The sequence below is a fragment of the Excalfactoria chinensis genome, chromosome 5, assembly GCF_039878825.1.
Source record: "Excalfactoria chinensis isolate bCotChi1 chromosome 5, bCotChi1.hap2, whole genome shotgun sequence".
Lineage (NCBI taxonomy): Eukaryota > Metazoa > Chordata > Aves > Galliformes > Phasianidae > Excalfactoria > Excalfactoria chinensis.
Genome location: NC_092829.1, coordinates 30909036 through 31046170, shown reverse-complemented (window position 1 = coordinate 31046170; position 137135 = coordinate 30909036). Strand labels below are relative to the sequence as shown.

At 41.1% G+C, this 137135-nt stretch overlaps 1 protein-coding gene and 1 long non-coding RNA gene across 10 annotated transcripts; one reads left to right on the top strand and one right to left on the bottom strand.

Annotated features, from left to right (window-relative positions):
* Positions 1 to 37373: 37373 nt before the first annotated feature.
* PCNX1 (pecanex 1) lies at positions 37374 to 124055 on the bottom strand. Of its 9 annotated transcripts, none has more exons than XM_072337144.1 (36): positions 124022 to 124055; positions 110300 to 110508; positions 104433 to 104538; positions 101180 to 101225; positions 100228 to 100317; positions 97241 to 98941; positions 85437 to 85569; positions 81127 to 81311; positions 74379 to 74469; positions 72544 to 72601; positions 70220 to 70437; positions 69314 to 69467; positions 68721 to 68753; positions 66574 to 66745; positions 65873 to 65983; positions 65364 to 65455; positions 64359 to 64468; positions 63092 to 63197; positions 61935 to 62027; positions 60274 to 60424; positions 59642 to 59783; positions 58645 to 58822; positions 58141 to 58249; positions 57403 to 57532; positions 56067 to 56125; positions 55139 to 55354; positions 54466 to 54719; positions 53381 to 53611; positions 52689 to 52789; positions 51690 to 51840; positions 50978 to 51208; positions 50340 to 50614; positions 48418 to 48671; positions 46890 to 47326; positions 45362 to 45502; positions 37374 to 42278 (listed from the first exon to the last, which is right to left on the bottom strand). In XM_072337144.1, exons 1-36 carry the CDS (start codon positions 124034 to 124036, stop codon positions 42138 to 42140), a joined length of 6924 nt encoding a protein of 2307 aa, XP_072193245.1. In that variant the 5' UTR covers positions 124037 to 124055; the 3' UTR covers positions 37374 to 42137. The 9 variants fall into 9 exon arrangements, with proteins under 9 accessions (XP_072193245.1, XP_072193239.1, XP_072193237.1 ...); XM_072337138.1 differs by lacking the exon at positions 124022 to 124055 and adding an exon at positions 119207 to 119635 and having other exon boundaries at positions 70220 to 70422; XM_072337136.1 differs by lacking the exon at positions 124022 to 124055 and adding an exon at positions 119207 to 119634.
* An 8837-nt stretch (positions 124056 to 132892) lies between these two features.
* LOC140253177 (uncharacterized) lies at positions 132893 to 135254 on the top strand. The gene is made up of 3 exons (XR_011903792.1): positions 132893 to 132943; positions 134255 to 134628; positions 135132 to 135254. It is a non-coding gene; the product is annotated as an uncharacterized lncRNA (long non-coding RNA).
* Positions 135255 to 137135: the final 1881 nt, after the last annotated feature.

Sequence of the window (137135 nt, the reverse complement as noted above, 5' to 3'; positions counted from 1 at the left end):
GTCTGAGTACATTATTATAAGAGTTTATTATACAATAGTCTTAGTAACATTTCATATTAAATAATTAGAACAGAATTCTCTTATCTGCCTATGCGTGTCACCACTGACCTGCATCTCACCTACAGGGACACTTGTGGTATTGAAAAAATCTGCACTAGCAGCTGGAGGGAAGAAATATTACATTCTTGACACAGAGCTGCAGTGCGTCCTTGGGCACTGAGCCATCAAGAGAGCTGTGTGAGCAACCCTGTCCCTGCCGCAGCAGGATGACCATAGGGAGCCCTCACTGATCTCTACCACCGCCTGCTTCCCTTGAATGCCACCTACAGAGCCGTACACTGAGAATGAGTTTCCCTATCACATATCATGTCCCTGGGTCTACGGCCTCTGCTGCAGCATCTACTAATTTAGAATCTCCTCCAATAAGGAAGAGCATCCCATTTGTGGAACTTTGCACCTAGAACACACCATCAGTTCAGACACCAGGCATACAGCCAGATCAGCACAATGGAAACAGACTTCTGCGCTGTTCTGGGAATTTGAAATTTGTATCCAAATTCCATGTCTTGAACTCATCTCTACTTATAATGTGTAACATAATAGTCTAACACATCATGAGCTGTCTTTCCCTTGGTAGAACAACAGAAACATAAAAGAATGCCTGACTCAATCAGGCACAGCTTCCAATGGGATAAAATTAAACAGCTTTCTGCTGGTGCCACAAGGAAGACGCATCAGGTACCAATGCAATGCTTTAATCACACAGCCTCTGAAAATGGATCGGCAGCACGTATACCACAGCATTAGCAACTTAAATCCCAAAGCTTAGAAATGCGAGACTTTTGATTAAATAAGGTATTCACCTTTCCCTTTCCACACAATCTTGGATATTTCTTTTTGACAAGCGAGACATTTGTCTTTTCTGATAATGGGAGCTGATGAGGTATAAGCAGAGAAAAAGAAAACCTCAGAGCTTCCGTCCCTTCAGCAAAGCCCTGCATTAACTGAGAAACCAGCCTGTTACTTACAGCTCCTTCTCCTATCGTCTGTTTGCAGAAGTTCATTGCTTAATTCCCATTCATATCGCCCCTGTGAAGGAGAACAGGCTGATGACATTTCAGTTAATCATAATCTTCCCTTTCTGTGACAACCTGCCAGCAGCCTTTTTGAAAATAAACTTGCGGAATGAAATCTTTAAGAAGAAGGATTTTTCCTCATCATCATGGAGGGAAGCACCTGACAAGATGAACTCACGTGAATATTTCACAAAGGAAAACAAAACAAAAAAGATCCTTCTGAATTTATTACCATTTCTCTCTCTCTCAACATTTGAGGTAATTTTTCTGTCAAATTTGTACTGACGTAACTTCACATTTTCATCTTTATCCTCTATACAACATGGGGCTCTCACTGCCTCTGTAACACACTTGCTAGCAAGGATAGCTTAGGTTTCCATGGTCCAAATTAATTACCAGGCAGCTGCAGAAGTGCTAATATAATCATGCTTTTGTGGGTGTGCACGCATAGAGAAAATCCTTTGTAGGATAAGAAAGCAAAGAATCTTTCAGAAGATTTCAAGCCCTTACTGCTAGCCATCTTAAATGTTGTGCAGTCTAATAACTACAGCTATTTTAACTCTGCTAATGTCCTAGTAAAGGAACTGGAAATGCAGGAAGGAATTGGAAAGGCCTGTGGGGTTGCGGGCGGCAGTGAGCCCACAGAAGCCATCACCAGCAGTTGAACTTAAGTCAGGGCAGGTGTAAAATTTGGATGGAGGCCACAGAAGCCCAAAGAAATACTATGAGCAAAGCCACAAGCAGAGAAATTGCTGACAAACAAAGAACAAAGTCAGAGGCCCAGCCTCATCCAAAGCAACAGCTTTTGTGAAAGTTCAATCAAAGCTACACAAGTGTCAGCACCTTTTGTTCATGGCAACAAAAGCCAGGATGTTGAGCTCTCTGGAAATAGCCGATGTTGTAAATAGCTGCAATGTCATCGAGAAGAAGAAATTCAAGTTTCTATCAGCAACTGCATGCTGCCAGTTTAAAGCCAGGAAATATATTCCTGGTAGCATCTCCTGCCTTTGCGGGGCTTGTGGGCCATGCCAGTTCATCCCAAATGGGCTTTCCTGTCTGCATGCAGTCAGTCAGTAGACTGCAGCATCCTTGCCCAGAGAAGCAGCAAGCCTTTGTTAGTAGAGCAGAGACGAGTCAGCAGTTTATTCATTACAGAAGCCAATAAAGAGTCAAGATCATATTCCAGCAGCTTTGGAACAACAAGGCTGAAAGAAGGAGAAGGAAAGAAATTGTTGCTTGGTAGAAAGACGTTTGTTCTAGCTTTTATCTTTGATGAAGGTGCAGTGTTATATCACAGCCAGGATTATTGGGAAACTGAGGTCCTGAGCTCTTTACAGGAGCCCTAGAGCCTCCAGGAGGGTATAGATTTGCTAATATCATGCTGAGTGCAACAGTCATGAAGAAATTCACTCCATCCTTTCTCTAAGGCAAAATCATGAGCATTAATTTGCATTAGAATCATTAAGGTTAAAAAAGACCTCCAAGGTCATCTAGTCACCTGCCACCAATATCGTCCATTAAACCACATCCCTATGTACCACATCTACAAATTCCTTGAACACCTCCAGGGATGGTGACTTCACCACCTCCCTCAGCAGCCCATTCTGTACCCAACCACACTTTTGGAGTTTCTCCCTAATATCCAACCTGAAACACTCCCAGTACAACTTGAAGCTGTTGCCTAATATCCAACTAGTTCCAAGAGTTAACTGCTTGTTGTGGATAGGTGTCTTGCTACTTTTTTTTCTTAGAAGTAATAAAAAAAGTCAAAGACAGCGGCTCTACAAGCACTTAGGCAGTATTGGCACTGAGAATTATTTCTTTCAAAGAACTTTAATTCCAGCTCCTTCTGCAGTGGGTGGAAGCTCACACCCACTGCACGCCCCCACAGTCTATCTGACTTCTTCACACAATGTACAGCACAAGCTCTGTGCTTCTACTACAGAAGGTGGCCAGCCGCGTGATTGGTAACCATAGCAGCTGCAATAACCAAAAAATCCAGGGCTGAATGTATGCACAAGCCTGTTCCTTTAGAACCATTTTATTTCTGTGATCAGTATCAGTGGGTATGCTTCAAAATGTCCCAATGCTCAGTGAGCAGAGAGGCTCACTGCCACATGGAAAACAGCCTGTCTCACACAGAAGAACATTTTCTGTCAGTCTCTTGACTTCTGCAACGTCTAGTGAGATTTTTCAGGAGCTATAATCTCAGGCATTCAAACTAGGATTTCTGTTTCTTGCATGGGAAAGATCAGTCCTGGAGATTTTCCATGCTGGAAGCACTGGTCTTTTTCCTGTCACGTGCTGAGTGTTGCCTACCAGGGACTGAGAAGTAATGGCAGGCAATAATATTTGATTCTGTCCCAGCAACAACACCAAGGCACAGCATCACAATATAACTAGCTCTGTCTCAGTGCTATTAACTCCTTCAGACAGAATCCATTCCCTTTCCACAGGTGGTGAAAGTTGGCAGCGGATTTCCCCTTTAACCCTGCCTTGCTGTCACTTTGCAGTTGATCAGAAACTTGGGAGAACTTCACACCTTGGAGAAGCCTGCAGCAGGATGGGCCTCTCCTCCTAGACTGTGGGATCTACTTCTCAACACAGTCCTCCTCAGAGACCTACAGACCCTTATAGACCCAATAGATGCAGCAGCCCTGGCCTGCCCTATCCTTCTCCCCACTGCTGGAGTGACCATGCTACAGGTATGCACCAGTGCTGTAGAACAGAGCAAAGAAGGGAAGGAACAGCAAGAACAAAATTAAGCTGAGTGATGTCACTGCAGGCAGTGTGTATTATTGGCGTGCATATTCTGACAGGACATCATCTTAGTTTTGGTAGCAAATCTACTACTGTTGGCATTTAGAAGGCTGTTAGCATTATGGTTCTGGTACACTGTCTCAAAGGCATTTGGTTCCCGACAGTATGTCACACTTGGATATAATCCAAAGCCAGTGACAGTCTAAGACCTGTGAGTTATAAAGCCAATCTCTGCATGCTTATTTATATTAGAAAGCTCACATTTCAACCCAAAGCCCAAAAGCAAGATATACCTCAACATGCAGCAAATTACAGATGACTCATGGAATCTGAGCTCAAGTTCTTTGGACTACAGCACAAATACTACCACCTAAGCAGTTACTTGGATGAAGAGTCCCTTTCTTTAAAGAAAAAAAATTACATATATACACACACGCACAGTCTCTAAGAATATCAGGAGTCGTAGTGCTATTATTTTCAGAGACATTCACTTAAACAGAGGAAGGGCAGCAAGTAGCATCATGTAAAAAGAAATTTAATGCAGAAGTCTGGAGTGCCCATGTAACAACCTTACAGGCCAGACTTGTTTTGTTTTTTTATAGAATAGTGGAGACACATAAGGACATTTAACCAACACAGAACAGCTGATGTAGACCTCTCCAGAAAAAAAAAAAAAAAGTACAAGTTCCTACAGTTTTGGTCAAGGTGCCACAGCTACTGGTTGTAATAAACATCCATCTTTGCAGGCTAGCATAGATAAATCTTATCAGCAGCCTTGTTATGTAGCCTCCTCTACCAACACGAGCCATAGGTAGCCCTCAGGAGAGCAAGGAGAAAGCACTCAAGAGAACATCAGGACTGTAGCCACCTCATTCTGCTACAAAGACAAAGCAAGGGCAGGCTTCTCACCAGTAGGCACAGAATGAGCCAGAAATATAGGGCTGAAAGAGCCCAGAGCTCTATTTTCAGGTACACATACCTCATAACCCAAGCCGCTTCCTGTAGTTATTAGGTAAAGAACTGTTGCACCTGTTCTTCCCTCAGATTCTCATGTGGGCAACTCACTCATCAACTCCAAACTCCTCAAAGGATCTCTGTGTCAGGCAGAGTCCCAGCCATGTCAAAGCCTACACAGTTTGTTAAAGCTTAGGGTGGTGACAACGTGCATTCACGTGGCAGACAATTCCATTTATTGTTACTACGTATTTTGCATTATTTCTATAGCATAAGAATTGAATTGTTCACATCAGTGTTTTTACATGATTGCATCTAGCTATGCGCCAACAAAGGATCACTTACCTTACTACATTTTTCCATGAATCTCTTGTGAAAGCCCTTCTATTCTCACAGAATAACAGTCTCTTGGTTGGCTTTTAATTTTGTGGAAACAATTAACTTTGCATACCATCTTTCCTAAGAAATTTAGCCAAAACCAAGTCCCTTATTAAAACTGGATTTCCAGTCAAGCAAATTATAATGATGTCTCTTCTACCCAGACATTTTTTATTAAGGCATACTAACTCCCTTTATTCTGTTCTCTTCCACAGAGCAGTAATTACCAGAGCCCCCAAAAAGCACAGTTTTAAGTTTTGCCTTTTAATGGAAATGTTTATTATCATGCTGATACCCCTTCATGACCAAATGGCAAAACTGCAGATTTTAAACATTTGTCAGTGTAATGTAAGCGGCGTCACTGAGCAGTTTTTGCCTAGTTAGACAAAGTTGGTAACAGATGTGCTTACATCAGCTCCGATAACATTCATTTTAAAGAGACTTCATAATATCTGCAAAATGATATTCTAAAGTAATTACTTCCCTTGCAGCATTCAGTCCATCTCACGGCTGAATATAATCTTCACTTGTTGGTATATTACACATTTGGAGAGGAATTGGTGAAGTAATTGCCGGTACAGTGAGGAGGGAATCATCATTCATCTTAAAGTATGACCTTGCTTTAAATAGCTATTAAAAGGACTAGCCATAAAAGGAAACCTACATGTAGAAAAAAAAGTGTGAGATTCAGACATTTTATAATTTGGTTGAGTATGAATATAACAAGGCAGCTTTCTATTTGTGACACAGTATACATAGCTATGGGAAATTATGGCACCGTGCCTTCCTTTAATTTGTTGTTGCTGGGAAAGGCTGTGGAAGCTGGCTTAACATCAATTTTCAAACACTCCAAAGATTCAACAGATACAGATGCACTTTTTTTTTAGAAAAGCCATGGCAAACGCCTGGCTCCTCGGGTGCTTGTTGCCATTGCGAGAGGACAGCTTACAGCACAAAGCACCGTGCCTGGTAATGGGCACAGAAGACAGACCCTCAGGTAGATGCTATGATCATTAAGCTGCTTTCCATAGAATCAGAGAATTGCTGAGTTGGAAGGGACCCTTAAAAGCCATCTAACCCAACTCCCTTGCAATGAACATGAATGCCTACAGCAAGTTCAGGATTCTCAGAGGCCTGTCCAGCTTGACCTTGAGTGCCTCCAAAGACATCTACCACCTCTTTGGGCAAACTGTCACTACAGGTTTTCCACCTATATCTCTTTTCCCAGACATGCTCTGTAATGAAACACAGCAGGCCTCTGAGGATGAAGAGCAAGGGAAGCAATGGTTGCTCTTTCATTTGTAATTTGGATATAACACTTGTGAGTGTAACTCACTGTGAGATGCCGTGACTCATACAGATCTTCCTGGTGGGTTTGACTCAACCACGACTCCCAAGCAAAATGAGCAGGGAGAGCAGAGTGCTGGAGCAGAATTCCTGTCTGAGAGCAGGGTGGGGAGCTGCCTAGATCCTTCAGAGCTGGGCTGTCACCAGGGCTCCTCGTGAGCAGGCTGTGGTGGGATCTGTGACCTCGGTGGGATGGCAGATGCCACCCATTCCTTTAAACAAACAGCTAGGATCAGAGAGCTAAACTAAGCTTTATGATGGCTGTAAAAGCACCATTGCCTTTACAAAACATTTCGGAGTGTTTTTATTATTATTTAAATTTATGAATGCTTAGGAAAAAAAGGGTCAGAAAATACAGTTATAAACTCTGGCCCCAGCACCCTACCTGTGAAGGCTAAAAAGCTGAACTCTGCTCAGCTTTCATTTCCCTACAATTCCATACTGTTAAAGAATTAATCCTTGCTCTTTTGCTTCTTGATCTTGATTATTAGCTCCTACTTTGCTTCTATACTCTAATCCCTCCTCCAAGCTTTATGTTCTTCCTTCTGTGGGTGTGTTCCCCCACCCCCACTCATTTTTCTTGCCTTGCAGGAGGATTTGCATCTTGTTAACATTATTTTTTACCACATTCCTCCCTGTTCTCATTTTAACAATCGTTTTATTACCCAGAAACCATTTGCCAGGGTGGCCAGACCATGCTCTGACTCTTGCTCCCAGACAATTATTCCCCCTAATTCTTGCTAATCCCATTCTGGCTACCTAGAGCACTGAGGAGAGCTGAACTGTAGTTGAGCACAGAAGCCCTCTGCAGCCCCAGCTGCCTCACTGTGGGCTGGCTGTAGAATACAAAGTTTCACATACCTTCTCCCCAGTCTCATTACTCACGCGGAGGCAAGGTGCAGCCCAGGCAAAGAATCAGCTCTGTGTGCACTGTGCAGGAGCATCGTTCCCTGCTTGGGTGTCTCAGCAGTTGAGAACAAGGCCTGGTGAGCTACCCCAAAGCTGCCTCCAGTAGCACAGCCCTGCAGCTCCTCCCAGCTCAACCCTCCTGCACGATGTGCCAGGAGCTTCCAACACATCCATGCAGAACATCGTGCTTGAGGCTTCATCCAAAATACACCCTGCTGCCACCCACTCGAAGCAAACTCACTGTGTTTGCCTAAGAAGAACAAAGGCTGAGCGGGTTAGGCCTGCTGAGAGCACAGACAGGCTCCAATGGCCACCGCACCTGAACCCACCCATTCACTAATCCCTGCACAGCTGTGGTGAACCACCCTGTGACACAGGCATCACAGGGAACTGTGAGAGGCGTGCAACAAAACACCACGTGAACTGGAGTCCCAGTCAGATACATAACATCTGCAAGCTGTAATGCCATAAAAATAACTTACATGAGGTTGGAGAACAGTATTTCCTGAGATTTAAAGCAGGGTGTCTGCAGTGCTGGGGCACTGATGGGTGTGAGGCTGCAGGCCTCCCCCTGCCCTGGGGAGCAGCCCCCAACCCAGCTCACCATCCTGCTGCCTGGGAAGGTCTGTTACACACGCTGCTGGCTCACTATCTGTTCAATGAGTGTGCCTGCAGGCATCTTGTAACTCCAGGAATAATTCCTGGAACATTTAATGCCCATGCACCCACACTGCTCTGCACAGCTCTGTACCAAGGCTCCAAAGGAACAGTTTCCAAATGCAAAGGGAAAGAACACATACTTCAAGGCCAGGTGATTTATTGCAGACTAAGAAAAATGGAACAAGAGAGAAATAAAATGCAAATGTGAAGCAGATCACCTCCACCATGCACCCTTTCCAAGCCTTGCAGACAGGCAGGCCTCTCCTTTTGAGACTGCTTGCAGCGCAAGCACACAGCAGCCCCATGCAGACAGCAAGGAGATCTGGGCTGATCTCTTCACTGAGCCCCCTGCATAACCCTCAGCAAAACCCCGCCTGCCAGAGCCCTTGAGGTCAGGTCCTGCAGAGCCTCCCACAGCTGCCTGCTGCCCTTCCCAGAAGAGCACCTACACCCATCCCACTGAATTCTGCTCCCACTGACCGTGCAGCTTCAAAGGATCACCAGCACTGATGTGTCCTTGGGACTGTTCCCTGAGTAGCATAATTTAGTTGTGCTTTTCTATGTTTACAGTATTTGAAATAACACAGTGGAAACATTAACAGAAGCAAAGAAGAGCGATAGCGGGAGAATTTACAAACATGCTACATAGACCATCCTTTCCTGCTTTTCTTTTGTTTGGATGAGGAGGTGGGCAGGGAATACAAAGGGAAAACAAATAACTGGCAGGTTTGTGCTCACAGCTGAAGCCTGCATTAGCCTGGGTTGTGCCTGTGCTTCCCACTGCAGACAGGATAGAGCCTTCGTTTAATCACTTCGCTGTCAATTGGTTTCAAACCTGTGGTTTGCATTACACACAGAGCAGAGAGCCCAGTTCTCACTGCTCTGCTGCTGACAGCTTCCAGCTCACTGCTCATCTGCAGGCGTTTGGCCTGAGGAGGTCAAAGCACAGCAGGTGCCTTCAGGTCCCCCATATCCCACTGCACATAAGTGCCACATTTAACTGCAGTAAGAGAGCCTCCGTGTCAGGCGGGTTTGCAAGCATAGTGAATCATAGGAGATGCAAATTCAAATCTGGGAAGCAGATCCTTATGAAAAAGTTCTTCCTGCTGTAGGTAGGATGCTAGCACAGGAGCCTGAATTTAAGCATGAGTTGAGCTCCTAAAGAAAGGAGGGAAGTCTGTGCATGGGACCACAGGTTTGTCTGCTAGGAGGCAGGGTGCATACTCTTACAGGAAAAAAACAAATGTCCTGAGAACCCAACCAGTAGGAGCACAAGGCTCTTAACATTTCTGCTAAAGTTACTCTAGCAGAAGAAATAAACTTTAGAAGAAATAAACTCATCTCTTCTGAAGAAAAGCACATGCTAGAAAGCTCACATCTAGTTCTTGTGCATTCTACCAGAAGAGAAGGTACAGCACTCTTACCCTTCATCCTGAGGATACCTTTATTATGATCAACTGAAAGCTCATCATTACTTGAGGACATTGTTAATGAATTCCTCTAGGCTTCAAAGAGCAGAGTCTTGAAAGCGCTACAAATTAAATATAATAACTCGCAGTTCCACAGTGCCTTCCATCATCTGAAGATCTCAGCTGTTTGTACCAATTCCTGTGAATTAAGCTCAGCCAACTCACAAGTGAGCTATTTGTGACAACTCTATTGAACAGCCTAGAAGCGAGGACAGAGTTGTAAGGACTCATGATAGGGTGAGAACTACCCCCAGGTCCCCACAGTTCTCAGAAGGCCATCTCTTCAGCAGCCTTACATTAATGGAGAAGTGATCCTCCCACCATGCCCTGTGGCAGCTAGGGAAAATGAGTGACCTCTTCTCAGCTGCTTGAGAGAGAGAAAGTCACAGGATGGAGAATCCCAGTCAGATGAATTCATCTCCTGGGAGAGCCCCAGGGAACTGGACTTAAGACACATATACTCTCAATACTTCCCTGCTGGCTAAATACAGGAACATCCATCCTCAGGTAGTTTGGGTCTTGTGTGGAAGGAGGGAAACTTCTTATACCATTTGTATTGCATCTAACTCAAGGCTCCAGATTTTATACAGCCCATTTGATCTCATTCTCCATCATTAACTAATCCAATAAAAGCAACAGAAGGGCCTAGAAAGGCACATTTCTCCTCCATCCTATGTGCCCACTATTCCAGCCACTGCTTCACCTCTGTCAAAAGTGGTAATTAGCAAAATATTTAAAAACAAGAAGAGTGAATCGTAGCAATTGAACAGATCAATACATTGGGAAAGGCAACAACAGAGGTGCAATGACAGAAGGGCCAGCACAACAGAAAGGTGCTATAAAGGAAGAAAAAAAGATTGTTCACCTGTATCAGAAGATTCCAGACTCACAGGAGAAAACTTCACTAAGATGATATCTTGAACCAAAGAGCCTTTCCTGGTAGCAGTCAGCCCTTAAATGAGGTCTGAGAGGTGCAGCCAGGCTCCAGCCCTTCTGATCACACAGCTTTATTGCCTTCACCTGTGCTCCCACGGCTGACCCGGTCCTTTCCCCAGGTGCTCCATCAGTGGTTCAGGCTGTGACTGAACAGTTACCATACAATGAACACAAAGGGTTGTTTTTATTCCAACCAAAGTGACTAGGAAAATCAGATAGGTTTAAAAAAAGTCATATTATTCTGGCTGCCTGTGTCTTAGGAGCCAAAGCTGAGGGTAGATTTAGGGCTTGAACCAAGTAGTAGTGGTGTGACACACCACAATACCATTGGACTGAAAGTCATGCTGCCAAAAGCCTCAATTAAAGCTTTTATTCCCCTTCATCCAATAACCTCCTCACACCAGTTTTTAGCAGCAGTGAGGTCATGGACTGAGTCCATTCAAATTGCCACGTTCAGATCCCTTTTTGTTCCCAGTTTCAACCGTTCAAATTTTAGATATTTTAAGCAGGAAATCCCACTGATCTGCAGGTTGTGGGGAAGTCAGGGAAGAAGACTCACAGTAATTGGTGGGCGAGCTTTGATTAACAGTGAGTTGTAAGGTAAAACACTAAATCAATAAAGTATGTGTTGGTCTTGAAGGCTTTCTCTGCATTCTTTCTGGCACCGTCTGATATATGCCAGAGGCAAAGTAACAGAATTTCTTTCAGTGGGATGGAAGAGAAACAAACGGTGTGGGCAGGGCAGCTGGTGGAATCCTGCCGGAGGGGGAGGTCTGAGGCACGTCCGCATCCCGCGGCTGCAGGGAAACGCATGCTCCCAGCAAGAGGAGACTATCCAAAGGTCATGGGGTAGCTAAGCAACAGAAGGGAAAAATCCTCCATTGTGCTATTTCCAGCTGGAAATAAAGCAAAATATATGTATTTCTGGGTTTTCCTAGCACCACTGTCCCATGGGTAGGCAACATTGCTATGGGAGCAGGGGGTGTCTAGTTTTACTCTTTGCAGGGTTGCTATGAGACATGAGGCAAATGAACTACCTCATGCCTTGCTTTCCCCATCTGAAGACACATGGTATATCTCGCTGTATGTAACACACCTGTATGTAACACCAGAGCTGGGACATCTACCTACAGTGATATTCTGTAAGATGTTCAGGTAGAAGAAGCTGCAGAAGTTGAGATATAACTATTTTCAGTTTATTTCCATTAGGTAGACACACAGTAGGAGCCATTTTGACATGTGTTAGTGTAGGTGGAAATGACTCATTTGGCTGCACTGGAAGCTAGCTGCTGTAGACTGGCTGCTGCTGCAATCCTAAATAAATCCCATAAAGTAGATCTTAAAAAAAAAATAAAGTGAATCTTGCTGCTCTGTTACTAATTAAGTTAATATATTTAATGTGTACATAAACCCATGGACCTTAATTCATGTCAATTTACATACACTGCCTATGTTGCATTCAGCCTTCAGATTGCCCATGTAACTAACATACAAGCAATGCCACAGAAAGACCCCAGTTTTTCCCACTGCCACTACCATAACATAAGGCAACCCAGAATACACCACACAGAAATTCCCTGAACATTGTCTACGTGCTTTTAAAGAGGCCTTTATATGCAGGAAGGGCACTAGCAGCTGATGTATTATAACGGTGTGGACAAAGCAGCTATCAAGCATTTACCAGTTTAATGTCTATCTTTGGATCTGAGTCTCTATCTCTAGGTCAGGGTGTACCTCTATCTTTTGGGCTGAGGCTACCCAGCACCTTCCCCAGCAGGCAAACAAGAGCTTGTACTAAGCTTTCCCATCTTTTCTTTTCTTTGCAACAGGGATGCGCACCATGATTGCAAAAGCATGGATGTAAGCAAAGTGCCCTTGCAGTGTAGCTATTTCCTCCTGCCACAGGGGAGTTCACTGAGTAGAGCTGCTTCCTCTGTCCTTGCCAGGAAGGAAAGCTAACACTGCCAGCAGTGAGCCTGCAGCTACTGTACTGGTGTCACGTGCACCTGCCTACAGCCTTGCAGAAGCTTCACCTGCTTTGGGAAAGATCTCAGAGAATTTCCCAGTCTGGAGAGCCAGGGTTATGCTCATGTGCTGCATTCACCACAAGTCTTCTTGTGACTCCCTGTAGTTTCAAGAGGTCCCTTATTTGAGATTGCTTGGGTGACTGGAAATGCAGGGAGCAGCATCCTCAGGGGCACCTAACCTCCAGCTAAGTCACTGGAAGGCATTCATTTCTTACAACTCACTCTGTAACTTCTTTTCCACTCATTCTCTACACTGAAACTTGCTGTAAGCATTCAGGTATCCTGGTAGTAGAATAATGGTAGCACAAAATGAGTGTCTGAGGCCTACCCTGAGGGCACGGCTGTAATAGCAGTAGTCAAAGCTGAACATGGTTCACGCACCCCATGGAAAACTTGCAACTGTTCTCTGTGTAACTACATCCCCAAATATTTATTGTAGCATATAGGTTGCTCCCATTTTGGCACACACAAAGTAATCCAACCCACCTTGCATTGCATGAGTAGGGGGCAGCTGGGCATGTGAGCGTCTGACTTTCTAAATTAAAACATAAGCCCTTGAAAACAGCTTAATATAATCTTTCAGGAGTTCCATTAAGCCTTCTGGCGGGACACTCCTATTTCTCCTTGCATCTGACCACGACTGTGCTATTACTGATGATCAAAAAATACAAAATCCTTCGCTGTTTTGTCCTTGTGGAAAGCATCCAAATAGATGGGGTTTCAGGCAGCGGCACTGCTCCATCAGCCTACAATTGCCTTTTCTACTCCAGGAAGATGCATGCGGAGGATCAGACAGGAGGAAGGGCCTTTCACTTCAATGATGTGGGAGAGATAAAGGGAGAAACGATTTAGAAACAAAACGATCCCCCAGCTGGAAAGCAGAGATTTGTCCTGAGAGGAGGCAATGTGAAGAGAAATTGCTAAACTTCTGCTGAAAATAATGAAAAACACCTGCAATGTAGCTCCCTAAGGAGGCTAATTAAGTGAGAAAACATCGGTGCTTATTGGAACTTACAGGCTCTCAGCAAAATGTAAGGCGTTGTATCTCACATGAATTATTTGCCTGCTGTTTTAGGGAAACATTTTTTCCTTTGTTATACTGATTAGGTGAGAAGATTGATTGACTTCCAACGTTTCTTTGATTGAATCACATCTATCTATATCCTCCAAAACTAGTATGTGCAAAATCATTTATACCTTTCTGCACATCAGCACCCAAGAAGCCCATTCCTCTGCCCAGCTGTGCATCCAGTCTGCCACTTGAGCAGGGTTGTCTGCTCACAGGTAGCCTGCTTGCTTGCACAAACTGGACACGTGCAACCATTGTAACTGTTTTCTCCTTTTTTGCTTACTTAAATTAGGCCCTGTACTTTAATTGTCCCCCATGGTGGTATTTCCTTATCTTACAGGCTCTTTGAATCCTTTGGAGCATATGTAGTGTTTTCCAATTATACAGAAAATGACAGTCCCAGCCCTTAACACAAAACAGTTAAAAACCACGTAATCGAGAAGAGGAAAAAGACAAACCTGCAGGCAAGCAGAGTAATCAGGTGTTAATACATACCTAACGGTCTTGTTCTGTGGTTTACAACATTTATCTGGCCATCTTTTATGTTCAGTGCTCCACTTCATGAGCTGCCACTTCCTTGCCCCTGCAGTCCATGGCAGTGCACTGAACGTATGTTACATGGTGCGTGATGATGGCATGGCTGGGGGCAGGTGCATGTCAGGCTGCAGCAGCAGGACACAGGTAGTGGGTGATGTGAGGCTTTTCAGAGATGGTCAGCATTCTGTGAGCACTTTTTGGCAGGTGCCTGACCTGGGGCTCTGTACTCAAAAGAGGTGGTGCAGAAGTAAGGGCAGGATAAGCAGGAGCTGAGGTTTGCCAGGTATTACATATCCCCAGCACTGTGAGATGGGAAGTCCCACTGCATCTGGACACTTGAACTCGGTGAGTTCTCATCAGCTCCTGCTCTTAGTTCCTCAGCTCCTCAGTCATGAACACAGGTAGGGGCCTGCTCTCTCAGGGGGGAAGTGAGAGAACAGATTAGTTAGTATTTGTGAAGCAGGCAGTTACTATAGTGATAAGCAGCATGGAAAAACTCATGAGGAAAGTAATTGTGTTCAATGCGGATAGTATGCAGTCAATAAAGCACGGAGACACTCTGAACAACGGAGCAAAAAATACCAAACAGCTGCTTATTAAGTGCCCACCATCTATCTAGAGACCTGGGTGAGGCAAGATCCAGTGGAGTGGTGTGTGATCATCAAATTAACAGTGGTCTTTTAACATGTGCATACAGGCAGCCTTAACCCTGGCATTGCCAGCTCTGGAAGGCCTGACTGAAATCTCCTGGAAGAGGACAGAGAGATTATGGGCATATAATTATGCACATTATAAAAACAGAAAGTCCATGTTGTGGCATCAAATGAACGCACATCATCTGGGAGACTAAGATCCCCAGTGCTGAGCTCGCTCACTTGGACCAAGAAGAATCTGACTACAGTATCAGCCTTGAAATGTGGAGCAGTGAAGGTGCTCAGAAATCTTGGCTTTCCTGTGCAGGTTCTGAGGAAGGTGGTGGCTTACAGAAATGGTCTCCTGCCCTGCTTTCACCCTCTGCTCCTTTCCAGATTATCCATGCTTTCTGTCTTTCTCTTCTTTATCTGCTCAATCAGAATTCCTGTGGACATTACCTGTGTTCCTGTGGCTGCCTTCTCCCCACAATCTGGCCAATTTCCAGTTTCCCACCCAGGGCACCTTGTATAATTTCATTACTCATCTCAGTCAGTCCCTTAGCTGCCTCTCCTAAGCAACATGAACTCCACCTCTGCATCTTGGCCTCTTGTAGGCTCTGTCTTCCTATCTCCCAGTACTTACTGTCTGTGCCAAGTCAGCTTTAGATTCCTCTTTCCCATCTCCTCCCTTAATTCAGTTTTCATGACCATCCATTAATTTCTGTTTTCAGGAAGTGGAGCTTCTCCTAAGAAATCAGTTGTAGCAGTACAGGATAATGAAAATTCCCAGTACTACAAGATGAGCTGAAAGTCACACGTATTGGCAACACTGCAGACTTTGACAATCGCGTTCTTTATGTGCTAAAGATACACAAATGAGTCCTGCAATCAACCCCTGTCACTCGGGATTGTTGCAAGTGCTGTATTATGGCACTTTCTTGTGGTTTTGGGGAGGATGTTTTGCATATCCCAGGTCTGAGGAAAATCACAGCAGGCACTCAAGTCATAGCTCAAGTCATAGCTCAGTTCAGCTCCCTTAAACATGTTTTCCAGAAAGAAAAGAATGTTTTATTAAACTGTATCAATATGCTTGGTCTTATGTTCCCTTGCAAAGACAAACCACCATCCCTGACCTGGCTCCTAGGAGCAGTCCTGGTAGTAGAGTGAAGAGAGAAAGTATAGAGACATAAGAAGTGGTCAGGTAGGTAAAATCCAGGAAAGCCAGGAAAGGATGATGAGAGTGCTTGGGAAAGGGCAGGCACAGAGCAGTGTTATTCACAGAGTACTCTGATTGTTAGTTCTAGTCTATGGCTCTACACATTCTCCAGGTTACCTCCATTCTGATCCTCCTATGACCTTACATTGGTCTTCATTTCCTGGTCCCAGAAGCTTTCCAGTTACTGGCTGGACACTGGTATGAAGACAGCTAAGGATACCCACCATAATGACCGAGCTGTTCGTTACAACAAATCTACAGGGGGGGGGGGGGGGAAGTTGCCCTCACACATACAGCAACAATCTTCTGTGAATGCTTCCAGCCTCATTTACATCTAGCACACCCAGTCTCATGTTCTGTCCAAGATGGCGGTGGTAGGAGGCTGCAGGAGCGACCACCAGAGTTTCATGTCACTGCTCCAGCTGCTACATTTATTTTTGCAGTTTGCAGCTTACAATCAATCACGCACTACTCAGTTGTTAACTTCTTTTGTTTAGATCATTTGGATAATTAAAGTACCACGAATTCCATAGTGTCAGCAGGTCTCAAACAGACCTCCTGCTGGCTCTGCAATCTTTCAGAGATCAGAAAATAAAGCAATGAATAACGCTAGGAGTCCAAGTATCTCATATTTTATGTTTCATGTTTTCCTAATGACAAGGTCATATAGGCAGCAGTGTGATCAATGCAAACACAATATGCCTTTGGTAAAAGGCCAACGTCTGCCTGTGGAAAGGGCAATTAAGGGAACAGTTTCACAATAACACACTTTATGGGTAGGAAGCAGAGATCCCAAAGCTCTTTATCAAAAGGAGGAAAAGACTAGTGATTCAAATTGCCAAATTAAAACACAAGTCAATGGCAAGTCCCTGCATATGGGACATGGGCATGATGTCGTATGCTTTGAACTTGCTATCATGCATACTACATTTGTGTCAGCATCTTTTTGTTGTAGTTCAGAGAGCCTCGCCTCAGCAAATATCAAGAGATAACAACTGTTCTGCATTTAGTTGACACGCACATGGCTGGGCTTAGCCTGGCCAATCACTGCTATCTCTGTTAATATGCAGGGGAAAAAAAATCCACAGATGTTAAATTGTGTCAGCTTTTCTAACCATCTGAAGTAGTTAATTCAGCAGAGTATTTTTGACTAAATGTACAAAAAACCTACATCCTTCCTTCCTATCGCTTGTTTCTTTCACATTATGTACAGTGTATCTTTTAGGGTCAGAGACAACACCTAAACACGGCAGCACATGCAATGCTCTCAGTCAAAATGTTCCCCATTTTTCTTAGTCCCCATGTGGACTTTTATGTTCTGCTTATGAGAATGAGCGTGGAGATTCTCTGTCATCAGGAATGTGAAGGTATTGAAAGCAGATAAGATTTACTTTTCAAAATGGAGATAAGGTGAAGAAAGGTGATGACAAAAGTAAAGCTAGGGTCAAATAAGACAAGGCTGTAATGAAAAGGAAGGAGCTAGAGAGAGATCGATAGCAAAGCTCAGCAGAGGACGTGGGACACAGTAGTGCTGCCCACACTCCAGCGGGACAGAGCTCAAGATTAAAATGCTCTTGAAATATGGATTCAATAATATACGGTCATGGTAGAGTTCGCAAGTAACTGAAATTGTCCATGTGGATGATAATTGTAATCAAATCTGCAGGCTCTTGGCTGTGCTGCCGCCCACAAGCCACTGGAGCACAACTCTCTGCTGGCACAGTGCAGCAATCGATGGGCTCACACTAAGGTCAGGCTGAGGAGCACAACATTGGAGCCAGGATGGGAGATCCAGCTGCACAATGCCTGCCAGCTGCAGGCAGCACAGGGGCCTCCAGGGTGGGTTAATCCTGACTCCCAGCTGCAGCTTCCCTCCAACACGGGTGTGCAAAACTGGGCATTGAGGTGCCCACACTATCACTGTTGCTCAACTACAGAACAGAAATTATAAAGTTGCAGGCATTGGGAAGGTAGTAGAGGACCAGAGAGAAAACAGGCACCGGTGCTTTGCTTCAGATTTGCTAACCAACATCATTTTAAGGTGAGCACTGCAATAGCATCATTTTATCTGGGTGGAGCACAAAACCTGTGCTTCTCACCCTCAAAGTTAAGAGGATAGACTTGATAATGTGAACTCTAAAAGCTCATACCCAGAAACTAAATGTAGAGAATCCGTCTCCATTTTCAAAGCCTCTCATTCTTTTGCCTTCAATGATTGTATTTGCCACCACTGAGACTCATGTTCACTGGACTGTTCCCTCAATGCCGGAAGGCTAAACTCACCACCCAGTGAGCTGGAAATGGATGCAAAGGCCATAACTAATGCCAGAAAGGTAAATCACTGTGACAGTAATAGTTTGTGGTCAACATGTAGAGCTCAACTTGAATGAGAAAAGAGAGGATGCAAGAAGGTTCTTCCTTTGATTACGTGCTGGTTGAAAAGCCTGAAACTAGGAAGAGTTGATTTTAATTATGAAAAACAGAGTCTTGAGTTCAACTTCTGTTTAATTCTCTCCACTGTTTTTACTGGAAAGCTGATTTCCAGCCTTAAGCTCCAACATGACTGGTGGCCCTTTCCTGAATTATATGCACTTTCATATGATTTCTTTTTCATATGGTTGTCTTCCTTCAGCTGCCTGTGACTTCTGAAGCTGTTCACTCTGGCTCTCACAGCCCTGTGGATGATGGAAGACTTGTATATATCTCGTAAGGTGATAAAGCAAGCTTTCATTAGTCATTTTAGGCAACTACAGAAAGAAGACAAGAAAAGAGTGTGATGGAGAGGCTTGGTGTGACATATATTTACACATACTTATAAATGTCTAAGAGAAGCATGGGAATGCATTTGGCCAGCCAACAAATAAGAGAGTAAAAAGCACAAAAAACAGATCTACATATGGAAAGAGTATAAGCATGAAACAGTATAGGCATTGGGAACTGAGAGTGTCTAGCCTGGAGAACAGGAGGCTCAGGAAAGCTCTCTTCAACTACCTGAAAGGAGGCTGTAGTGAGGTGGGGGTCAGCCCCTTCTCCCATGTAACAGCAATAGAATGAGAGGGAATGGCCTTAGGCTGCACCAGGGGAGACTCAGGGTGGATATTAGGAAAAAATACTTCTCCAAAGGAGTGGTCGGACGCTGGAACAGGCTGCATAGGGAGGTGGTGGAGTCACCATTTCTGGAGGTGCTGAAGGAATGTGTAGATGTGTTGCTAGGGGATGTGGTTAGTGGGCATGGTGATGGGCTGACAGCTGGACTAGATGACCTTAGAAGTCTTTTCCAACCTGAATGATTCTACAATTAAATGCAGATTAAATATTTAGTGCTGATCCTTCCTGGTAAAACAAAGAGCTCCACCAAAAATTGCCCCGCTGTAATAACTGCATCCAATCTTTTACGAAGGCCTATCAGCAATGTGAAATCGTAGCTTTAAGACACATGCAGCTCTTCAGAGTTGAACAAATAACACAGAATTCCTGTTTCCCTTATGCAGCATAAACACTGCACTCCAAAGCCAAGGGGGCTTCGTGATGTTAGTGCATATTCTCACTGAGAACAACCACTTACATATGGGTTGTCATGTTCACCAGTCCCTAACAGATTGCCAAGCAGAGTCCAGTCCAGGAGGAACTCCAACCACCCTTTGCATGCAGCAAGCAAAACAGAGGCATTATATTCACTGGGATGTAAAACCTGGATGTCACATCCTATGTGACCCCACAAGCACACCAGCACCTCACAGTGTTGCCAGGCTGTGCCCATCACACCTGAGCTGTGAAGAACTTGGGAGGAGCTCACCCCTTAATGCAGAGGAAACGCAGGGCAGGCTGAACGTAGAGCTCATCGCCAGGCATGCAGAGCCTCAAGTTACTGCTGCGAGGCCAACACATGCCTTTCTTTGGTGGAAAAATCCATTGGAGTGGGCCAGGAAAACTGTGTGGTTTTAGCAATAACTTTCTGTCTGGCAGTTCTGAGCCTCCCTCCTGAGACCTACAAGGCAGGTTTTCAGCTGAGTGAGACTGTCACAAGCTCTGCTTCAGGCTGCTACTTTTCTGGAGGATCATTTGTAGAGGAAAAATGAGTTGGTATTGATTTGAAGCAGATTCCCAGCTGGTGTTCACAAACAGGAGCTCACAGCTGGGGTCCCAGGCAGCGCAGTGTCTTTCTTTCTCTGGATCTCTTGTGCTGCCCAGAGGGGCATGGAGGAGGAGAGAGCTGCAGAGTGTGGCTGAGGTCCAGGTCTCAGAGACCAAAAATTCCTCATTTCAAACAGAGTCCAGCAATCTTGCGTCCATATGGAGGGAGTGAAATTTTTCTGTAATGCTGAAAAAAAATAAAAATAAATTGAAAATGGAAGGTTTTCAAGCTTATTTTTGTTTTATTTACTCCATTTGAAAAATAGCAGCCACCAGAATAAATGGCTAATTCAATCTTCAGAGGCATCCATATATCCCTGGTAGATATCTCAGGGAATTTTGTGCTCTTTTGATAGGCCAACAGCTGCAGCTCTGCACTATCTGTTCTGGCACGCAGTGATACACATACTCCCATATACCATTCTGATGCTTCTGTCCCACCAGGAAGAGGAATGGAATAAAGGCCAAAGGGGCTGTTCTGCTGAAACACATAGATTGGTAGATGCCTCCTATTTATTTCCATGGAAACTATAACAGATACAAAGAACACAAGAACACTATTAAATAGATAGATAGAGTACTCTGACTGTAGTAACTGGGACTGCTGGGAAAGTTCAAAGGGGAGCAGGCTGTTGTACGTGGCCAGGTTCCCATGCTGCCTTCAAACAGCATCTCCAGCCAGTACCAGAGACTGATACCACAGCAGCTCCCAGCTATCTGGGCCCATTGGTACTGTCACCAAAAGGGCCAGGTGTCAGGAAGTTGGATGTTTTACTGCCAGTCTCCTTATGTCTTCTTAGCTTCTGCCTTGCAGAAATTCATTTTGAATTATTTCCCAACAAATAACTACAGTTACAGATTTTTAAGATTCCTTAACTGGTCTCTGTTCTCAGAGGGAAAATTACATGAATTAAAAATCAAGGTCTTTGTAGTTAGGAGATGTAATTGATATTAGGTTACTGCATAAAAAGGGATCTGCCAGCAGCCGGACCTCAGCTGAAATCCTGCAATTATACAAGGTGGGGCTCTTTGAAAGGTCTCAGAGGGAGACATGCTATTCTCACCACAAAAATATGCTTCCAGCAAACAAATTAGAGCCTCTCTGCTGCTGGTGCTGCACAGGAGTGGAAATAAGTAGAAGTCCTTTGGGGGTACCGGTGAGAAGGCAAAAAAAGAACACCAAAGCAGATGCCCTCGGAGAGACTTGGAGACAACACCACAATCTCTACGAAGGCACAAAATGAAAAACAGGAAAGAGTGAATCATGAAGCCCCTGGGCCCAGTGCTCTGCTGGTGAGGCAGCAGCCAGCCTTACAGGTTGTATGGTTGCAGTGTATCCTCACCAGCTCACACCTCTCTACTCTGTATATTTTATTGGTGTTTACTGTATCCTTACTAATCACCTTGACAGCAGAAATGCGGGTCTCAAGTTGCTGTTGTTCACTGGAGACATTCCACTGACTTGGGAGGGTACAGGCTGAGCCCTCCAGCTGCACGCTTCAGGGCAAGAGCTTGTCAGCGTTCCTCGTCTATAAAATGTCCTTTATTGTTGTCATGGTATTTTACCAGTGGTACAAGTAATTAGCTCCCCATGGACATGATATTGCTAGACCCAGCATTCTTTAATGGCTTAATTATAAGACTCTTAAAATGAGAAGTATTGTGTTCTGTGCTTTCTGAGCCATTGTGCTTCATCTTCACTCTTTTCCACATTCAGACAAACCTGGAAACACACACACAAGGTAAAGGGCACAGCACTAAGGAAAACCACCAAGCACCATGTGTCTTCAGACAGATCTTAACAAGAGAAACCATCTCTGTAAGAATGCATCCAGCCACGTCCTCCAAAACTTACCTATGATCAGCACATTTGTAGATGGCAGGAGCCCTTTGCGACCTCTTTCCCACCTCTTGGTCCTACCAATCAGCCCAGAACTTGAAGGGTAAAGGAGCCTCGTCCAGATCCTCTGCAGGGACTGAGGCTTCACCTTTAAAGCCTTTGAATCACATTTAACAGTGTGAGTTAAAATCCTGAATCTCATTGACTTTCAGCACGACTTTGGCATCCGAACTATGTGAGAGGTTCTGAAAGTATTATTTGTTGGCAGTGTTTCAAGAGTAAACTTTCCTTTTTCAAGGAAAATCAAGACAACTTCAGTTTTCATTCCTGATATGAGATCTATGAGGTAAGTCGCATCAATCCTTTGGTGATACTGAAGAGCTTTGGCCCCCTCCCCCCTCAAAAAAAGGTAGTCACAAAACTAATTGTTCTCAAATGGTGTTCTGGGGCAGGTTTGCCTGAAAAAGAGGAAAATGTAAACTTTCATATATCTAAATCACAAAGAAGAGTCAATACATTTTCCATCTTATAAACAAGCAATATTAAAAAAACACGTGAACTGCAGTCAGTTCTTCATTGCTGCCTGCCCCTTTCCAGCTAATAAAGCACACCATTGCTGCCATTTTACAGTGACATTTCTGGATGTTTTGTTTTTTTCAGATACTTCTGTAAAATCCTCCTCCAAAACTGTTTTTAACTTGCTATCAGTGTGTTCATTACAAGCAGGCTGGAACACGGACAACCACTTCATAAACAAATCAAAACAAAGGGGGGAAAAAGCCACCCTGAGTCATTCCCTTGTCCTCCTGACAGTTGAATCCCATGTTATGCACGACTGACTGCCTCAATACAGGGAAATGTGGCTAATCTGACTCTGGACTAGATAGTGCGGATCTGAATTGTTAGCTGCTTTACTCTCAGCCTAGCAGAGAACAAGCTGGGGATGACAACACGAGATCCCTCTCCTCTCTAATAAGCTCCAACATCTCCTGCTCCTTCCAAATAATTCATCTTTGTCTCCTGCAAAGTACACGTCACCAGTACCTCTGTCAGGAACAGCAAACACTCATTGTAATGAAGAGCATTGCCTCTGGCAGGCTAATTGCTCTGATTCCACCCCCTCAAGGAAAACAGAGTTTCTCATTTTTTTCTGGTTATATTATTTCAGGACTTCATCCAAACACTTGGCAGAGGAGCGAGTGCCCTAGACACTCCTTCAAATTCCAAGACTAAGTACTTCATTTTACTCAGTATTTCTGCAGGCTTATTTTGACAAATAAAGTGTTTCACTCTTTTTCTTTATTAATTATCTTAATTTTTTTTCTTATTCTTTTTCAAGTCAGTTACGTAACACAAACCTGTCATGGAGATATTCCTGTTTTTGGCTGCTGTATCTAAGCAAAGTCCTCACAGTGGAGGCCCCTTGAGTTAGTTACGGTCACATCAGAGACCTTCAGTCTGGCACCCCTGACAGCAGAAGCACTGTGTGGCCCAGTACTCACCTTTGTGTGACACCAGGACTGCAGCTAGCACGAACCTCAGCTGCACAGTAGGCATGAAATTAAAGGACACTTAATAGTACTGTGGAAACAATTACTCCTCCTTACTGGAAACTTGTCTGGGAAGTCCACAGATGACCATGGGTGGTCTGCAGAAGGAGCCTGCAGCCACTCCGAAGCAGCGCAGTGTGCCCACTTGGCCACATAAGCTAACTAATTCGAGATACAAAAGGGTTGTCTATGTGCAGATGGCAGCTAAAGTAGGGCAACACCTGTGCTCTAACTCAAGTTAACATTGCAAAAAGAAACATCTTTGAAGTAAGAGATAAAGGAACTTACGTTTGAGAAACCATATGGTCAAATAACAGTAAAGGAACTAGGTGATGTCACTGGAGTTGTTCACCACCAGCCTTAAGGGGATGTGCTTCAGTGAGATACAGGTGAGGTACCATATGGCTGTGGAGCCTGGAGAAGAGAAGGCTCCAGGGAGACCTGAAAGTGGCCTTTCAGCATCTAAAAGGGCCATAAGAAAGAAGGGGACAGACTCTTTAGCAGGGTCAGTTGTGATAGAGCAAGGGGAAATGGTTTCAAACTAAAAGAGGGGAGATTTAGGTTGAATATAAGGAAGATTTTTACAATGAGGGCGGTGAAGCACTGGCACAGGTTGCCCAGAGAGGTGGTAGATGCCTCATCCATGGAGACACTCAGGTCAGACTGGAGGGGCTCTGAGCACCTTGATGGAGCTGTGGGTGTCCCTGTTCATTGCAGGGGAGTTGGTCTAGATGGCCTTTATGCATCCCTTCCATCTCAAACGATTCTGTCATACAGCAGGACAGTTTCTATTCAGGACAGAAGAAACCCACTTACTGTATGCAGTGCAGAAAGCCGGGCATGCTGAGTCAGCATATCCTGCACCTGTAGGCAGTGCAGGATGCCTCACATCTCTGTACAAGGCACCTTCTGCGTAGTCGAACAGCAGTATGACAGGAAACATCACTAAATAGTGATTAAGGGGACAAGGAACAATGTTTCATGTGCCTTGAAGGCTACAAGTAAATCGCTGCATGCTACAGGAAAACAAAATAATCAGAGCAAGAAAGAGACTGTAGGCTGTGTAGGCTGTCTGTAGGATAACAAGATTCAACTCCCAGGTCTGTGGCAGCCCTGTGCTGCCTGTCAGTGCTGACATCCCTTTCCTCTTGATAACAACACAGATAACTGCCAGAACGGTTAAGAAAAACTTATTATTATTAATTAAAACTTATTATTAAAATACTACTTGGAGGTCTAAGGGCCACAAGATCACTTTGAGGAAGCTTTTTGCAGAGGACAGCTGGCCTGGGGGGGGTGTCCCTGCCAGTCGGCCTCAGGACCATTGTAGCACAGGGAAGGCAGATGAAGTGCCCTGGTAAGGGTACTGATGGTGATGCTCTCTGGGTGACGCAGCCTTCAGGCAGTGGCAGCAGGACAAGAAGCAGGGTCATCTTGCAAGTGCTGCTGAACCCAAGCAGCAGTTGGGGCCGCTGCACCCCAAGCAATGACACCTTCTGGATGCAGGCAAGCTCCCTGTGAATTTCTGAATGTTAAAATTCTCTCATGAAAATAAATAGGCTTCGGAGAAAGCCCAAGGGCATATTTCAGAGCACTTTGGATTTTAGCCTGTTTCATCCTCTACTGCCAGCTGTCCATCTGTCCCGCTAATGTACTTCATTATGCAGCTAGGTAATGAGCCTACTTCTTTACTGATGGGATTATAATTATGCATTTTCTGTAAGAGAGGGGAAAGGGAACCAAACTTGGTCTACAGGACTTAGAGGAAGGACCAGGAGGGGAATTTCTCATCTTACTTTCAAACACACTTTCTTGAAGCATTCCAATGAAGTTACTGCATTAGTAAGAAGTATGTCCCTTTTCCTCAGCAAAAGGAAGCTGAACTCTTCTTCAGAAGACTTGCCCCAAGGGCTGTGAGAGGTGATGCTTTGCTGCCAGGAATGGTGACTCTAGATCTGGCTGTGCTGCCTCAACAGTGCATGTGAGCAGGTGGACCAAACAGGGCAAGAAGAACATGCCTTTTCTGTCCCCTTTTCCCTGCACACTAAGAGATGGTGATTTTAGATGTGCGGCTCAGAGATGCTCCCAGCCAGCAGTCACAGCTTGCCTTTGGTTTGTGCCAGGGTACCGCTCAGCTGGAAGAGGTGCCTTCTTCTGTGTGGCACAGCAGGATGGAGGGGCAGTTCCTCCATAGTTCCCCTCACCACAGTTCCCCTCACTGCTGACTGAAGAGATCCCAGCAGATCCCATTCACACAGCCCTTCCCATGCTGCCTTGGGAATTGCCCCTTTTGCAAAGCAACGATAGCAGGAGGCATATACGTCTGTTCTCAGCCTTTATCACCTTCTATAATGGTTAGAAACCAATCTTCGTGGTGGTTTATGGCTTTATGAGCTCTTGTGCTTTTAGTTAATGCCTTGATTTTATCTGCCTGAGTCATTGATTACCTGCTTGTTTTGACTTAAGTGGCTTGTATTTTGTCTTTCTGTCTTCCTCAGAACAGCACTGCCCCAGTGGCTGGCACTTTACCATCTAAATGGGCTAAATATAAAAGAGCGGTTATATTTTTCACTCACTGTGAGAAGAGGATTTGATTTATTTTGATCAGTTTGCTAAATATTTTTGTATCAGATTTTGTCATTTGAATGCACAAAGGCCTGCCTTTGAACTCCACTTAGCTTCTGAAAAATAGCATTTAGGCTTTATGCTACCGAGGTGTCACCTTCGATAGATTTCTGATAGGGCTTTTCTCTGACCCTCTGCAAAATCTCAATGTCAGAACGAGTTGAATGTTCTCAAGTACATTTCTCACGTAGATGCTTGCCTTAGTTTAAAAATAATGACTAAGCTGCTATCTTAGTCATTTTACATTTGTCTTTGATTATTAGTTTCTCAGAATTATAAAAGTCAACTGCAATATATTCATAGGAGCACAACTACATTAAGCTGGTGCAGCCAAAAACTAGAAGAAAAAATGGATTATACACTTTTGGAGGCAGCCAAAAAGTAATAGATTCTGAAAATTGTCAGCAACTTCAACAACAGAGATCAGATCCTTCAAGAGAGGCACACCAACACCAAGACTTCCATAATGAAAGGTTACTACTCAGAGAAGATCTTAGTGCTGTTCTCACATGCTTGCTGACCCCATAAGCAGCTCAGGTCTCCTGGCAGTCAGCAGCACTCTGGTTTTGAGGCAGAATCTCTTTCTCTTACACTATGGTGCTCTGAATGGAATTGAATTTCCTCTAAGCTTTATGCCTGATGAAGCGAAATAATGTTCTAATTGTTGAAAGATTGGCTACTGGCCACAGTAACCAGAAACATAAAAAGTGACTGACATAAAATAGACAAAAAATAAAATAAAATAAAAAAAATTCCAATATATACTCAAGCTAGCTTTAATGCCACTATCCAACCAGACATAGTATTGGCAGTGGCTCTGTCTTTAAGTATCACCTTGTACCCCTTGTACTGTCAAAGAAATACCTCAGTGAGCCCGGACAATCTGCTAGGGAAAGTGCTGAGGAGCAGTGTTGAGGCAGAACTGCTAGAGGTGCATGGCTGAAAGAACAAGGACCACCCTGGGCTGCTCAGACAGCCTGGTGGCAGGAGTAGCAGACAAGGTGTAATTCTGCCATCAGCTGCTCAGAGCCACAGCCTACAGTTGTGACATCCACTAAGACTCACCATGCTGTATACTCCAGCCAGGATAAATACCTAATGTGGTTCATCTCTAGAAAAGAAATATAGATATGACAATGGTTACTTGGGTTAATAAATCGATGTTGTTACTGCACGCAGTCACACTGAACGATTTATCTCATTAACTCATCACATGCCCTTTGAACCTAGCTATCTCTTCATCCTTTGTACACAATGAATCTTATGTCTAACAACCATCACTCTTTAGGCAGATGTTAAGTATCAAATGCCTAATGTTAGGCACCTTATGGCAGCGCCTCTGCTTTATAGGGTGGTCTGACATTACAGAGGGCTTGGGCTGAGTGAATGGTGTGGTACTCACACCTCCAACTACTAAGTCTCTGCTCCTCCTCTTTGAATCATACAACTGCTTGAGTTGGAAGGGACCCTTAGAGGCCACCTAGCCCAGCTCCCCTGCAATGAACAGGGACACCCACAGCTAGATTAGGGTGCTCAGAGCCCCTCCAGCCTGACCCTGAATTTCTCCAGGGATGGGGCATCCAGCAACCTGTGTCAGTGCTTCACCACTCTCACTGTAAAAATCTTCCTTATGACCAACCTAAATCTCCCCTCTATTAGTTTGAAACCATTTCCTCTTGTTCTACCACACCAGACGCCATTAAAGATTCAGTCCCCTTCTTTCCTACTGCTCCCCTCTGAAATAACCCAAATTGGAGACAAGCTCTCAAGAGGGTTCTCTCTCCTCTTTGAGAAACATGGCCACCTCCAGCCCTCTGCGAACCCCACAGAGCAGTTGCCATTCTCATCTGTGGGAGAGCAGAGGGGACCTCTCCTGCCCTTGGATTTTGGGACATTCCTGACATAGGCAGGAAGGCGGCTGCAGGCAGTTATTGTGCCACGTTGCACAAGTCCCAGCAGGGCAGCAGGCACACACTCGCTTATCCGCTTTTGCAATTACTGTGCAAATTACTTCTCACCCCGATGGGGCTTTGTGTGTGTTTTAACAAACGCCTCACAGCTTCGGTATTCTCTGCACATCAAGAGAGCCAGCTTCACCTGGGAGATGTAGCCGAGGACTCTAAGCCTTCACATTTTCTTTTCCATTTTCAAGCTTGCTCCCCACAGATAGAAAAACTGACCCACACACTTGTTTTTCCCTCAGTTCAGGGTGTCCTTTGTCCTGTCCATGCTAGGAATACAGGCTGCAAATGTGCTAGAGCAAGTCCCACCAGTGTTTCCTTAATTCAGTCAAGCAGAATCGATTCCCACTGAGAACAGCTCCAGCGAAAGCTCTTTAGACCTGTACTAAGGGGGCTGATGGCCCTCAGAAAAAGCGGGAAGCTCCCTCTGTGCCAGCACCGCTGGAGTCCAGTCCAGCACAGATTAGCTTCCTACACCCTGCAGTCTTCCTCAGTGTCCCATCCCTGACCCTTACACACCCTTCTGCCTCTGTGCCTGCAAGGGCAGCATGGGGCCACCTCCTGTTGCAGCTGGAGCTGAGCTGCTGCTGAAGTTTCACCAGCGTGTCTCTTGTCTACCCACATGTCTGAACCATGAACACTAAGTCCTGTGCTCCCTGCCAAATTTCTTTCAAATCTGCTTGTGGATGTAGAGGCTACCAGCGCACATGTGTGCGGGGCAGGGAGGGCTGCAGAGACATAGTTGTGTAAGCATAACTCGCTCAGCAAAACAGGCTAAAAATAATAAAGCTACATCATCGCATTCTTTCACAATGCTTTGGAAAACCCAAAGCAGTTGCTTGCAGCTGCCAGGAGTCCCTGCTGAAACCAAAGGGAAATAGGTGAGAAGAGCACAGCCACCTCTGTGTCCTGCTCCATCTGCCCCCAGTATGGGGGTCTGAACAGCCACCTGTTCTTCAGGCCTTCCTTTCCCAAATACAAAATCATTCTGGATGTTGTAAACAGTGCTGCTGTAAGGCAACCGTTGCCCTTACTGTAACTCTCTGCACACTGTGGTTTGGGCTCCACTGTGGCTGGCACGTGGACACTGAGGACAAGATATGAAATCAAGGAAGATAAGCAAGAGACCACAATGAAATGCTGAGCCCTTTGTCCTCACCACCTGCTGTACATAACAAGCAGACAATTTCACAGTCGTTAAGGTTAGAAAAAGACCTCTACGATCCTCTGTTCCAACAATCAACCCACCCCCACCATGCCCACTGACCACTCTTTCTGAAGAGAAGTTTTTCCTAATATCCAACCTGAATTTCAGGTCATGTCACAGGTAATTCCCTTCCTGAAGCAAAGTTCTTCTCATAGCTGTTCCCAGCAGCAGCAGCTGGTGCAGAGACAGGTGCTGTTTGGGGCAGCCACGAGGCTCAGGCTCTGGGTAGACCCTCACCAGTAGGGTGTAAATGCTGCACCTGGGCATGGCAGATTGAAGGACAGCATGGCCTCAAGTTGCACCAGGGGAGGTTCAGGTTGGATATTAGGTAAAACCTCTCCAAAAGAGCGGTGAGGTGTTGGAATGGGCTGCCCAGAGAGGTGGTGGAGTCACTGCCCCTGGAGGTGTTCAAGAGATGTGTGGATGTAGTACTTAGGCATATGGTTTAGCAGGTGATAGTGGTGGCAGGTGGATGGTTGAAGTGGATGATCTTAGAGTGCTTTTCAAACCTGAATGATACCACGTGTCCGTAACAACAAAAGTATGGCTTAGTAAAGTGGGGATTTGTGGCTAGGACTTCCTTTTCAGCATAGGTGGAAGGGGAGGGAGCAATAAACGGCCCTGTTAAGCTAGTCTGTTGGCTTTAAACCAAGGTAATGAGGCATGTAGGGACTCTGACAAGGAGCCAGAATCTCCTTTTGCCACCAATTTCACTTCTACCTTTTTTTTGTCTCTCTTAAGCTGACAGTAAATTTCTCACAGTCCACTGAGCATATCAAAAGGGGCTGAGGCTAGGTCTAATGCACAGTTAATTGGGTATATAACCTTTTAAAGTACTACTAGGAAAATAACTCACTTAATTAAATATTTCCAGTTGCAGAAACCTCCCTCTAGGTAAACTGCACTTCTGCATTCCTGCACACACAAACTGCGGGATGAAGTTGGATACACTCACTCTTTTTCTACACACACAGTTCCCCAAACCTGTTCCTTCTCAGCTGTCCCTGCTGCTCCTTCCCTAGGATGGGAGATGACCTCAGCGGTGAGACCAGAGCTGGACCAGGAGCTCCTGGCTCTGTCACCCACAGGGCAATAGGCCCAGTCATCCTGCACAAACCTGCCTGATGCTCTGGAGAAACACAGTACAAAAGAAAACCTTGGTTTTGCACAGATGAGCCTGCTGAAAGAGGAGCACCAAGGGTCGCACTCTGTGACAGCAGTACCTTCTGCAAACACAGCGGCATCACCGTTAGGCTGAACTTATCACCGCTCCTCTGGATCCCTTTCATGGGATGAACACCATCTTTATGCAGAGAACAAAGCACGTCAGTGATCTCCCAACTGCCATCCCTAACTAATCTGTGGTACTTGCCCTGCAGTAGATACACTCCTTATATCTAATGGCTACCCTGCAGGGAAGGGAGGAATCAAAACAAACCTGCTGCTTTGTGCACTGCTGCAAAACCTGCACCAGGTCATCAGGCAGTTCCTAACAGCTGCACTGTGCCAAGGGCACCTCTGTGCTACTGTCAGTGACTGAAACCTTCCCACCTCCGTGCATTGCACCCATCCCCTGCCAGCTCTTACCGCAAACATTTACACACAGCAGTTTGTAAGCGAGGAAGGCACCTCAAATCACATCTTCAGTGTGTTTGCATTGCTCATTCACTTGTGAGCTTGCTCCTTTGTGATCTCACCGAAGGCTGGGAGCCCCTTCCTGCAGCCCCTCCTCCACCACTTGACTAACTCAGGCCACTCAGCAGCTCACACTCATTCATGTCTGAATTCATTCCACATGAAAATTAGTAGGAACAACCACTGCAAAATTTATATTTAACAGCCTTCAGAAATAATAAGCCCTCAGAAATAAGATGCTCTAAGTCTGCAATCGAAGCACAGCAGCAACTATTTTGTTACGCAGAACATATCAGAGCCCTTCATGCGCAGCCATTAGGAGCTGTCATACCTGTGCCTGCTTCCAAGCGTGATGTACATGCATTCATTTATGCCACATGCTGCCTCCGTAGGAGGACACATGAGTCACGGGCTGGACCTCATGAAGTGAGCTGGTGGAGAGACATCAGCATCACCCAAGTGTCCGCCCCACAGGAGTGTCTGGAGACCCTCGAACTTTGACAAGGGCCCCGTTACAGAGGTCTGTGCTACCTCAGGATGGCACCTTCCACTGGCAATGGGCCTGAGCCACTTCTGGGATACAATGGGGAAACAAAGCCTCCAGTCATCTCCTCGCTTAATTGCTCTCTATTGCCTTAAGTACAACGGCTAGCAGTTAAAATGGACCTTGGGGTACTGCCTACAGAGATCTGTAATGGTTTCCTGCTTTTTCTTTCTATCTGCAATCTATTTTGAGCGTTCTACCTTTCCTGGGCTGCCCATGAGGAGCTGTGTTGTGCACTTTCATCAGCTGATTCTGGGAAACGTCAGTTGTGCCGTTCTCCTCTTAGCAATACATTTCTTGAAGGATTTAAAAATAGCACGGTATGAAACATTTCCATCTTCTCTCTTCTAGAGGAGAGCTGAGGGGGAGTTAACTCTTTTCTGCTCCGGCGGAGCACGAAGCCTCGCTGTGCTCAAGCGCTGCCGGTGCCAGCAGAGGCAATGCCAGCAGGGTGCCTGCAGCAACCTCACTATTTCCTCCAGGGCTTTCTTCCCCTGTCTGAAGACACCTGTGAAGGGCAATCCCTGGCAGCAAATACAGTGCCACGGAGGTGCCTGGAGCTGTCTGCTCTGATAAACCCATATCCACCTGATAAACCCATACCACGTCCACTAGAGACAGCCACAGAGCAGGGGAAGAAAAGCTTTTGTTACCCAAGCGGCCGATGCATGCCCTCACCACAGAGCTGCTCCTGTCCTTCTGCACTTGCCGTGTAGTTTTCCTCTGGCTGAAGTGGCCCCTTGGGGAGCGCTACTCTGCTAACCACAGTGTTGGGAAACACGGCTCCAACCACAAAGCGCAGCTTCCCCTTTCAGATGACAACTCACTTTTCCTTGTTCCTAAGGAAAGACCAGAAGCACTACAACAATGCCCGGCTGTGCTCTGCTCACATAGGTAGGGCTGTGCCACTGGTGCAGCCTCTCAGGTCCCCTCCCCGCTGGTTGCACAGCAGCAGCCCAGCTCAGTCCCTGTGCACCGGGCAGCCCAAGCAGACAGAAGCACCCCCAGCCCAATTCTCAGAGTGGTATGGCAAACCCCAGCAAGGCTGCACGCTGCCCCCAGGCCTGTGCTGTGCTGTCTCATCTTGTTTTCTTTCTTTTCTCATGGAAAGCATTGCCTGTGGGGGATAACCCTCACTTTCCCTGCCTGACCATCACCACTTGAAAGCCCTGATTAGATGTCCCGACTGTTATTAATCACGGGAGATCTATGGTATTTCAGCTGACTCAGAACTCTGGTGTTAGAGCTGAGGTTATCATAACTCCGTCAAATCCACTCAATAGTGGTTTCTATGTACTCAGTGGTGATGTCATATTGACCCATCTGGAGCACGCTGGTGGAGATGTGAGTTTGTTAGAAGTCTGGGCACCAGAGCCACAGGTACGCTCCTCTGCTAGGCAGCCGATTGGGCAGCAAAGCAGAAGGGCAGCTGTCACCTCCTCTCCCATCTCCAGCCTTGGAACTGGCATCTGTGAGGGCCTGGCCTGGGGAGCAGCCCTGCACACCTGCAGCCACCAGCTGGCTTCAGCCTCAGCCCACACAAAGATGGATCCTGAGAGCTTCATTCGGCTTCACTTGGAAGTAATGCTGGCAAAGCTCTGGTTTTCTACTCACCTTCCTTCTATCAGAACCAAATGAAAGCCCTCCCAGCATGAGGAGAAACAACAGAACACTTTGCATGACAGCGTTCTCTAGTGAGGGAAATACCAAGTCACTAATAAATCCCAGAAGCAATTTATTCATTGTGAATTTTCAAGCAACATGAAGGAAGGATTCCAAAGTTCCTTGGCAAGCACCATTGCAGCAGTACCGTGCGAGCCTGCTTGCTCCTTGGGAAGGCACAGACTTGCCATCCATCCATCCCTCCATGGCTGGTCCACAAGAGATCAGCAGGGAGTGCCGAGCTCTGCACACCCCAGGCACACATGCTGGCACTTGCATGGCTCCCTTCAGCCCTACACCTATGGGGAAACCTCGCCGCTAACAGCTGAGGGCCCATCATCCACAGCACCACCCCAGGGCTGCAAACTGCATTTCACCAAAGGGAAAACAAAAATGCTGCTACATCTGCAGTCTGCATTTCCTGTGATTTCCATTTCCTGGGCAATTCTGACAAGTGCCTTTTCACGTAAGCACTGGAACAAAACCAAGAGCGAAGGCTGTATACAAACAGTGACTCCCAAGCTCTAAGCATCCCTTAGCAGCTCAGTGTTCACCCAGTACAAGCAGAATGTCCCAGGGCAGCACACAGTGGCTTTTCCCCCTTGCGTATGCTCCTAGGAATAGTTAGCAGTGGGTGTGGATGGAGAGGGGGACTCTGCAGTCTCTCACCCACAGGTTGGTGTGCTTGCAACCCATTCAGCCAGTTCCTCCTTCCCTCCACTGTGGTGGCAGCGCGCACTGGTGCCAAAGGGCAGAGTGCTGGCAGCACCAACTCTCGTGCTCACCACCTCCTGCCACTGCGAGCACACGGCGTTCCATCCCGGAACAAAGGCTGTGGTTCCCAGAAAGAGAGAGGGGCTCAGCACCCTGCCGCCCACACGGGCACTGAGCACCCAGTGCTGACACACCTGCATCACCACAAAGAGACTGGGGCTGTTCCCAAGGGTGGGAGCTAAGCCTGACCCCACACACATCCCATCAGCTGTTGTTCTCTGTACCAGGACAGAGGTGACGCTATCAACACGGCCTTCATTTTTCATCAGGAACAGGCTGATCAGCAAAACCAAACCTGACTCCAAGCCCCGGTCATCTCAACGCAGCCCACCATTCCGCTGCAAAACAAAAAGGCTCACAACTGCAATTCAGAAAATGAAGCTTAGCAGAGAGGAGAGTTTCTCCAGAAAGTGTCTATTTATATCATCGCTGCGGCACTCAGATACCATGGAAATAAGTAAAGAATAATATCTTGGGGGAGTCTGTGGCACTGCAGATTTGAGCAGCAGTCGCTGTCGCTGCCAAACCTGAGCCCCCGCTGGTGCTCCTGCCCCCGGGCTGCCCACGAGCTGCCACGCTTCAGCATCGTGCTGCATTTTGCACGGATTTCACCAGACCCATTCCAGCCCCATTTCCCTTCTCTGGGCTCATGGGCACCCACCGCTCCCTGCCCTGCGCTCCAGGGACCGCTGCCAGATCACAAGCAGTCCCTGTATGAGAGCACAGTGAGAGATGCTGCTGGGAGAGCAATGCCCACACAAACTTGTGCTCTCCACCTGCAATCTGCCACCAGCTATTGCTTGTTATTCCCTGATGGAATCTGAAAGCCCTGGATCCAGAAGGGGTCAGCGCACATCCAGCCCCCTGGTCACTCACTCATTGCAAAATGATGACCCGGAAGACCAAAATGGGTTTAAATGCTATGAAGAGCAAGGATTGAACTAGCAGAACGGACCAGGCTGGAATTAGCATTCAAGGATAAAGGCAGAAAAGGAAAAACGTGGAGTATCAGGAAGAGACATGAAATTATCTCTCCAGAGTGAAGTGGCAGAAGTTGGGCATAGAGAAATGAACACAGGAGCTCTACTTCAGCAAGAAGAGGGCTCTGGTTACTTTCGTCTTCAGCCCTTTCAGCTGGCTGTCTCTAAGCAGGAAGCCTGTGAGCAGGTAACAGCGTAACAGGTAACAGACCTTAGGAAGAGCATGAAAAGCCACCAAAAAAACAACAGTGGGACAAAGCAGAAACATCCACTGACTTCAATGTGACCAAGGATAGAGAACTGAGCCTTGGGGCAGGCTCTGTGCCATACCTGTACCGCTGTCCTGAAGAACCACAAGCCAAGGGCTGTTGCTGCGCTCTCTGCTGGGCTATTAGGGCTTAAGGAGGAGAAATACGTTTGTCACACTTACTAGTGTTCTTCTGACTTCTCATTGATCTCATTACCCTCTTCCCGGCAAAGCTCCTGCTTGCTCAAGCAGCTGCCTGCACCTCATTAAGGAGTAAGCTGTTCATTTGGAGTCACATGTGCCAGCCTTTCTTTCCTTCTCTCAGGAAAGGTGATTTTAAATTAGAGCACCTGCCACAGGAGGCTGGAAAGGAATTCAGCCCAGCTGCTATCTATCTTAATGGCCCTTTGAGTGTCACCTTTACGTTCAGACTCTCCTGTGATAACCAGGTGCTTCCCACAAGCCCAGAAAGGCTTTGCTGGCTGTGCTCACTGCACGACCTGCGCTGGTAGCACGTAGGCTCCATCAGCACCAAGCACCCCATGTCCCCTGGGAACAGGGACTTCCACCTCTCCACAACGGGCAGGAGGAGCCAACAGATCAATCATGTCACCATTCCCCTTCCTGCCTGGAGGGTGACATCCGAGGCCCTGAGTGAGAACACAGGCACCAACAACCAGCCATCGTATATGAGAACTGAAAGTGAAGTAGAGTTTGTTTTGTGGCTGTGTGTTTGCTATAGTCGAGGGACATCGTTCCATCTGAAACAGAGTTTCAGCTCCTCCAGACCTTTATACACATTTCTCCTTTTAATCCCTCCTGAAGTTATTTCTCAGCAGTCATTTCTCACTGGGCCACGGAGGTGGGACTGGGACGTGGCACTGAGAAGTAGTATATGGAGAAGGACAAAGGGCTGGGATGTAGGAGATGAGACATGGCAGGAAACGAGAGGTGGGATTGGGATGCAGGATGTGGAAGTGGGACATGGGGATGGGGAGACAGGAGAAGGCTACAGGAGACGGAGCTGAGCCACGGGGCACCCACGTGAGGGGCCGGGAGTCACGCATGAGTCACGCAGGGCCTTGCACTTTGGCTCCCGTTGGGAAGAAACGTCGTTGTGGGAGCCGGTGCAGCACGCTGGGCTGTGAGAGGCAGCTGTGCCGTGCCTCCCGCTGCGCACTGGCACAGCTGCACTGAGGGCAGCTCGAGCAGGTTGCCCCTGAACAGCAGAACGGCGGCGGCCGGGCTCTGGGCACCCCGCCGCTCCATCCCCAGCGGCAGTTCAGCGCTGCGCACAGCGGAAAGCGAGGCTCGAGCTCAGAGCACAGCCCGGCTTGCAACGGGCAAGTAAAATAAAGCGAGATATCGGCACTTCGTTCTTGGTTTCCAGGACGGGCACATCTGAGTAACGCACCTCTGGCTCTTACGCTCGGGGCCGTCGCTGGAAGGTGGCCGAGCGGCGACACCTCAGCTCTCGGTTACCGCTCCGATCGCCGCTGCCTGAAGACGGACGCGGCGTTTCCCCACCGCGTTCCTCCCCACCGCCCGGGATGGCTGCCCGTCACGGAGCCGCTCCCCCTCCGGAGGACGCCCCGCCGGCACTTTGCACACGTGGCGCGGCCCGCCCCGCTGCTACCGCCCCGCCGGGGGGCGGCCGAGGAGCATCCGTGCGCGGCGGGGCGGAGACCGAAGCGGCCCCCGAACAAAGGCGGCGGTCACCGAGCGGCCCCGCGGAACGGCCGAGCGAGCGGGACGGCAGCGCGCACCGAGGCAGCGCCCCCACGGCCACGGCGGGACGAGGCCGCCCCCCGGCGGCAGCTCCGCCGCACGGCGCTCCGCCCGCTGGTGGAGAACGTGGGGAAGCGGCCGCTAAACCACGCCGGGCTCAAGAGGTTCCGGGGAAGCGCGAATAGCAGAGCGTGGAGCGGAACGACGGGGGAACGGCGTGGCAGGGTATGAAGAAAGAATGAGAGACGGGGAAAGCGCGGCGAGTGCAGAAGCCGTACCCAGGAAGCTGTTCTCATCTTCGCTCAACGGTAGCAGGGGGGCGGATGGCACTGCTCGCGGGAAGGCGTAAGAACGGGAGCGATGCCGTAGGAAAGGAACACCCGAAAACGATTCCCCCCTCAACGCCTACAGCGCCGTCAGAGCACGGCGCAAGAGACGCGGGCAGCACTGGGGGCCCCGAAGGAACCTGCGAGTGACAGCTGGGGAGGACGTAACAGTGCAATAAATGACAACGCGTGGAAAAAGTTGTTTATTTCTCAGTGTTTCTCCACTGTCAATACTGTCCTTTTGCTGCGCCAGGTTGCAAAAAGAAAAAAAAAAAAAACCAAACAAAAAAACCAACCAAAAAACCTCTCTGCCTTTTCCATTTTCAACAGCTACAATATTTACAGGCCGTTTCCAGTAACACACGCAGACACACACTCACAGACACGCAGGTACGTATATCCCTATGCCTGGCAAAGTAGCCGGTTGCTGGTAGAGGCAATATATATATATATATATAATATATTGTCACTGTCCATTACAAGCCCTCCCCCCCCGCAACGATTCTGTCTCCCTCCACCATTGAGGGGGAATCTCCACCTAAGAAGCCCCCAGCTGCTCATGGCCCTGCCCAGGGTGGTGGGCTGGGGTTCTCTATTCAAAACATACACAGCAGAAGTAAAAAAAACTGCTCCTCTCCAGGTGCTTGTGAACTGTGAGTGACGCCGTGCACTCCTGAACCCTTTTGGAGCAGCCATCTTAATCGCCTTCCGGGAAATAGGTAGGTCATGCTGGGGTGAACGAGCCACATGCTTTACTTCCCACCAAGGTGTTATGGACCCACATTTTTACTAAGGCACCTGTAACGGCCAGTTTAGTTTCTGAGAGCGTCCAGCCTCAGTAAATGTACTGCGTTAGGTTATCAAAGACTGAGCCAGACGGAAGAATAGATTGCCTATATAATAGGTATAAAATCCCTTAATAAAAATAAGAGCATAAAACCTGTGGTGGTATAACCCCAAATCCAATATAGGTAGAATAATATCTGAATAATATTAATTGTAAGAAATGCAATCTATCCTGCTCCATTTTGTGAATGGAGACTCCTCTAACTGAAAAGGATCGTGCCCAAGCAGCGATGGGTCTCATCAGGGAAATGCTCTGAAGTCGGGTCTGACTGGAGGATGTGCCCTTCTCCCCCTCACCCTGCATTCAACAAAGCTCTGCAGCCACTTGTCAGACAGCCCAGGGCACAGATCTGTGCTGTGAGTTTCCATCTCGCTGCTCACCAGTCCCTAGGCCTCTCAGAAGAGCTGTTCTGCTCCCATTAGGGTTACCAGGGTGGTGGTAAGGAAGGATGGGAGATGAACTACGTAGCGAGTGGGAAAACTGAGGTCAGCACTCAGGAACACGTTGCACGTTCCAGCAAAGCAGCTCCAGGAACCAACCTCGATGGAATCTAAACCAAAACCCGACCCTTGGCCCTTGTTCTCCTGCCAATCTGAAACCATTTCTGAAGTGCTGTATCGCAAGAGAGCCCCTGAGAATCCATCAGCACTACCGTACAGAGTAGGGGGCAGTTATAGATACCCCCGGTGTCACCGACCTTTTTGGTTTCTTTTTTAATTCAGGCCATTTTCAAAAGACTTCACAGGCTGCATTAAGCCTTCAATTGAAACATCGGCCTGTTTTTACTGACTGACACAATCCAATCTGGGGAGCTCTTAAGCACTTTCCAGACATTAAATATTTGTCATGGGAAGCAGTAAATGTGTATGTATTTATGTATGTACACACAGATATCGCCTTCAAAGAAAAGAGAAACAACAAATGGCTTTTGGGTCGGTGCACATCTAAAACAGGACTTAACTGGAATGTCCTTATGGCAACAGAACATCACACAATGAAAAGTGGCCAGAGTTCACACACTCATCTAGAGGCTCTCACGAAAGCTTTGAAGAAGCAATCGTGTTCTATGCTGAGCTCAATCTGGACTGACAGGACTACCAGGAAAATCACCACCCTTTCTACACTCATTATGGGGGGGAAATGTGACATCAAGATGGAAATCACAGAGAATAGAACAAGAAGAACAAAAAGTTTCTACCCAAGGACAGATCTATCCCGTGCGGAGTTACAAGTGTTTTGTCACACTCACAGCAGAACCAAGACACAAACTCGCACAAACCAACATACAGTCACGTATCAACCTTTAGGGGTCGGAATGCAGGAAAACCAAAGGAAAAGCTGCTAATTTCCCAAAGCCTTATAGAAGAGTAAAAATCACATGGTGACTTCTGTTGAGCAGCCCTCAACCAAACAGGAGAGCTGCGCAATGGTCGCACAGCAGGCGTTTGCTGAGTACCTCAGGAAGAAGCTATCAACCTGCAGTCCAGCCACATTAAGATCCATCTCCCAAAAGCAAGACGCTGAAAAGTCTTAAGATTAAAAAACCAAAACAAAACGAAGATCTATCAACTCTCTTTATCCCTTAGGGAAGAGCCTTTCTTTTCTCCCCATCGACTGTTTGCTAACTTAATTCCAGTTACACATTCACTAGAATTTTTATGTTATCAAGTCATTACTTCCGTTACCTGAAGTCATTGCTTCATGTTTAACAGCAGCAATAGACACTGCTGGTATCTTGCATTGCAGACAATGGCATAGATTGTTCAGAGTCAAGGTGAACTTACTGAAAGTTACCTCAATCGAGTTAAAAACAAGAACAGCACAACAAAAAGCCCCACCCTGGTGTAGTTCCCTTCTCAATCATTTACCTTAAGGCTCCAGTACAGGAGGAAAAAAAACAAAACACCAAACAACTTTCTAAGACAAAGGTCCAATTGGGGCCTATTTCTTTCACAAGAATCTTGCTGAAGCAATCAATATTCCTAGTCATAGAGGAAACCCTGTAATCTACCTATGGGCAAAGACAGAATAAAACCCTAACCAAAACACCTGCAATCTAAAATGTACAAACGTCCTTTGTTCCTGACAGCAAAGTTACCAGACTACTGACCAAGGTTCGTGTGCTGTACTACACCCCCGATACAGATGAACTATATACTACAGTGTGCACTTATGATGAGCTATGTGGAACAACAAGACTATTTCAAAGGTGGCAGATCCAGAACTGTGCATTTCTACCAAGTGCACGTGCACACAACGACTAGTAATATGCATCTGTAGAACGCACAGTACTTGGAGCACAACTTGCATAGTGTATGATGTAAGCAAGGCCCCAGCGTAATTCACTGGGGAGTTTTAAGAACTGCCTAGCTACCAGGCACACAGAACTACCCTTTTGTAGCTAGCAAGCATACAGTGACTTGAATCAGAACACCAGGAATTTTTAAGTAGACATCTCTTGCTTTTTTTTTTTTCCTTTCCCCCTCCCTCATCCCATATAACTTCACTCTTACACCAGGTACATAACGGATAGGGTTTATCTGAGAAATAACTGCAACCACCTCTGTGGTATATCAGAAGTTTCTTCTGATTACATTACTTAGAAAGAAGCGGAGGTGACTGGGAAGAAGATGGCTGCTCCCAAAAGCTCGGACTGCGTGCAGATTCTGCACAGAATCCTACATAGTTACAGAGCAGAAACAGGAAACAATCACAATAGGTACATTTTTTTTCTTATGGATTAAGAGGAGTCATCGGAACTGCAAGTCAAAACCAAACCAGTTTCCCTCTCACGCTCCCACGGTAGTTCTGAGTTACTTGTTTCCCTGAATACACACATTTAAAAAAATACAATAAAACCCAGGATATGTAACACATGGATAATTCAACTTCACAGTTATAAATACTCAAATTACACTTACATAGAATGTATAATCACAGAAAATAAAATTCAAGTCATAGAAAAGAATGAAGACTAAAGGGAAAGAAAAGGCAAGGTGGCAGAAGAAGTGATACAAGTTTAGGGCTGTGCCTTCTATAAAAGCCTTTTAAAAGTTGTTGGGTTTTTTCTTTTTTTTTTTTTTTTTTTTTTTTTTCTTTTTTCTTTTTTAATAGGATAGAATTAAAAAAACCCTTTTGTGTATCTCCCCTACAGAACTCAACTATCTGCCAGAGAAGAGCCAATGAAACAACACAGTCAGTTCTGGGCATAAAGAAGCAAGGTAGCTTAAGCTAGCTAAGGGAGGACAGATGGAAGATAGTGTACTCGGGTCCACTTTTAAAGCTGGATGTGTTGTATAGATTTGAGGTACCACTGCCACAGTAGGTTCTGTTGTAGTACAGGGATACTCAGGTACATGTCTAGATGTTTCTTATTTTACCATTTATTGTGAAGAGGATGCAGCAAATGCACTTGTACGAAATACAGAACATAGAACCAAACCCATGGCACAGCCCTTACCATCAACATGTATATGGAGAGGGAGGGGATTAATCCCAAAGGCAATTTAAATAATGGTATTTTATATACTTATATTTATATATATAAATAAATGTTCTCAGCAATCTCAGGGTTGTTTTTAGTGCATTGCTGTAAAAAATTAGTGCAGTTCTCATTAATGTTTTAGCTCATAAGGAATAAGAATCTATACATCTGTTCAGTCTCTTCTTGCCACTCCTGAAACCTTTACACTGTGTTTCACCAAACTGAATGTTTGTAGTCAATTTCTTTAAAATAAGGTGGATGAATTCCACGCACTCTGTGACAAGACATGGCAATTTTTGGCAAAAACAATTAGAAAAATATGAGGTGCTCTGATCTTAGAACTGAAACGTTTGTTGATTTAAAGCATTACACAATGCATAAACAAAATTTATAAACAAAAAGATATGTCTCAACAAATCTATCCTTCATGCAAATGTTTCTTCAGCAGCTAACAACTTAACAATTTCTTACATTTGTTTATTTGGGGAAAAGGACTCGGACAAATCCGTGTTTCAAGTCCTCTCCTACAACTGGACCAAAGTTTTATGTCCTGGGAGCTGCTGCTTCTGGACCCTTCTCTCTTCTGAGTCGTTGGAGAAGGGGAAGTTTTAAGTCTCAGAGATTTACACTTCAGCCCCAAGTTCAAGGACTCCAGTTTCAACAACAGCAACATATTTATCTTCAATTTGAACCAGCAGGATGGTCTTATCTATGTGGGACCGACTACTTGGATCTCTGCTGCAAGGCACCCAGCGGTGAATCACCTGGAAAGAAAAAAATCAAGTGAAAGAAAGCGTGAGTTTCATAGGAACAGCTGCCATTTCAAAGTTGTAGCTGATAAATCAGGGCCCTTGCAAGGCAAAGGGAGTAATAACACAAGGGCTACTGACTTAGCTGCTCATTTTTCAGTGTTCACATGCCTCCTGATTAGCTGTTTGTCTCAGTCTTGCTGGAGATCTGCAGCTTACCAGAGGGCAGTCAGCACTGGATTTGGATTTTAACACAACTTGAGCCAAATCAGAGCTGAACAGATCATGCAAAATAAATAACAACTGGAAAATATTGTACATGTACAGATTAAGAATATTTTGAAATAATAATTTCGAAGCCACAATACTTCTAAAGTATCCCAGTATTCTGCAGCACACAGCAGCACAGAATAAACTTTATCAGGAGTTAAGCATAAAACCTGTAAAACTGGTCTTAGAGATAATATATATATTTTTTTGTTATGAAGAGAAATGCTGTTGCACTGAGAGTAGGAATATACCATCCTTAGACACAAAGCATTTCCCAGTCAAGTCCAAATACTGCGTCCTTGGTGCCCAAGATAAAACTATCACCTTTGATATAGTCAGAAGTGGCCTGTTACACCAAAGGCCAGAATATCAAGGCATGTTAGAAACTAAGTCTGTATGTGCACAAACTGTACATAAATTGTAACTCACAGTCGGTTTTACCATCTATTACATAATGACTGATATTCATTTAATTCTGATTTAATATTTTCTATGACTGATCACACGCAAATTTAAGTCAGCAGATAGTGAGAAGCTGATAAGAATCTTTTGATCTTTTGGGGTTGTTTTGCGCATGTCAGTGTTGGGAAAAGAAAATAAATCAAAAGCACTTTAGCACATACAAACATAATGCAGAGTAAACCTTAACCTTAAATTCCTGGAAAAAAGGAGCTCCAATCTAAAGAAGATGGCTAAATTTCATTTCCTTGAAGAAGCCCTACAAAGTCTTTGTGTAGTGAATATACTAGCAAAGCTTAGCAAATTAAAAAGCAAAGTTCAGAGAAGTGCTTTTTGAACATAATAGAGACATTTTTAACAACTGAGAATACACAGTACTCACAAAGCAGATGCTTCTCCTTTACAATCACCCTTAGATGAGTATTAACTAAGGGTCTCTGAGCTGTGAGGATCAACGCAATCTACCCTACTTCTCGCAACACATTTTGATACTTTTGCAGTTTAAGAAACCATATACAGAATACCTATTTTTATTCTGATGACTCAAAACCTGTCATAATTCAATTCCCAGATTCCATATCCCTATGAAAACAAACAAACAAAAAACCATAACAACAAAAACAAGAGGAACTATACAGCTGTTGCTTCTTATCCATTTTCTCTTTGTTCTTGCCTTAAACCATTCTGTCCCGCTCCCTCTTTTGCTTTCTTCTGCTTTTGACTACTGTTTCTTTTCCCTTTCCATGCAGTAGTGAAGTCTGTATGCTACTCAGAATGTGTCCATAACTGTTACATAGGTACCAGAGTACATGTTTTTCTGACGCTGAATTTCATACAGGGATGCTTACAGAACAGTGCTTTAGCAGGCAGACTGCTTGATGAGCAGCATCCCAACAGGTAAGAATCAGTTCTGTGTATTTGCAGAAAGTGCAGGGTTAGAAAGGAAAGACTGTCCTAAAAAGTAATGGATTTACTGATGAGGTATGCTCATAACAAGCAGCAGAAACTATGTCATTCAAGTTAAATCCATTTGTCACAATGGTACATAAGAAGAAAGGGAGAAAAGTACCAGATCGCTCAAGGTTAAGACATTCTTCTAAAAACCCTGCCAATGTACTGCACCAATAATAGACAAGAAACATCCACTCACTCTCAATCTTTCTGTTAACAGCTACTGTACATCAGCATGCTGCAGCTTGCAAGACAAACTGCAGAACCACAGAAATAAAAAACCATCCAGTGTTGAACAAAAGGACTCGTGATTCCAGAATGCATTTCAGTTTGACCTTTTACGTTCATCTTTATGATATTATTTATCCGCAACAGCTCATAAGGAAATCCCAAAAAGCATACTGTCTAATCCCAACTTGATTATGAATATTTACAACAGCATTCTCCTACACATTACATACAAGTCTGTTCTACAAGTTAGTCCTTAGGGTGGTCAACTGTGAGTGTTATTTGTGGAAGGGCCCTTCCTGCACATACACATAACAGTACTTCAAATCTACCTTAATGTAAAGCTCCCGTATCCACTTTTTGAATGACATCTCCAGCTGAAATAAGCAGACTATCAAAAGATCATTCTTATAAAGTGTCAGAATAGACACATTCCAAATGAAAATACAGTGGCATCAGTAAACCAATGCAAGTACAAGTCAGCAGCTCTTACCTTGTACTATTTACCACTGGAATACTCACTGCATAATTTTTAGACGAGAAGATCTATAAACAGTATGCCTTGGGTAAAAAGCTAGAAGAATCTACAATGGGAGATGCTTTCCAACTAATCAGTGAATTTTTATTTTCATATGCAGATATAACATCCCTAGGGAAAAGTGAGACTGAGTTTCAAGTCATACGCTTATACAAGTTTTAGTTATAGCATATTTCCTTCATAAAGGAAACATCAATTAAGTACTTATTACAAAACAAAGATAATTTGGCTCAACTTTCAGAGTAATTTAAAGACCAGATACTTTTATCCATTCAATTAAAGACTGGTTGGCTTCAGTATTTTCTAAGGGATTGACAGTTTAAGGAAAGGGAAATGAAGGCTGGATGACTAAGCAGAATGCCTGAGGTAACAGTTCATGACAAGAGCTGGAAGAAGGCAAGGAAGAAGCGGCTGACAATATTTGAATCATCTTGTATCTTTTCAATACAGTTGCAGAAATGCGCTTCTGCTCCAAATTAGGATTCTAGAACTGCTCTTCCAGCAACACTGACTTAGAAGACAGCTGCTAATCCAACTTACTACTAGCACATCATTAGCCTTGACACCCAGACAGACTGCCTTGTCAAGATACTTTTTTCTTTTAAATAAATTAGCTTGTCAACTTCGAAACAAACAAACAAAAAAAACTCACATGGCCTTCCATGCCTTCCTGAGGACTCCAGTCTTTCCAGCTGTTTCTTCCAGCTTTTAGCCGTATCACCTCATCTGGCCACTGCAGCTCTTTCCTTTTTGACACGTTGATCCCTTCCAGTACTTGACTGGGATCCATTAACTATAAGTAAGAATTCAGTTTTGACTGTTAGTTCAGCCAAAATTTAAAAGACAGGGATTAACTGTAACTTTTTGCATACTTCCACAGAACTGACTTGAACACAAAGAAATCGACATCTGATTTCAATGCTGCAAAAGCTACAAAAATACTTGAGCAGCAGAAATGATGGAAATTGGGCTGTGCTTTCAGACACAGATGACAATATACCGGATCGCTGCTGCCTGGCTCCCTTCCCCAGCCCTTCTGTCAGTTATGCTGGTCCACAGTAGAGTCCAAACCAGCTCAAAATACACAATGGCAGCACGTGGTCCAGTATCAGGGAAAGTTTAGTGATGACAAACTGTTAGTTTAGGCTCATCACTTGCAGAGAATTAAACCTTAAGAAACATAGGCTTAGAGAATTCACAAGTAGGCTAAAAAGCTGTTTTCCTACTAGCATGGTGTGTTGAGACCCACCCTGTGTTTTGAAGTTAACTGTCCTTTCTATAGGAGCAGGAGAAAACTCCTGAAAACTCCTTCCTATTTAAGGACAGCAAGAACTGCATAACATCCAGTATCCCATAGTATACAGCAACCTTGTCTGTGCCTTCCTCACACAAGGGAAACAGTTTCATAGAAGTGCCCTTGTCTGTAAACAAAAGTACTAAGCAGAAATCTGCAAAATTAGTTAACTTTGTCTACATTAACTTAGTTAACTATGACCAAAGATGCAGTTTACACTAAAATGAGGTGATGTCAGCAATGAAGTCAAGTTTGTCATGACCTGACCTATTAAATTACTTTTTGGTCTTTCCCAGTAATATACTGCCAAGAACACGTATGTGCACCTACTGAAAGCTACAAGGGCAAGAATATTTCTGGATTTTTCACAGTACTGCTAAGGCTGCCAATAATTAACTTAGTCAACAGAACACTGTTTGCTGTTCAATAAGCCAGCCTTGCAGCAATAACCATTTAAGAACACATACACATGTAAAAATGAAAGCAACAACATTTTAAACATCTATTTTAGAGGACGATCTACTTGGTAGAAAAGAAAAACACCAGTTGCTTTCAGTCCTGCAGGTGAAGCTCTTCAGCTTTATCATCATGAGTAAAACCAGACTACGCATGGAGGAAAAACTGAGTTCAGCTGACATTCTCAAGCCTGTACTATAGGATTATAAAGTAAGTAATATAAACAGAGCGAAACATACAGCAAAAGTGCTTGTCCAGAAAAGGATTTCCTTACATTAGTTCTCCATTTGTAGCTGCACAACTATTGTATTGATAGGCATATCAGACTGACATGTACTTAAAGTCATAACTTCAGCAATACACATGGTAACACTAACAAAAGCATACGACTAAGGAAATTCAGGTTAACTTTTTCTTCTGGACTATTCACCTGGATTCTGTAAATAACGTCATCCTTTTTGGCTTGCATTTGATTTGCAGGGCTTGCATTTCCAGCTGACTGAGTTTCAGCCGCATTACTCCCTCCTTCTGTCCCTAGAAAGCCCACAAGGGCATGCTGTTTACAGGCTGGGATGCTTTGGCTGGAGCTGCTGGAAGAGGGCAGACCATGCTGCATGCTGACTCCAGACTGGCCAGTAGGTTCCATTTGGTTCACCATAGATAGGCGGGACTGGATGGACGATGGGAGGTTACGAAGGGATATCTGACTGGTGGAAGAGCGCCGACAAGGCACAAAGCCCGTTGTGGATGTGCGAAGAGATGAATGACGACTGCCGTAGCAATAAGATGAATGGCTAGCTACTGAGGCACGGGCAGGGGAATGTCTGACAAGGCTCGACTGCACAGAATGAGAGCTGTGGCTGGTGCCTAAAAATAAAAGATACAGAATCAGGAGAGTTTGATCAAGCCTCCCACATACATTAGATTTATGATACACAACTGATTTAGCAATTAGATACAAAATTGATGGGTCTAATTCAACAGCATTTAAAACAATGGTATTGTAGGATTAGGTATCTTGCACTTAACGTAGCAGAGCAGTTGAATGCGTTTCACTCATTTTATTATAGAGTCTCATGTTCTGTCCTATTCCCAATCCCTGTGAGACAAATCACTTGAAAAATGCTTCAGCCTTGCTCTCACCACGTTAGCAATTTGTTTCTTAACATTAACACTTAAGTACCCAACACTGAAGACAGTACAGGAGATAGAGATGTTAGTGTTTCAAAAATGCAAGTATTCTTTCTCAATATGCTTGAACGGATGTTCAGAGACTCAGACTAAATTGGAAAACATTAGAGCAGATATTTTTAAGCAATAAGAAAATTTTAAAGTAAAAAATAGCAGTTAATGAATATTATTTAGTGTCATTCCTAAACGAAGAACTTGTATCAACCTCTTCAGAGATGCAGAGGTACTCACAGCTACATAAAGGAAATACCCACTGTGTTCAGCTACATGCACATTGATATTCTTTGAGCAAAGGCAGCATTTGCAAAGCTTTTTCTTGGTTCTACTGCTTTTCACCTCACTGGCTTCAGATCAGCACAGATTCTGTTAGGATTTAGCTAAAATACAATTGAGATAAATGATCCACTCCAGTATACAAGTAAGAAAAATACAAAGACATTAAAAACCATCAAGTTTAATGTTAACAATAAGACAGAAGTCATAAGATGAATCAATCTGTACAGATTTGTTGCAAAAAAGTGTAGCCTGTTTTGCAAAAATAACTAAACATTAACAGGGTAAGCCTCTGCTTGGAAACTTTCCATTGGACAAAACAGCACTGCAGTGTGAGAGGAACCCAAGCAGGCATTAACAAAACAATCAAGGTTTGTATGTCTGTCTGTTTAGTCTTTTCTTTCAGTCTAGGCCAGATCCAAAGAATGGAGAGGCCAGTTCTGGCTACAGGAACGTACTTGTGAAAAATTGTGATAGTTGTATTTTAACATTACCCAGAGTGGATGGATGAGTTGGTGGATGAGCTGCAGGAAGAGCAGTGGGATGAGTCCCAGGATGAGGTGCCATAGGAGGGTGCTGTACTGGTCCAGGTCCCTGCCCTGTAGGTGCATTCACACCTCCTTGCGACATGCTGCTCTGCGACTCATTGATAGTGGCATTGTTACTTGTGCAAGAAGCCCCACCTCCAGCATCAGAATCTTCAATATTTCCACCACTGTTACAGCCAGCTCCACAGCCCTTCCTTAGTCTGAAACCACAATGCAACTAACATTAAGTCACATCATATGAACATAAGGAATCTAAGAAATGCCACACTCAGCACTGTCTGTAAAGTCAGTTTTGTGGGGCTTTTTTAATCAGATTTTTAAGAGAACACTATTTTCTCACAACAGGCTTTGCAAGTATGAACACAGCTTTCTAGGAGACTGTAATTTTCTTCATGACAGCCATTCAAATAACAGCTATGATAAACCAAGAGCTGAGATAAAATAGCTCTCAGGATGAGAGAAGGAAAAAACTAACCTCTGAATCAATAGTTCTAAATACAAAATGCTTGAAGAATATCTTGTTATTTTGCAGCAGTTTAGTAAATTATGCTCCTTTAACATGCTAGTTATATACAGTCTCATACAGCAAAAACTTATTTAGATGAGCAATATCTATATATTTTAATTTGGATTCTTCTTACTTTCAGTAACATAATTTTCAAATACATGTTCCAATTATTTGCATCTTGCGAAGTCTTCTGTGAATTCTGAACATTCAGATGGCAACCAACATTTCCCAGCATGCATAATCATGCAGGCTTTTCACTATACTGTTTGCACAACCTCAGACAGACACACAACACAGCATGTTCCTTCTTCCTTTCAGTTCCTACTTTTTATTATTTTTTTCTTTTGGTCCCACTGAAAATACACCAAGAAATCCTTTCTTTTTTTTTCCTTTGCCCCTGGGATCCAGAACAGCTTGGATCCAAATACTGTTTTGTGTTATACTTTCACCTGCTGCTCTACCCACATGTCAGACAAGCAGCTGGTGACAGAAGACATATGCCATGGACTAAGGTAAATGCAGCACATGTTGAATATGTTCTGTTTAGATGTGCTGTAGATGTCTATGTGTACATACGACCATCAGAAAAGCAAGAGGACTGTTCCAACTATGGGACCAGCTCCTGAAACTGGGAAGGACATGTTTCTGAATGCCATGCAAAGTTGCTGTGGTTGCTTTTGCAGCTACAGTCATAAGGAGACAGAAGTGAAGTAAAAGTTCTCATGGTCTACAAAATAGAGCACAGCAATGCTTTGTACTAGGTTACCTGAAGGTCATATGCAGAGTGGATTACACTAACATCACTAGTTACATCTTCTAGCTGACATGCATGATAAACATTATATATATATGTAGATATATATATATACACACATACACGCACACATATATACACATACACATTTTAACTTTGAACAATAACTAAAGTTTGAGGTGCTGTGTATAAGCGCACCAACATTAATATTTACACCTGCACACTGCACATTTACTGGACAGAAATCCTAGATAAGATAGCAAAAGTAATGAAAGTAACAATAATAAAAAGTAACACAGAAGTTGCATTACCTTCTGTTATCAGAACTGACATTAGAATTGTAATTATAATTCTTGCACACAAACTTTATCCTGTAAGTTTTTCTAAGCTGTCACTCAGTTTGTGCTTTAATGTTTACAAGCCTTCAAGGTTAGCTCTTTGTGCCAGGGCACTTGCCATATTCTACGGATGTGCTTGAAATAAAAGACTTATTTATTTGCATGTAACTGAATACTGTAAAAATATGCCCTGGTTAGCATGGATGAAACTAGTTAATGACATATGAAAACACAAACATACACTTGTGAGTACACTTTCTCAGCTCACCTATGCCATGTAGACACTATGAAGTTTCTGATATTTCCTAAGCTGATAGCTCCTCCAAGAATCTCCTTAAGCTGTTCATGACTATCCGAATAGGATGTAGTCAAAGGTGAGACATAGATTGGGTAACCAATTGGCTGGTCACAGGAGGAGTTGATCATGTTCCTCAGAGCTTGTTTTGCATTTTGAATGCTTCCTCTTTCTGGATTGCGATTACGCAGGAAGACAAGCTCCTGTTGTTGCCCTGCCCACAGGCCACGCACACACTCCTTATTCACCTGTAAAAGATAAATGACAAGCCAAGTAAAAATGCTGTGTCAGCAAGAGAAACATGACTAGACTGCTTTGCTTTATGTAGACTTCTACATGTGTACATATAATTGCACTACAGAACTACAACTGTTCATATTCACAAAAGGGCTGATCTGATGGACACAGGCTGCAACAGTAAGAATAAAGCAAGTGTAGGAACTGAATGAGAAATAAAACATTTGAAGTCAGGAACTGATTTCCTGATGAAACACTCTGTAGTAGAAGTTGCCCCAGCAGCAACAGGCCAGTAACAATGAAGTAACTATTTGAGTGAAAGCATGTAGTGGTGTATCTTAATTCTACCATTGTGGAATATACACAAAGCTTACCTTAATGACCCTGAAACTGAGATAGCGCTTATTTAGCATAATAATTTTGTACTCGTTGGTACCATCATCCATCACATGACGCAGAGCGAGGAGGGAAGGAGAATTGGAAAGAACAGCACTCCGCCAAGCAGGGTCCCCTTCGTGTGCTATGACTAGATTTTCTTCATGGGTTGTTATGGCTTCATAGAGAACAGAAGGATCATCGTACTCATCTGGAGAAGTGAAGTGATCCTGTTTCCAAGAACAATTGGTAAATTATGACTGATATTTCCAACGTAACTATGTATAAAAAGCAAACAACTTGCACCTCAGGAAAGGTTTGCTCCCTTTAACCTAAAAAGGAATGATTGAAAGGACCAGCCTATTATTTATTCAGTTGAATTTTACCCTATACTTGTAGAACTGTGGAACAGTTTTATTTGGAAGGGACCTTTAAGACCACCCAGTTCCAGTCTTCCTGTAATAGGCTAGGACAGACCAGGTTGCTCAAAGACCCATCTGGCCTGGCCCTGAGCATCTAGGGATGAAAGACATGACAGGATATTCACCCATTTTCAGTTGTCTGCTTCTGTCACATACCCCCTTCCCCTTTAGTGTCCTCTTTTTCTTAAGCTACGCATTCTAATTTTGATCTCCCTCATTTTCCTGGAAACTTGGATCTGGTATCTCAGCATTAAGATTTGACAATGACTATGGACAAGATGTTCCTCACCTGATGTAGTTTAAGTGACATTCGTATTCCAGGAACCACTACTTTTCTCAGCAATTCCATGTCAGCAAAGATCCATTCATCCCTAATTGAAGATATACGGAAGTCGCCCTTAAAAAGGGCATGCAAGCCATACAAGAAGGATTCCAGGTTACTGTGGAGGGAAAAAAGAATTGTCCATATAATTAATAAGGTAAGAAGATACAAAGCTGTATGTAAAGGGACAACACCATTCTTCTCTATAAATAAGAGAGAAGACAAAAGGGAAAATACAAGCGAGCATTTGTATAAGTAAAGTCTTGACACAGAGTGCCTACATGCACTAAAGTGAGGATGAATTATCTATATAGGCAGGAGATTGTATCTCAATGGACTCAAGTGAACAGGAGCACTATGGAATGCCTGATTTTACTCTGAAGATTATTAAAAGACTTTTTGAGAAGTACAACACCTCAGTGGACCAAACAAGAAGGAGATGTAGCTTCAGTTGTGGATATTTTAGCAGTAAATCAAGTCTTGATTGATAACTCATACTTCGTGGCATCATTTACTTTTATTAAGCTAATGGAGTCTAGGGAACAATCAAATGCTCTGATCACTCCTGTGACTGCATATCTCTCTCTCTCTAAGATCTTCTTGGAGAAGCTCACTGGTACTCAGAAGAATGTTTCCACCAAACTGAAGTAAAATAGTTTTTACTTTCAGAACTCAATCAGTTTTGAGTTCTTTCTATTGGTTGTCAGCAGAGCGTAGTCACATCAGCATGCTCACTTCTCAGTTGTTCTATAAAACAAAATGCTCAAATTCCAGTTTTCCCTCATGCGCTGTTCTTTGGTTATGTTCTACTGGCTGTTATAATGAAGGCACGTCACACAGCTTATCTGCTCAGTTTAAGGATGAAATTAACTATCATCATCTTTCCTGAAGAGGTACTCATCCAGCATGTAATATCTAGGATCTCAGAGGAAATCTGAGGAAGTAGAGCTTACAAGATTTTATTACCTAGACATATGATGTGAAGCTGTTCCCAATGCTCTCCGCCCCAGAACACAAAGCCCATAACACAGTGTAACCAGGGGTGAGTCTTTACTTGAATCCAGTGGCTTACAGTAAAAAGAAAAAAAAAAGAAAAGGTAAACAGAATTAAAGATTCAACATTAAAACACTGCTCTAAGGAATAAAACACCCAAATGCATACAAAGGTACATAAGCCTTGTGCGTGTATCTACCCCACCAGCTACTCTATCCAGACTTTCACTATGAATTCCTTTAAAAAAACAAAAACAAAACACCACAAGTATTCTACATATCTGTAAAAATCAGACATAATAATCACTAACTAAATTGGCAATCTTATAAAAAACAAGATTATATTAGGGTTGATTGGTAAACACTGACACCTAAATTTGCGACATCAATTCTATAAACACACTTCTCTACATAGACAAATGGTTGGCTAAATTTCAACTGATTCTTTTAAGCTGTTAATTGAAAAGGCATTAGCAGACAGGTCACATTGCACACTTCCTTACAGAAATTATTCAAACTCATGCATCTAGAGTAGAACGTCAAAACAAAACATTTCAATTTTTTATTTCTAAAAGATCAGTATTAAAAAACTAATTCAAGGCAACAAGGAAAAAATGAGACAATTCTTGAATAATGAATACCTGTCCTCACATATTCATACCTACCTTTTCTCTTCGAGAGCAGCAATATTCTATCCAGTTCAAATAAATCATACAGAAACTCTCTCTTGAGATTCCTGCTAGACGGTGGTCATAATCTTCATCAATATTGGGGTTAAACGTTGGGTCTACATCAACGTAATTGCGGTCTGTGCACAACCGCAGTCCTTCCTGCATTGTCTCATTAGCTAACCACTCCTCTAACTTGGGGGAAGTTGTGACATAATAGATGATTCCCTGAAATGGTAGTTAAAAATCCATCAATCAGCATTGCAATAAAAGATATTAATCTAAAATTTTTCAACTCATTCACAGATTTTCTTGATAGCGAACAAAAATGATACACAATAGTTTACTTAGCTCCCAGACGCACCAATTCAGTGGCACAAAAACCAATACAGATCTGTATGTTAATATTTTCAACGACTCCTGAGAGTTTTTAAAGCACATACTTAAGGAATAAAGGAAAGAAAAAGGGATGGGGCAGGCTAACTGCAGAAAAACATGTAAATGGGAACTGTTTATTGAGCGAACATGGATAGTATATTTCTAAATAATTAAAATACTAAATTTAAAGATGAGTCAGCTTAATATAGTCATATTTGGAGAAAAGCTTTTGGTGTGAATGTATCAGAAAAATTCAGACTTCAAATTTTTCATGACAGATCACAAATAGGGAAACAGATCACATAAGGGATCTAAGGTCTACACAGAAAACTCATAGATTTAACAGGATCTTTTTTCAAGTAAGACAAAAATAAAATGAAGAGATGACTTTGGCCCTTTCCAAGAGAATTGTACCAGTTACCATTTCATTTACAATGGCTACTACATTTTGATAATTAGCCTTTCAGTTTCTAGTCCAGTTTCAGCAGGAAACAACATCCTCTCTCTAGGTTGTTTTTCTGCTCTTACAACCAAATATCAAATAATTGTCAGTACAGTAAATTCTGGCCTCCTGTGATGAAGCTGTTTATAAAGCTATAATTCATAACACATCCATGAAAACTACTAGAAGTTCAAGGCACTAACCCATCCCCAGCTATAACCCAGCCTAGCTCCCCCAGAGTTCACAGTTATTTGACGCATACCTTCACATAATAAGTGGTGAGAATTTTCCGGAGATCAAAGACTTGCAGCATAGATGCTGCACTGTTGTCTGTGATACTATAACCCTCCAGAACATACTTCGTCACAAGCACCTCCCAAGCCAGCCAACGCTGCCCAAACGCAGCATTAAAGGAAAGCATGTGAGGAAGGTGACCAGGTTCACAGCAACAGAAACCTTCATCTTCCTCTACGCCTTCAGTGATGGCCTCTACTTCTCTTTGCTGACAATAAGTTCCTTAGGAAAGAGAAAGCAATTAAAAAAAAAACAAACAACAAAACAAACAATTAAATGCTTCATACAATTGTTTTAATGTCGACTTGCATTTACAAGTATTTACAAATCACATTAGTGTCCAATTAATGTTTCTGTAACAACAGATTTGAATAGTCTAATTTATCACTGTAGGATCACACATTCTAATCAGGTAGCATTATGAATCAGTTATCATAGCCACATTGCATTAAAAGTAAAGAGAGGCTTAGCATCAGAACTGTTAGGGGTTATTTTTCCTCACAGGTTGGAGGGTATAAGAAGGCCCTGAAGCTCAATTTTCAAAGCAGATAATTTATAGGATGGAACAGAAAATAACTGAAGTTTTCAGATCAAAAGACTGGTTTGTGGTATAGTAAGTTAAAGAAGCGCAACACACTCACCTCTGAATTCAAGCCCTCTCAGCTGGAAGGTGACCAAGCCATTTCCTATCTCTATAAGGTGTACTAGTGCATTGAGGTAGTCAGAGGCAAGAATGAAGCAGTCCCCAGTACTGTAGTTTCCCCATCGACCCAACAACAAATCTCCACATAGACTGTGCTGAAGGGAACGGGTTAAATGTTCATAGAAGATTGAATTCAGATTGTTATCATCTGAACCTAGGGAAAGATTGAATTTTGGTTATCATCCTTACAACTGCAGAAAAACTCAAGCTGGAAAGTCAATTATCAGTCCACAGTGAGTCTTACATTTTTCTTAACAGCATTTTTTCAAGGCTATCAACTTCATGCCCTCTGCTCCTACCCCAGCTCTTAGGACAACTACTCCAAATAACTGCTAAGTGAAGTTCAATTCTTTTGATCAAAATTTTTTCCTTTCTCCTCTGTTTTCCAAGTTATTCTTTCAGTTTAGCTCTGGCAAGTCTCACCAGTCTATTCCATACAATAATGTGCAAAAGCAAACATGCACGGAAGTATCTCAGAAACAACTGTTGTATAGGTCTCATCACCATGACATTGAGACATCTCAAATAATGTTTAGCTTTTGGTTACTTAAGAATAAAGAAGCAGAACAACTTAATGCTGTGATTACAGGTGAAGAAAAAGCAAAGCAGAGATACACAAAGGTAGGAAGGAAACAAAAGTGCATAGAAAAGTAAACAACGAAGTAAGGAGAGAGATGATGAAGGAAAAAATAACAGGAGATGACAAAGGTCCAATGGGGTTTGGAAAAAAAAAAAAAAAAAAAACATAGGACAAACTGATCACAAATCCTATAAAAAAACAGACATTTGTACCTTTGTTCCTCGTGAGTGTGTTAGAACGCACATAACAAAAACATTATAAAAACAAGTCAGCCTAAGAAAGCTACCTGGATTTCGATCAAGCTGCGAAGCCAATCTTGTATTTGAGTGATCCACACGCTTTGTGCTGAAATTAAAATGAAGTGTTCTTAATGGAATTTATTACTGCAAGAAAATCTAAAGGAAGAAACTACTATTAACAGAAATTGATAAAAATATTCCCAGTGAAACATTTCTACAAAATTTTCTTTTTTCCTCTTTAACTATTTTATATCCCTCTGTACTCAGGTCTAATTAGGCCACACCTTGAGTACCGTGTCCAGTTTTGGGTCCCTCACTACTAGAAAGACATTGAGGCCCTGGACCAAGGGCAATGATGCTGCTGAGGGGTCTAGAGCACAGGTCTAATGAGGGGTGACTGAGGGAACTGGGATTAAGGCTCCGAGGAGACCTTATCGCTCTCTACAACTACATGAAAGGATGCTGTGTTGAGGTGGATTTCAGCACTTTCCCCTTGTAATTAGCAATAGGACTAGAGGACTGGCCTCAAGTTGCACCAGGAGAAGTTTGGGTTGGATGTTAGGAAAAACATTTTTTTCTGAAATAGTGCTAGAATGGGCTGCCTATGGAAGTCACCATCCACGAAAGCTTTGTAGAAATATTTACACATTGCACTGGGGGACACAGCTCGGTGGGAAACATTGGTGACAGGTGGATGATCTTAGAAGTCTTTTCCAACCTTGGTGACTCTACAATTCTATTTTCTGCCTATAATAGCATTATGACTTGGTCACAAATGAAGCCCGTACGCAATATGCGGTCACAGAATAATCTTTAGCCTTAGATCTAAGTGTAGCTATTTTCTTAGCCAGGTATCACAAAGCTTTACATGGGACAACTACACTTAAACAACTAACCAGCATAGCTAACATTCTGTCAAAATTGGGGGACTTTGCAGTAATAAAACACAAGGAGGTAATCTGACATGAATAATCTTCTAATGGCATCTTGATCATCAGAGATTTTAGGATTTTATATTGAGGTTGACCAGTTTTAGCTGTGAAATGGACAACAATGAAGAAAAGTCAAATATAGTTAACATACTCTCCTAACAGTCCTTTTAAAATAAACTTATGTTTTGAATACAATTGCACTTTATTAAGCTATAACTTTGATGCTTAAAGAACAATACCAAAATTGCATACCTTTCAGAAATTATCTAAGAAGCTAATGTAAATGCTGCTAGAATAAGAACAATTGCTATGCTACTTAAGAAAGATCAGAGCTCTAATCTTCTTCAGGGAAAATAAGATAGCAGCGCTTCAAGCTGAACACTCATTTAGCCTTAGTTCCATGTTTAAAGAAAACAAAGGACATGCTCTTTAAAGGTCTTATTTCACCTACTTGTAGTCTCTTTCCCAGAATTTGACAGGTCTGGCATAAGAAGTGATAAATATTGCACTTCCCAGGAAAGGATTCAGTGGAGTAGAGAAGAATGCTGACACAGCTGCTTGGACAAATAACATTGCAGAATCTGTAGGATAACAAGATTAAGGAAAGCAAGGCAGTAAAAACTTTCACCAGGCTTCTGTAACAACAAGTATACAGCAACACCAAGTAAGAAAAACAAAAAAAAACCAAAACAGTCTCTGAGAAATTTTGTGCAGCAAAGTATCTTTACAGTTTCTCCAGTTGTCAAAGGGATTATTTTTGCTTTTATAAGCAGAAATAGGTAACGGTATTTGCTGTAGAATTTTCAGATAATTACCACCAAGTCTAACGTGATACTAAATCAACTCTCTATTCAATCCAGCCTACACAAACAATACTCAAAATCTGAAATCACGTGGTTAGTGACTCTTGAAAAAAGGAATGGAGCATCAAAGCAAAATTTATGTCATTTTCCCAGTTGTTTAATTCCAGTGCTTCTCATGTGAGAATTCTGTTCCTACTTTATCTGCTGCTGTAAGGCTTTTAGTAGTGTAGCAAGGTAGAAAGTGTGCACAGTTTTTCATAAATGTTCACTGGACAAACCTGCTCATTCATGAGCTGTATCTCATAATACATAATCATTACAACATTCAGAATGTATAAATACATGCCTTCCCTCATCCCCCAAAATTCAGCAATTACAAAGGATACGTGGCACAGCAAAGGGCTGAGCAAAAGCATGAAAGGCAGATCCCCATGTTATCTGCCAGGGAGCAATGTAGGTATATACAAATCTCAACTTATAAAAGAGTTCCCAAAGCTGTAGGAAAGAAGGAAAAAAAAATAAATAAGCATTTTTGCTGAAAATCAACATACTTTGGAGTACAATAAACATCCTGAGGAGTTTACTGGTCCCCCTAGGGTTCTTGCTGGTGTACAAGAAGCCTTTGGACTTACAAAAAGGATGCAGTGATGAAGCAAGTCACATTATTATGCACTACATTGTTCTACTAACATAAACTCGTGAGATTTTTAGAAAGACTCGCATGCTGTCTCAAGCAAACAGAAAGTGCTTTGAGAAGAAGTCTAATCAATATGCTGTAAGAACTGTAAAAAAGTGCCAACATGACTAACGATCTGAAGATGAGCTATCAGTTAAGGGTACAACCAGTTTTCCCTTTTGGATGACCTGAAACACACAGAGTTAAAAGTTACCTTGCTGAAGAGTATGGACATGAAGAAGAGATCTAGCAGCATGGTCTCAGTAAAACTTTTGTAATCAAAAGTAAAGAAGAGCACTGTGAAAATAACAGTGACGTACTGGCACGTTGGGCTACTGAATGACGAACGCAGTAACTTCAAGCCAGCTATTGTGATCATTAAAGCACCCAACCTGTGTAGAAATTTGCAGAGAACAGTCACTTATTTGCTGCCTGAAAGGCGATTTTATAGACCACCTAAGTTGCTGTTCCCATGCAGTGTCAATCTCACATGGTGGTAAGTATGCGAGCATTTACTTATTCCAAATGACATTTTCACTTTTCTTTTAGAGGTTACTAACCAAAGGATTAACATTATTTGTAAATCAACCTTGCTAAGTAATATTAGCTATCCTCGTTTTCTCCACAGAAATCAAGCCTTAAATTTAGGTTATCAATATTGCAATGCAAAATTGCTGGAAGTGCTCTAGATTAATCAGCAATAGGATGCTACTGTATACCAATTATCATTATTTTCCTGCATGACTATACTGACCTAGATCATACAGGGAGAAATGTAACATAATGACAGCGATATTTTTAAAAAAATCTATTTCTTTAGCCTCAGAGATAGTAACTGTTGGATCAGAAAACTATAAAAATAATGTTAAGTATCTTGAATTTGCGTTCTGAATAATCATATTACAGACACTGCATATCAGCAAGGAAATTCTGCTAACACACTGCTACGTAATTCTGCAATTTCCAATTTTTATAGTAGTATATACTATGATTTGAATGATTTTTCTTTGTGTAGGTTCCTATTTTAAAACTGCAATATTCCATTTAGTTTAAAGCCAACAAGGTGACTCATTTCTACACAAGCTTTCTAATGAAGAAAAATGTAGTGTTCAGGCGATAGCATTAGCTGTCTTCCCACTGATTCCATAACTCACTATTTCAATTCCCACCATGACACATACTTAGATTACTTGATAACCTTTTCTACTTACTCAGTATCCAGTTTCTTTGGACTAGCAATACTCTTAGCACTGCTACTAAGCTCATTGAGGACTATCAGTGGATAGATAACATTCTTCTCTATAAAAAGGAGCCAAATGTGAAGCTTCTCAAACCACATAACATGCGCAGCATCTGTTAGGAGATAATAAAAAGATCAGATTGCAGATATAAATCAGATTCAGGGAATCTGAATTCCTGATGTAAGCCACTTTATGATTAAACAAAGATCAAAAGTACCCAGTTAGATTAATTGTTATACATGTGAATAACAAGAATCAAATTTATGCTAAGATGCAATCTCCAACAGAGTTCACTGTATCCACTTCCCTGAAGCACTTAAAGACTAGCACCTTGAAGAAACAACCACCTAAATAATTTTTAGAAAAACTCATCTTCAGAATCTTAGTGGGACAGCTCTGAAAATACGTGATAATACAGCACATGCAACATAGTATCATATTCACTTCAAAGCACCACAGAATTGAAGTATGAGGAAGCGAGTGACTAAAACGTAACTAAATCAGGCGTCAAGAAATATTCTGCTGGTGACAATAATAAAGCAAGAAGTTGAAGTAGGTCAGCAACTACTGCAAACTGAAAAAGTATCATTAGTGATACTTACTTCGGACTTCAAACTGATAGTATTCCTTGGTTTTCAGCAGTGGGTGAGAAAAGCAATGCCAAGGAAGTTGCTTTCGGAGTTGAGGCAGAACGTAATGGGTCACAAAGCCTACGGTACCCACCAATGCATAGAGAACATAGCTTAAAATAGGCTAAAGAAGGAAAGAATTGAACAAATTAAGACTCATGTTTTATAAAAAGTAAATAAATTGTCAAGAAATAAAAAAAAATAAATCATACATTATAACGCAACACTTTCTCAAACGCCTGGACAGTTGCTCACATAATGGTAATCTAGGGATATACTTCATGAGTAACTGTACTGCCAACTTAAAGATCACACAGGAAATGCCCAAGAACAAAAACTTTATTTCTAAGAATTTTTCTCTAGGTTTAGAAGCATTTTAAAGTAAAGATAATACAACAATCTTCCTTTGCAGTCCATTACTTCTTACCCATCTGCATTTCATTAGATAAGTAATAAAGCTACTATCGTCTAAAGACCAAATCCATTTAACATTTCCATCTGTTGGATAAAGGAGGTATAAACATAAGAAAAAAATAAAACATCTTATATCCTCAAGGAGAAGGTGAATGAGAAACCTTCAGTTAGGAAATATTACCATATTTTTATAGTCTGAAGACTATATTTCACAGTAACATCTCATATCACTTTGAATTAGTTGATATACTTCAGTAAAATTGAAATTACTTTCAAAGCCTATTTCACTACACAACAGTAAATACCATATAGCCAAGTTTCTCAAATGTGGAAGAATGTAAAATTCAGGAAGAGTGCTGATGTCCAAACATGCAATAGAAGAGAGATTTCCCTTAGTAAAACCTTGTACGCCTGCCTAAATAGAACACTGAAAATAAAGCATCTGAACAACTGAAGCTACCTATATGCATGTTATTTAAAATTAGCTTTTAACTTTAACTGTGTACAGCAGTGGGAGAGTGAAATGCTTTTAAAATATGTACAAGAAACATTCACTTGTCTGAAATAAGGCTTTCTATAAGCTAACTGATAAACTCATTTGAGAAACAATAAAATAATTCAGTAACTGCATGGCTTTAGACAAGTGCCTTTTACTTAAATTCAAGTACAGGATGTTGTGCCGTGTAAGCATCATCAAGTAGGATGCATACATACACTTGCAAGATACCCAAAGCAGAAGCATTATCTAGCGTGACAAGTCAAAAAACACCTTAAAACTCAAAGGTTCTTTGAAGTCTTGAAAACAAACATTTCTGGAAAGGGGTACTCCCTTGTCCTGCAGTCTATTGCCACACCAGCACACAGTTGCTGAGTCAACGTTCAGCCTCTCAAACTTTAATAATCAAACCTCTTATATTTTTCTTTACACTAATGTAATTGAGACAGATTAAGAGAGGCAGTTTGTATCAGGGACTAATGCAAACAAACCAGAAACATCAGCAAACAGAGACCAACAAACCCAACTGCTTAAAGAAAAGGAAAAATAATTTGACATACAAAGGTGAAATGTGAGAACAATCTGTTGTGTCCTTGTCACGTTATATATTTAAGGATAATCTAAATCTGTTCATTCTGGTAATGCCATGGCTCTGCTAAGTGTTATATATCATTAAAACATTTGTACACAGAAAACAAGTCACATACTTGATGGAACACCTTACCTGTAGAACTGTAAATACTGTACTGACATGAATTGCAAAATAGAGTACGCCAATGACTATACACACAATCAGGTCAGACTGCAATCGTTCACTCTGTGGAGTCAAAACAAAATAATTTTAGCAAACATCAGTTTTGGTTGTCCTCTTCAGAATCTCAGTGTGCATCAGCAGTAATAGTGAAACTGATTAAAAGAATCTCCAATGATGTCAGCGTTAATAGTTACCATTGAAGATATAAGAAATTCCATAAGGGCACTGGTTCAAATAAGTTAACTGGAAAGATATCTACTTCAAGCGGGACAGAAAAAAAAATAAATAAAAAAAAAAAATCAATATACTCGATATACTCTCTCATTCTGGACCACTAAGCGTTACAGGGATCCTCTGTATAGAAGAGAAAAAAGCTGACGGGGCTAACCTAATTTTCCATTTACAAATGACCTTGAATTTTCCTTACAAAGCCCTTACAAATGAGCTTGAATTTTATGTTATTTCTAAAAATAAAAATAAAAATAAAAATGCAATAGAAGCTACATGTTGGGAACGGACAAAAAACAACAAAATGATTTGCATCAGGCTAGTCACAAGAGGGCGATATAGGTTCAGGGTCATTAGAAGTCATAGTCTTCCAAGTTCAGACTTGCTCCCACTGTAAACACACACACACACAGAAAAGCATTACAGGATTAACTACTCTAAAACCAGAAAAATACTTATGCAGAGCAATTATTGCTTCAAGGTCTTAACTTTTTGGGATACAGGTTTTGGTTTTTTTCCTTCAATACAAGAAATTCTACTTTTTAAAAAACACTGAAGGTCATCCTCAGCTCTCCCACCCTCCCAGCAACTAAAGATATTACAGAGTTAGAGCTCCCATAGTATTTTCTATCCTAATACTGCAAAGACCGTGGTTTCTCTGCTGTTTGCAGTTTCCACACATTGCATCCTGTCACTTTTGTGTCAGCTGTACTTGAAGACTGTTGATGCTGTTAATCCTCTTGAGCCAAGACCTACACAACTTGGTAAATTTTACTTGTATGAAAGATGACCAAGTCTGTTATTTACTGCTCCAGACCAATGCTGTACTAATTATCATAAGATAGCAACATAAAGTGTTCAGACAAGTGATCAAAAAGTGATAAAAAATGCCTACTTACCACAGAATTTCTAAGCTTTTCAGGTAAAGGATCTTTCACTTCAGACAGAGGATCCTCGGGGTTTTTGTCTTCAGAATTAGGAAAAAATTTTGATTGCACTAAAGAGCTTGAAGAAAGACAAAAAGAACCCATTGAAAAGCATGTACTGCTCTGCTTTGAGAAGAGTAACAAAGTCAGAAGATTTATTTACTACAAGTTTATTACAAAAAAAGTAATCCTAGTATATTAGGCCACATGGAAAAAAGCTTGTTTATAACAAGATCTCCATTTTATCATAGCATCAGTTCTCCAGCTACACAGAGATCAACACTAAGGAGAGAACTTAAAACTGCTGTGTGAATAAATCTAGCTGTTATTTATCTAGGGACTGGGTAACAAATAATTGGACAAATGATGAATTTTCTAAACTGTGATCATGTAGTCATGAAACTAAACTTCAGCATGTAACTAACAAAAACTCCACATGCTCCAAAGTTCAGACACAGCCTGAAAACATCAGTTAGAGAACAAAGAATTCCCTGACTTAAATCCAACTGATAAATTCTCAGAAGACCCTGCATGAACACCCAGATAAGAATCTCTGATCTCTCCATCTACAGAAGAGTCTCTGGTTAAGTGACTCAGACTACTGCTCAAATTCATCCAGCATTATAGCTACATTTAAATCCAAGCTCAAGCAGTGCCTAACCATGTATGTGCCAACTGAGCCTCTATTGGCTGTTCTGTGAAAGCAGTGTTTCTCCTACTGGAAGTATTTTGTTTTACATACATAAGTACTAACTGACAAGTACTCTCAACATCAGATCAATATACTCCAATTCAGAAGAACAAGCCTGTTTCCTCATCTTGAATGGGTGCACTAACAGACTATTACTGGTTTGTTTAAATTCTTTCTTTGATCATACATTCAAAGGAAAATGCAGTAATGAATTGAGAAAAGTATAGTCCAAGAAAAATCCATGAGGCTTCATCTTAAACTATTTCTTTCAGCATCGCTTTAATCATTACAAATCATTGTTACACAGATGTACCAGCAGGAAGCTGGCCATGACTGGAAATTAGAAAGCATCTGAATCAGACTTTGGCTGTAAAGAAAGGCTGTCCTTCAGAGGAGAAAGCAGATGCAAGATTTGAAAATTACACTTTAATTACTGAACCAATATCATACCATTTTTGATCATTCCTATGTCAGTTTAATATTCTGTATCTAAAAATCCCTTTGAAAATTGCATCTTTCTTGAGAAAGGATTAAAAAAGAGTCACTTACAAAAGCACAGAAGGGTCACTACTTTGTCTGCTGAGATGATATGACATTGCCACTAATAAACCACAAAATATGGAGAAGAGAACTGGAATATGCTGCCCATCCCAGGAATCCTGGAGAAAAAAAAGAAATGTAAGTAAGGAAGAGGCAAAGTTTAACACTTATCTGCCACATAAGAACTCCATGTATCATAACACAAGAATAGAAATACCTAAATAAATCACTCTACAATCCCACAAATAAGAAACTGGAATTCCAGTAGGAAAATACTGTTAGATATTTAACTACAGGTTAGAAATTCTAACAGCGTACACTCCTTAAGAGTTCTGTGGTGTGATGGGAATATTTTGTCCAACACCTTTTTACTATCTGCAGAATGAAAAAGAACCAGGTAATGATGAATTTGAAGGAGCACATTCCACAATCAGTTGTAAACTGAAAGCATTTGGACCATTCACACACCTGAAACTCATAAACAGAACCTGTATCATACTTTAAAACACAATGGCATTTAAAGAAAGGAAAGGCTGCTTGTTTGTGTAGGCAGGCATACATCATTCACTTTGACACTGGAAACCCTTTCCCAGCTCTCTTTTCAAGTAAACACAGATCTGAAAATGCTGTTTATGTCTTATATCACCAGAAAAGAATATGTAGGAACAACCCTTTTTTAGACATTTACACATCAACACATGACTACTCTATAAGAAACAAGACAGCTCTGTGATTGTTTCAAGAACTAATACAGAACAGAACTGAAGGTAAGTGTCGTGTTTTAGGCAAATAATAGCCTGGTTGCACATAAACAAATCACTCACCTTTTAAAAGCCAAAGTCTGCATTGTTCCTACTTTCCATCTGTTTCATTGATACAAAAGCTAAGCTAATATAAAACCCTACCAAATCAGACTAATATTTCTAACTCATTTTCTGCATATTTGAGATTAAAGGGAAAAAAAAAAATGAAACTCAAAGCACGAACCTATACTGTGTGTGCAATTCTGCTTACCTTCAGGGCACCATAGCATAGTCCATACAACAACGCTACTGCCACAATACTACAGATGAAACTGTAAAGTGCTGCAAGCAGGCTTGTGGTAGCTGAATATCATAGGGGAAGATATGATGTAATTAGGTTAGAATATGAAAGACTTCAGGTTGTTTAAATAAGTCAGTTCAGCTCCCCTCTGATATTAAAATCCCAACCCACACAAATTTACCTATTTTCCCTTAGATAGAAAAAAGATAGAAATTATTTTTCTGGCTTCATTTACGTCTTCATTAATTCAACGGCATTAACATGCAAACGGCTAATGTTGCAATGGAAACAAGTAAAGGAAGTACAGTCTTCAACAGACTAATTAGGACAGTAATTCTATTTCTCAATAATTAATCAGAAAAACTTTAACCCTTTAAAAATGCAACTGGTATTCCATAGGCCATGAATATAGATAGTGCAACCATTACATTTTTTAACTAGCCTATTCTAATGTTTTTGTCACTGTTGTGGACACTCACCATTGCCACCAAAGACATGAATATCCAGCTGTTCACAGAGATACATCACAAATGTATTCACCTGAGGCAGGAGACCAATGAAGAATACTATGGGGAAGCATAGTGTAAACACTACAGGGGAAAAAAAAAGTTGAAAAAGAGATGAATATATAAAAAATACTGCATGTTAATGTACACTTCAGTTTAAGATCTAAGGTACTGCACACTACATTTCTCGCAGACATGACTGAATATAGAGGTTACATTGACCAATATTCAGAAGTTTCTTGTTTCTTCTGATGGCTTTTGAAGAACTCAACAGAAATGCTCTCTAATGGGCACCATTTAGGAGGACAGAAAATGCTGTTGGAACAGATTTAGACTAATTGATGAAGTTTAATTTGTGGAATAGGTGAACATTTCTACCACCCAAATTCAGGGCTGAAAATGGAAAAAATCAGATAAGAAAGATTTCTATAGCTTTTTAATTATGACGCCATTTTACCTGACAGCTCTGCAGTTTGTGAGAGCAAAGCTATAGAAAGGAACAGTTTTCCTATAAACATCAGTAAGCTGAAGCTTCTTTTTCCAAAGAAAACCAAATAAATAAACTGCAGTTAGGAGACAGTGCAACAGCATCACAACAAGGTTCAACATATAAAGAATAAAGTAGCTCCACTATGATGAAGTAAATAAATCAAATTAAGTGTAGAGCAACTCACCTATAACTAAGTCCCTGGCTGACAGCAGCAGCAATGGGTTGGTGAAAGCCATTCCATACAACTTGAATCTCGTTGTAGATATGTTTCTGCTGCCATAATCCAACAGCCAAATAAGACCACAACATAAACAGAAATATACAGGCCTACTATAGGCTATTATACGATTATGACCCTGTTTAAAAAAATAGAAATATTTCATGATTAGAAAACTTTTTTTTTTTTTGTTAAACCTTTCTGTTATAGTTTCAGAAAATTAAAATTACTTTTTGCTCACCAACTACTCCTACAATGTGTTGTCACCTCAAATTTTTTTCATAAAATCCTTAAAATATTGCCTTGCAGGGATAAAAACAGATGCTTTTTTTGTGGCTTTGATCTATATAATGATCACACAAATACTTAGACTCAGTTATTTTTACACTTATTCTCACCTGAATTTCAAACTATGTGTCTCACAACACCAAATGTCAGAAAAACTCTGCCAAAGCTTCATAAGCAAGAGAACAATATTATGACTAAAAATCAATTGAGCTTATTACTCAGATACTGCTCCTGCTGAAAGTGAAAGCACTTCCGTACCCATTAAAATACACAACTTACTTCCTAAAATAATATGAATGATGTGCTTCAGAGGAATAAAGCTTTACAGTATCTTTACTGCTTAGGATTTCACAAAAGTATTTTGCCTTGGCAAGCTAGATGATGCTCATTAAAATATAAACATTGTTCAGCACTAGTACATTAACACTTCCATGCTCAAATTAATACTTTCTAGAGTACTGCATACTCAGCCTAGGAGAGCTGGCAAAAAAGTCTGTAAGCACACTAATACAACTGAATGATCTACAAGGCTAAAACAGCATATCTGCAAAGCTTTGCTAGTTCATTCTACAACAACAAATTAAAATGCTAAAAATATTTTTCACTGTTATTAACTGGAATGCTAAAGATTCATCCAGCAACTTATCCTTATATTGTTCTACAGCACAAGTTGCCTTGAAGCTGAAGAGTAATTCTTTGCAAGAGTCTGTAGTGACAGGACAAAGGAGAATGGTTTAAACTTAAACAGAGAAGATATAGGTTAGATGTTAGGAGGAAATTTTTTACTCAAGGTGGTGAAGCACTGGCAATGGCTGCCCAGACAAGTTATGGATGCCCCATCCCTGAAGGTGTTCAAAGCCAGGTTGGATGGAGCTCTAGGCAAGCTGATGTAGATGTGGAAGGTGCTCCTGCCTGTGGCAGTGGATTGGAATTAGTCATTCCAACAGAATAACAGCCATCAGCACGTTCTTGCAGGCCAGCAGTATCCAGGGCTGCATCAGAAGAGGTGCAAGTGGGAGATGGAGGTGATGGTCCTCCTGTATTCTGCCCTTGTAAGGTCCCATCTAGTCTACTGTGTCCAAGCCTGGAGCCTCCAGTACAGGAAGGATGCAAAGCCACTGGAGCAGGTCTAAAGGAGGGCTACAAAGATGAACATAGGGCTGGAGCACCTCTATCAATTAAGGCTGAGGGAGCTGGGATTATTTAGTTTGGAGAAGCCCCTGGTGAGACCTCATTGCAGCCTTCTAGTACTTAATAGGAGCTTACAGCCAAGAGGGGAATTAGCTTTTAACACTGATTGTGACAGGACAGAGCAGAATGGATTCAAACTCAGGAGAGATTTAGGTTAGATATTATGAAGAAATTTTTTCCTCAGAGGGCAGTGACACACTGGAACAGGCTGCCAAAAGAACCTGTGGAAGCACCATTTCTGGAAGCATTCAAGGCAAGGTTGGATGGGACCGTGGGCAGCCTGATATGGTGGTTGGCAATCCTGCCTATGGCAGGGGTATTATAACTAGATGATCTCTAAGGTCTCCTCCAACCTAAGCCATTCTTTGATTCTATGATCCTTAAAGTCCCTTCCACCCCAAACCATTCCACAATTGTGTAATAAAACAGGGAGAATAGGATTTGCTAAAAACAAACAAAAAGCGTAGGGGGAAAAAATATAGCATAAATTCCCTTATCACATACTAAGAGAATATAAGCTTCTTGTGCCTTATGAGAAATCATATAAGAGAAATGGTGTAACATCAAGCAGATCAATTCTCTGTAGAAATTTTACATCTGCAGGGTTAATAAAGAGGTATATGCCTATGACTTACATGTCGAGGGGAAGAAGAATCTGGCTGAACGCTCTGAAAACAAAAAGAGGGAAGTTATCCACTCTACATTAAGTACATTTTACTCATCTCTTCCTATCCCTTTCTCCTTTCCACCTTAATAGTTCTGTCACAAAGGAAGAAAGAATCTATCTTAATTTCAATATTCCTTATGTATCATTAACACTTGCCTGATAAAAGCGTCTAATAAATACTAATTCAACTGATTAAAAACATGCTTAGGAGCAATTGCATAATAAGAAAGCACTGAGGTACGTCAACTTAAAAACAAAAAAACACTCTAAACCATCTTGTTTAGTTTGTTGGCTTCTTTTTAACCAGTAAGATTTTGTTTCTCTTTCAGAAAACAAAAAGTAAGAGTACAACAAATAAAGGCTTGTTTAACAAACACACAGAACTATTCTAGTGAAATCATCCTCTATAACCATCTATCAAACTTCTCACCAAGGTGAATTTTGCTTACTTATTTTTAAAAACAATAAACACACAGTTTTTCCTCAACTCCAAATAGCCTGCAACATCCAACCTAAATTAATTCTATTGTATATACAAAGTGAAGATAGAAATCGAAATACCTTCAACAGTGAGTACTGGCAACTGGCTATAACCAGGCAGAACTGGAAGACCCAGATATCCTTGAAAAAGCCCTCAATAAGAAGTACAGAGCCCAGAAACGCAACTAGAATAGCTAGGATGACAGCTAACACGTTTTCAAGGATCTCTCGATTCCTGTATGAGGAAAGGGAAAGAAAAAAAGTATTAAAGGCTAATTATGTTTAAAAAATAAGGTGGAAAAGAACAGCAAAGGCAAGAAGTTAACAAAAGATACACTGTTGGTAGCAAAGTAGTTAAGAATAGATTCAAATTTGTGTAAATTATTTTAGTACTCTTAGCAAAGATAAAAGCTACCGGAAATACCAGTGATAGCAATTAGTTTCTTATGAAATCAACCTCTACAAAGCCACACCACTGTACTGAATTCTTCAAGAAAGGTCATTTCTAAAGTGTGAATACTTGATATATCCCCAAAGCTGATAAATGGAGGTTGATGTTTATTTTATTTCACTAGGTAAATGGAGCAGGGAAAACAGATTACAATATTATATGACTCTTTAGAAAAATGCTTTGGAACATCATGTACATAGTCTACGCATTGAAATAAAACCCATATATGCCAGGTCCTAGCACCTACCAATTTGTTTATTCAGAAACTGATCTGTGTTTAATGCTAAAAAGTCAAACAGTGAGAGATTTGTTGCTTAAGATATCATTGTCACACTCACAAAAATTGAGAGGGCTTTTCCTACCATTCCTGGAGAAATAAAGAATAGCTTTTGCTATATTAGAAACAAAAAGTTAATTTGGTATTATTATTTCGTCTTTCACAGTACAGTAAAAGCATTCCTAAAAGGAATGCTCACAGTTCATTTCCAATTTTTAATCTTTAATTTCTAAAGTCTAGTAACATACAAGGATCTCACCTATCAAATAAAGCCAGAAGAGTTAATCTATCAAAATTTATGCTAATCCAAAGCTTAGGCAGTATCCAAAAACGATAGTACTGCTTGACTTTTTGAGCTGCTTCCTCTTGAGGTTGCAAGTGGTCCTGAAGGTCAGGGCTCAGGTCAATATCTTGCTGCTCCAGAAGGTCCGTATCTATGGTTAGCAGCCTGTTCAACCTGATCTGGGGAAGAGAAAGCTAAAAGAAAGTCAGTATTAACAGAAGTTTCTTATGCATTACTGCATTCTATTGAATGCTGCCTTGAAAACAAAATCAAAAAACCTACAATTATTTAGTTTCAGTTTTAAGAAATTAGATTTTAAACAGTTTGATCTGTGACTTTTACTTACTTTTCCTGTCCTTATTACAGCAAATGAAGAGCACTAGTGGCAATAACAGTTCCCCATACAACACAACTGTAGCATTTTAGCATATGCCTTATTTCAAAGCATGTACGTACTAGGCACATTATCCCACTCACTCTGAAAACTTCTAATTTGAAGACTAGTAAACTGATACATGAGCAGTAATAATGCATATAAGAACAATACAAAGTTCTGAGTTCAAACAAATTATAGTCCATTTCTTACAGTCAACTAATCTGCATGCACATCCATGCTGAATGGTTGGTTTTGCATGACAAAGCCACATGTGCAGCCATCAGTGGTCAAACTCACTGCACTCAGAATATACTGAGACACACACAAAAAAAAGCTCAACCCTAACTGGTCCAGTACTGCTTAAGATTGACTCTATAGCTGCTCAGTATTCTGTAGTCTGTCACTTCAGAATATTTTTGAATTCACAGTAGTACTAAAATCTAAGGAGAATACTCAAAGCCAAAAAAAAAAGCTATTATGCACATGCTTACTGTTTAACTCAGTTTTTACACCAACAGGCCACCAAACTCCTTAATGCGCTGACCTTTACGAATACTACTACTAAATTTCACTTAATGAATCAGTTAATAATTGTTAAGGCAGAAAATAAAGTTAAAATACTCAAGTAATAATTAAAGTGCTGACATTATACAGTTATATATTACAATTAAAACTTCTTGCTTTTGTAGCTTTTTTCTTAATTCCTTTAAGTATCAGTACATCATAACTACCCTCAGCCAGATTCTCCTTCCTAAAGAGATACTAACAAGAACTAACAAAGGAGGAACATTCGCTTTCTGAAGGAATTTAAAAGCTCATTTCTGATGAGCTGTGTTAGAAAGCAGGTGCTCCTTTGGCAGTTTTTTAAAATGCTGATCTCTTAAAAGGTAGAATCAATTTAATGTATCATTTCTCACATTAGTAATCAGTTGATGTTCTCCTTTAGATATGCAGGCTCAGCTTTTATATATATATAGTGTGTGTGTATATATATATATAGTTTTATATATATATATATATATAGTTAATTTGCCTTATACAAAAGCACTCCCACACATATACCCAATGGAACCACGTGGACAGTTATGTGTCAGGGGCTAGAAATCAAAGAAAGTTCTAGCAGGCACTAAGTGAAGACCACATTCTTGATCAAAAGCATGGTCGTGTAAATTGAGGTTTCTCATCCTCTTCTCAAGCATGAAAACAAAATATATTCTTTCCCCTTGAAAAGTTATCAGATACTTCAATATACTTCACTGTATCTTCCTAGCTTAAGAATCATGATCTTAAGGATTATGACCACCTGCAGTGTCTTTGTATAGAAACTGAAGCAGTAGATTTCAGAATTATAAGCACAAACACATGTGGACTCGACAACAATATAAAAGGTTGGGGTCAGAAAACTATGAAATTCCAAAGCCACTCACAGTATGAAAAAGCTTCTGCCTTTTTACATTCACTCTTTCCACTGGAATTAAACTTTATACAGCAGATTCCAATGAAAAATGTCTAAACTCCATTCAGGGAAACTGCTAACATTCCCTTCATTCAGAACACAAGATTTCTTCTTTCTGCCACAGTATATCTTTGCAGTGGAAGGAAGTACAGCTTTGTTCACATCATCCAGTGATCTCTGGACGACCCATCTCAGACTATCCCAAACCAGGACAGCAATTTAGATTCAAACTACCATGCTTTAGATCAGTGGAAAAAATTATGTTTACAATTTAAAGTGCTACCCAAAAAGATGAATTTGTACGTATATACAATGACAGCTGAATTGTACCAGTTTATATTCACTGAAACTCAAGTAAAAAACCTTCTTAAAACAACCAACCACTGCATACAATGATTAATCAGATAAATAGAACTGTCAAGTCTTCTGATTTTTTGCATGCTTTAAAAATAAATAAGAAAAACTTACTAGATCATGTGGGTAAAAGTGAACTGAGGTAGAACTCGATACGTGAGAGTCCGTGTCACTATAAGAACAGGGGGAAAGACTTCATATTATAAAACTACATTTGATTCCAAAAGGCCACTAATTTACCAGTGTCCTAAATTAATTCTGACCACTCGTAAACTTCAGCTAAAAGTCTTCCTTTAGATTTTCCTTTAGAACACATATTTAAAATACACGTATCCACTTCGCATAGACCTAACAAATAATCAGGAAAGAAAATAAACCATCACGATTAATGGTCTTGCATAGTGTGATCAATTTTGGATCTGTACCAGATCAGGATCAATCTTCACCCTTACTCTTAGTTTAATTTTCTCAACACGTGATTTGACCAGGCAGTCCATGAGTTGTCTACACAGATTACCATGATGGAAATTACTCGTCTTAGAAAAAAACAAAAACACAAAGATGTTCTGTAATCTGTTAGATACTGATGTGTAAACACCCAGCTCTTAAGATAGTGAGGTGTCTCCTGGGTGTTTAAAGTTTGTTAATAATTACACTGGTTTTATGAAGTCCCAAAACTGACAATAGTAGTACACATTCAACACAAATATACTGACTTAAGTTGTTTCAGAACTTTAAGCAAAACTTAAACCTCTGCCACGATGAGCAAAATTACTCCACAATTTCCATTTGTTAGTGAGGAGGAGAAACTTCTCGCTCTAAGAGTCCATATCCAACTACTGCTTTCCCCCCCATGATTTTGTATAGCTTTTGACTGTACGTTTTTCATGTAAATTCCACAGCTGTAAGACTGGTATCAGACTTACACAAGTACCTTTCAGTTCCTTGCCTTAACATAAAAATAATATTTGCTACCAATTTATTTCACTGAAACTGAACTATCATCCTGATAATCAGTTATTTGGATTTGACCAGATTGTTCCTTTCATTAGCATGTACAGCTTCACAACAGCAGCCATCAGCAAAGCCATTGCATCTGGAACATGCAAGCAATATAGGCAGGCATTGATAGCTTTGTGCAAGGAATTCAGAACTTTTTCTTCAAAGTTCAACCCTACAAGAAGCATTTGCACGCTTTCTTAGAAAAGATTTGAAGATGGAAGCTTTGAAATCCATTACTCCATAAATCCAAAAGCTATTCCACCTACACGTGGCAGGAGTTTTTAACATTCAGCATGATGTAACAGGTTCAGAGCAGTTCCATGTAGTAAAGTGGATTTTAAGGCCAAGGTTTTGTTTTGTTTTCCTTTCTTCTGCCTCCTGTCTCTTCAGAGAAAGGAAGCGTTATCTTTCCAACAGCAAATGAACTTTCCAGTATGTAGCTGCCTATTTCCACTGTAAGTAACTTTTTTCTTTTTTAAACTGTAGGCATGTTCACATTTTCCTGTATTGCTTCATGCCATCTATGAACTTAAGAACAAACTTATCAGTTTACATTTGCTTCACAATTGGAAGTTCGTTTTTAAATAAGCTGTAACTATTAATAGCTTCCTACTTTCCCCAAACCCAAGTTAAATTCTATAAAGGAAGACTCCCAGTTAAGCCAATCAAAAACACATTTGTCAAGTTCTCAGTTGGACACTTATCTCTTAAACCAACATTAATCTTTGTTTTCCAAAACTTGCTAAAATGGATGAGATTATGCATGCAATTACTGTCATCTTCTCTTAAAAATCACCAAAGTTTCAAAAGTAAAAATACACACAGAATATTTTATATAGACTTTTCTTTTTTTTGTAGTTCATAATAAATAACCTTTTAAAATTAAAATAACAGATTTTGTTGCAGTAAGACAAAAATCACCACTCTTGACTGGCCTTCACACACACCAGATGTTAGATGCTCTTCTTGCAGCTGGCTCAAAGTTCACAAGTGACATGTCGCAGCCCCCCGTCTCGTAGAGCGTAGAACTGAACTTACCTATTAAAAAAAAAAAAAGAAGAAGAAAAAGCCAAGAACAGGTCAAGATTTCATGTTACTTCATTTTACCAGCACTAGATTTCTATACATCAGCTAACTATTAAGAACAGTTTAGATATTAAAATTTTTAATCAGTATCAGAATATAAGATGAGGTAACGTGCCACCAGCGCAGACAAGATACTAACTATTTAGTCTTCCTTCATATGACATACATGCAGTAAACAGCAATAAAGAAATAAATTAAGAGTTAATATTTATAAGATATCACCATTAACATAAGAAAAGCACAGCGTGAGCTTTTTCCACCCCTCAACCTTAGAGAAAACCAGGAAAACAACTTGCAACGACAAACTTCTTCAATTCTTTCCTCCCAACCTCAGGAGAATGATCAGTAAATCATTCATCAGCACAGAGGAATCATGCTATGGCAGAGATTCCTCAAGTGTCCAAATTAAAATTCTTTTGAGAGGTACGTGTCTACTGTTTGGAAAGTAACACAAAGGGTGAATAAAGTCACCAGAGATACTTCATTAGCCAGATCTCTAGAAAAAAGTAAAAAGGAATGGAAGGCAGATATTATTCTACAAAACAGAAGCAAATACTTCAGTGAAGTATCAGAAGACCACAATCTACCTTGTGAGATAAACCATTATTGTTAAAGGAGTTCCAGCAACACCAAAGTCTCCTCAAGATATTGCTCATTCATAAAGTTTTCAATACCAACTCTATTTCTAAATATACAAATCAACAAAGCAGAGTGAGATTCTAACTCAGATGATAAGTTACAATATGATGTTTATACAGTGCCCTTCTCTCCACAGCAGTTTGATCAGAGAGATAAGGACTGTAATTTCCCCACAAGGTGACTTCAATATATTTCTGCTCAGAATGCAGGAAGCTGATTCTGAAGTTGTAATCATCTTGTACAGCCCTGCCAACTTCCCCATTTCTCCTAGCTCAAAGCCTTTTACTCAACTCATGATGCAAGAGCATGCAATATTTTAAGAACAGTATTATCAGTTAAAAGGAAAAACAAACAAACAAACAAAAAACTACTTTGGCACATTAGAAGCAAAAGTCTGTGTAAACCTCTCAGCTGCACATCCTGAAGCCCTACCTCCTGATGACGCAGGAAAACAAGTAGCCCCAGGAGAAACACCTAACAAGCTAAGAGCTTTCAATACCTTCACAAGGCTTCCTCTCCTCAGCAGAGGGGCACCAACTATACATATAAGGCAGATGTACTGAGAAAGAAGATTCCATTCTGACTCAGAAGCTACATGGTTCAGTAGCTGTGTACAGAATGCATCAGAACACAATAATACAACAGCTCTCCCTCAATATTTAATTACATCTGTTACAGATATTTGTAAAGAAACGTGAGCAGAAGATTCACTTCTTACAATCGTTTTGGTTGTGGGTTTTTTTTTTTTTGAAATATTTTTGTTTTTGTTCAAGTGACTTGTCTAATTAGTTAACACCTTAATGAAGTGATTTAGTTAAATATCCCCTTGTTTTTAATGCTTGATGCAGTGAATATTTATTGACGAAGTTTTAAATTCAAGCTGGTAGAAGACACTAGGAACCTCCTTCCCCACAACTATTAGTTTCAGTTACATAGAAGTTTCCTGGACTGCAAGATAAAAAAATATTTCAACAACAAGCATGAAGATATCAGATAAAATACTACTGACTTCTCTTGCTCTCAGGATAAAATTGTGCATAAACCATGTTAGAGAAAAAGTATTTCAACCAACCAGCCCTTAAAAGAAACCATGATGTCTGGGTTTTCTTACATTCTTCATGTGTTTGCACAAGCTGAGAGCCAGTAAATATATTAGCTACAATAATGTGATGCTAAAAAGAAACAAGAATATATTACAAGATACAGCTTCCCATTCCTTCTGGCTGAGATAATACATCAGATAAATTTGTTTGACAAGATGTTTCCTGCAGTGTGTTATACGTATCAAATGGAAAGGACTTCAAAACTTGAGAAAATTTAGCATAAAATCCTTCACATAATGAAGCATCTAGTGTTCCCTCACACCTAATTCATCTGAGATTATCAACGTTTACTACTTTTGTATTGCTGATATAAGTAGGGCATGGCTGTGAAAGCATAAAACAAACCTGGTAAACAGAGATGTAGCAGATGATTTCAACAGACAAACAAAAAGCCTAATTCCAATTATTTGCACATAAAATGCAAAACAGCGTCAGGTTTTGCTACACCTGCAATTCAACCCTCTGCTGAAGTACAATGATGAAAGTGCGTGGCTTCTCAATAAAACAAAGCAGCTCTTTAAAGTTCAACACACACAAACCAGAGATCCTCCAGAAAAAATAAAGGAATGAATTCAATGAAAGAAAAAAAAAAAAAAAAAGGTTACAGAACTGTTCAGTGCTGCTGAGGAAGCAAACCATAAGGCATGGGTTGGGAGCTCCAAGTCCCAGCATGTTGTGCAAGATACAGCTCTCTAGAGAGGGATCCCCAAGCTCATGATGCCCAGCACATGTGGATACACCTAGCTTCTGTGAGTCACCCAGGTGATTTTCCCTCCTTCCTGTTCCTAGCACTCTTACAATTCTCTCAGATATTTTTGATAGCATCACAATGAAGCAGCTTAAAGTTTCCTTCTCTAAGGATTGTAATATTATGACGTTAAGAACAAGCCAGACAGAGCCTTATTTTAAAAGTAAAGAAATTCAGCCAACATTAGTACACTAAATAAAAATGCTTGTAACTTTTCACCTAACTCCATCCCGAAGGAGGGCTTCAGATTCTTCATAGTACTCTACCTGGAGCACATTATGAAAATAATAAAGTCAAGTTACCAATACTCAGACACAACTCTGAAATACATCAGCGTATGGCATGAAGTGAAGGGAAACATGCTTCCTTTGAAACAGTGTTTCAGAGCACAAAAAGTATCTCATCACCAAGGCCAAAGACAGCCACATAAAGGTTCACATATTGCACAGACTGATGTTCCCACAGATATGGGAATCAATGAAAGCAACAGAACGATGAGCTTACATAGACTGAATCTGGAAGACAAGTGCTCAGCAACTGCCTGAAGTGGTAGTCTGATGTTTTTCTTCAGCCATGTTATTTTCAGCATATTTCTTGATTCTCCATCTTACAAATATTTCTGCTTCAAACCTTCCACGCTAGTTCTAAACGATGCTAACATTTTTTGCACATTGCCTACATCATCATTAGAATCATTACAGTACTGTAACAAGTAGTAGGTAAGTATATTTATTTCAATCCTATTCAGGACAACAAACAATGCTATCAAAATTTGATTATTCCATAGCATGCAAGGAAATACCATTTACCAAGGTCAGAATTTACTTTCAGCTGCAGTATTAAAACTTAGAAGTTTTGGTACTCCACAGGTGTTCAATTTTTAATTTATATGACATTTATCAAAAGCGTAACTTACCCATTACATGCACAATTCCACAAACTACAAGAGGGAGATTTTCTACATGAACGATGGGAAATGAGTTTATCTTCTACTCATACCTTTGAAAATACTTTGCCATTCGCTAAATTAAGCCTACTTATTTATCAAAAAAGCAATGAAAAGCTGATTCTAAGTTGTTTTAATCATATAACTGATCGGCAGATATCTACCTTAAAAGGCAACGTGGTAAGCTTCAATCTTCAACACCACCATGTAACTGCCTTTAAAAGCTAAAAGCACTTCAATAAATCTGTGATAACAACTAGAAGAGCCAAACGTTGCAGCACAGCTTCACCATAAAGATGACCACCTATATGAGGACAATAGGCTGTTATTTCACCCTAGTTTCAGACACCAGGTATCTGTTTCAGTAGTTTAGTACTTGGAGCCTGAACTATTTCACAAATTCTAACAGCCTCCAAAGCAAGAACTCCAGTATCCCACACATCACCTACACATTGAAGAGGGAGTAAAATGCATCAGCACTGCCATACTATCCTCTGAAGATTATCATTCATTTCCATTGTGGTGTCCATTCCTCCTATGATTTACTTCTTTTCCACTGCTTCATGATAAGTTTCCTTCACCACCCTTTCAAATTCCTTTCATCATTCACGAAGCAACGTCATGTACAGAAGTCTTTCTACTTGGAATCTGGAAGACTACAAATAATGCTTCAAAGCTTCCCTTGCTTTATTCAGCACAATGCTCAGCAACTCTTAAGAACGCACAGTCTATATCCAGTCTTGTAATGACTAAGTATAACCCATTAAGATCCATCCTACACAGAATATATCACCAGAATTTAATTAATAAATCTTTGAAACAAACACAGTGTGTCACCTTGAAAGCTAAAGCTTCATATCAGCACACATGCAGAAAAAAAAAAAAAGCAGAAGCATATATTGTGCTTGTGCACAAGAAAAAAAGTTTCTAAATGCAAACAACACAACTGATTGTCTTCCAGATGAGCTGGAAAGCGCTACCGGTTTCAGTATGAAGTTACTGTGCACACTGTAAAGGCATATGTGCATCGTATATCTCCTTATTTGCTCCATTTTGCATCACTATTATATTTTTCATGGTGATTAACATCACCAAAAAAGTTAAACAAAAAAACCAAACCACAGAACAAGCTACTGCCTCTCCTCTCCCCCAAGCACACTCCCTCTGAAATAACACAAGATCATCTCCCTGCTTGTCAACCCTTAGGAAGGAATGGCACTTGTTAAATCCTGTCCCATTTTATCTGCTATTCTGCTGTAACAAAAGAACATCCACAATACAAAAGACTCTGAGAGCAGTCATTAGTTCATAATGTGGATTTTTTTTTAAGCCTGCTGTAGAATTAAAAGAATTTTACTTATTTATTTTTAAGAACAAAACCAAATCTTAGTAGTAAGAGCTTTCACACAGGGCAAGTTTCTAAACAGATGCTTGAAGCTCCAAAACGCACAAATCCGAGATGTAATAGCGATTTATTCAACTGAGCAGATCCTGACAGTTTTCTGCTCCATTGTGGCCATGTCTTGCTCCATAATACTGTACACACGGAACTTTAGAAGTCTGTATAGCTAAACTTATCTGAAGGCTGCAAATGTTCCAATTCTGTTCCAATTGCAGCAAAATTGACTGCTAGGAAAGCCTAAATACAACGCTGAATCCACTTTGATTTTCATTAAATCACTGTAAACATAAGCTCTTAAATAATTCAAATTGAACAACAGCACATCAGATTCTGAATTCGGTAAAACTTGATTCCATAAAGCTATGGACAATATGAACTATATCTATCAAAAACAACACTAGTAGCTTCAAGAACAAGTCGTTGCACTAACTTTGAGTAGATAGAAGCACAGTATCCCCAATTTTCAGCTACATCCCAATATCCACTTCATACAAGAAATAAGTCTCAAATTAAATAGCTAAAAGATCTCATAGCTTTATGTGGTAAGCTTTCACAGTTTAGAGATTCATACTTTTGAGCACTGATTTTTCTATCTAGAAAGTACGAGAGCCACAGAATCTACACCAAGATCAGATAAGGAGGCTGTATCATTTAACACTTCTGTAGTAACATTCTATGAACGTATTTCGGAGAATGTTAGAATTATTTTCTTTTTTGCTAATATTAATCTTTTCTTAAATTGTTTCTAGTAGGTAGGGAAGAATAGCTGCTTCCTAACTGAACTCTTTAAAGGGAAGAACCACAGCCCAGCAATTCTTGAAATCTTCCTCAATGATAGAGCAAGATGACAAACCAATTATCTTTTAGAGCAAGGTTACAGTAGGATTTGTAACAAGTATTTTAAAGCAGTGTTCTAATCTAACCTTCACTTCTGTGTTATCGCAGCTGTCAACCGTTCAAAATACCATCACTGACAATCAGCTCTAAACATGGACAGCATTGCAATCTGAGCAGGAATTCCACTTCAATACTGAAGTCATCACCAGGTCAGGCCACAAACTGCAAAAATCCAGGCCAGGAATTTTTCCCCACCTTCCCCCATATTACTGTGTCACAGGAGATCAGTCACCTACTATAACCATCTGAACTTACTTCTCTCTAGCAATGTCTTTTAACTGCAGAGAAGACAATAAGCAGTTAGGAATTTTACATTAAACAGACCATGAAGAACTAAGGAGCACCATAAGACTTCAGAAATGATAGCAATTGATGCAAGAAGATCCATATTTTCTTCTTGTCTCAATCTCCTACTTTTAAGCGCATATTAAAACTCCCCTTCTTGATGTGACAATTTCTTTTCAAAGAACAACTAAGCAGCGCTCTTCTGAAAGATCAAGGGTTCCTAGTCATCACAATAGGCATCTTTTTAGGAATCAGAAACCCCCCCAAATTTACTAACAATCTCACCCCAATTCTCTTTGACAACGCAAAGATACTTGTGTTACATGTGGTACACAGTTCAAATACAAAGACCTCATAGCACTGCTACTTATGCATCCTTAGAATGTTTTCCATTGCAAATTTGTTAGACAAAGAGCCTGGAAACATGATGATGAAAGGCTGGACATTTATCAACAATATTCCCTTCTAAGAAATGCACCTACAAGATCCAGAAACAAAGTTAATTTTAGCCTTTTTTCACTGCATTATTACCAACAAAGCTGCTGTATTAAAACTTCCATGTCACCAAGGTTACATAAGGCCTGCATACCAAGTCCATCGTGCAAACTGCTACCGCCTACAGCAGATGCAGTGGCATGTGATGCTTCTAAGTGGACACTCCCATTTCTCACCAGCAAGGAGGTGCTAGCGCTGAGCACAGCTGCCTGGGAGGGGGAGCGGGACTGCACTTTGGCCTGGGAGGAAGACTGCTGGCCTTGCTGACCATCTTGAAGGCTACGAGAAAACATGGATGGGGGAGACATTACCGGGAAGGAAAGGAAATAGCTAAAGTGAAGCAAAACAAGATTTTTTATTTTTTTAAAGGAAAAGTTAAAATTACAGCATTCAGAAGCAATTTGTTAGGGTTAAGATAACCCATGAGCTCTGTACAACAACTTGTTTGGACACTAATGTTACACTAGAAGATACAAAGACACAGTTCCCACTCAATCCTTGGAAGCGCTATTCTTTAGGCCTGAAGGTGGGCTGGGGAGATGTTGTTCTTACCGGACTTAATTTGTGGGTGCAAAAGTCAGCTATTGGTGGTAAGTCTAATTGTAGCCTGTGATCCTTCTTCTGTATGATAGAGACTATTATACTCTTCTCTCAATAGCTAGGTTGCTCATGGAGGTATGACTTGAATTGTTTTGCTTTCATTGTCAAAATATCACCACCTTCCTTGCTATAACTCTGCACTCTTTCTACAAAACGTCTCTAAGATTAATCAGAAACCAGACATTGACAACAAACCTTGTGGATAACCGCAGTTAAACCAGTACAACCAGAAATTTCTGGGGGGTAGTATTTAGAATATTTCTAACAAGTTATTAATTGGCAAAAGTTTTAGGACTATTTTAAAGTCATTTTGATAGTACTGCCCCTGACAGAGATTTTGTTTCTTAGTACTCCTTATCACAACAAAATTCTTCTAAGCCTGGAGTCAGAAATTCAACTTAATCTTCAGAGAAATGCATTAAGTTTAAAGCTGAAAAATGATAGCCCTCTTCACAACCTTCTCAGCGCAAAACTATTTTAAGAAGCCATTTAACAAATACTAACAACGTTTTCAAAGCAGTTTAACGTTAAACATGGCAACGTCCCCAACTACAAGTGTCAAGCACATCATAGCTACGCTGCAGAATTGGTGGTTTTATTATCCTTATTTTATACGTTTAGAGAAGTTACATCAGTCATTAGCTGGAGGACACTTCTTCAGATTAAGAAATCATATTTTTAATCAAGATAAAACATAAAATACCCTAAAAATAGTTTGTTAAAACAAAAATTCTTTACCTTCTGTCTTAAGCATTCCCTTTTGAAATACAGTCTTAACCACCTATTGCTTTTAACGTTATAGTGCACAGTGTGATGCCACAGTTGGAAGTGAAACAACTGTAAGAATAAGACCTTACTAAGAGTTGAGGGTGCCTATCTGATGCAGTTGCATGTAACTATTCTCTAGAACAACTGATTTCACTTTTCCTTAGAACATCACTGCAAAATATGAAAATAACTGTGAGACTATGTGTTAAGAACAGCTCATGCAAAATACAACAGACATGCACGCAACTGACAAGGTTAAAAACTGCAACCCATATTCTAACATATCAGAATCCGAAGCTCAATTCAATGTTTTACTGCTCTAGACAAGGCTATATGGAAACAGAAGCCCTAAGGAAGCTCACAAACTTGCCAGCTGTCACTGTCTCACTTAAGCATTATCAGCAACACCAAAACAACGCTGTCTTCCCATTTAATAGTAGCTAGGTATCAAAAGGTATATACAAGTTGTCCTTTCTGTGGTTATCCACATCTGCCACAGTAAAAATAAAGCAAAATATTGGCAACAGCAGATTGCAACAATATTTAAGAAACTGTTATTCTCTAATTAATAAAAACTACTCTTAAAATTTTGCTTGAGACAGTCACATTCACTTATCAGATACACATGCATACACCAGTAGCTACATAGGATGCAAATTCATACATATGTTTGAAGCAGTTAGAACACTGCCAGTGTTTAGGCAGGATAAAAGGAGAGCAAGTTCTTTTGTTTTTTTCTTTCCTGCTTCTTTTTTGTTGTTGTTGTTGTTGTTATTTCCTGGTTACTTAAGTAAACAAAAAGAAAGTACACTTGCATCTAATTATCTTTAAAGCTGCAAAATTTACTGGACCAGGTTTTATTCAAGAGCCTACCACTGCCAATCACGAAGGCATTATAGACCTATCTATCCTCTACTTGACATTCCACAAAAGGAACAAACAGATCTAACAGCCTCTGTGGGGCCATCTCCATGACATCTGATTTGAAATCATAGTTAGGAGATCAGGTGATTAATTTATTTTCCTGTTAAGAACAAAGAAAAATGACATCAGAGTCACTAAAAATGAGTAATGTTATGAGTTTAAGTATGAAGTCATACTGATGGGCAGTATTAGGAACTGGACATAAGCAGTTCACCATGAGCATACATGGGTATATGCATTGTTGCTGTGATTTCGGTGGTATCCAGCCAAGTCATTATGTTCTTTTTATTTCTTCCATTAACACAACAATCACACAAAAAATTAGGTTAGTCATATGAAAGAAAGTCAGACTACTAACCTAGAAATTAGAAATAATCTTTAACAGTAGTAGATTTCAGATACACTCCACAGTTTGCAGTTCAAATAGAACTTATGTCAAACAGATAAGTAAGCACTTGGGTGTTTAGTTGGCCTAAGGCAATTTAGCTCCAAACCAAAGGACAGTCATTCAGCTGCAAAAACTTCACTGTGCAGAGTGCCCTCCCTCAGGTAAGGAGCTCTAATTGCTCCACACAGCTTTTTACTAACCAATACATAAAACTGCATCACCCACGAGAAAAAAACAAAAACAAACAAACAAAGAGGGAGAAATGGAACATAAGAGTAGAACAGCAGTGACCTAAGAGGAAGTTTAAATATCTCTCGCTAAGAAAGTAACTCACTGTCCTGTTAAGACTGGAAATGTTAACAAATGTATCTGAAATCATATAACAAACTTCTGCCATATACTGCACTATCCAGTTCAATTTGCAATGCAGAAGAAGTCAAGCCTCCATTTGTTAGATTTCAGGCACTGTTCTAGCCATTGTCTTTCCTGAGGGAAACCTAAAAATTCAGTAAATTCAGCCCCTGGCTGTTTCAATTGCACCATAAAGACACCAAGATTTCTCCCCATCCTCTATTTCCATCTGTTTTCTTTTTATCTGCTCACTTTCTACAGTATTTTACAACGAAAAAAACATACAAATATTCCTAGAACATAGAAGTAAACTGCTCCTAGTGTTACAAGTTAGTTTAGGATATATAGCAATATTATATGTATGTATAGTAGTGTTTTTAAGAATGCGAAGGAATAACAACTTTATATACTTATGTCAACTGGAAGAATTACTTTTATGGGTAAATAAACACTCCTTACACTATAGGAAATGTTCTTCCTGCCAGATTCTCCAACACTTGAGGCAATCACAGAACCAAAAGATTTAAAAAGCAAGTTTAAAATCATCTTGAGATCACCATTTCTACTGTTTGAGGTCACAGGCTGAGCAAGGAGTTGCTGCAGGTAACACTGCTGGGTTCAGCACTGTTATTAAATGGGCTAGTGACAGGTTCCCAAGATGTATGTATACAATGTAAGCATCGCTGAGGCATGCAGTGCCACACAGTTAACTTTCATATGGAGCAACACTGTGTGTTTGGTAACAAAGGCACTGTTATTACTTTATTGTCACTCTTTTCCTGAAAAGAGTTACAGGATGTTCACACGATGGTTTACCTTTATTTTAGATTTGCATCCCTTGCATGTACTATTTAATACTTCAAAATGTCCCAGCTAGTTTGTTTTATTTGTTGTTGTTTTTGTTTGTTTTTAAGTGCATCTCTCTCATTACCTACTACATGAAAAGTGATTACAAAGATACTAGACCCTAGGGTTTACTCTCATAAAGGAAAACGAAAAGCAAAATTAAGTCAGGCAAATAATATATTTTCTAGGGTCTTTTTTCTTGCTTTAAAGTTCCTGAAGTTTTTGACAAAAAAAAAAACAAAACCAAAAACAAAACAAAAAACATGGAGTCTGTTAGCATTAGTTCACTGTGTTATTTATCTAAAATTAACTGTAACATGTTAGAGACTGGCTACCCTGGTAATTTTGAAAATAGTGCCACATATACATGCACAATTCAACAAGCCCACAGTGACATGCAGTGACAGCTCAAGGAGGTTATGGCGGGGAAGGAAGTAAAAAATGCCTTTCTGGCAACACTGGTGGGTGTGAGGAGAAGTGGTCTGCTGCATGCATGCTAAATATGGTGGAACATTTAGATACCCTACCTGAGGGGTGATCCGATGAGCAATGTAGGAGGGGTAGGGTTACTCCCTGCATTGTGCCGGCGTCGTACTGCCTGACGCCTAAATGTGCTGCGTTCACGTCGAAATGTGACAGTCTCCTCGCTGGCTTGTGCTGCTGCATCAAGACAGACTTTAGGTCAAAGAAGAACCCATCCTATTTACGTACAAAGTAACTTAAGACTCCTTTCTTCCCCCTGACCCTCCCCAAATTAAAGAATTCCACTTGCAACGAGAAAAGTGGCTCATGCGCTGACTGTTCAAATAAACTGCTACAAGACAGGAGCACCGAAGAACTATTAGTTAAGAACCAGGGAGGGAAAGCAGAAGGGAGCTGGGGAGGTCATGGAAGGGCTGCATGTTTGTGTGAGGCTCTTTTAAGCACACCTAGCTCCATTTTTTCCCCAAACTGAAACAACCAAGTATCAGAAGTATCAGATATTCCATCTCTTACGTTTACACAGGGTGAAAGGGAAGAAAGCCTAATCTCACTTTCCCCCATTTAATAGATAAAAATAAGAAAACCCCCAAGGACAGCCTAGTAAGTCTGTCTCTCACCCCTCACTACAAAATTCTCTTCTTAATTCCATCACTTCTGCCAAACAAGCAGAGCTGAGTTTTACTTTATCACATCCCTTTAGGGGACACTTTCATAATTCAGGTTGTTTTTATTCCTTTTTTGCCTCATAATCATGAAGAAATGCATGTTGTCCTCTTTACAGGAGTTACACTACACTTGGAAAAGCAGGAGAAGCAGGCACATAAGAATAAGGTTCTGCTTTTTCAACTTCTCTCTCCACCCACACCTCCCCTCCAAAAGAATCTGGTCCACCTACAAAGCAGCACTGTAAAAAAAACAAACAAACAGTTTATACGAATGCAAGAGTCAGGAGGTTATTCCTCTGGTTTTGGCTTTTGCAAATTCTCCCTCCACTAAACCCATTTATGCTCCTTAAGTTTCAGTCTAAAAAAAAGGATCACCTTTGCAATTTCAGACTTTACAGCATGCCTACAATCTCAGTAACCCTCCAGAGCCGAAGATGACCCTTAGCCTAACCAATTCAAATGAGGAGCACTAGAGAGCTCTGATAGGTCACAAAGAAAATCAGCTTAGGCAGGCAAGTGGAAGAAAAAAATACTTCCCACAAAAATCAATGCAAAGAGAAACTTAAAATCTTGAAGGAAAAATATATATATATATATATTTCATATATTTATATATGAATTATTATAGCCTGGTAGACAAGAAGCCTGTTACAGGACTGAGAAAATCAAGGATTATGTCAAGCAATAACAAAGGAAAACACTGCTGGAGCAAGATTTATTATGGAGGAGCAGCAGCAGAAAGACAGCAGGCTGAGCAGCCCATGTTCTTAAGCCCTTCAAATTAAAGCATCCCTGCCATTAAGTTTTCCAAAGTCACTAGAAAAGAATGTAGCACCGGTCTACAGAGAGCAGCAACCTACTATTGCTATGTGCCACTGCCACAGCTCCAACAATACAGAACGCAAGTAAAAAGTTTACTTACAAACCATGCATTATCAAGTGAATATTGTACATGAAACTTCAACTTGTTTTAACAGCTACATGAAGAAATTACTTTAAGATCAATCTTAAAGTTACAAGCATTTTATTGCCAAAATGTTGAGAAAATCCTTAATTCAATTATTTCCTATATTTTCAAGAAAACCATGTGGTGAAAGTGAGCAACCCTTCACCTCCACAATCAGTCTTTCACTGTAAGCATCAATAGGTGTTAACCGCTTTTAAGCATATTTAAGCAAAGACTCAGATAAAGCATAAATCATTAACCTTTATGCTTTATTTTAACACACAGTTTAATTTCTTCCATTACTGTCTGGCTCTTACATTACAGGCACTGGACAAGTCAAAAACCAGACAAGACAGCAGGAATCCTGACCTTTCTTTCTGATGGATTAAGTTGAAGCACAAGAGGTCAAAAATCAGGCACCGATTTCAGACACCAGTGTGTAAATCTCAGCTTTTCCAGTGCACACACCAGCATACACAACTCATACATCCACTCAAAATATAGTTTCTACTGACTTCAGATGTGAAAGAAACACCACACATTTCTACTAACCAGGCCACAGTTAAGCACACAGAATAAAGAACAGCAACTGATCTTAACTGATATGTAAACACCTTAGCTACCATTAAGATAGCAACGGCCTCTATTTACATTTTAATTATCACTCGCAGTTAATTAGCAAAAGCATTCAACTGCAATTGTTCAAGGCAGCACACTTAACACTTCTGGTTTTATTTTGATCTCCTTTCCTCAGTAAACACATCACCTGCAGCAATTCGAACCCAGCTTATAGAAACACTAGAGGTGCTTCCTATGCAGCTCAGATCTATCAGTGAAGCAATTTTACTTCCTAAACAGAGGCAATGTCTTGGGGGGAGGGAGAAATGAGGGAAGAAAAAATTAAATATAAATGGAAGATTTAAAAACAAACACAGCCCTGCAAAAACAAAAAACATCCACAATCTAAATCCCTATCTACTTTGAGCTGAAGTTTAAACATGCACAGGCAAATAACTCTGACATTCACTAGCTTTTCTATCATTTCATTAAGCTTTAAGATAAGTAGGTTTTGGTGTAGCTTTCTACATAATCTGCCAAGGGATTTTGGATTTATTTTAGAAGTCCTGGTCAGTACACACATATGCTCCTCCTGAATGTAGCTTGTGCCATTCCAGATCACTAAGTAAGTCTATTACTTGCTTTGAAAAGATGGCAGAGCTTCTCAGCCAAGGAGCTGTTTTGAGTCTAACATTACACAACACCTCAAGCTACATGTTGAAACCATGACTTAAAAACTGGAAAAAAGTCAGTTATGCAGAAAGGATGCTTGTTTGTTTGAAGTGTGGAGAACCACTAAGTTAACCAAACAGCTTTCTGGGGTTAAAAACAAACAAACAAACACACCCTACAAAGCAATACAGGATTTAAAAAAGAGGCATGGAAACTTTGTTCATATGTATTATTCATATCTCCGCTTGTCTTTGAGGAAGGGCAACAGTACAGCTGCTCCTGAGATTGCAGGTAGCAGAATGAATCTCCTCCAATAGCCACTACCATGCCGTAAGACCTGTTTAAATCAGGGGGAAATGAGCTTTGTTTTAATCTAAGCAAGCTTCCTGTAATATTTACAAAGCAATATGTTTTTATGTTTATATAATAACTAAACAAAATATCTTAGTAGGACAGTGGTTTTTCTAAACACATCTCTAGTCTACAACTCACACTTCCAGTGCTGTGGTTTACAGTCACTTACCCCAGATTCCAAGAAAATAAGACTCAATATATACATAGATGTAGAAAATTCAGATCCCACAGAGAGAGATAACAGACTCTGTGTCTTCAGTTTTGTGTGGTTGTTTCTGGTTTTGTTTTTTTTAAATCAGTTACGACAAGCCTTCCACTTTACAGAATGTTTGTTTCTCAAGTTCTTATTTTCCTGCTTTTCCTAATCTTTTTGTTGGAACACCACATTTCACTAAAGACAAGAACCTTACACTTAAATTTCTTCGTCATGGCACCATGAGCATTTGAGCCTCTAACAACAACCACTATGAAGATCAGGAAACAGAAACAAACCAGATTTGAAGTTCAAAGTACACATTAGAAACGTAAGCCTACTTCCCAGAGATGCACAAAATAAGAGCAGAAAGTCAACAGACAACTCCATAACAAATTAAACTCTTCTAAACTTACTCCCAAATAAAATCTCTCTAATTTCTAAGAGAAAATGTTTTGACTTGTTAACAACCATGTATCTGCACACAGATTCATCAAAACTACTATTTTCCATTCCTTTCATTCTTTCATCTCCACTCTGATTGGAAGAAGGCTCAACCATCATTTATTAAGTCATAAGGACATGGCTTCATGATTATGCATTTGGAATGATACTTTCCCAATAAAAAGCTCAAATGTATTCTAAAGAAAACTCTACAATGGCAGCTTGCAATGGTGTCACACTTGGAATTCCAGAGCATAGCCTGGACTATCCTCTCTGAGGGCTGTAACTTCCTAGAATTTCTCTTTTTACTGCACATAAAAGAGTTTGCATGTAAATTTTTAATTCCTCAATTTGAAAAAGTAAAGGCAAGTCCTTATGCCCGCTTTTCACTTCAACATACAGTACAATTAGCTTTCACAAAAGATTAATGTTTTCTTTTACAGAAGAACGTTTATGAATACAAACCAAAAATGACATTCACATCATCCTGTCTTTATCTTATCAAGACTTCTAATCTAAGCTTTAGGACTGAAAATCATGAAGCAAAAGACTGGAAAGAAGAAAATAAATCAGAATTTTCAAGCTTTACTACATAAACAAGTTCTACTTCGTTTCAGCTAAGGTAAAATGCTTAAGAGGAATTCTGACATACAGACAACTTCTTTCCATGTAAGCAGATTCCTGGGAAGGCATAACACAGACATGAGTTAGACCTAAAGGACTGATATGGAAAACCATAGAGTTCAACAGATAAAAATTGCAAAATTGTCCAATCAGGAAACAAAGACAAAAAAAAAAAAAAAAAAAAAAGAACGCAACAACAATCAACCACAAAATAGAAATAATATCATAATATCCGTCACCTTTCTCAAAAGAAGAAAATAGGTCATGAAGTCTAAACTGCTTTGAAAATTAATCCAGTGAGGCACAGTTAGACTTGTGTACACAAGTAATATTCAGACACTCCGTTTCTCACTGTCGAACTGGAAGCTGTGCCTTTTTTTCAGCTACTGGTAATGATCAGCCTCACACTCAGTCAATGCTGACATCAGCAGTTTACAGCTCATGCATTCACACTGTCAATGAAATCTGTCTTCTAACCTCAAATACATTTTGCTAAAGTAAACAGCTGAAATTTTGTCCTTCTGCATCTCGCATCTCATTTGTGTTGGGAACGTGAGAAAAGCAATACTTCTCTTCAGAAGATATAAAGAAAGCTGAGAGAGAATAAAACAGTCTGTGACAGTCAGCAGCAATAATAACTTGATATCTAACACAATAGTTCATTACTTTATGGGTTTTTTACACAGTTGTGACTCCTGTAAAGTTTATTCTCATGTACCTTAACACTATTTTAAAAGCCTAAGAAGAAGGAAGGAATTAGTTTGGTCCACACCTCCAATATACAATTATTAGTCACTGTGGATTACATACCATTATTAGACCAAAAATTCCAAGTATCTGAGAATTACTTGAGATGGAAAGGGACCCTTTAAAGGCCATCTAGCTCAACTCCCCTGCAATGAACAGGGATACCTACAACAAGATAGGGTGCTCAGAGCCCCTCCAGCCTGACCTTGAGCGTCTCCATGGACAGGGCAGTGCTTCACCACCCTTATAATAAAAAAAAACAACTTCTTTATATCCAACCTAAACCTCTTACAGTTTGAAAACATTTCTCCTTGTCCTATTGCAATGAACCCCACTAAAGACTCTGTCCCTTTCCTTTTTATAGCCTCCCTTAGACACTGAAAACATTTCTTCAATCTCTCAGTTGAAACAGCAATGTATTAGCTTATAGTACTAGAAACAAAAGTGGAAAATAACAAGATATACCTAATGCCAATTTCTGAGGGAAGCTATTAGTGGGCAGCAAAGGAGAAACTTAAAGTAGAGGAATACCTCATATCAAGTTTTGCTGAAAAACAGAGCAGAGGAAAAAAACCAAAAAACAACAGTATACTTTTTGGAGAGCAAAGGTAGTCACAAAAAAAACAAAACACAACACCACAATAAACCAAACCAGGAAAATCCAGAAGTAAAGCCCAAGACTTCAGAGTTGTGATTGAAATGTATGAAAAAAGGTTTGAAATGAGATTAGAAGAATATAGTTACGTCAAAGGAGTCACAACAATCTGGAAAGGCAAACCCTGCCAAGCAGGGAACAACTATGACAATGAAGCCATCTGTTTTGAATTCTGAACCAAACGTTTTTTTAAACCAGCCACATGGACAAATTTCCACAGTAATACTAAAGACTGAATTCAGAGTCTCAGCTCATCCACTTCACTGTTCTTCTCACTTGTATTATTATTCCACTATTAAAAACTGAAGACATTACACAACCTCCTTGACTGTACTGTTGTGATAGATTAGGGACAGAAGACCTAAAGCAATCTACTAATCTGATTCCCTGCCTCTATACAGAAGAGGGGAATATAACCCTATAATTGGGTATTATTAATAAGTGGTAGTACACTCACATAGTAGACAATGTTCATATCCTACATTACTCTTAATGAAACCTTTTATTCTTCACATTTGCATTTATACATCTTCAGGAATAGATACTTAAAGGCTTTAGAAGACATAGCCTCTTCAGTATAAGTGGCATTCAATATTACACCAGTTACAGAAAATCATGCTTGCTCTCAATGGGCTATTATTAACTATAATATAGAGTTACATTGCATAGTTGCATTTGCCAAAAGCACGTAGCAATTCCATTACAGTACAGAGCTCTCAGAACTGCTTTTGGCCATCTGTGTAACAATAAATCCAGATTTATCTACAAAAAGTGGCCTACTAACTTAACTGTAGACAGAGTTTGATTTACACCAAGTACCAGAAGTTCCCATGCGATTTCTGCTGGAGATGAACATTCAGGAAATTCATCAGCATACACCATTTGTCAACAAGATCCAGCAAGTCTTTCCAAATCAAGTAAAAAAATATTACTGTGAGAAGTAGCTGCGCAAACACCACCAACCAATGACATTTAAGAAACCTCAGTCCCACAGCAATGCAAAGCATTTTGGAGGAACCGCTACTTCTGCTCTGGGAGGCTAGAAAGAATTTAACTAGAGTCATATTTTCTGACTGAAACAAACAAAAAAACCACTTTATTTATTTATTAATTTTACTTTTAGTATACGCTGTAATGCTGAAAAATGTATTTTTCCCAACAAGTATCCTGGATTTCACTCAGGCATCCCCACATAACCTTACGTGAAATACTTAATATTTTACGCATAATGCACTAAAGGTGTATGTTTCCATCAGGTTAGCAGGAAGACCCTTACACTAGCAGTAATGAGGTCTTTTGGCAACACATCCCTGGGTCTCAGCAGCCACTGCTAGGAGTCAGACAAAACTTGTGGTTTTTTTGTTGTTGTTCTTGCCTTTATCCCTCTGGATGCAGGAAAGCTCACTGTTATTGTGGTCATAAGTCTTCTAACAGAAGTCCTTGTGTTATCCATAAATACCAAAGAGCGGACAAAACATGTAGGACAAAGTTCCACACAAGATACACAAAAACAGCTTTTTGCTGCAGTAGTTATTGATGAGGTTTTTTGTAGATGCAGGATTTATTCTACAAGCCACGACACTGGCAAGTTCCAGAAATACAAACTGCAGAGCTGTGTTCCAGCCATGTGTATTGTTCCCCATGCTGTTCTCATCTTTAAGTGCTGAATAGGTCTATCTCAGGCCTACTCAGATGACACAGCAGCCATAATTCAGAGGTACCTCTGTAAAACCTACTCTTTACTTTCTTGCACACTGAATCTACAATAGTAGAAAATTACACTGATAGTTGACATGCAAAAAAAACAAAAACAAAAAAAACCAACAAGACCCAAGAACAGTTTCTTGCTTTTAACAGAGGAGCTTATATGCAGAAGAGCCCTTTTTACTGGCAAGCCTACTTATTTTGATTCAGTTGTAGAAGAGCCCTGCAGAACACAGGAATAAGAAAGCACGCACAACTAGATTACATTAACAGTACACATTTTGCAGTCTATCATTCCTGAACTTTTCAGAGTTTGATGTTTTTTCCCCATGCAAAACTGTTTGGCTGAACATTTGAAGCATGGATTCATTTTCAGATAACAGAACCAGCCTTAATTGCCTTAACTCTACATTGACGCAACTCATCAGAAGCACGAACAGCTCTGTCACACGAGGAATAGCAATCACTTCAGATTCCTGGAACTTTGCACAACACACGCATAGTAGATAAAAAAAAGTGATACACAAAGCATTATGTACAAACACACACAGACTTGAGAAGCTGAACAGGTTTCCATATGCCACATGAAATGCAAGATTCTAATCCAAGCTCACAAAAACCTATTTTGTCTGTTTACAGTGATGTATTATAGGCCAGAAAACAACAGGGTGAGCTGTTACTTCATAACAATATGCAACATACAGAAGGAAAAGTGTTATTACCACCATTTTATTTACAAAAGCTTTAAGTACTTAAAACAAATAAATAAATGAATTTGTTAAATGATAGCAAGCTGTAAAAGAGCAGCACCTTTAAGGGTGAATCTTTTACAGTTAATAAAGGCTACAAGAGAGCACTTGACTTTTCAGGTCAGCACAAGTTTTACAAAACATCACTGTGCCACATACAGAATTAAGTTGGTTCTTTAAGACATGACAAACAGCAATCCTGAAATAGCACATATTTGACAGAAGCCAGGCACAGGAGACTATCAAGGTGGTATTTCCAAAGAATATCACCAGACATTTCTCTAAACATTTCAACATCTACACGTCTTACACCTTCATCTAACCCATAACCAATCACTAAGTAGCCTGCAAGAGTAGCTAAACAAAGAAAGCGATGGTAGTATGACATCTTCCATTTAATTTTTGTTATGCATGCACCACATTGAACATAATTAAGTACAAAATTTCCAAACGCTGTTTGTCTGCATTTTGATGAACTGCAGTTTTTACTCAAACGCACAAGTAATCACCTTATAAGAAATGAGTCACTCACCACTTCCTGGCATAATAAGATTAAAATCAAACTAGGTTCTATCTGTTGAAGAAACACAAGTAAAAGTTTGTAAGGTATCCTGCTTAGTAAGAGAATACTAAAGGCCATCATCAGTAACACACGTTTTTTGCAGTTTATATAAACAAGAACGTACTTCTCAGCTACTTCCCTAAAGACCTGAATACAGAGTCACTAATCACCATTTCACTTAGAGCCTATCTGAAAATAAGGAACTTAAAACTGCTGGCTGGAAAAGGGTATCAATCTTTCTGACACAGGCACACACTGAAGAACCAACTGATTTTCAGAAAGCTATCATAAGCAACCCACAAAAACTCAAAAATATTTATATACAATTATTAAGTAACTCTTTCAGCAGGAAATGACACCAGACAACTTCCAGGTCAGACCCAATCAGCATCCTCTGATCTTAGCAAACGTGAACCAGGCTTATTCCACAATTCATGTAAATAAAATAACGTCTTAGTTTTCTCAGATAGTTTCTATGTGTACACATACACAATGCTTACTTACATTACTTGTTATTAAAAACACTCCCAAAAGATGAAGGCAACTCAATAGTGGGAAATACTGCCTATGAAGTAACTTTGATTCTAAAAATTTACAACATTTTCTGATAAGCAGTAATCATAGTAAAGTCTTGTTTTCTTCTTTGGTCTTAAGATACAGCCATCACAGAACTCAAAAGTTCTCTATGTGGAGGAAAAAAAACACCCCAAAAACTAACAACACCAACAAAAAAGTTCCCATTCAAACCAGCAGAAACAAAGGACATTAGAAAGGAATTATTCAAATAGCCCAGGAGCAGCTAAATTTAAAGTCACTGCTGTCTTGATGGCAGACATGACTGCCTAAATCCTAAGAAATGCAAAACACAAGGAAATGCTGTTGTTCCGCTTTCAGAAAAGAACACATACAAAACTCTGCCCCCTCCAGTAACAAACAAACAAGCACATTCATTTCTTCTAAAGGAAATGTTCCCCGGGATAGGGAAGATAGAGTAAGTGTTACTGAGAATTTGATGCCGTCAACAGGTCTGGAGAGCCTGAACCCTGATCACTTCTCAAAAACAGCCCGTAAGTTCACAGGTAACAGTTGGGTGCTCTCCATTTACTAAAAATACCAGCAACTTCAAAATAACCATTATCTCAACAAAGTTCAAAGAGGAATCTGAATATATTGATGCAAACGAGTTCCCTTCTTAGGCTGCTCCATACATTTTGTATCTCTGAGATTGAAGTCAGACATGTTCAGTTTGCTCTTCCCTGCTATTCCACTCATTAAATGACCGATCAAAATATTTGGCAATATAAGCCAATCAATGCTGTGCTGATTCTTTCCACTTTTACTGATGACTGAATGAACTTTACTGCATTCTATAAAATAAGGTACACGAATCCTTTGCATGTCAGTAAAGAACCTGAACAGTTTTAAGATGTAATAAATCAAGATGAAATTGTGTGCTGATGAGAGAGCATACATTCAAGATCATAAATACATAAAGCAGGCCTTTTATTAGTCAAATGATTAAGTGCTATCATTTTAATAGGTGTAATAGGAAAATGCATTAAGTGTTTAACCCCGAATTAGCACTAAACTAGTAAATGGAAGTTCCCATTAAATACTACTGCAAAACTCTCTGACTAGGAATAACAAAGTACTCACACATAAGGTGCCATTAAGTTTCCACTCTCCCTTTTATTTATTTTTTTTTAATGAAAGCATCTAAAAGCTGTGAGCTAACTGTAAACCCACCAAATTATCAAATTTGATCAGTAGTCACAAATGCATTTTTCCATAAAGAATTCCACTGAGTAGAGTTTGCTCTTAAGCCAGTGTAAGAGAAGAACCATTCATTGGTCATATTTCACCTTCCAGTGACTTGAGTCTCTTTTAAAATGCAAAAGTCACCGTGCTTTTACTGTCCTTACTATTCAGACTAAGTCTGCTACAATTTCTTACAGATATTGCTGTCTTTATGTAAAGACAACTTAGGAAACATTTGAGACCTTAGTTAACAACATCCAGGTGTTTTGGTAGGTATTTCCTCTCAACAAGCAAATGTCAGAGAATGAGGTAGTTAGTGAACCTATAACACCTTGCAAAAATAGTTTAAACCCACTTATCTTCCACATACAAAGAGCCCTCCAGATAAGGCAGTCAATCTGGCTGAACAAAAAAGGGAGACTGAAATATTATGACAAGTGGTAAACAAAAACTATCAAAGGTCCAGAAAATGAAAAAATGCCCTTATTAATCTATATTAATATGCAAGTAACCTCAGTCTTGCATTACACCAAACAAAGCAATAGTTACAGAAAGAGGAAACTACACTCCTCTCGCTAGCACAGGAAGGTAAGCATGTTCTCACAATGAGGACAAAACAAAGAATCCATAAGTAAACAACACTGCACAGCCAACTTGAACAATGGTAACGCTAAGCAAAAACAAATCCCTAGAAGTCAGTTTAGTAGTTAGATCATCATGAGAAAGCACACTCGAAGATGGCATTGCAAGGACTTTTTTTTTTAAATACCACACTTACTGAGTTCATTCACCTGGTAAGAGTTCATTTAAGAGGCGACAGTCCCCTCAATCAATCCAGTATTACGTTCTTTTTTTAACCTGCATGATCTTTTAACCACAAACAGCCCCAATTCTATTGTTAACTTTTAAAATAGTACACAAATTGAAGATTTCGATTAATACAACAGTAGGTCTGACTTGATCACAAATATTAACTCTAAGGCACAGCCCGAGCTTAACAAAGACTGCCAGTAACAAATCAGTAGACACCGCTACCTAAGTACTTCATAACATCTGTTTGAATTCAGCTTTCATTTTTGCAGATCTTCCACGAGAGGATGACTGAAATGCTTTGAAAGTGTTTCACTGGGCAAGAACAGATACAGGACGACACTTAAGTATACCTCAATTCATTAACAAAGTGTGGCAAGGTTACTTCTGGCAGGTCATTTACTTACCTCCACTTGCTGATTCTTGCTCTTCCCCTTCAGGAAACGTAGCCTGGCTTGGTAAGCTATTCCTAGAACGAGTGACTGACTCTAAATGTGAAGCCCTTCCCAGCAGAGATAGCTCATCTAGCACCTCTCCCTCTTTGGCTTCCAAATCAGATTTTGAAGTGGTTAACTGTTTTATGTTACCTGGTGTCATTAAGCTATTTGGATCATTTAAGCAAGCTACAGTACCACTGTCCAGGCTTAGTACTCTGGCACGATTCTTGGCACTGTTTGTGCTAGAAGTCCGACGTGTAGATCGTTTTTTGCTAATTCCTTCAGAGCTCACGTGGGCTTTATGAATATTTTCAGAGTCTGTGCCCCCACGTTCTTTAGAAACATATTTGGTCTTTAGAGCACTGTACTTTCCCTCAGGAGACTGGCATGAATGGGATGTGGTGCTGGAAGAGCTATCACTGCTGAACTGATGAGCTGACTGCATACTTGACGTCCTGCTTAAGTCACTTTGATCACTGGAGTCCTCATCGTGACAAAACACAGCACTGTGGGGTTTAGTACCAGATACACCTCGGAAGGAAACATATTCCCTGTGCCGACTTGAATCAAAACTACTAGCCCGCTTTTTTCCTGTCCGTCTCCGGCTGGACTTGTGGGTAGAGGCTGTTCGATGTATTAAACTAGAAGATTTGGGTCGAACATCTCCTTCTTTTTGTTTTCCACTAGTTTCTTTAGAAGCTCTTGAGTCTACTAACAAAACTATTTTCTCACTCTGCTCATCTCTTTGTTCAGCAGCCTTCCCAGGTGGCCTGTCAGCTTGTGTAGTCAGTTCATTGGCATGTGGGTTCTTATTGGCCTCTTCTGAAGCAGAGGCACTAAGACCCTTCTGACCGAGCATCTCATTGGATGCATTAGAACCCTTTACCTCTTGAACACCACTAATAGAGCTCACATCCACAGCAGTCCTTTCACTACTAGTCCTTTTGTCAGTAGTAGAACTACTGTCATCCTCTGAGTCAACACCACAGTCTTTTTTCTTACCATCCTTTTTCTCTTCTCTGGGAGACTCCTCCTCGTGCTCTGACAGCACGCTTTCTATATGCGTAGAGCTAGTGTGTTCACTTTTATAGCTACTGATGGTACTGTTAGTGTCACGATCAGTCCCACTGCAGTAGCTTTCTGTTGAACCACTGCTTCTAGTACTCAGGCTTCTCAGACTGTCCACACTTTTGTCTGCTTTCAAGGATTTGCTCTTCCCACTCTTAGCCAGTGGTTGAGGGCTGCTACTTTTCAGAATGTCATCCAGCTGAAAAACTCCTGAAATGCAAGAGTTCTCAGCCAAGGACTCTCTGGATCCAGAAGGGGGCTTAGAAGCTTCTAACTCACTGACAGTATCTAGTCCTCGTCTTTGTTGATACAGAGGAAAGTCATTCAGTGAAGCATCTGGAAAAGCAACAGCAGAGCTAGAAGTCCTTGGTACACCTCGTGGTCTGTGATCCTTTCTATAGGAGTGAGAATGCAGAGTTATAAGTGAAGCTACTTCTGTGTCACACGCACTAGCTTTAGACTGGTCCACAAGCTGATTGTTCGAGAGGCACACTTTATCACTGTTGTCTCGTGGCAAATCTTGTCCAGAGGATAGTGAAGGCTGGATGGAGACAAATGAGTCATTCGACACCAGACGAAAAAGCTTCCGATCAGTTGCCAAATCTGTTGAAGTACATATTTATATGAATATTTTACAAGAATATTTACAACTTATGGTTTGTTTTTCAAATGCTTTTTAAACACAGATAAAATAAGTCAACATCCGGCTAATCTGACAGCTGTTATGTTTTAAAAAAAACAAACAAAAAACCTGTAAGCAGCAGTAGATAATAAAGGACAAGAATTACAACTAGCCCACAACCTCTTCTCTTGCTCAATGTGTCTCAAGGTTTATACATATTCTCCCACGTCTGCTTACTGTCCATCACAAGCTTTCTCGTGTACAAGGGCCCACCTGGAGGTAACACTGGGAGTCAGGCTATTTGCCTTTGCATTTTGTCAAATAAAAAAAAATAAATTCAGAGATCAATTCGGTTACTAGAATCATTAATGTTTGGTAAGGTTTATAACATGTGTGACTTAGAAGATTTAGCAAACAGTTCTATTACGAAATGGAAGGAAGATGCCTATTACAATAGCCCTGTCACCTGTGATCTGTATCTTAGGAATGCTTTCTGCACTGAATGGCACAGTCATCACTGAATACATTTAAAGAATCTAACAGACAAATTAGATCTGCCAAAATGAACTACACTAGTTTTTGAGTTAACTTCCTGTTAATCATCAGGCACTTGACAAATCAGGAAACAAAAGATTTCCCTATGGTGCTATGATCTATTTCATTTTAGTTCGAGAAGATTTCTTTTTTCCTGGCAACAAAGCTAAATGAAAAAAGAAGCCTGAAACAAAACTGGACAAATGAAGAAAGCAAGCTAGCATCTTCCTTACAGATTAGGAAAAAGCAACTACAGAAACTGTGTTAGCTCAAGTACTGGAAGCTGTCCTTAGCATAGAAATACCTCTCTGTGCAAACCTATTTACTTTAAAGAATAGCACACCTATTTAGAAAATATCACTTGGCTGTAATGGAAAGCAGAGCAAACTAGTTAACAATGAAGTCCACGAATTCCACGTCACCTTCAGTATAACAAACTACTCAAGAGACACAGAAGCTAGCTATCCTTCAGCAGCAAGAAGACAAAATGCAGTAAATATTTATCACCTACTGGGAGATGCAAGAACAGGAAACATGCAACCCAAGAATAAAGATAGAAGGATTCAAGCTATGCATCCCAAGAACTTTAAGTAATTAAGAAAAGAAACAGAGAGCTTCAAGATAATGTTTTTTAGATTCTATCAAGAAACTGCATGAATGTATTTAGCCCATTTAGCAAAGGGTCACTGGTAACAAAACACCATGTTTAATATGCAGGAAAAAGAAATGTTACCTTGTTCTTCACTCCCTTCTTTACATAGGCTAGAACTCTGTCCAAGACTTAAACTGATATCATCAGAGGTCTTGGCAGTGTCAGTATCTCCTGTAAATATTAAGAAAAAACAATACTAGTGCTCAAAATATTAACACACACACACACGCGCACTAAAGATTCCTCACCTGTCACCAAGTTTATTACCCTCACTGCCTCAAGTAAAGGCAGACAACACTAGTTGCAAGTTACACAAGACATAATCTTTTCTTTTTGAGGTATGTATTGCCTACATACTTATTCTGTGCATAAGAATGTTTTCATTCAACTAAACAGATCTCAAACCCAATGAAATTGATTTTTAAAAATAAAACTAGACATATATGTACTTGAATATTAATTTTTGCAATGGTTGTCAATAAAAATGATGGTCAGATTATAATAAAATATTTGTAAGTATTAAAAATAGACAAAGAAAAGAAACAACGAGGAAGTAGGAAAAAAAAAGTTTTCTTATTATGAGCTTAATAAGTACACAAAGTAGCAATGCTCCACATCACAAATAATTCATCTTTTCCTATCAGAGGAGTTTACAATGGCCGTCCTAGACAATACTTTTGCTTAATGCTAAGTAATAAGAAATAATCAAGTCACTGAAACTCAGTACCAGAAGAGTCCCTGGTTAAAACAGGACTCAAAAATCATAGGTGAAAGTCCACTCAAACCAGTCCCTCAGCTCAGCAATTAAAAAAAAATAACAAATATCGTACAGAAAAAAATAGCACATGCTCTAAGTTGCACTCTGAATGTTTTAGATACATCATATCCAGCTGTCAGGTGCATTTCCTCCCATTAGTAAATTATGTCACCAAAAAGTCATAAAGTTTCCAAATACCTCATCAGCATAGTAAGCAATATTATTAGTTTTAAATGCTTCCACAATGTAATTTTTAGAAGCAGCTGAAAATCTCACCTTTGATTGTTGCTGCTGTTCCCAGACGAGATAATCCAGATCCAACCTAGAAACAGGGAATTTTGTAAAAAGCTGCAGGATTACAGGAATTAGCCAACTGTATTTTTTGTTACTGCAAAGCATGCATTTGCCTATACATCCAAGGGATATTTTTAAAGACACAAATGCTTCCAGCAATACCACAGCAATATAAAGTCATTTCTGCCTCAAAATATTTCTGCCAACAGATGACAAAGCACCTAATTATGCATCCAGCTACACTGCTATTACTTTGTTTTACAGCCAACACACTTGACAATTTTACTCCACTGATTTTAAAAACCACAGCTTCTAATCTGGACATTTTCCTTGAAAATACTTCATGGGGAAAAGGAACTACTACTGTGGTGATATACTAATAACTGCTGCTGTAAAGCTGAATGCTCAATGCAGTTACAATGGGTGCTTAAAATGTTTAAGGGAAACACCATGTTAATATAAAAATTCTGTTCAGCTTAGTAATACCAAACTAAATCCAGAAGTTGTTTGCTTTGGAAGAGATGCATGCTTATAGCAGGGTTAGTTTTGAGGTCTATCAGAGAGTTGATTCAATGATTAGAAAACCACAAGGACATTACGTGTCAGTACAGGGGAAGCAGCAGTAGCACACTTCCCCTTGGGTGATGTGCTGAATAAGCTTAGATCAATTTAACCTAGTCATTGGCACGGAGCTGCTGAAGCAGGTCCAGAGGAGACCACAAAGATGCTCAGAGGTTGTAGCACCACTCCTACAAAGAAAGGCTGAGGGAACTGGGCTTGCTCATCATAGAGAAAACCTTTCAGTACTTTAAGAGAACATATAAACAAGATGAAGACTGACTTCTTACATGATCTGACAGCGAATGGGACGAGGAGAAATTATTTTAAACTAAGAGAAGAGAGATTAGGTTAGCTGTTAGGAGGAAATGCTGTACTCATAGAGCAGTGAGGCACACGCTGCCCTAGAAGCTGTGTACATCCCATCCCCAGTGGTGTTCAAGGACACCTTGGTCAGGGTTGCCACCCACTAAATCATCCACCACAGCAGGGGTTTGGAAGTAGATGATCTTTAAGGTCCCTTCTAACCATAGCTACTCTGAGTCTGTAATCTTACATTATCTTATTCTTCCCTCTTGTTCCCGCTAGTGCAATTTTTATTTTGATAGAAGCTTCTGATTTCATAGACAACAATCATCTCAAGGCAAGCAAATTGCAGTATTTCCTGAGCAATTTTTAGATACTAGCTACAATCATATTTCAAGTTGTATTTAGTATCTATTTTCAGTCATGCTCAATGGCCAACTAGCAGACGTCTCTCCTCATTTAAGAGCTTGATAGCCACTTAGGATTAATCTGCCTTTTTATGTACATACTGTAACTTCTAGCAAACATTTTGATGAGGTGCTGCAGAGAACTTAGGCTTTCCTTTTGTAATATTTCCACCATCATCTCTCTAAAAAAAATTCACAAAAACCAGCATGACTAACAGATAATTAAATCTCAGAAACAGGACAGGGAAAGGGCCTACAAAGGCAAAATATAAACTTGAGAGATTAAAAAAAATGTCAACTGTGCTTTACTATCTAATTTAAATGACTCAAAAGAAGAAAAAGCATAATTCTACTCATTCCCATCTGCAAGTATAGCAAATTTAACATTCTCTGGATATACACGCAGATTTTATCCAGCTACAATACAGCATAACAGCTTTGCTATGCATAATACAAAAAAGCAAAGCTTATTTAATTCATTTTCTTCATTACACTGTCAAGCACACTTTTGTCAGTCACCTCGCAATTCTTCAACTTTTTCTTTCCACCTTCAGTAATACACCGTCTTCAGAAGCTGCAGCTGAATGCAAATGTACCAGCATGGGAAAACTGAAAAGAACTCAGTTGCTTCCTGTACACTTACCCTCCTGATGCACCAAATTCAATCACTGGCAACTGGCAAGCACTAAATTTTATCAGAGGTTTAAACCATATTATGATATCAACATTAAAGCGCACAGCAAAGAACACGGAGCTCCTTTACATGCTTTAACGTTAGAACAGTTTAGTGTGGAAATGCCCTTCCAAACGAAGGCCAGTCAAACAAGAGCCCTGTCTACTAACCTACTCCTACATGGACCACATCCTATTCCTGTGTACACTACAGACCCTACCTATGTAGCAAAAACACCAACATAATATTGCTCTACATTATACACTGCTAGCCCACAGAGCTAATCGGATGGACTTGTTATAATACCAAGACAAGGATTTCCCCTCCATCCAAAAATAGCCTCTGCATCCTTAACAGAATGCTGCAGTGCTCTCTGGCAACATAACCTTACAGTCCGGCCAGCCAGATCTATTCATTCTCTGATAAATTGGTAAAAGAAGAATGCCACAACTGGCTAGTCATCACAAGCTAAATGAAAGGAACAGCACATGCAGCACTGTAAAAGTCAAATGCATATATCTAGCAGACATAATAAAAGAACAGAACAGCTTCCCAGTGAAACTACAAAATGAGCAGAGTATAATGAAGCTGTATTACAATCCAAGAAAGGCAAGTTCTTCAGCCCTTCCATCTGAAATATGGCAGCCCATATTTACCACCTTTTTCCTGCCCTTGCTGAGGCATCAAAATAGGGAAGACTTCGCAGAGAGATTAACAGTTTTATTATTTCTATTTCAACCACTGTAGCTTGCTTTGTACTCTACCAAATTAACTTGGTTCTTGTTGTTTTTTTTTAAATGCAGAGTCTGAACCATCAGGAACAATGACTTTCAGAAAGATAGTGGTGGATGCTCTATGAAGAGTTAACAGAAGCCTCCTCAAAAATCAACATCACTGAATTTTACCAATCAAGTGTCTAAATGATACATTATCAAACACTTAGTTCGTGCCATAACTTTGTAGCTGCATTCTACCTAATGACTCACTGGTACAAAAAAGAAGACAAAAGCCTACGACATCAGGTCTTAGTATTTATCTGACCATGCTCTGAGCCATTTTCATTTCCTAAATCAGAAGGAAGCTAGCTGTGCAGAAATTGAATACTTCCTGCTGGGATGATAGTTTGCCTCGTAAAAGCCAGCTGTTCTTAGAACACAAGACTGGGTGAGCCATCTCAAACAAAGCAGTTAAATACAACATGCAGACGAGTTGCTGATCTTAGCACAATCAAAAACTGATACTAAAAATAAATAAAAATAATGGTCACAAAGCCAGCAGCAACAACTCTCACCTGGTTGTTTGGATCTATTCCAGCATAAGAATTGCGTGAACTACAGCCAACAGGGGGAGTGGCTTCTCGAATGAACTCTGACATCTCAATTCCTCCACCAGGGTCACTAAGGGAAAGATTAAGAATAATTAACTTAGCAGTTAAACACATAAAATACGTCTGACTACACCGAGTCCAGATTTACAAACAGTTTCTTGCTTTTCAAAATTCACAAGCTCAAGCATATCCCAGTACCTCAGACAAACACTGTTCATGTGATGCAGAAAACTGAAGTGTAACTGGAGCACCCCATACACTAGTAGAGAAGCTGCTTGCCTTGCAACTTCACTGTTAGTGGCCAGCACAAGGTATGAAGAATTAGGAACCTTGAAGGATTCTGAAATGCTGGCATATGAAACCTTCTCTGCAAGTGAACACAGATGTGTAACTCCTGGAACATCTGTCAGCTGGAATTAGAAATCAACCGACAGAAAAAGCACTCAGTGACAGTCTTTCTAAAAGCAGGGGGAACTCAATATGAAGTCATTTGCACAGATCAAAAAGTTCTCCTTAAATTGTACCTTGGAGTAAAATTAAGCATGGGTTAACCAGGTAGCTGCATATCATCACTGAAAGCTATTGCAAAGGCAGGAAGATAGAGGCCCCAAGGGACTTCGCTGCTGTCTGATATCAAATCATTACTTATGTAGGTCACTCTGAAAGTAATGCCTCCTATTAATTTTGATGTAAACTACAACAGATACAAAGAGCACAACAATGCTATTTGTTACTGATAATTCACAGCTACCAAACATTCCTTTTCAGCATTTGTCATGGTTGTGACAAAACCATGACAACACTGTCTCCACCATGAGCAACACCTTTTCACCTGCAACAAACAAGAGCGTGCATGCCGGACTCAAACATCTGCACCAGCAGAGGTGACCCACTGTCACTCCTATTGAAACATACCACCCACTGCCTCACTGTGCTCACACCTACTGTTTAGTCTCCATAAATATCCAGCAAGAGTTGAATAATGTCAATGGGTGCAATTTTTCCACAGGAAGAAATTCAATGCCACACCTTTGCTTCAGATGCACTTCCACATCAGATGCTGTTTTACCAGACTGCCCCTCTGCTGTCATTTGTCACATGGCAACAAAACATAACAGAACATTGGCAGGAAAATTCAACCTCTACAGCTGTACCACCAACAATCATCTCTGATAGTGTGGGCCAACATAATAAAATAGGAGGCATTATTTTTGGAGCATCCCGCCTACCAGAGAAGGACTACATACCCTACTAAGTTCTATTTCAAGATGTAATACATATAACACACATATTACAATGTCCTAGTGATTTAAGCATTTCAAGATCAGTAAATATTAGTTTCAAAGTATGTTCTAGTTTTAAGAGTCTCTCAATCGGCTAACAGACCTGAAACATCGTTTATATTGTGTTGTAGGCAACAATATTGTGGTATGATTTTTCAAGCTGTTGTAATCTCACAAAGAGATAAATCACATTGGGGTTCAGCCTTAGGGACCATTCCAAATCATACACGAGTCCCCTAATCACATGCTTCTACAGGCTGAACGTTCCTTCATCAGAAGAATAACAAAACAAAATGCCTGAAGTTAGGAATATACTTCTGAAGTAAAAAATACTCAGCTCAAGAGTCAACCAGACATGAGTCAGCAGAACAATATGGTCCAACTTCAGCAAACTGGGGAGGTGCCACCATTTTAGTACAGCTCAGCAGCATGACATAGGCATGTTGTAATTGCTTGTTGTTTACCAAGCTCTCTCTGACCTAACCTTATCAATAATGCTAAGGAAGAATCAGGGGAAAAAAATAAATGCAGAATTCAGCTTCTTTAGTTTCCATCAGCTTTAGATAAACATAGTATTCCCTACGTAAACATTTTTAGAACACTTAAGGACTTAATATAAAGTTAAGACTAAACTAAAAATCTACTCAATGTTGAAGTTCAACATACATTATGATGACAACTAGAGAAATAACAAATAATGCTTTCACAAAAAGATGAAGCTCCTTTCTTTTTTAAATAATTTATTCACAAACACTGCAAATGATTCAAGTACATTTTGTGAAGTAGGAAGAGTAAGTCATCAGGAATTAGCTTTCATGCATAGATCTGGGGAGGAGAGCCAGGGTGGGGGAAGGAAGCAGTTTTGTTTTAAAATGAACCAGCAGATATCAGCACAAGCAACCATACAATCCAGCAATAGCCCATATAGGGCTGCTGTGTTCTGAGGTAGCACTCAAACAAATGGATTAACAAATGCTACTAACAAAACAACAATAACAGTGTCCGCAGGAACAAGCAGGAAGTACAGACTTTCAGGCTTAACCACTGTATGCATAGAAGATTCCTGTAGCCCAGAGCCCTAACAGTTGTTTGCTGCCAGTATAGTAGCCATTTGTTCCTGCTATTGAGTCCTACAACCAGTTTCTAACAGTTTGATGACTTCATATCCTGGAGCAAGTACTGCATTTACCAGATTTTGCAAGCAACCCAAGAAACAGAAGTAACCAAACTGAGGAGACTGAGTAAATTGTGTCCAGCTATGTGCAACCAAGACTGCAACAGAGAAGGAATCCAGAACCTGCACATTTACTACCTGCAACTGTGAGCATCTCAGAGTCCAATTGAAAGTCTGAAGAGACTTTTAGCCTAAGGGAATTCAGAAGTTTAGTAACTGATTTAGGCTGATTAGCTAAAGAGGTCTGATGTTCCGACAGTGACTTTCAAGAGAGACTTTACAACAGTTCTGACATCAGGACAAAGCAGAGGAAGGGTTTCATTCCTTATCTATTGAATACCTTCCTCTGTCCATAGCCATCTTTTTGCTTCCTTCCAGCCTTCAGAGACACTAAATGTATTTCTTAATCATATGTACTTCAAGAACAGGAAGAACATCCTTTAGGAAGACATCATCTTCTGGTAAGATGGGCAAGGGATTAAAAACCCTCACCATTAGCCTCCTCACTTTACTGGTTTCTGCTGGCACATAACATAGCCCAGTAACAGGCCTAATCAAAGACTGAGATTAGCCAGACTTGACCAGAAAAATGAGACCAGGCCAAAGATAAAGTTACAAATGTAACAGGAGAAGGACCACAGCACTTATTGCAAATGCTAGAACAGACCAATTTCAAGCATTAAGAGACTTCCTGAAAAGCTTGAAGTGGTAATTACAACTTAAAAAGCTAAACAACTGCAAGGTCAAGAAGTCTGTCAGGCACAGAACTGCAAGGAGAAGAAACAGTGTAAGTAAAGAAAGAGTTGAAGACATCCTGGCTTTTTTTTTTTTTTAATTAAGTTTTCTTGCTCTACTTGTTTAAAGCAGACAGTACTTAATTCAAAGGCAACAAATTAAGAAACCACATTCTCCTGATTTATATGGCAACGTACAAGCAAAATTCAGCTCCCTCACACTGATGGGTGTTGAGAACAGTGTCACCAAGTTAATGTCTTTTCCTACTGTGAATCATAGTAGTCACTGACACAAGAAGGAAGGCATTCATATTCCCAAAAGCAAGACTGCAAGTTAGATGTTCAAAGATACATATGTAGATCCACTGATACCTACCAGACTCCTGCAGTATTCCCTCAGTGCGGGATTAGAAGTTTGCATTTCTATTTTTTATTTGTGTTAATGAAACCTCACAAGAGGAAAAGCATAATACTTATATGACAGGCTGGTGTTAGTTAAGTCATCAATTGCACGAGAAGTTATATAGAAATTATATAGAAGCAAGAAGACAGTTCTCATTCCTATTTTCTTCTTTCAAAGGTATTAAGTCAAGAATTTCATATTTGGAAGGAATAGAAGAAAATAATCTACAGAAGAGCAAATTGGTCTTTGCTTAATTAAGCCAAAATTTTTTAAAATGAGTTTTAAATGATACTTTTTAAAGTAGCCTCAGTTTGATCCTATTCAGAAGCCAATGGAAACATAAGATACGAGAAGCCCACAGAAGTCTACAAATGATAGGATCCCATTTTTGTTAGATACCTGGAAGCCCCATTCACAGACAAACAATTAAAGCTCCAGAAAAAGAGCAGCAGACCTTGCCCTGTATCTCCTCTACCGGTTTGAACATTACCCCAAAGTTCTTGAGAGCTTCCAGGTAAAAATTAGAATGTACCAAACATCCTGCTGACCAAAAAGCAACTTTGTAATTCTTGCATTGACCTTGTTCCCAGTTCTAGTTAAGGGACCTGAGATTGGGAACAAGGATCATATGAAAGTAAATGAAACTTCAGTTGGCAAGCAGGACACATGCCAAACTAACCTCAATATCCAAGATCACAAATACTTATAACGTAGTAAATTGGCCCACATCAACTGGTCCTCAGAAGAAACAGAACTTCTAGAACATCCATAAGTAATTCACAATACCTGTAATTACTTGCCAAGCCCTGGCAAACCTTGGGAAAGCAAAACCTACACAGCTTAGAAACAAAATGAAGAAAAAAAGTCTACGGATCACATCTAACACATGCATTAGCAAGTCTGCATTTAAACAGAACATACCACTAGTTTACTTTCATGAATTTTATTAAGCAGAAAAGGCAGTAGTACACACTTAGGGTAGCACTGCACCAAAACATACCAATACAGCTTTAGTAGGAAGTATGGTGATCTAAATGGAGTTACAATTAAAATCAGCAGGTTCAGTTACCAAACACTGAATGGAAAGATGGTCAGGTTATAAAAGATTGATACAAGAAGTTACTGTATACCAGCTTTAAAGGAAATGAAGACAGATTTTGCTAATAATACTAAGCTGAGCACAGATACAGAAGAACATGAGACTCACTCCATGGAAGCTACTCCATATACACAAGGAAGTCCTTTCACTTTTATCCTGAACATTTTAAACACCACATCAACCTTTAAGCATCCTGATACACAGAGTAAGAAGCTTCTTTTGATTACAGCTTCTTATAACACATGCCTCCATCTGAAAGATTCAGGGTTCTGTGTTGGCCTTTTTTTGTTTCCTTTAAAAAACAACAACAACAAAAAAAAAAAAAACACAAAGGAAAGGTCTTCAAAAAGCTAAGAATTCAAGACTCATTTATTTCATGCAGTCTAACTCTTAAGAGGTCCTCAGTTATGTGGCGTTCAGCAGAGGCTTAGATAACAGAGCTCACAACACATACTGAGTTCAAACAGCCTTGTTGATGAGTAATCTTTTGCTCTTTTCTCCTCCTCATAGCCTGGTCAGAGAAGGGAAATCTCTTTTGATGATGGCAAAAGCAAAGATCTGTTGAAAGTAATAATTCCTACTGACAGTACTTCAGAATCATCACCTTCACTACTGAGCTGAACAATTTCAGAATCCCAAGATCCCAGGATAGTGTTCTCTCTGAATCAAGCCTACAACTAGAGTGAAGTATTGTATCTAACCTGCTCTTGTGAAATGAAGCAAACTAAATTCAGATTAGACATTTCTTTTATCACTAAAAACTTAGTAAGTATTTGACAGCTAGATTTTTAAAACCACATCTACTGCTGAAATAACATTACTTGTTCTGGTTGTGTTCATTAGATATTTAGCAACCTAAAGAACACACACTTTCCATGTTGTTGTCTCAGTGCTTCCAACATCTTCCCACTCTTTTAAAGAAAGAACCACAAAGTTGACATGAAATCATCATTTCAAGCCTAAAATGAAAAAAATAAAGGTGTTTTTTTGTTTGTTTTTTAATATTAGACTTAATTAGCCTTTCAAAAACTCATGGAAATCTGCATCCATTTCCTCGAGCATTTATTTCATCCACTAATCCAGTTACATAAGTCTTCAACATTTCCAGCAGTACACATTGCATTGACAGAAACCTTACCTGGGTCCATTGCTGTCTTTCCTCTTGGCTGAAACACTGCTTTGTTCTGTTTTTGCACCCCTGTTCATACGCTCACTGGCATTCCTCTCCACAATTTCTCCCTCATCGAGTGCCCTGTGCAAACGGTAGTTCACCATCTTCAAAACGATAAAGAGTGCTGCTATTACTGGGCAGTAGACAGCTACTATCATCATGGAAGAAGGAAGGGCCTTTCAAAAGAAGAGCAGAAGAAGTGTTAATGAACATAAGGTCAAGGATTCATAATAACCACACTTACAGCCACCCATAATTGAACAATTTCCTCCATCCTGAAGATACTAACCTTTGTTCCTAGGCAGATTTGAAAAGCCATACATATTATACAGTTTAAACCTTGCATGGAGATTACTAGAAGTCCAGCAAGATAGAAAAGAGGTTGACTACAAAATAGCAAAGCACCACAGCAGCATGCTAAACAAACACACAACTCAAGTTTGAAAAGCAAATTTAACTTCCTCTTTTTTTCTTTTTTCCCCTCCAGGTTTTTCAGAATGTAATACTTAAGACTAGGAGGCTTACAGTTAGCATGACTATTATGTTACAGTATTTTCAATCACTTTTTATTCCAACTTGAAGACTAAACCAAACACTAGTTAAACACTATTTTAAGATTAGTACACCAAACCTATTCCAGTTTTTTGGAAAGAAAAGGGTCAGCTTGGTAGCATTGTAGATGGGAGAAAACTACTTAGACTAGATGTTTTAACTTAGTTTTGTCAGTTCCCAACAGCTACTCTTACATGACAAGATACCCATCAGCCATGAAAGCCTAACTTCTCACTCACATACAAAAAGGGTCAGCTTGCATTTGTGGCTCACACTGCTATGTAGCAGTTGACACTAACCTACACCACCACCACCACATGGTACAAGGGTTATTTATGCTAGACAGTTACATGCCCATGGAGAGACACTAACGCAGATGTTCTGAAGAGAATTTTTCAGTTGTGACAGAGGTGGACAAAAGCCAAATAAAAAGCCTCAGTTCTAAACTCAACTTCCGAAACTTTTCTCTAAACTAAGACCTCACATCCAGCTCTTGCCAAGACCCCCAAGGCTTTTACAGACCAGTCATTTCAGCAACAGGTTTTAAGTGAAGTCTGACAGCTGCTGAAGAGAAGTGTATGGCATGCTAGTCAAACTTCCCCTTCAAGGCTTTATCCTTCCCAGTTCACCTTTTAGTTGTACTTGCACTTTCATCCAGTCACTACAAAAAACGAGACATTAACTCACAGTGTTCATCCACAAATGCATCACTTCCATCACCAGAACAAGAAGCTGTACACTCAAATACTGTTATATCATTGCCCTTTACCCAGCCGATGGTACAGTTTGATATGAAATTCTAAACAGCCAGAAGTATACACACAGACACGTGACAATAAGAATTAAATAGCATTTGATATCCAGCACAATCATTAACTCAATAGACATGAAGATTCAGTGAACTGCCTATTTAGGTTTCCTACTATATGACTAATCCCAGCTTGTTTCACACACCTAGTCACTCTCACTTTATAAACATTACCAACAGAGGCACCTTTACAGAGACCAAAGTTCCATGCGTATCTGGCAGAAACAGAAACATGAGCAGAGAGTAGGACAGAAAGTCTCCTATATTAATATAAAGCTACTTCTAGCCATTTTAAAGAGATCTGATTAAAGCATTAAGATTCCTACATATTTAAGAGAATACTTGTCCTGAAAGAGCCGTGAGTAATTTGAGCTACGACATAAGCAAAACCACCATTTGAATAGATCTCTGAATGCAAAATACTGTAGTAACAAAGGGGAATAAAACTATAAACATTTCTTACTATTGTATCAGTTGTTAACTACAGTGCAAAACCAATCCCTAATCTGGCTATTCACATTCTGGAAGGAAGCAAAAAACAATCAATGCAACATTTCTTAAGCCAAAGATATAAATGAGTCTAGAACCATTAGGAGAAAGGTTACTTATTCTGATATCTTTTTCTCAACAGCTCAAGTTTAACCTACAGTACACCCTCAAAAACAAGTCTAAATCTAACATACTGTTTGAAGTAGGACAGGCAAACAAAGTTGGAGTATGATAACTTAGATTTTCACTCACCACCTTTCATGATCAGCTGGGCAAAACTAAAGGATACAGAAAGACTCACTTAACAAGCACCACCTCAGGAGAAGAAAGAGGAAACAAATACAGCATCAACAAGCAACCAAAAGCCACGATGACAGTGACATTCATAAACCCTGGAGCAACACAAAGGTTTCCTCTAAAAAATGCAATGCTTCTGAGAACTTGAGAGGCAGCTACTTTCATGCAGGCACAGGCAAGCACATAAGCTCTGGCTAAATGGTTGGACTCGAAGATCTTTAAGGTCCCTTCCAACTTGAGTGATTCTATGAATCTAAATGTTATGCTTCCTGTACATGCTAAGCAGTCCGCTTCCAAATCACAAACATGAGTTCAATTGGCCTCTCCTTTACAAGCAGCCAGTGTTCCAAAGCCATTGCTGCACTCAGTCTAACACTAAATGACAGAAGTACAGACATGACTTTCATTGACTAACTCTATTTGGAGAGCTCTTCAGTTTCTCTCCTCCATCCATCAGTGATGAAGTCCATACTGCATCCAGTTTACCGTGTGGAATGCAAAATCTACATATTCTGTTGTGCAAAGGGAAGCTCTGAGAGTCAGTCAGAAAAAACACAGAACATGAATATAGCTTGAATTAAACTCAGTAAAGAATTAAAAGGTACATTTTATCCCTCCTCACACAACCTTTCTACAGGATTGCAGAGAATTAGGATTCATGCAATTAATTCGTATTTTTCATTCCTTGTGTTTATTCAGAATCGCTCCTCTCGGATAGGATGTATATTTTGGGAATAAATTTGAGCATGTCCCGCACACTCTACTATACGATCATACTTCATATTAAGGTCTTGTGCTGTGTTACAGCAGTACTACCCATGGTGCCAGCAATTCATCTACATTCCAGCCTCACGAAGTACAGTGAATTCAAGCCAACCTAAACCACTGGTGCCTTCTCTGCTCTACTTTGCCAGAACTTGGAAACATTCAGCTTCTATGCAGGGTCTTTTCTCCATGAGCCAGAACAACTTAAAGTAACGCTACTGATTGCACCCATGTAGGTTTAGACGGACGTCAGGAACAATTTCTTCCTGGATAGGGTGGTGAAGCACCGGAACAGGCTACCCAGAGAAGCAGGAGTCTCCATCCCTGGAGATATCTAAGAGATGCCTGGATGCGGCACTGAACATGGGTTAGTAATGGTCCTTGGTAGGCCTGGCTGACAGCTGATTTGACACTGAAAGTCTTTTCTAACTTAATGATGCTATGATTCTATTTTGAGTTGACATTTTACCACATTTGAGGAGACCTGAGTAACTGGGTGTCCTATACAGTATCATCTTCAAGATTATAATAGGAACACTCAAGTCCTACACATGCACAGCTAGGTCTTATTTCAGTTGTTTTCACAAGTAAGAAAGCACTATTTTTTATTTATTCTTTTAAATCAGGCCCAGGCAAAAACCTTGTTAGAACTTGTTCTCAGAGCAGTTATAAAGCTGTAGCTACAACAGCATTCCAGAGAATTTCTGATTTTACTGCATATGCCTATGGTCACTTCCATTACACCAAAGGCAAGAGCACACTGAATAGCACTAGTCACAACTGAAGCTTGCATAGGAGAGAAGAAAGAGCTAGACATGACCATACAGAACTTGCCTGCTTTAATTACGATCTGTTGAAAACTTCAGTCACCCAATGTTTGAACAAGTCAAATAGTCAGACAAACTCCAAGCTAAAAGTATTTCCCTGTATCATAAAGGGAAGTCGTGTAGTATTATTAAAAACTGAAGGAGAGGAATGGAGAAGATGCAGACTTTCTACCACCTTTCCCTTCGAAGTTACTTTCAAAAATGGGTACCTTTAAAGACAATGTGATAACCCTACTATCTACATGAACTGATCTCAAAATAATCAGACTTATCAAGCCTGGCTACCTCTCCTTCACTTTTCTCCTACACAGTAAAAACTACATACAGAGAGTAAAGAACCACACTCAGATTTTACTCTGAAGAACACTTATTCAAGACGTTATTTGGGTGTGTTCTTGAACTCAAATCACAAGCCTGCCGTGCTATTACCTCATTATCGGTCAAAAGCATGGTTCTGCCCTCTGCAACAGACTGTGAGCTCCCATAACCAGCTGGACCAGTAGAAAGCTATCTTTAACTGGCAACCAGTGGTCTATTAATGTAGTTTCCTAAAACACTAGGGTATAATGCAAAGGGGGTAATAAGACTGATAAAAGAAGTAAAACAAGTAGTGAAGATACAGAAATGCAGTTACGTTGTTTCTGCTAACTACTGGTTGTAAGGTCATCTCAGCTGTGTCAGGGTAGGAAACACTTAAGCATTCCTAGATTCCAGTCATCAACCAAAAAACAGAAAAGAATCATAGAATCATCAGGGTTGGGATATCTCTCTAAGATCATCCAGACCAACCACGCACCTATTGCCAATATTTCCCACTAAACTATGTCCCCCACTGCAACATCTAAATGTTTCTCAAATGCCTCCAGGGTTGGTGACTCCACCACCCCCTGGGCGGCCCATTCCAGTGCCTGACCACTCTTTCAGAGAAGTCAACCTGAATCCCCCCGGTGCAACCTAAGGCCATTCCCTCAAGTACTATTGCTAGTTACATGGGAGAAGAGGCTGACTCTCATCTCACCACAACCTCCCTGAAGGGCAGCTGTAGAGAGCAATAAGGTCATCTTGAATCTCCCCTTCTCCAGACTGAACAATCTAGTGGTCTAAGAAACCTTAGACCATTAGTTATGGGACTTTAAAATATTCCCACATAAACTGCAGAGATGTCTGTATCTGGAGTCAGCGTGTCAAATACAAAAGCACAAGGAACCAGAGAACATTTCATGTCATCATAGGTTGTGCTGCAAAGTTACAAAGAATTAAAGACACCTTCATGGATCTCTACAAAGCACTAGAGCTTTAGCTAGACAATACAGATACAATGAAGATCCCCAATTATTTTCAAAAGAGAGGTGTGGGTGTTAGCTATTAAGAAAATTCATAGCAAAGTCTTTCAGTCCAAATCAGATTTTATGTCCTTGCATAAAAGCAGTATCAATCAAGCTTTCATTCAACAGTAACAGATGCCTTGTAAAGCACTCTGAAGACCCAGCATACTGAAGTCAGTATTTTATAGACACAGTCACACTGGAGAAGAAAGACTATCCAGGAACAGCAGGTCTAGCTCTATCACTATTGTTTGTTTATTAACAGCCGGGGCCCTTAAGAACTGCTAATATCTGGAAGCACATTCAGTTACAAGTCACACGGTATTTTGACAAAATCCTTTAGTGTATAAATGAAGCTTCTGGTGGCCAAGAAACTCCGTGTAACTTAGAGCAACCTGAGAAAAGTGGATTCTCAACATATATTTAAGTACTTAATTTCTGTTCAAGAAACAGTATCCATCTAAGATACTTCTAAGATGACTTTCACATGGAGCTGCATATTTATGACCTACTTCTGTAACTATGTACACAAAGCAGGAAATCGAATACCTATTAAGTGAACTGTTGTGTAAATGAGCTCGACTTTGACAGACAAGCTCCATAGGTATGAGCCCATCACCCCAAGCAAGGTACAGTCCTGGCTCTTCCTAACTCACTGGCAAAGTTCCCCTGCTGCCAGAGCCAAGACTTCATTCCCTTCTGCGCATGTGGTGGGGCTGAAGCAGCATTCCAACCAGGGGAAGCGCCTTGGCAGCCTCCTCCCTTCCCCTCCTCCTTGCAACAGTGATGCACAACACTGGCCTCTGGATTTAGGGTATCTTTGTTCCAACTTTACCACTACATTTTGCAATCCAGTTGTACGATTTCTTCATGTTGTAGCATATTTGCTTCTCCTAGCTTGAGTTTTGAATTAGAATTAATAAAAATAAATAAAATAATTTTAAAGAGGCTCTTATGACAGATACACAGAATAAGCACAGTTGAGCCTGTTACCGAATACAGCTATCAAAACAGAATAGATTCAACTACTCTAGAAAGCAGTATTTTTGCGTGCATGCTGCCAAGCCACAGATCCAAGAGTACACATCTACGCAGCTTCACTTAGGCATACATTTCTCCTTGATCCTTTGTTACCTACAGTTTCTCCCCAGACAGGCTAAGTGAACAGATACGTAGGAGAAAGAGAGGTATCCTGATCTGCACCATAGATACTTACACGCATGTACCTGTGTCCTGCACCAATGATGCAGAGCCCAGACTCACGTGCCCATTCTCAGAAGGCAGAGAGATCAGGGAGCAAGAAAGGCAAGCTGAATTTGACCACTAATTCCTTTGACTGGTTTGCACCACATGCACTACACATCAACCCTACAAGCAGTGGCATACGTGTGCCAAGAAACACAGATATATGACACAGCTTCCTCACAAAGAGCACTACTAGATTCCATACTGAAAACACAGGATACACAGAAAAAAAGACTAGCAATGCTTGGTGCAATAAACCAAGTCTTTAAGCAATAAGCGCACGCAAATTACCATATCCTAAAGAGATAATTAATTCCAAACAAAAATGGGAAACTATCAGCTTACCATAAGATTCATTTAGACTTGAGAATCAGGAAAGGCAAAACTTTTAAAGGATCCCACTGCCTTTGTTACTTCAAAATGACTCAGGAATACCCACACTTACTGCTACCCTAATGTATCAAACCAAGAATATGACCTTGGAATTTCTTACATGAGAAAGCTTCGCATGTAATGTAAAACCAACCAGCATTTAAACTCTTTATGTATGTTTTTTAAACACTAAAGGATGTCTACTAGCAACAAGTCACTTGAAACTAGCTTAGAAACTCCCTCCTACAAACCAGTAAGCCACACTGAGAATTCAGATTACAGTTACCTAAGACTTCTTAGAGAGTTGTGCTTATTTATCTGTGTCCTACAGCCACTCAATGTTTACACCTTTCTCTTCTGAAAAGAGTTCAAGAGATGCTAAAGAACTAAGATGACCATCACAGTCCTGCTTGTTTAGTTTGTGTCTAGACAACACTTGAACTGCACAGGGTGGAAAAAGGGAAAACAGCCAAATATGATTCAATCTGCTTCTACTTATGACTAATCTCCCTACTTATTCTCAGGGAAGTTGGCACTTGTTGCATCTTTAACTTGTCCTGAGTTATGAAGCAAGAGAACTTCTCTGACCTCAACAAAACCTGATGCAGCTTGCTTTTGCCCATCTTTTCCCTTTACACAAGAAACACGTTTAAGCAACACTGAAGCTTACCCTATAGTACAGGCAACTGAATTTTAACTGCTGCTTCAAGATCAGCAGGAGATTCAGTGCAAGTTCACACTAATCAGCCAGCAGACCTACACACAATAGAAGCCATACAGCCCCACCGATGCCTCTGTGTGTGCAGCATAGAGCTCACCTTTACGCACAGCCTTCTCAGCAAGAGAGCGCTAATCAAATCAACTATTCCATCAAAACAGAAGATCATCACTTCTGAAAAAGAGCTGTATTTGGGAGAACCCTCTTTGTTCCACTTGAAGTTCTCCGTTTTTATTGAGAAAGTGAATCAGCTTAGTAAGAAGTTTCCTCTAGCTCTTGTCAGGTTAGTTTTAGAAGCAGTTCACCTCAGCCTGCAGTTTCATTATCAGCAGTATAAAGTTCTCAAACAAAAAGCCTTGCAGCTACCGTTTCCAACACAGAAACGTGAATTAAGAACTAAGCACAGAGGGCTGTGAATCTCCTCTTCTACAGCATCTATTTCTTAGTACGAAGTATCTCACATTGCCATTTTACAAACTGCTATTTAACCAAGTAAATGCCTCGCCTAAGAGCTCTACATTTCTACAACTGCCTTCACGCTGAGTTTTTTTCCCTCCAAGGTCTCATTCACTAATCACAGGTTTTTCCACAAGGCAGTTTTCTCTTTGGCTGTTAAGAGCATTCAGAGCAGGCAAACCTGCAAGCTACAAGACTGGTCACACCACACTTGGAACGATCACACTGTTCTTCTGAGAAATCCGAAGCAAAATATTTATACTCCATAAACTACACACAACTTAGATGGAAAGACAAGCACCAGCCAACAGGAAACTGCCTCCTTCTCTCACAACTGATCGTACCTTCGCTGCATCTGTTCCAAGTCCAAATGTCAAGGGAACACCTAGGTTTAAAGGTCAGCATTATTTATTCTTTTTTAATAGCTTTGATCAAGGCATCAGGTACGTTCAACACGGATTCTCCCAAACACACTTTCTAAAGTTTGGATACCAGCAAAATGCCAAAGGAACTTTTCACCAAGGTCTAGAAATAGTGCCAGCCAGCACACCGTGCTGTCGTTCGATGAACTTTTACGTAATAGATCCTGAAGGCCATCCCTTCCCACTATCAAAAGCGATGAGAGAAAGCGATAGAATCGTCAGCCAGAAATTCAGGTTCTATATGAGAACGTTCACTGTAATCGGGTGTTTTCCGGCGGGTTCAGGAGGCCATCGTAGTAATACCCACATTACAGACGAGGAAGCCGAACGCCGAGGGAGCAGCGGCGGAGACGGAAGCGCAGCTGCCCCGCAGGCCACAGCCAGCACCCCCCGCACCTCCCTCCCTCCGCCACCTCCGGGCCCAGGCGCTCCGGGGCCGTCCGGCGGGGGCACGGCGGGCAGGGGGCGCGCGTGCGGCGGCCCCGCGGTCCTTCCCGCCCCCCGGATTCCCCCCCCGCCGCGCTCAGCGCCCGCCCCCCGCCGGGCCCGCCCGCCCCGAGGCCCAGGGGGCCCCGCTCCCGCTGCGGCCCGCGCTCACCATGTAGAGGGTGAAGGGGAAGCCGAGCAGGAAGAGCCACAGGTAGAGGTGTAGCGCGTTGACCCCGGCGCCCTGGTGCGGGTCCTGGTACCAGCCGCCGCTCAGCGCCGCCCACACGCCCTGGCGCAGGATCTGCAGCACCTGGGAGCCCATGGCGGCCCCGCTCCGCCGAGCCGGCCCCGCTCTATCCGCCCTGGGAGCCCGGGCAGAGCCGCGCACCGCCCGCGCTCCGCGACAGCCCGCACGGCCGCAACCGCAACCGTCGCCGCCGCCGCCTCCCCAGCAACGCCGCCGCCATCTTATGTCCGGGCCCCGGGCCGGCCGCCCGCCCCCGCGCCGCCGATAGACCGGCAGCCCTTGCGGCAGGGGACGCCTACCCCGCTCTCTGTCGCCGGGGAGGGACAACGCCGCGGGGGCGGGGGCGGCCGATACTGCTCCTGCGCAGAGCGGACCCGCTGCCTTCATCCCCACCGGGGTGGCCGCAGCGCCTCCTGGCGGCGCGGAGGAGGGCGACGCCGCGGCCGTTACCGCTGCGCTTCTTCGGGGCCCGAGCCCCAACCGTAGGGCCCCGCTGCTGGCGGCCGCTTCCCTGGGCTCTGCGGACGTGAAAGAACACGGGATTCCTCTCTGGCTCGGCCCCAGTGCGGCTCGTAAGGTTTCTGCATTGTTAGCTTAGGACTCCCTCCATTTTCTAGAGCCACAACCACTCGGGGCTTTTCTCCTCAGCCAGTGGCAGCAGAGCACAGTATACCATGGAACGATTGGAAAAGACCTTCAGGATCGCCACATCCCATAACAAATACTTGAGTTGTCTAAAATTGAAGCACACCATGCATAAAGCCCTTCCATTTGCTGTCAAGACCCAGTTTCACCAAACAGCCCCAGTGCCTTTCCCCATTCTGTTCCCAACACATGTAAAAGAAAACACAATTGTTTGGATTTCTTTTCAGCTTTTGCCAAGGAAAGTGGCAACTCAGCTTCCAGATGACTTTCTATGGTAGGCCGCTGGTGACAATCATGTCCAGGGCTTTGAAGCTTTTCCTTTAAGTCCCCAAAGCCATGCACCAGGTAGAAAGAAATGTGTGAAAGACTCCTGAGGGCAATGCCAAGCAGGGAAGGGGGGATGTCTACTCATCCATAGGGACTGCAGACATAATGCAGATCCTTCATTAAATTTCCTAACTCCAGCCATTATCTGGGTGAAAAGTAGTTTTGAAGGCAGGCTAAGATACTATCTTTGCTGCAGCAGAAGCATCTCAGGTTTTGTCCTGACCCCCATTTCCTCTTCCACTCAATAGGTTCAAGACTGCAAGCTCACAATCATCTAGGCCACTGCTAAGGAGGAACTGCAGAGCACAACACCCAAACAACCAGCCGTGACTCATGATGAGCGTGCACTTGGGCCTGTGTTTTCAAGAGACTGTGCTACTGGCACAGTCTCCCCTCTGTTTTCCTCCCAGCAGTTAGGTAGCCAATAGCAGCATCTGGCTATTCTTGGAAAACCAGAAGATAGAAGAGACTGACTCAAAACAGATGCAGATGATCTATTTTTTTGTTTGTTTCCCCAGCAGGAAAGTAAGGAGAAGGAGTGGATGCAAAACCCCAACCATGATAGCTCTCTTCCCAGTATAAACAAAGACATCTTTTACTTCATTGTTTCAAGGAGAGCATTTTTGAGTATGTGGCTGCTCATTGAAAAGGAACCTTTTAAAAAGTATGTCAAACATTGCTGAAGTAGGGGAAGAAAGAAGGATGCGTAAGGGGAGGGGGGAGAGAAAACAACAAAAACAAACCCAGGAAACAGAAAAGTTAAACGGAGATTTTTCATGGGTGAGGAGGGAACATTCCTTCTGCTGGGATAAAGCCAAGCATGGCAAGCATCACCACTTACTGTAGGCTCAGAAGAAAAAAAAGAAGAAAAATCAATCAAACAAAAATAACCTCACAAACTATGAAGCCTATGCTTCACTCCATCGTTTGCCAACACACCTTTTAGAATTACAAACACAGCTGTTAAGAGATGAAGTTCTTAGGATGCGTTATCCATAAATACGCTGTGATAATGTAACCGTCGGGATTATGAAGCGTTAGTTCTTCCAGCAGCTGTTTCATTAACATTACATAAAAACTGTTCACCTTCTCCACAAAAAGGAGGAAAGAAGGATAGCATTCATTAATAATGTGTCTGAAGGCTGCACTGAATGCAGTAAAAACATTTATGCCTCTGTTTAGAGGCCACTGATTGAATCTGGAGAGATTAGCCCCAGCCTTACAGTAATGATTCATGTTAAACAGAATCCCTGTGTGACAGGCTGGAATTCCCTAGCCCTGCTCCTGCAATATTACTGGCTCAACCCTGATGCACGGCAGCATAACCTAGTTCAGCACAGATAGCCCTGCTCGAGAGAACTGGATCCTGGGAATATTTAGACTGAGTCGAGTAAAATAAGCAGCAGAATCTGATGTGCGTGAGAGGACAATTAAATCCCATTGTTCAGCTGCTTAAACGCAGGCAGGCTGAAAACATTAAGACACAAGATGGAAAATAATATTATTGGAATCCAACCATGCTTGAAGGTAAAACTGATAATGAACTTAGTGGTAGGCATGAATAAAGTAAGGAAAAAAATCATGATTAGGTTTCAAGGAAAAAAAAAAACAAAGCCCATCAAAAACAGTGTAGGAGAAGTGCAGAGAAACAGTGCATCTGAACAGAAAGCAGCAGGAGTACTCTCAGACTATGTACTGAGCCTCTGCAATCCAACAAATAACTGGCTTATCTTCTGTGCTCTGCTTTAGCCTTAGAGCACTTCTTTAGGATGAATGTTATTCCCTGCTCAGGAAAAAAAAAAGTAAAGAAGTGCTGTAGGAAAAATCAGAGCTTGATATTGGTGAAGAGTGAACAATTTTTAGATGAAATATTTAAGGGGAGACGCTAAGTCAGATGATTTGAGTGCAAACTATTTTTCTTCAGAATATCTCTTATAAATTATTATGCCAAGACTGAGCCAAAGGAGTTATTTTGCTGCATAAGCCAGCACTGTGCAGGAATAGACCAACTCAAAACTGCAATTGTTATTTTGGCCAGAAAATACTCTTAATTTCCTCACATTCTCAGTACACGGTCAAGCATCCTTACAACTGCAGGCTATTGTGAAGACTTCCATAGTACGTTAGCATTACTGGTTCTCTTTGCATATCTAGAGATATGGCTGTTTGGACTCAGCCAAGGAACAACTATCTTTTCATCATAACCAGAAACACTTTACTTCATGCCACACTCCAGTGGGTTGAAAGGGCATTTGCAAAATGAGGGCAATGCTATATGTGGTGCATGATAAAAACGGAGGCTATATAAAATACTCAGATGAGATTATCACAATTTCTTGACTGACCTTATAAGCACACTTTTTTCTTATTACAAGAATAAGAAGTTAATCCAAACTAACAAACAAATCCCCAAAACCTGTCACAAAACTGCTTTAACGTGCTGGCACTGCACAAAAAGCAACACTGCAGCATGTTTTGGACCACTGTTTTTTACCTTAGCCTTAGTCTCTCTCATCTTTGCCTTTGAGGAAATTAAGCTTTACACTTTTTCCTCCAGACACCTTTCGTGGAATACCCAAAACTGTCATTTTAAAATTAAGCTAATGAAAACTCCTAAGCTTTATGACAATACAGAGTAGCTGATTAGGACAAGAGGTCAAACAGAAAGTTCAAAAATATATTCTACCTAAACTGCGTGGAATTCATTGTCTGTAAGCAAGCATATGATTGGCATTCCCTTGTTATTTTCATTGCAGTAATCAACACAGTTTGATACCAAGCTGTAAGTAGCTCATAAAACAATCAGCAGAAAATAAGTAAAACACTAATTTACTGCTTTCCAATTAGGAGAGTTAGTACTTCTAGTCTCCATGCTGGATACAGTGTTTGTTTTCAGATGGAGATTGACAAACTAGGCCTTTGTGGCTCATTACCAACTTTCATTTACTTGTCCCTATTGATTCCTTGTCTCAGGATCTATAGCTAGACAGCAGCATTACTACCCTAGCTCAGACCCTGCTGACACACATTTCTTAGTATGGTTTGGACACAGTGTCCAAAGCTACAACTCTGACAATTCTTTTTTTTTTTTCCTAAGACAAAAGTCAATTTCCCATACAGTTTATTAGAATAAGGAGTGATAAATGTGTTTTATTCTCCCATTACCTCATATGAGAATTAAGAAATAGACTTATTTACAAGGGTGATAGCAAGCAGAAGTTAATTTTACAATACTATTTGTTAGCCTAGTTTCACTTTGAGGTAAATTTTAATAAAAAAAATAAATAAAAAATCGCCTGTTTTTTAATTGTAGTAAATTGGTTTTCAACAATACAAGACTCCCCTGAATGTGTTGCCATCACCTTAGCATCTGGTTGCAGCTTACCTGCTCTTCTTACAGCTTTTAAGCAAACATCTAAGCAAGAGTCATATCCTTTCACAGACTCTACTCCCCTCTCAGCAGCTCTATTCCCTGATTCTCCAAAACCTTCCATAAGAAGCCACACCAGATACAGTCTTACTCATAGGAGTATCACACTGATACTCAGCCCTGTACATTACCCCTGCTCCCACCTGCAATACAGCCCCTTTAGAGACAGTAAGGAAAGCACACACATTCTCCAGCATTTCTTCACAGATCAGACAGAGATTTAACAGCAGAAAGGTTACATGCCAGGAGACCTCCTCCCCCTGCTGTGCTGGTATGTTATTACTCACACCGCACAGCACAACCCCAAGTGTGCACAGGGTACAGCCTGCACCCACCTTAATCACAACCATGGCACATTGTGCTCTCCCAGCTCCAGCTGCCCCTCATGGCGGCAGCCTGCCCCAGCAGCCCTGGGCTTCTCCCTTAAAGTAAAACACCACACTTCTTGCCCTCAAATATCTAGAAACAGCATGGGGGGGAAGTGTTTCATTTCCTTCCCCCACCCAAATACGTCTAAGACTAATAGATCTCTGTAGTATTTCACAGCGCTGCTCAGGGAGAGATCAATGCTGTAAGCAGAGGATTCTAATTACTGATCTGCAAACAGCTGAACCATGAAGCTCTCAGTACCATTAACCCCTGCTCTTGCAGTTTCTCTCAGCTGTGGGCTGCATTTTTTGAGTGCTAAGCTCCTTTTGTACTCTCTCTGAGCCCTGTGGTTTTCTCAAGACAAAATACACAGACCAAAGTGAGATTCTTCCCATACAAGAGCACTTATATCAGTTTTTTATTATCAAGGAGTGCTTAAAGGGGAAAAAATGTTTGAAAAGGATCCACGTAGACAAAGAAGTCCCATGAGAGCGAAGGAAAACATTATTCTTACTAACTCGATGATAGCACCCTTCTGGCCACCAGAACAACAGTATCTTCACCTCACCTCCTTACCCTATTTCATTGTCTAGAAACTGCCTCTCTCAGCTGCACATTTCCAGCAGGTAGGTGGGCTCCAGTTTCACTATTCTAACCTCTTCCAGCTGCTTCAGCATGGCTGAAAAACCAATTGGAATGGCTTAATGCTCCCACTGCTAGAGAAAGAATGCAGTTTAAAACAAAATTTCATCCTAAGGACGATTCTGGTAGTGTTTCTTGAAAGAAAATGGTAGCAGCGTCCACTTTCACATCACGGGGCCTAATTCCGTGAACACGTCCATGCAGAAATCACATAGAGAAGCGTCATTGGCATCCCAGTGACCACAAGGCCTCTGTGAACAAAGAGATGTTTGCTAGCATTACTGGTACAAGAATTGCCTAAAACCACCATGGAGATGAAACATAATAAACAAGGCTAAAATTAGAATATCCAAACACTGAGCTGACAGTATTTTAGCAGCATTTATACCACATTCTTTAAAGTACAGCACAGCAGTTCCTCACTGTAAGAAATTTCTACCAAACAATGATTCATGATGCCACTGGGATAAAATCCTAATTAAGATCTTTGTTCACAGTTAAAACTCTCTGTCTGAAGTATAAAGCTCCCACGGCACAAGGACTAGTCCGTCCGTAACCATCTTGTACAGTTGAAAGGTTTCGTCTCTCTTACAGCTGTTTTTAACCTTTAGAATTGGTGAGTCAAGCTTTTAGAACTGGTGAGTCCCAGCCTAGGAGAGGGTTTCAGTTTCCACTGCATTGTCAGAAAGGAAAAACTTAAATATTAAATGCATACAGGCTTCAGGGTAATGAAATGAGGCCAAAATTAGAACTCCCAAAGAAGCAATGTGAGCAATGTTGGGAGAAGAGTCATGAACTGGCTGTTTTATCAGCAGGCACGTAACTTTGTATTCTCCACAGAATATATGATGTCTTGCACAGCTAAACAGGCCTAAAATACATAGGCACAGAGCACACAGTAGGGAGATTATAGCAGTGAGCTATGCATGAAGCCATGGCGGTGTCAGTGTGGTAAGGCCCGTGGAGAAGCTGAGAGTATGTTAATCTGCAGAAACTGAGGAAATCTGCAGAACAACTAGTGACGTTGCAAGGTGAAAATGTTGTAGGGGATGTAAGTCTCAATTTCATGTGACTGGATTACACATACGTACCAGGGCCTGCTGAGGCAGGCTAGTTCAGAGGCCCTGAAGCCTCATCAGTCTCCCTAAATCTCCCTTGGATTTCATCTTCGTTCTGAATAAACAGAACACCAACTTCACATTTCTGTCTGATTTCAGCGCCTTTCCCAGCTCTGTATGTAAGACTCCTCAGTGAATACAGCCTTGTCTGAAGTGGAATATGGCAGTGACTGTGTGCTTTAGTAGGAGGTGTGAAGAATAATTTTGACATTCAAGACTATTGGAAACAGTATGTAATTCATTGCCTCGAGGTGGAATGTAGCCATAGTTAACAACTTAAATCTGAGAAAAGAACTACAGAATTTCAGTCTTAAATCCCTTTTGGAAGGTAGCGTTGCTGGTCACATACTGCTTCAGCTCCAATGTAGGTCGGCCTCAGAAGAAGCGGTGCCATATTTATAACAACCAAGTTTAAATTCCCAGATATGTCTTATGATTTATACTGGCAAGAAATCTCAGCTGCATCACAAGATTGGCTCCTTCCCATATTCTTTTTGTTCTCTGGAGGTCTCCCAGATAACTATTGAGCAAGCCTGACCTGCTTAGTGTAGAAGATCTGATGAAATCATACCAAGGTGTTCGGACTATTTTTGCATTTGCTTGAATTGGCAATGCCTGAAGGTACAGCTGACAGATTTCAGAATGTGAAAATGATTAATCCAGGGGAAGTGCACCACTTAATGGCAGATCTAACTAACCTGGATTCCAGCAACTCTTCAAAGAGCATTTTAAAAAGAAAACCCACGTGAACTACCCAGTGAGTAACATTCCGTGAATCACTGAAGCGCAGACTCTGGCTGTCCCTGATTTTCATTCCTTTCTCCCTAGGCCACGATTTTACGAAGCATTAGTTTAGGGAAGGCATCCTACAGCCACACCACTGCACAAACCAAATGAATTCAGGCATACATACAGCAGAGCGAGGCAAGCCTGAAGGAGGTGTGATGAGAGCTTTATTAGAGAGGACATATGGTTTTTAAAGAAAAAGTCTTCAGCAGCCAGCTGGAGGTGGCAGAATTATTCATCAGGAAAACAACAGCAACTACAAAGATCTTCTTCCCCTGATGGCCTAAAAGATTCCTTGCAGTCATTCGACGGACAGCTGGTTTTAACCTACCCTCTGTAAACAGCTTTTCATAGTAAACAGAGGTAGAAGAAAGCTCTTAGTGTCAAAGAAAACAGAAACATACACACTACCTGACTTTTCCCCACACTCCCTACTTTCAGCTCGCTCTTGGCTACTACTCAGTAAGATGGACCCTGGGAACGTGGAGCACACCCATGCATATATACAGGCTTGTGTGCTCATGCACATGTATAAACACAGCCCAGGTTCTGAAACAGCAACATTTTTCATGCAAATATTGTTTCCAACTGCATTAGCTGACAGTCTTCAGCCTGTTTTTAAAATCAAGCTGTGTTTCACTTTTTACATGTACCCCTTTGTTCTTGAGGCTGCCATTGGCATCCTTTGCACTCATTCATGCAGGTAAGGCTTGATTATCATTACCAACAGTAGTGGCACGGCAGCACCACAGCAAGTGGAGAACTATACACAGCCAAGAAAAGTGGACTTAAAAACAGATTTGCATGATTCAACTCAGTGTTATCTGTTACAGCATACTGATACTGCTGTATTTGTTGCTTATAGCCTTTTCATCAGAATGAAAGCAACTTGAAAAGCTGCTCTCCTTAGTTCCCTTACACGGGTTTCAACACTATTGGAAATCAATGGACTGATTTACTCGGGTTGACCAAGTAAATCACTGACAAAACAGCACCCAGATCTACTAGGACCCAATCCACTAAACAGAATGAGCATTTGTACAAACCACACTTCTGTAGAGCCAGTACTACACAAGTGAGCTTTTTCCTTCACAGACAAGTCAGTGGGATGAAACAGGCTATTCATTCCTCCTCTGCATTTGTTTGTCATACGAGATTGTTCCCAGCTTTGTATCAAGAGCAGAGACTAAACAGAGCAGTAGCAGTAGAGTTTACAGATGAGAGAAATGCAGGCAGGTTCATTCCAAGTCTTGGCCAGCCAACAGGTTTTCCTACAAACACTGCTTCTTAGTCCAACCCTTCTGTGGAAAAACTCACAAGAGACACTGCGAGAGAGTGAATCTAAGAGGGAACAACACTTGGCACACTTTCTTCCTGACCACTTGCACAGGAATGAGGGATGCCCATCATGGATCAGCCTGTAAATCCCTCATGGCAGATTCCTGGGGATTGTCAGGCATCCAGAGAGATCTGTGTTTCCCGAGGCCACTTGCACAGGCTCCTCATGCAGCTGCTAGGCTCTTGGCTCCAGGTTCAGCTCCAGAGCACTGTCCACATTAGAAGCACTGGCCTATTTATTTCCTTGGTGCATTCTTTATCAGTCCTTGGCATGGAAAGAGATGTTCAGCCCCAGGGAAATCTTTGATGGGTTTAGCAATGAAAATGAATAGGGAAAAAACAGTTAAAGAACAAAGAAAGTAGACAGAGGTATGTGATGCTGATGCAGTTACTTTCATATTTCTGACCACATCTGCCTGGGAAACAAATAACCTTTTTCTGCTCATAGGTCTTCCTAGAATAGCAATGACTGCAAAATGGCTTGGAAACACTTTTCTGGAGATAAACAATGGAAATGATCTAACATTAAAAATAACCCTAAAGTTAAAAAAATAATAATCAGAAATGACTTTGAAACAAAGGAAGGGTGGAGTAGGAACCCCTTTGTGGAGAGATTCTTACTCTGTTCATTCTGCTCCTGGAGCGCAGGGATGCCAGGTGAGGTTGCATCAGGAATCTGTGAGCTACTTGCCCACATCTGTTAAAAAAAAGTGTTCTGAATTTGACAGGAATTAGTGAACCTCATTGCAAAACTGTGAAGCAGTTAAAATTAGATTGTGAGTGATTTATCTTTTCACCATTGTCTCAGCATGTGACACGACATGAAAAGGGGTTTTGTTGCAAACAGCACTTGAATCGAAAAAAGCTATTTTGCTGTAGAAAATGTACTTCCAAGATTTAATTCAATACCAAGTGTTACACGAATCATATGAGAAACAGCCTTGCTGTGGTAACAGCACAATTAAACACAGGTGGCCAAAATATTTTGTCTCTTGGACTGAATTTTGAATTTCTGGTATACGCTGCTTCTTCACAGTTTTGTTAGGACCAATGCAACTACATTCTTACTTGTAAATCTTTAAATGGCAAATAGTGGAAAAGAAGCAGAACCTTCCAAATTAAAAAATAATAATAATAAAAAAGTCAAAGATTCAGGCATAGTTTTGCTAGCTATGAATTGAGATGCATCTTTACTCATAACTATTATTTCTACTGACATCAGGAAATCAGAAACAATTTAGATTTGGGGGATATGAGTCTTACAAGTGAAAAGCTCAGAGTTCACAGTCATACAGCTTTTTCACTGCCCTCCCTTCTGCCTTGCACCTGACAACAGATCAAAACAACACATACTTTCTCAAAAAGACTTCTGTGCGACTAGCAGGCCTGCCAGGAGCTTCTGTCAGATGCTGTGCCTAATAGCTAATTGCATCTCTTGCTTCTGTGAAGCCCATCATCTCATAAACTTGGAGACAAGCGCTTAATGTTGTCAGATCTGCTCATAAGCACAACAGATAGATTGCAAGGGACTGAGCTTAATGGAGTGATGGAAGAACATCAGCTTCAGGCTACAAGTGTTTAGTAGGAGAGGGACTGATATCTCTGGAATATCCATCAAATTTGGTTAGCTAGATTGACTCGCAAGGAAATTATGTAGGAGGTGGCTTCACAGGCAGCGTGTGTGGCCTTGTGTAGTCTAGAGGAAAAACAGATTGCATTATCAAGAGCTTATCCTTTGTAATAAAGCCTCACTTCGCCATCCCGCTGATTAGACACCAACTGACATTCTAGTTGCTATCATTCTTTCTAACGCTCTATCCAAAATAAGGATAAAAGTGCGCTGAGAGACATTCAGCCTCTGTGCATGGAAACCTGCTTGTTATCGTGTCCTCTGAATCAACTGGTAGCAGAACTGAGGAAGAAGCCAGGGTCCTAGATGCATACGTAGTTACAACTGAATTGAAATTAATTCAAACCTTTAATGAAAGTGAATTCACCTGCACTTTTTAAGGAAAAGTAAAAAGTTCACAACCCAAAATAAGTCTTCTTTTTTTACCCATGCAACACTCTCACAATTTAAATGATTAAAACAGTTAAACTGGAGAGCAAACAAGAATGAACTGAACTGAGATTCAATTTCAGAATGAAAGGAGTTCTGAAAAAGAACTGAATAAAAAGCACGGTGAAGAAAGTAAGAAGAACAGACTGTGAGAAGCAGCCTCAGTATCTAATGGGAGGCTATAAGACACTCTTTAGTGAGAGCTGTCATAATAGGAAAAGGGGAAATGGTTACAAACTAAAAGAAGGGAGATCTAGATTAGAGATAAGAAAAGTTTTAATACAATAAGGGTGGTGAGGCCCTAGCACATAGATGCCACATCCCCAGAGGGTCAAGGTCAGGCTGGATGGGCTCTCAGCACCCTGATCCTGCTGTAGGTGACCCTGTTCATTGCAGGGGAGTTGGGCTAGATGGCCTCTAAGAGCTCCTTCCAACATAAACAATTTCATGAGCCTACCAGGAGAAACAGGGTGCTGAGGTAAGCCTATGGACTCAGTCCTTCCAAGCTTCCCATGGTTCTTGACAAGGCTGGGCTCAGTCACATTGCTAGTAACACAAAACAAGTGAAGAGGATTTTTTATGCTGCTGTGGGCACCCATAATCTCGTGTAGCAATTAGGCAGAACAATACAAGAAGAAAGACATTACAACAGTGGTGTAGCAACAGAAGCACCAGTACAATAGAAAGACAAAAGGATGGGATAAAGATTTCTTGCCCGTATCAGGACATTCCAGGTTCACAGGGAAAAACTTCACCAAGGATGCAAGTCCAACCAGAGATCCCTCCCTGGTGGCAGTCAGCCCTTAAATGAGGTCTGAGAGGTGCAGCCAGGCTCCATGCCTTCCAGTCACACAGCAAACTGCCTTCACCTGTGCTCCCAGGGCTGACCGGGTCCTTTCCCCAGGTGCTCCATCAGTGGTTCAGGCTGTGACTCAGCAGTTCCCATACACCTCCTATCTCACATATGCCCCTCTATATGCTGTGCTATGCCCCAGTGTGCCCCATCACTGCTGGACACATGCAGGGCCCAGCAACCTCTCCTTAACGGGTGAGATTAGGGCTGGGTGAGGAGCTGTGCCTGCCGTGACTCACTGCCTCATTCCTCCAGGGTTGCGCAAGTTGCTTATTTTTTTCCAGAGTAAGGTTTTCTTCCACATTCTTTCTGAGATTTTGTTTTCCTTCAGTAAAAGTGCCCGCCTTTGTGACGATCTTACCCAAAGCGTGCAGGAAATTAAATAATGCAACCTGGCCGAGTATCAAGGACCCGTTTTCTCAGGGGGAACAGGAAAAGGTGATAATGGTTCTAGGAACTGCAAAACAAATAGGTCCGAAGTAGCCTGCAATTGTTTCACGCGAGCGAATAAAAACAATGAGCTTTGAGCCCTGAGGAAGCAGCGTGTGGCTCCAGCGGGACCAAAAATAGCTCGGGAGAGAATTTCTTCATTGTTACCGCAGAACAGAAATATAAAACCCGTTTAACAGACGGCAGCGCAGGCAAGGGACGAAACCGTTGCGATGCCGACGCGCAGCCCTCAAGGCACGGTCGGGACGCAGCGCCAGGCCCGACTCGGCGGCAGCACCAGCGCCAACGCGGCACTGCAGCGCCCCCCGGCGGCACTAAGCGGCTCCGGCTGCCGAGCCAGGCCCAGGGGAGCGCGACCTTCCCGCGACACGTCCCAGCCTGACCTGCCGCCTCGCACATCCTCCTCCCCTCCAGCTGCGGAACTTGTAAACCTTTCCTTTCATTATCCTCCTAAGGAATTTTTGGCACGCTATCGGCAGTTCAAGGATGGCCATCTTCTGCTAGGAATAACTAGACAAAACAATTCATACGCTAAAATTCAACAGAAGGGAATCGTGTTTCTTAATGCTTTTACTCTGAATTCTTTGCTGGTCACGAAGAATCCTGTACTAGAAAGGACAACCATCTGAAAATAGGAAAATGAACTTTTTGTAGCTAACAAAATAGTCTCACTGTAGCATTGTTTAGATATGCAGTAAACATGAGCAAAACCAACTTTTTACAAGGGTAGACAGCAACGGGGCAAGGGGGAATGCTTTGAAACTAAAGGAGGTGAGATTTAGATGAGATGCCAGGGAGGCGTTTTTCACTGAGAGCGATGAGGTGCTGGAACAGGCTGTGCAGAGGTTGTGGGTGTCCTGTGGGCACCCTGTTCCCAGGGGTGTTTAAAGCCAGGATGGATGGCACCCTGGGCAATCTGATCTGATCTAGTACTTGACCTAGCAGCTGGCAAACCTGCCTGTAGCAGGTGGGTTGGAACCTGATAATCTTTGAGATCCCTTCCAACTCAAGCCATTCTATAATTCTGTGAAAATATTCAGAGCACGCTAAGTTTTCCTAAAGCTTATTAGAAGAGGGTGGGCTCAGTTTAGAGTTTTAATCCCATCAGGTACTTGTCTACAATCCCAGGTAGGTACCTGCCTGAGTTAGAAGCTTCAGTCTAACAAAAGTAGCTGCTGCTGTGGAATAGAATCTTTACTGGTCTGAATTTGATGTGAATGCTTGTATGGTAGGTAACTGCTGACTCATGGCCTGAGCTACTGATGGAGCACCTGGGGAAAGAATCATAGAAAGGCTTGGGTTGAAAAGGACCATAACGTCATGTAGTTTCAACCCCCCCGGCCATATGCAAGGCTGCCAACCCTACAGACCAAGCTGTCCAGAGCCACATCCAGCCTGGCCTTGAATGCCTCCAGGGATGGGGCATTCATGACCTCCCTGGGCAACCCGTTCCGAAAGGACCGGGTCAGCCCTGGGAGCACAGGTGAAGGTAATTCAGCCGTGTTCCCCGGAAGGCATGGAGCCTGGCTGCACCTCTCTTAGACCTCATTTAAGGGCTGACTGGCACCAGGGAAGGATCTCTGGTTGGAGATCCCTCCTTGGTGAAGTTTCCCCCTATGAACCTAGAATGTTCTGATATTGGGTGAGCAATCTTTTTCCCTTTTTTGTGTCTTTCTATAATGCTGGTCCTCCTGTCACCACACCTCTGCTGTGATGCCTTTCTTCTCGCACTGGTCTGTCTAATTGCTACAATGCTTAATGAACATTAAGGCTTCTTAGTGACAAAATTCCAGATGCAGCAGAGCAGAAAAGCATGCTTGAGGAATATGCATGTACAGAAAGCCTGTCATTCATACATCAATGAACCTTACTCTTACAGATCCTTTAATTAGGAGGGAAAATATCACACCATGAGAAAGAAGAAGGCATGTATCCTTCCACAGTTAATTTTGTTTAATGTTATATTTTAAATACTACCTAAGTGCTAATTAGAGTCAATGGCATTCAGCAGTCTGTGTTGGAGAACTCCAAGAATCATGAAGTCAGGTCTATGAAAGCTTTGACCTGTATAGAGTTGCACAGTTCCTTTGCAGTGGGGAGAACCAGAGCTCATCAATTAGCAGAAGAAGAAAAAAGTATAGTTGATGAATTCTGGAATGAGAAGGCACATGTGTTGAGACAGTTGTGGCAGCATAACATGAAATTTATGTTCAATGTTTCTGGCTCTCCATGGCTTTGGTGCTACCAGAGATGGCATTAGGATAAAAATGTGATCTATGTGTCTTTCTACCCACACTTGCTGAAAGATCAAAACAGAACTGGATCCGTTTCCATGTAAGCACAAGGAAATCCCCTTCCAGTTGCCTTAAGAAGTATTAAATGCATTCAGAATAGCATTTGAGTTTAGTCATTACAGTAGACTGTAATGTAGGAAAATGTAGAACGATTTTCTAGTCAAAACTGATGCTTTATTTTTTCAAAGAAGCTGCTCTAACTAATTCTGTGAAGAACTAAAACTGTGATTGCAAATAAAAGGAGGCAGCAGGCAAATGTTGCCTATTCCCTCAAGACAACATGAATAAAAACAATTACTACAGTCCTGACCTATTTGGTCTTATTTTAGACTGAGGTTTATTCTGGGTAGTAAGTTAACTTACTGAATACATATTAGAGGGGAAAAAAGACACTAGAATCAATAAAGAGAAGGATTATTTTACTCCAAATGAAAAGGCTATCTAATTTGACAACTTTGTAATGATAGACTTAGCTCAGTTATGGTTTGGATATGAAGTTACAAATTGGATATGAATGTCGGTATTGGTAATGGATGCTGTTATGCCTTTGTATGCCATTTTTCTAATGTGCCATTAGAATTAGGAATAAGGTTTCTATCTGTCTCCAGTGGTTTGAGTTCATATGCAGGATTCTTCACTTTTGTGTTCTGTTTCTGAAGTTATTCAAGGATGGCTTCAGCAACTTGAAAACCGACTCAAACAAAGTGCTTGACAAACCCAGGACCGACATGAAGCCAGGAACCAGCTCTTCTCTTGGTTTTGACTTGTTTTTGTTTTTTTCCCAAACAAAAACTCACGGTCCTAACAAAGAAAGACTTGGTCATTCCTTGGGCAAGAGGCCTCTAGGAGAAGTCACGGTGCCACAGGCAGTGCTGGCAGCACGGCAGGAAGCTGAACACTCTGAGGGAGCGCTGAACCGTACGCTGGTAGTGCCACTGAAATGTGCTGTGCTGTTTCATTCTTCACATACAGCATTAAAAAGAAGATCGAGGCCACCAGTGGTTGTAAAGACTTCAGTGCTCCTTCATGAAAGGTTTGTCCCAGTGTCTTTGCTGAGCAGTAATGGGAGCATTTGCTCTGCAACAGCTTATCCCAGATGCTCTATATTACTATCTATATTACTATCCCAGATGCTTATATTACTGTTCCACAAATTCTCAAAAATGTGGCATGATGTTACCTGTGGAGCAGTGCTGGTGTTCCTCTGCAGGACTGCCAACACACCAATGCCAAATAAAAGAAGGGTTATACAAGCGGATTAGAATGCCATAAAATAAGTAGCATGTAAATTGAAGTCCTCACTAAACCCAAGTTAGACATAATTTCTCTTAGCTGTGTATCTTCCCATGCAGTTAGAAAGCTCATTTGAAACTTTCTCTGATTTTTCTTCTATGAATATCGATAAATATCAGTGCTATGTAGCACATGTGAAATCATACTGTAACCTGTGAGTTCAAAAGATGAATCTTTAAGAAACTCACATTTTAGACCAGTATTTCCACTGTGCAGTGTTGTCAGTCTTGTTTTATTTTCCAGGTCATCTGTTCCATGAAGATACAGCCATCTGGGAGATTAGCATATATATTTTATGAGGCAGAGCAGAGCTCCCTCTTGTACTGACTCAGATGCTGAAGTCCCAGATTCACAGCCTCCTTCCTAGCCAGCATGGCACAGCTTGTGCAGCTTCTGTTGCCAGTGGCTTACCTCTCCCCTGCATGAAGAGCGAACGTACATTAAAGTGATGCTGGTATAGCAGTACTTTTCTAAAGTGAGGAAAAAGCACAGTCCAGTTTTACAGCCATGCAGTGAGGCAATTTATAATGATAGAAGAATCAATTCGTCAGTGAAGCTGACATTATTTGAGGAGACATTATCAGTCACTGATCAAATAACTGTCTACTGGCATTAGACACATCTCCAGATTGCTTTATACGGCTCTATCTGTGGTTATAACCATGGAACGCAGTTGACATGCATCCTAGGAAATGTATACAAGCCAAATGAGAGCATTAGTGTCAGGATAATTTAAGATGCGATATAAATTACCATGAAATGCATGGGGAGTGAGCTACACTGAGGAGACACACCAAGGAGCATCTCCTTAATCTTTTATGCCTTCTAAGTGTGCTGGCAGAGATATGCTTGCATCGAAGCTATTGGAACAACAGTAGCGACTTTCCAGTACTATGTTGTACATACTGGTATTATTTCCGCCCTTGGTCCTAAATTTTCATTATGAATGCATTCTGAACAACATGCAGGTTATCATCTATTTTACAGATTAGCCTCCTTTTTAAACACATTGCAATGAAATCTGTTTCCAAACATTTGGAATCACTGAATGGGGGCTCAGATACAGACTTTGAGATTTGAATCTACAGTCTAATTCTCATTGTTCAGATTTGCTGAATAATAATGGGAACGGAAGTGTTTTCTAAGAAGACTATAAGAAACAAACGAACAACAAAACCCTCCACTGTAACATGTACGCCCTTCATCAGACAATCATGCACTATTCCAAAACTTCCTGCATCTCACAAATGCTAGAATATCATTCACAGACTGCCTATGCTATTTAATGTTACCTTCTGACTTTTGCCTGTTACTGACATATTAGTTTAACATTAACTGACTCTTGTGACCAAGATAAACAGATGAACTGCCTTTCTAGTCTGCCAAAATCTTTATATGCAGAAACTGCTTCCTGAGATGGCTGGTAAATGATATCAAGATAATGAGAATAGTAGAAATGTATGGGGGCTCATGCAGAGCACTTCCCTGGTCACTCTCCCAGCTTCAGGCACTTGTTGCTGGGTTTCCTGCACAAGTGAGACTATCCCTGTAGAAATACATCAGGGAGGAATAAAAAGCATCAGGAGAAAAAAGCAAAAGGTAAGATCTATTTTACAAGTTAAATTGTCTGTGTGTCACAACATCGAGGCTCTCCACACGAGGGCAGAGTTCTGTCTCCTTAGGTTGCTGCAGCAGACGATCTGAGCATGTACAGTCAATTTACTTAAAGTTTTCACCATCAACTCCGCTTTAAAGGTTTTGGTGTCCTATAGCAGTCACCGAAACATGCTTCAATCAGCTAAAAGATGAGAGACCTTTATTTTGGTGTGTCTCGTTAAATTTTTTATAGATCAGTTTTTAAAGAATGATATTCACTTTGGACTGTAATTTCTGCATCGTGTGGTTTAAAGAAGCCATTATTTTCCATTAACATAACTGGACAGAAAGGTACTGGATGCAACTGGAGGTGTTTTAAGTAGAGACATTAACACCACTCCTTCAGATTTCTCCTCAATCATCTATTATTTGAACTCCAAAAATTACAGCTACAGCTATTTGTTAACCCAACCAGCTTCACGATAGAGGCAAGCTAACCTGACTGTCGTTTGAACAGGAGAGGTCTGCCTTCCCCCACCCCATCCTGTGCCCTTACACTGTGTTGGCTTTAATAGCTGTGCTCGTGCACAAACCTAACACGAGTCAGACCAACCTGAAAAGCTGACTGAAATCTCACTGCCGTTACAGGTT

What these genes read in the sequence shown, in the direction of transcription:
- PCNX1 (XM_072337136.1), bottom strand. Translation starts at nt 119,359, where the DNA reads ATGGGCTCCCAGGTGCTGCAGATCCTGCGCCAGGGCGTGTGGGCGGCG. An exon ending in AGAAGGGAGTGAAGAACAAG is followed by an intron (nt 98,942 to 100,227) that starts GTAACATTTCTT and finishes GTACTTCAACAG; the next exon opens with ATTTGGCAACTGATCGGAAG. An exon ending in AGTGACCCTTCTGTGCTTTT is followed by an intron (nt 63,198 to 64,358) that starts GTAAGTGACTCT and finishes TCTTTCTTCAAG; the next exon opens with CTCTTTAGTGCAATCAAAAT.